General features: G+C 41.2%; 8 protein-coding genes across 8 annotated transcripts; 4 read left to right on the top strand and 4 right to left on the bottom strand.

The window, feature by feature from the left end:
- Positions 1 to 1,516: 1,516 nt before the first annotated feature.
- On the top strand, positions 1,517 to 2,749 carry sertad2b (SERTA domain containing 2b; the record flags this gene model as incomplete). Its single annotated transcript, XM_084458885.1, has 1 exon — positions 1,517 to 2,749. One exon carries the CDS (start codon positions 1,517 to 1,519, stop codon positions 2,747 to 2,749), a length of 1,233 nt encoding a protein of 410 aa, XP_084315011.1.
- Positions 2,750 to 8,645: 5,896 nt separating this feature from the next.
- Positions 8,646 to 23,430, top strand: hhat (hedgehog acyltransferase; the record flags this gene model as incomplete). The annotated part of the gene is made up of 11 exons (XM_084458943.1): positions 8,646 to 8,766; positions 8,961 to 9,028; positions 9,197 to 9,310; positions 9,514 to 9,708; positions 9,855 to 10,067; positions 10,529 to 10,703; positions 10,896 to 11,046; positions 12,256 to 12,291; positions 15,107 to 15,308; positions 15,415 to 15,559; positions 21,497 to 23,430. The coding sequence occupies 11 exons, from the start codon at positions 8,646 to 8,648 to the stop codon at positions 21,580 to 21,582; spliced, it is 1,506 nt and encodes a 501-aa protein (XP_084315069.1). The 3' UTR covers positions 21,583 to 23,430.
- A 2,528-nt stretch (positions 23,431 to 25,958) lies between these two features.
- On the bottom strand, positions 25,959 to 59,369 carry kcnh1a (potassium voltage-gated channel, subfamily H (eag-related), member 1a; the record flags this gene model as incomplete). Its single annotated transcript, XM_084458613.1, has 12 exons — positions 25,959 to 26,822; positions 35,963 to 36,159; positions 38,846 to 39,098; positions 40,063 to 40,262; positions 47,683 to 47,954; positions 48,217 to 48,374; positions 52,598 to 52,990; positions 53,192 to 53,310; positions 53,545 to 53,673; positions 54,361 to 54,467; positions 55,405 to 55,528; positions 59,297 to 59,369. The coding sequence occupies 12 exons, from the start codon at positions 59,367 to 59,369 to the stop codon at positions 25,959 to 25,961; spliced, it is 2,889 nt and encodes a 962-aa protein (XP_084314739.1).
- Positions 59,370 to 60,692: 1,323 nt separating this feature from the next.
- Positions 60,693 to 62,413, bottom strand: mrpl57 (mitochondrial ribosomal protein L57). The gene is made up of 2 exons (XM_084458935.1): positions 62,301 to 62,413; positions 60,693 to 61,110 (listed from the first exon to the last, which is right to left on the bottom strand). Exon 2 carries the CDS (start codon positions 61,079 to 61,081, stop codon positions 60,767 to 60,769), a length of 315 nt encoding a protein of 104 aa, XP_084315061.1. The 5' UTR covers positions 61,082 to 61,110; positions 62,301 to 62,413; the 3' UTR covers positions 60,693 to 60,766.
- An 816-nt stretch (positions 62,414 to 63,229) lies between these two features.
- On the bottom strand, positions 63,230 to 70,171 carry LOC311326045 (solute carrier family 22 member 7-like; the record flags this gene model as incomplete). The annotated part of the gene is made up of 10 exons (XM_084458883.1): positions 63,230 to 63,245; positions 64,312 to 64,518; positions 65,038 to 65,146; positions 65,359 to 65,573; positions 67,026 to 67,132; positions 67,472 to 67,595; positions 67,876 to 68,044; positions 68,315 to 68,469; positions 68,882 to 68,985; positions 69,791 to 70,171. The coding sequence occupies 10 exons, from the start codon at positions 70,169 to 70,171 to the stop codon at positions 63,230 to 63,232; spliced, it is 1,587 nt and encodes a 528-aa protein (XP_084315009.1).
- A 4,884-nt stretch (positions 70,172 to 75,055) lies between these two features.
- ttbk1b (tau tubulin kinase 1b) lies at positions 75,056 to 96,470 on the bottom strand (the record flags this gene model as incomplete). The annotated part of the gene is made up of 16 exons (XM_084458882.1): positions 75,056 to 75,497; positions 76,486 to 78,308; positions 79,288 to 79,291; positions 83,140 to 83,447; positions 85,106 to 85,616; positions 85,855 to 86,027; positions 86,415 to 86,616; positions 86,887 to 87,041; positions 91,104 to 91,229; positions 91,325 to 91,417; positions 91,605 to 91,670; positions 93,641 to 93,745; positions 95,448 to 95,588; positions 95,676 to 95,749; positions 96,050 to 96,197; positions 96,363 to 96,470. 16 exons carry the CDS (start codon positions 96,468 to 96,470, stop codon positions 75,056 to 75,058), a joined length of 4,479 nt encoding a protein of 1,492 aa, XP_084315008.1.
- A 2,572-nt stretch (positions 96,471 to 99,042) lies between these two features.
- Positions 99,043 to 99,724, top strand: lnc.lemp (lncRNA encoded micropeptide). Its single transcript, XM_084458875.1, has 2 exons — positions 99,043 to 99,322; positions 99,508 to 99,724. The coding sequence occupies exon 1, from the start codon at positions 99,128 to 99,130 to the stop codon at positions 99,296 to 99,298; it is 171 nt and encodes a 56-aa protein (XP_084315001.1). The 5' UTR covers positions 99,043 to 99,127; the 3' UTR covers positions 99,299 to 99,322; positions 99,508 to 99,724.
- A 1,329-nt stretch (positions 99,725 to 101,053) lies between these two features.
- cisd1 (CDGSH iron sulfur domain 1) lies at positions 101,054 to 103,973 on the top strand. Its single transcript, XM_084458586.1, has 3 exons — positions 101,054 to 101,253; positions 101,883 to 102,088; positions 103,270 to 103,973. The coding sequence occupies exons 1-3, from the start codon at positions 101,223 to 101,225 to the stop codon at positions 103,357 to 103,359; spliced, it is 327 nt and encodes a 108-aa protein (XP_084314712.1). The 5' UTR covers positions 101,054 to 101,222; the 3' UTR covers positions 103,360 to 103,973.
- Positions 103,974 to 112,500: the final 8,527 nt, after the last annotated feature.

The raw sequence follows: 112,500 nt of genomic DNA, 5'->3' as shown, positions 1-112,500 counted from the left end.
TGGAGGAAACCCCTGAAATGATTTTGAGTATTTTCCTAAAGGGAATTTATACAGTACAATCATGAAAATGTATGAAACATAAAATGACTTGCCACAGTATTTGGTGTGATGTGTGTATACAGACAGGGACTTGCCTGGCCATGTCCTTTACCTCAGAAACACCCTGTTTCTCTCATTTTAGTCAGCTTAACTCTCTTTTAGCTTACTTTCTGCCTCTCCACCCCCCTCCCTCTTTTTCTGTTTCTCTTTGCCTGTACTACTGACTCTCAAGCTCTCTATATCGCTCTTTCACTCTCCCTCTCTCAGCCTCCATCACTATAGTATTAGACTGTTGTTTCTTCCCCTAACAGTCAACATTCACCACATGGGAATAGATTGGCTCATTCTAGCAATCTTAGTGACTACTAACTAATCATTCCTCATCTATAGTTTAATGGTCTCAAGGGTAAAGGCTAAAAGAACAACCTTTAAAAAAGGATGTGCCATGCTGTAATCTAAGCACACTTGTTGGTTGAATGTGCTTGTTCTACAGTAAATGTCTGTGTCCCCCTCATCTTGTAGTCTGCACTTCATCACAGGAGGTTCTTCTTCTTCTTCTTCTTCTTCTTCTTCTTCTCCTTCTTCCTTCTTCCTTCTTCCTTCTTCTTCTTCCTTCTTCTTCCTTCTTCCTTCTTCTTCCTTCTTCCTTCTTCTTCCTTCTTCTTCCTTCTTCTTCTTCTTCTTCTTCTGCTTCTTCTTCTTCTCTGCACTTCATCACAGGAGGCTCTTTTTCTTCTTCGGTTAGTGAAGGGAACAAGGAAGGGAGGGAACGGCTTTGTGAAAAGTGGGTGGGTTGTGTCTGCCTGCCTGCCTGCCCCCCCACCACTCACCCCTCCTCTGAGTGACTGAGTGTACTGTTCCAATATGGCGCCCTTGAGGGAGGGAGGGAGTCTGTAAACAGCAGCGGAACACTCTCTTATGTAACAAATGTGCGCCTGTGTGTGTCTGTACAACGCTCAGTCTCTCTATCCTTATTCTTGGAGTTTACTGTTCAGGTTTTCACTCCAGTTCTAATAGCACACTTTTCCACAATATTAATAGCTATTGCCATGTGTTAGTTGTAATTATGTATGAAGTGAATAATACCAGATCTGTTACAAACTAGATTTGATTAGCTTGCTGTTGTCGTTCCATCTGGTTGATTATCAACAGGGAACACCAGCTGAAAATAAAGATCTATTTTTAGACTGATGTGTGTAATTTCTAAATGAGCCTTTATAGATACTGGGTATAGATACTGTTTAACCTTTCCTACAAACAGTTAGTGTGCTTTAGCACAATGTAGTGTGTATTGATTGCCACTAGAACCACGGAAATTGTGCATTAATTGAAAAGGTTTTTTATTGTCTTGGAAGTTCCCATTTCCAAAATCAGAAGTCGAATTCCTTGTCTATTGTAAGATTTCATGGATGAATTGCATTTGAGTGAAATATCCCTGGTCTTGAATAGTAACCCTCCCCTCTCACTTTGCAGATATATGTTCGGTAAAGGGGCAAAGCGGAAACTGGACGAGGATGAAGAGGGTCTGGAAGGCAAAGCGCTGGCGCCGGGGGTGACGGTGGCAGCGCCCGAAGGCCTGTCCAAGGTGTCTTACAACCTGCAGAGGCAGACCATCTTCAACATCTCCCTTATGAAGCTTTATAACCACCGGCCACTCAGTGAGCCCAGCCTGGAGCGACGAGTGCTCATCAACAACATGCTGAGGCGCATCCAGGAGGAGCTTAAACAGGAAGGCTCGCTGAGGCCCCTCCTCCTCCCTCCCTCGCCCCCGCCGGACGACCCAATGGACGAGGGCTTTCGCGAGGCCCCGCCCTCTTTCGGAGTGCTGTCCATGGTGGCTGCCACGCCCCTCTCCCAGCAACCATCCGTGTTGTCACCAGTAGCGCCTTCCTCGCTTCACCCCTTGTCTCCACCTATCTGTCAGTCAGTCCAGTCAGGTCCCACCACTTTAGAGTCCTGCCTCACTCCTGCCTCGCTATTGGAGGAAGACGGTGATGCCTCCTTTTGCACTTCACTTCCGCCCACCCCTCCCCTTTCTCCTCCTCCGCCTCCTCCGTTCCTAAACCAGGGGTCATCCAAGGTTCCTGTTACCATACCAAGAGACCCTTTTTCCTCATCCCTGAATGACATGGAGGACTTATGCCCACCCTCAACTATACCAAGGAAAGTGGCAGCAGCTAATAATATCACCACTACTACCTCCCCCACTCTCACACAACCCTCCCAACTTCCTCCCCTGCCCTCCAACCTCTATCCAACAACTGTGGCCCATCCCAAAGACTGCACAAAGACAGAGGGCGCTAAAGAGGAGGTACCCGTTTCGCTCGCAGACAGCCGTGGATCCGAGGCCAGACTGATGATGGACGGTCTCCTACCACCTCCCTCTAGTGGCCTAGTAGACATCAACTCCTCCCCCTCCTCTTCCTCCTCTACCTCGTCTGGCTTCCTCTCAGACCTGGCCCTGGATGACATCTTGTTCGCTGACATTGACACCTCCATGTACGACTTTGACCCCTGCACAACCTCTGCCGCCGCCACTGCCGCAGGGAGCGGGCTATCGAAACTGTCGCCCATGGTGACGGCTGACGACCTCCTCAAATCGCTAGCGTCGCCTTATAACGGTCCAGCCCCCCAGGTCACGCCCAATCAGCCTTTCAAAATCGACCTGACAGAACTGGACCACATTATGGAGGTTTTGGTGGGTTCGTGACTTTTGGACATAGATTTAAAAAGCGGTGCTCAAGACGTTTTTGTAACGGGAACTGATGAAACGGAATAAGAGATTTAACGTTCGTTACGTTGTTTTATAGTTGTTGTTTTGTACAGTTTTCAGACCGGTAATTGTAAGCATCAATAGTGATGTCACAGAGTACTACTACTACTTCTACAAAACACTGCATGCACTGTGCTTGCCTTTCAAAATGAAGAAAATGAAGAAACCCGGGAAATGCAAACACACTCACATAAAATGGCTTTGAGCTGATTTGAGTGCCTTCATGATATATGACCACTTGCTAAAACCTGACTTTTATGTACATGTTGTCTTGCTCTCTCTTTTAACTGTAAAATACATTTTTTTATCTGATTATATTGATTATTATAGATAATTACTGATTGTGAAATAAGAGTTGATTGTTATTTAACTTTTAACGCTCTGCAGGTGTTACTTTTGTAAAAAGCAAGCACAGACCTTTTATTGAGAAATCTGTTTTACCAGTGTGAGTTTCTCGTACAGTCCAGGACGATTGAAAGGTATTTGTTCTTTTTTTTGTTGTTGCTGTGGCTGCTTATGGGTCATACAGTAGTAATTCCAGAATTTTGCATCCAGTCTCTAAAAAAATCAACTTTAGTGATTATTACAAGTTAGTATTAATGCAGATTTCAGATGAGCTACTGCAACAGCAAAGCTTTACTTTCACATCTAAATGGGCAATAATTGCACTAACTCTCCTCAACAGTGTCTAGTCAGGAGGTCAAAGAAGTTCACCAGATCAACCAAGACCCCACTTAGTCCATAAACCTGCCTCTTAGGAATTACTTTAAACAATTATGTTTGAAACAAGATATTAACAATAAACAGTCTGTTGTATATTTGCTATGAAATCTAGCAAACCAGGGAGTACAATGCTGCAATGACTCTTTCAGATCACTACTATGCTGCACAACAAGTGCTCTTACTATGCATGCTCTCGTGCAAACTGAAAACCCCGTGCAAACTGAAAATCCACAACCTCCAAAATGGCAGCCATTGGGGCTTTAATCTAATGTCTTTCTACATATATATTGTCCCTCCGAGACGGTAAAAAAGGGTATCCTTGCATGCAGGCTTACATACAGTTCATGGTTGTCGACAATATGTTGTGACTTTTGACAGAATATGACAAGAATATGTGTGATTTAATTGAATGCAACTGGCCCACTATTGTTTTCTCATGTTTTACATATGTCAGTCTATGTTTATTTTATAGTAATGTTGTCTCCTTTCTCCTTGGCTAATTTTTAGAGTGAATCTCCTGTCATGTTTTTATTCATTTAATTTAATTTGAGAAGGGAGACAGGTGTTGCAAACATATATTGAAATACCTTTTTGTAAAAGGTTATGCTTATGTTCGCCTTTGGTGCTTCTAAAAACAATGAAAGCCTAGGATTGTTTTAGCTACTTCAGATGTAAGGTCAATATTACAGAAGAATGAACATTGAGTGAACTACCCTTTATAGGCACTGGTCACATGAGCTGGCTCTCACATTGTGTCAAGAGATAGTGTTGATAATGGTGTTATACATGTTTATATGGCACTTGTCAAGCAGGGGATAAAGTACAGTTATATTTAATATTTTACATTTGTATTATTACAATATTAATGTTAACAATATTTTATTATTTTTTATATTTATTATATCATCATGCATCTTATTATCACCTTTTGAAGGGTAATGAGCTGCAAGATGATAAAGGACTCCAAATCTTCAGATTCAAAATATTTTGACATTTCCCCAGTTGCACACAAATATACATCAAGATGCTTCCACTATATATACTGGTAAAGTGATCGCGTCACAGGTATAGAACATCCAATCCAAACATCCATTAAATGCATGCCAAGAAATCATGCAGTTATCATTTAGTTAATATCCCAGTGTGTCTTCCTTTTTACATGGAAATATTATGAAACTAGAAATGGTGCTCAGAGAGCACAGACCCGAATGCATTTCATGGCTCTGCGTGCCAAAATTGAATGGGTTCTAAATTGGTCCATGCTACACCCCTCCACCAAGTTTCATGAAAAGCGGTCTGGTAGTTTTTATGTAATCCTAGTCCAAAAAATGAATGGCGGTGAATGGCCGTCCCGGCCGTGTTTGGGCGGCTCATGGACCCGCCCTGTGATTCGGATCCACTCCAAAATGTTCTGGATTCTAAGTTGACCCATGCTACATCCTTCCACCAAGTTTCATGAAAACCGGTGTAGTCGTTTTTGCGTAATCCTGTTAACAGACGTACGGGTGGATGGACGCCACCAAAAACATTACATCTCGCCCTCCGCTGTCGCTGGGGCAGAGGTAGTGAAGCTAACTTAAGGAGGATAATTGTTGCTCAGTGCTTACAACATTTCAGTTTTTCTGTATTTGACATAATTCCCCATGTAATATGAGACAAGATCAAAGTTGACGGTTGTAAAAATGTTGGCCTACTTGTACCTCTTCACGTAGATTACTTTTACTATCCTTTGGCCAAATTGTGCAGTGTTTATTTTGGTTGTCTCCAAGAATGTTATGTGACAATAGGAATGATGTTTCACTTTACCAGTGTATAGGTTTACAGATGGATTAAATAACAGTATTGTAGAGTTCACAAAGTTTGAAAGCGTAAAAGTCTACTGCCTCAGTATTTAAGACTTGGATACAAAAATAAAGTAGGTGAACCAAACAAATAATTTGAATAATTGCCACACTACATGGTGGATGACTGAAACACTCAGTTTAGTTTAAATAATTGTAGCTGTTTTGAATGTCTGTGGTTATGATCACAATGAGCATATGAGCATCACAATGCTGTCTGCATCAGTGAAAGCCTACCTGCAGCTGCCAAAACCTACCTGCGCTGATGTCATGGAATGTTAACGAAATCAAAAACCTAATTAACTTTAACCGTCTTGTGAAAAACTGTGGCCTTTAGCCTTTAATTTGACTCCTGTGGGGTCATTAGAGGATACTATAGAGTTGCTTTGAGTGTGTTGGTGGACATTTAACTAGCTTAACTGCTTATGTGAGTTCACAAACTAAGAGTTGGTTATATGAGGGACCATTTGGCTATTATCTGTCCCCACACGCTGTCCGTCTCTAACACCATTATTTGTGTAACTCAGCAGTTTGTTGTATGCTAGTATGCTACAGCAGTTCCTTGGTAGCAACCCACCTTTGCGCACACGAGGCTACCTCAGCGTGTACAACTCACCTCAAGGAAATTACATTTTTGTACAGTGAGAGTACAGTGCTGAAGGCAAGACATTTTACAGCACATACATACTGTATTGCTGCATATATGCAAGTTGGCAAATGTGCACACTTAGTACATTAGTTTAATGGAATCTCACAACTTTAAAATGTAGTGTCATTAAGAATAGTAAGAGGTAACTCTTCCCCCTAACCTTGGCTATTACACAGAAATCCTATTGGTAGAGATGGTATTTCTAGCCAATGTCCCACTACATTGTGATTAATTATGGGTACTTGGAGAGAAACAGACTGGGAGCGAATCGGATGATTTTAATAGCTCATAGTCATAACTATTAATTATTATTTTAGGAACTTTGGGGTGATTGTTCTCTTATAAAAGTTATTTATTATCAATTTTGTTTTCTTATTTCTGTAAATATATTTATTATTTTGATGTGAAGCAAACCTTTAGAGCGTGAATGTGTGGTAGGAATGTACAATGCATATGTAATCTGGGTGGAAGCCATGTTTATTATCTAGTTTTTGTTGTTGTTTGGTTATCTGGGAGGGGATGAACCCACATGGGCTCCATACCCCAACCCCCTATGTAATCAGGCTTTATTTAAAATGTTATTTGTTTTATTTTCGACTTGTGTGCAAGGGAACTGTTCGTGCAGCAATACTACAAACTCCAACTTCCGATATCGAGACTACGAAGCCTGTTGCTATACTCCTAATGCCAAAAGTAATGTACGTAAGAAAAAAAACACACTTGGGGTTTTGGTTGCTGTTTTGTTACAAATTACATTGTATTGCTGTTCAACCTGTTGATAAGTTGGGTCCAGCCATATGAAAATGGTTAGGTAAAAGGGAGGGTGGATGTTCACTGGGAAAGACTTAAAGCAGTTGAGGTAGAGTTCCTCCTCTGTCCAAATAAGAAGGCTGCATATTTCACAGACCTTAGAGCTGTGCCTTTTTCTATGCAATATTACCAACACACCTGTCTGAGAAAGAGATCATTACTGTATAATTGCATTACTGTAATTGCATTACTGTATTGGAATCAAGATATATAAAGAAGATGGATCGGTGTATATGAATTTGAAACAGTCTTACTTTTGTAGTTTTATATTATACAATAAACTGTAAAAATACATTTGGAAATCAGGAAGTGCTCCCATTCATTTTTACTGCATACATACAATTTTATATGATGATGAAGTTTAAACAATCACATTACAGTTAACTTGAGTGACACATTTCTTGCTGTTTTGGAGAGAACACTGCATTGCAGGGATAATTTGATTGAGAGTCAATCAAATTATGCAAAAATGGTTTTAGTACCTGTGTACAGTGACTTTAAATCAGGTGTTGACATACCAGGTTTCAATGGGCAGTTCACAGAGTTGAGAGCTCATGAAGAGAAGAAGTAGCCTACAGAACATGCAGGAGGTGTATCTCCCCCTTGGCAGAACAGGAGACAGTAACTTAGTCTTGCTAGGTTCTGTCTCCCTCTGCCCAAGTAAGATCAGTGCCAATGAATGAAACGATTCAAGGAAGTTCCCAAGAGTTTTGACCATCATCTCCTACACAGAAATATCTGTGACAAGGAGAGGAATGAAGATGAGCGACTGAGGAGAAGAAAAGATGATTGGGGACGCATTGTCCATAGCTGTGATGGCAATTGCTGATGACCTCTTGCCAATCCAAGCTCTGAAGGGAGCTGATCATCATTGGGATAAATACAGACCTACATGAAATGGTAATCAACCGGGTTATAGGCTAGAATAAAACATATGCTCTGTCAGGCTGAAGTTCTGTGAAAACATCTTGTAAGAGGGAAAGCCATAGGCTTTAAATTAGAGCCAGTGACAAATAAAAGGAATCAAATCTAATTTGCATTGTGCCTTTCTTTTTATTGGTTACGCGCATTGTATTTTATATTTGCACTGTCATGTCTTTGCACTGTCTTGTCATGTTCTGCACCCTATCCTATGTCATATTCATCAGCGTATGCCATTACCCTAGTTAAATTCCTTGTAGGCCTATGTGTAAATCATGTACATGGCGAATAAAGGGATCTTGAAATTACAGTACAGGGAAATGACAAATACCGTATATTTGCGGGACCTTTATTTTGAAAACCATTGTGGCGCTGGCTTCACGGAACGACCGCGAGATCACAGTTCCCGACGTAGCCAATGGGAAATCTCGTGCTGCCAGAAATTGTAAACAGTAACTGAGCTGTTCTGTGCGGTCTTTCACTATGCAAAGGGAGTACTGCTGCAGTCATTACTCTATCTAGTGAGCGTTTGTATCGTTGTAGTCTAGGTGTGGACCAACTGTAGCTCACTAAATGAAGGCTAACTGAGCTCGTTATCTATCTAGGAAGATAGTTTAGGTACGCAGGCTACAATGATTCAAGCCCCACTGGTGACGCTCGAATGTTTGGGTCAATATATCCAGTTGTTATAAACACTATCCCCTCTATTGAGGAAAGCACATTCAACGTTTCCAAACACGTAGGTACATGCCATGCCATGTCTGATGTGGAAATGCATATCTAAACGTGCATACCAGAAGTGAGCATGGGCAATTAGTTTAATGGGTCTAATGAATAATGCCAGCTCCATCTACTAGAATGGTGAAATATGACGCAAACCAACTTGGGAATGGCCTCCAAAGCGAAGTCTCACCTTGCAGCCTTGCCCCGTTCTGAGATCTGCGCGTACTGGGTGCTTTCGTTCGGCTCTCATTTCTATTCCTTCTATGAACTGCACAGATTCTCGAAAGGTAAGGTTTTTTCAGTGAGTTGTCTGTTGTGCGTGTGTGAGCAGTATTTGGAGAGTCAACATTCTGCACTAACTTCTAGCACATCGTGTAGTATGTGTTCGCTGAGATGAACCATCCAACTGTCTAGTTATATGTTGTTTAACTGTATGTCCACATTGTGACACAGACCACACAAATGTCCTATCTTTTCCTAGAACATGAAGCAGGGCTGGACAGGGAGTTCCAACTGGAGACAGGGTTTCTAATTAGGGGGTCTAAAAAGGTAAGCATGTCCAGAACCAAAGTAGCCAAAAAATATGTTCAGTAGTACTGTCAATTTATCAATTGATGTCAGTTGAGAGCATACCTGTGGTGGTGTTGATTGTGTTAATGTGACAGGAGGAATGAGCCTCATGTACAGGGCAGTAATATGCAGTATTATTTTTGTCAGGACCCCACAGACTTTGAGTGGAGTTTCTGGAGTGACTGGGCCAATAAGTCTTTGCTGTGGACTCTATTTGGCCATGCTGTGGTATCTAGATTGGCCACAATCTTTGTTCCTAGGGTAACTTTTTTCTTTCTTTTTCTTTTACCATTCTGCAAGGACATGAACATGAGTGCTATGAAGGGTGCTGTAAAATGTGACGTGTCATGCAGTTTTGTACACAGCAGTTGCTGTGTAAATGCTTGTATTTAGTTCCTATCTATCAGGCTACTAATTCAAGTAACCGTTAATAACTGTAAACTGTTTTGTTTCTGGCCCAGCAGCTCAGGGTGGCGGTGCTGTCAGCCTATGGCCTCCTGGTCGCCTGTGGTACTCTAGGGGTTAAAGGTGTGGGTGTGTTGATGGTCCACCTAGGTCTCTCATTGGCTGTGGCCCAGCTGCGTAAACCTGCCATTTCCTGGAGTTGTGGTCTGCTACTGCTCTCCACCCTCCACATTCACCCACTGCAGGAGCTGCAAGTGAGTCAGACCACTAACAAAGTTATCTACATAATCTCAGTTGTCCAATGAATGGGATTCCATGGTATCACGACAGCACAGTGGATAGCGATGCCCTAATGCACATGCTACAGCAAATTGAACAAACATACCTTTGTCTCCCACAGAGAGGTTGGTATAAGTCGGAGGAAGAGTACTACCTCTTGATCTTCAGTGTTGCGGTTTGTGGCCTCCGCTTCATCAGTTTCAGCCTTGAGCAATGCTGGCGCCCCCTAGAGGCAGGAGGACTAGCTCAACTCTATTGGTTGGCTGCTTATTCATTTTACCACCCTCTGTTCTACAATGGACCCATCTTCACCTTCAACGACTTCATCCAACAGGTAAAGGAGGAGCAAATTACATTATGGGCAATGAAAACTATAGCACTATTTGGAACTATTAAGGAAAGCTGTACCTGCCTTCGATGACTGTTGGCTCTCGTATAGAAATCATTTTGGCCATTTCTTTAGTATCTTTTCCTTTCACCACTGTACACGGTCTGCACTTAACAACCCTACCCATTTATCTGGTTTGCTCTTTCTATGGTGTGTCTTAAAGAGGGATAATTCCAAATCTTATCACTAGAGATCGGATTGTTCACAATCACAACGCTTTGGTGCTTTCATTTTACTTGACATACCGTTTCCTTTCCAAATAGATGATCTCACTCTGAAAAGAAATGTCAGGCTTGAGTGAGAAGGGTTGTCAGGAAGTTGAGGTCAAGTCTGAGAAGGGCCGACGGCCTAGGTGTGGTCTCTGTTACATCAACATGTGATCATCTTCCTCACTGTCACTCCTGAAGATGCAGAGACCTGCTGAGGAGAATGGTGGGGTGAGGACCGCCCTCCCGTTCCTGGCCAAAGCAGGAAGGATCATTGTGTGGTGGCTTATCGCAGAATACATGATTCACTTTATGTACATGCACGCAATTCAGGCCAATGAGACCTATTTGGAGATACTTCCTCCATGGGCCTTAGGTAAGTGTGTAGTCTGCTCTGCTGGCCTATATCCCTCTTTGCTTTCATCCTGTATAAAAATGTGACACATGTTGGAGGGTGTAACTCTCCTCTCTCTCTCTCCCTCTCTCTCTCTCTCTCTCTCTCTCTCTCTCTCTTTCTCTCTCTCTCTTTCTCTCTCCCTCCCTCTCTCTCCATTTCTCCCTTCACCAGGTGGACTGGCCTTGGCCCTTGTCCAGTTCTTCTATGTCAAATACTTGGTTCTCTTTGGTTTGCCATCTCTACTGGCTACGCTGGACTGCTTGGTCCCACCAAAGCTTCCTCGCTGTGTGAGCATCATGCACAGTTTCACAGGAATGTGGAGGTGAGACACACGTACACACTCGTAAGATTTATTACTGGCTAATGCTAGAACTGATAAATCGATCAGCATTTTTAGACTTTCTGAGAAATAATATATCCTTCAATTTCAAGACCAAGTTTCCTGCTGTGTCAAGTTCATGCTGCAGAGGGCAGTATTGGATAGATAGCTCCAGACACAGAAACACTCAATTGAACCATGTGAATATATTACACAAACTCATTTGTGAGTAGGTGAAAACAAGGCATGCTACTGTATGTTTATTCATTTTTACCCTAATAAGACTGGACTAACCTCCAATATTAGTTACCATATCCTTCTATGGTACACATTATGATGCCATTTGGGTACTTTTTAGGGCACAATGCTTTCAGGAAGCACTGTACCATAGTGGTAAGGAATTAAAAAAGAGAGTTATTGTTTAAAATTTACTTCAAAACTCATGGAAAATACTCAATAGCCTCAACAGTTAAAAATGTATACCATTTGAAATTGAAGAACCTTTTGAAAAGAACCCTTTTCGTAGTGTTTGTCTGAACGTTGCCCTCAGTCAACATTGTATCATTGTGGAACAGCCTATTGGAATTAATGTAGTAAGTTAGTTTATCCTCTACTACTGGACATGTACATCTTTCTTTTTCTCCTAAAACCATAAGCAGAATTGAAAACCCTACAGTGTGAACACAGAAGTTACTAATGTGATTGAGTCCCATCCTGTGTGTAGCCTCTACCCAGCTGCTCTGCATTGCACACACCTTTTGTTATTTCACATAGTATCTCCATGGAATGCCTCTGAATCTTGAGAGTACCTGCAATAGTGTGCACACACACACACATACACACACAAAACTATTCAAACTATTCTAAGAAATGGAGTTATCAGGACCTCTCTCACCTCTGGTTTCCCAGACAGGCATAATACTGTCCATCAGTGGCCTCATCCCCAGCCTTGGTGTGTGGCTTTTCATCTTGACAAAAGCAAAGCTGTCAAACGCATCACTCCCTAATATGATCTTCTCTACTACTGACCACTTGATCTGATTGGTTACCTTTGACAGCCGCTGTTGAAAACTATGCAAAGCTGTTCACTGCCTGAGTGTAACATGATGCTATTGATAATGACTAATGCAGTAACATGAAACTTTTTATTAAACTATTCATGTATTTCTGATATCATTCCCATTTTGATTCTTTGTATGATTTATTTTAAAGACATTTCGACGAGGGGCTGTATCAATGGCTGATCAGGTAAGACTAATTTATTTCTCTTAATTTAAGAGAAATTGATACTCATTTAACAATTCTGACTACACAGATAAAGACAGGTAAATAATGAGGGAATGCAAACGGCCAAAATAGTTTTCAGTGATGTAAAATTTGGGCAATTGTTATGGTCTGCTAAAACATGATGTTGATATTTAATGTCTTGTAACATGATATACAATTTATATCAATACATCACATCAGTATGAAGCATAGCCAGATGTATCCCCACACTTAGTGCACACTGTGCCAGAGCTGGAGAAAGGTCTGGCTGGACTCATTACCATTCAGGCATGGGGGACAAATCACTGTATTTCTTTAAACCAATCACAGTTGTCTTTGGTGGAGCGGTTGCTAGGTTGTTGTATCACGTACTCTGGATGGAATTTGATTGAGCAGACAACAGATTCCGCCGCCACTGATTGGGCAGTAATAAATGAATGACAAGGCTTATCCCTAATACCAACATGCGTTGATCCAGGCTAGTATGGATTCACTGCATGTTATGAGTCATTGAATGGGACTGGAGAATCCAACACAACCGTGACTCTGCTCAACAACCTTAAATTAACTAAATGGACATTTTTCATAAAGGTAAAGTGGATTAGAAAATTACTGCTAAAAGGAAAAGGGAATTTTCTTTCAGCTCTATTAATTTTCTCTCTCCCTCTGGCGTACTTGGGCCCATTGGATCAATTACATGAGTGGAAGATGGTAGGAAGGTGCTGCATGTGTGCGTGCGCGCGCGTGTGTGTGTGTGTCAGCACGTGCGCGTGTCTGTGCCTACACGTGTGTGAGAGTGCAGGGATGTAAGGGATGTGGGTGGGATGCTGAGGGGTTCTCTTACTAATGCTCAAGCAGCTCGGTAGACCAAAGTGCCACTTTTCCTGGCACATAAGCATCAGCTTTAGCCAAAACAGCAGCAAGTTCCTTTTTTTTTTTTTCAGCATAGCTTTCTTTCAAAAGGTTACCCACTCAAGCACATGATGTTCAACCAGTGATGTGGGGATGGATGGTGTATTTGCATGTACATTATGATGATGCATCATGTAGTTCGTTTGCAGGTGAACGGCTTTTCTAGCTGGAAATAAATTGTGTGGAATCTGGAAAATATGCGCATATCAAACACATACATAATGCATGCACTCATTTCTACTTTCAGTAACAAGCATTATTATTTTTGCTTTTGACAATGGACAAAAAAGCTGAATTTGTAAATTTGTTTGTCATGCCCAGCCAGCTGAACACACTGAAAACACCTGCATTTAGTACATTCTAGCATCTTTATTTCAGCTTAAAAAAAGAAACACTCTGCTATAAAACGTGATGTTATAATGTGAGATGTAGTAAGGTTGAGTAGCTGTGTGCACATCCAACCTCTCTTTAGGCCAGGGGCAGGATAAATATGCAGGATTTGAAGAGAAAGAGGAATATGGAAATGATTTGATTTTGCCTGAAGAAGACCTGGTGGTCGAAACGTTGCTCGAATAAAGTATTAGGAGCTGTAATCCAGTGTGCGGATATTCCTCTTTCTCTTCAAATCATGTGACGTGACATTTTTGAGACAGTATTATCCCTAGCACAAAGCTCACTTTTATTCTTTTCTGTTCCCTAATGTGGAAAGTATTTCTGATTACATTAGTTTTGACAGTGGCACCGCTGTAAAATGAGATGCATAATATACCCCCTGGGCTTTGGATAAAGTGGGGCTGAAGTGGAGTTGATGCAGTTTTAAAAGCGTTTAGTTGGTCTGAAGCGTCGCTGCTCAGAAGTGTGTGTAGGTGTTTCACATTATTCTCCAGATGATTCACTCCCTGATCTCCTCTCTTCAGGCATGTAAATGCCTCTTTACCAGGCACTCCTGTTGCTCTCTCTCCACTTGTACTTTATGCTCATCAATAATGTCACGCCAGTGGTCTACCCACCTGCAATTCAAATCTGGGGTTATTGTTTTCGTATCGTATCGTAGATATAGATATACATACATACATGCATGCATACACACACACACACATACAGTACATACATATACTATACACAGTGCTGTGCAAAAGTCTTATGGCCGCCACCAAAGAAAATGTTAGCTGTAGCTAAGCTATTTCTCTGGGCATTGTTTCTTTTCTTATAAAAACACTATATAAAACATTGGAATAAACATTTATACAAAAAAAGTAATACAAATATCTTGCAACTGTCCATGTTGTAGCAGTCTGGAGAGAATCTGAGGCACAAAAAACCTCTATTGAATCATGGACCAAAATAGGAATTTCTTGTTTTTAAAAGAAGTTGGTATTTTGTGTGGCCTCCCATAGAACCCAATTCACTTTGGTACACTACTGTGTCATTTTAGTAGTCATGTGGTAAATGCTTCACAAGCTTCTTGCAGGATTACTGATATTATTATTATTATTATTATTATTATTATTATTATTATTATTATTATTATTATTATTAAATTGAGCTGGTTGAAGGAACATGCCTGGCTATGATGGATTATTTTTGGTGTGTATTCATATACATTGCATTTTAAATGATGCAATCGGTTGAAATATAAATTGTTTTTATTTGAGAATATTGTAATACATATTTGGGGAAACTGAACAGATCAACTACAAAACATTAACTGTACACTTCAGAATTCATCCTGCTACTGCCATCACTAGAGTACATCATCAGTGAAGTAAGCCAGTTCCATGAGACCAGAGAACTCTACTAGAAATCTCCAGTAAATTGACCTACATTACTGCCCTTCCTGTGGCTGCTGTCTTTCAGAGAGATATCCTCTTCTAATGTGTTGCAGATATATCTATGTCCCTTTGGGAGGCTCTCGCCATGGACCTCTGTGTAAAGTGCTGTCCACTGGTCTGGCCTTTGGCTTCGTCTGTCTCTGGCATGGTGGGCATGACTACTTGCAGTACTGGGCCCTGATGAACTGGGCCGGGGTTCTGGTGGAGAATGGGCTGAAGACTCTCCTCACCTCGTCCTTCATTCTGCCCTCAATTGTAAGTAGGATTGTCATGTGTTCACTTATTACTCAAAATTGACTTTATCTTTATCAAGAGCACAGTGTTGGAGCACAGTAACGAATGATGGCTTACTCTTCCTCAGGAATGCTGGCTATCTGCACCCATGAGAAGACGTTGCCTGGCCCTTCTCTCTGCCATTTCCACAGCCATGCTCATCTTGTCTAACCTCGTCTTCCTTGGAGGGAGTCACGTCGGCAGGATCTTCTGGAATAGGGTCATCATTCATGGTGAGCTGTCTCGCATTAAAACACGCAATAACAATACCAGAAGGGCACTCGGAGAGCGCAGAACTGTTTAGACCATTTCTCAAGACTGTGTAGGCATGGTAGATCATGTTTTGATTGACATCTCCCTGATTGACATCTCTGGAAAAAGCTAGCTGGCAACAACAATGCCAGCTGGCAGTACATGACCTAGAGATGCGTACTATCTCATAGAATTACCTAAACACAACTCAAAAGGTTACGACAGCTAGCTAATTATCTAGATAGATAAATTATCTATGATACAAAAGCTTGATGAGTCAGCTGGTTGACTAAGCTTGTTGTTTGCTGTAACACTGCTGTCTTATCGGCCCAGATCAGGCCCTCATCCCCAAGCCAGAGTGTTACGTTCAGCCCCAGCACAGGCCCTCAGCCCTGGACCACGGGGCTAGCTGTAGCCCCTAGTGTGTCAGTCTTTCGAACTTTGAGGGGAGGGTGATTTTTTAAATTTTTAGGTGTACCAACATTCAAATAAGCATGAAGGAGGAATCACTGGAGCACAGGTGGCATTTGAGGCCGTTTTATTAGGTGCAGATAAACAAGACTAGCGTTTCGAAAATTACATCTTCATCAGAGTCAGATGACTGATGAAGATGTAATTTTCGAAACGTTAGTCTTGTTTATCTGCACCTAATAAAACGGCCTCAAATGCCACGTGTGCTCCAGTGATTCTTCCTTCGAACGCTACAGTCCCTTCCTGAGAAGCACAGGGCTGCCCCTTTACAAGCTGGCACGCCTCGAGGATACCCTTTTGATTCAAATACAATGTGTATCTTCTTCAAATATTTGCCCGATTTCAATGCATGGCACATCATTTGAAAGCTTACAATCAATGTGCTTTCAAAAGACTGAAAAATGCTCTTGCCCTACTTGGGGAACCAAATCACCAGCACATACTGTATACGTAGTTAGCTAGCTACTGTACTACCTAGAGACGAGTTGGCTCAGACTGAAAGAGGCAGATTGAGGCCTGTTGGGGTGGGACAACTGACATAAATTTTTTTATGATTGGCTGGTGGATTTAACTGCATGAAGTCTGAGCAAACCGCCTCCAATTCAACCTCACTATCAGGAACATTACAAAAAAGGTACATGACAATATTTTGAATTTGGATTGAAACCAATTTCTAATTATTTTAGATACTTTTATGTACATAAGACTTGTTTCTCCCCTATATGCATCTAGCAGCGGCATTACGCTGCCGCTGAAGTAGGGCCGCTGTTGCGAAAGCAGAGGAGGGTCTGCCCTCCCAAAGCTGCGCCATTAAAACAAAAAAATTAATAAAAAAATTAATAAAATCAATCAATTCCGCCGCCGCGCCAGGCTATTGCCGCAACAAAGTTTTTCCATTCATGGACCAGCACTTTGGCAATCTAGGCTTAGGCTATTCCAGGGAGATGACTAATAATAATGCATTAAGGCCATATGTAATTGTGCCTGTTGGGTTGGTTGGCACAAATTATATCAGCATTCTTTTCATTATTTCCCCGTCCCATCATAAAAATTCAACTTCTACTTCAGAACACGTTCTGGGCCGGAACAGGATGTTGTTCTCATGAACAGACGCTGGAAATTGACTTCCATTGCCAGAGGCAAAAAAGTCCTCCGTTTGCTTATTGCTTGTTCGCTGATAACAGTAGACTAAGGCCTAAAAGTGCAGTAAACCTATTATTATTTTACTATGTTATTCTAATCCCTTTTCTATATGCAGTAGGTCTCTATGCCTCTGCAGTAGGTAGGTCCCTGGTCCTAGGTCTTGTTATGCCTCCGCCAGGCGATAGCCTAGGTTTCGGGTCCGTACGATGTTTGTTAATGCAATATCTCGGGAACGCATTGACCGAATTTCTTCCCTTTTGGTAGAAATGTTCATTGGCACTCAATGATGAACTGCTTAGATCGTGGGGGTCAAAGGTCAAAGTTCAAGGTCACTGTGACCTCACAAAATGTTTTTGGCCTGATGAACACAATATCTCAAGAAAGGCTTAACGGAATTTGTTCATATTTTGGTAAGAGAGAGTTGCGGAATAATGAGGTCACTGTTTTGCCGTGGCGCAGCTTGTGAGATGTGCAGAGGAGAGGGCTCTCCTCAGAGGGACTGTTGGTGAACTTCGCTCGATATGGACCACAGGTTCAGAGTAGAAACAAAACACATACAGGCCCTGAAAGGGCTCATAGTGTACAACCACCTGTTCGAATATTGTTCGCCTATCCCCCACAAAAACCGAGATATGGGTATCTAACCCGCCGCGATAGAAAATCAATGGGGGAATGTATTTCACTCCTCAGCCTGAATGGCGGTCAATGGGCAGTTCGACTCCAACCTGCTCAAAACCAGGCTAGTGTGCGATTCTGTAGGCTGAGAGGAATCCAATGATGTCCCCCTCTTGACATTTGGTCGATTTTATTGACCGCTAGATCGACTAGAAGACTACCAATTTCATTCAACAACTTTACATGATTTCGCGTGCACATTCTTCACCTCCACTGCTACAACTCCATCCGAGGGGAAACACTGAAGACCCTATATTACATTGTTGGAATGTTGGATTTGGGTTTTCAGGGGCTTTAAGATAAAGCGTTGGTGGCAGATTAGGTTGTAGTGTTTATCATGCAGGGCTGACATGGAGAAAAGCTCTCTATAGCATACCTGCAAACTAGTCGGCTTTCGGCTACAATCGCCGTTTTTTTAGTCAATTGGGTCATTCATATGAATCGTGCAGATCTGGGGAGTTTTCCAAAAAAAGGGGGGGGGGGTGACTGCGTTTGATGTTCAGGCTAGAATACACCTTATTGGATAATACTAACTAGTTAGCTTGGCATAGATATAAGTACAAACTTGGATGCTACAAGCTAAATGTTATAGAGTAGTGGTGGGTCAATTCAGAACATGAAATAGTGACTAACCACAGCAGACAAGGGTATAAATACAGATCCTGTTGGATGTAACGTTGCTTGATCTCCAGTTGAATAACGTCATGTCAACAGCATCCAACATCCATTCCAATTGCCCAAGTTTTCTCCCAGGATCTCCTCATACAGCGTTTTTTCATACAGCCCAAATATCTCCAAAGCTGCTGCTGCTAATCACTTGTTAACGAAATCTCTGATCAGCTGTAGTTTGGATATTTTTGCGGTTTAAAATTAGGATAGAGGACACTACTAGTTGCCCCTCAAGCAGAAACGAAAGTTATGTCCGGTAGCTTTCTTTCAAGGAATTCAAAAATAAGCTTTCGTAATAGTTCCTAAGAAGGATCGTAGCTAACTGACGTTCTGGGGTGGAGGTGCGTCCACGACAGCTGTGACTTTGGATGGTGCCGTACTGTATGTAACCCTTTTTCATCGATCACATGCCCCAGATATTCTACCGATGATTGGAAGAACTCACATTTTTCCTTACGGACTCTCAAGCCGTAATCCCTCAACCTCTGAAGGGTAGCATCCAAGTTGCGCAGATGTTCTTCATCGTTTGCTCCGGTGCAAAGAATATCATCCAGGTAGCACTGCACTCCTGGCAACCTGCTGAATATTTGATCCATTGCTTGTTGGAACAGTGCCGGGGCCAATGTGATGCCAAAAATCAGTCTGCCGTATCTAAAAAGTCCCTTGTGTGTGTGTGTGTGTTAATGGTTAACATTTCACATGACTGAGCGTCAAGGTCAGTTTCCACCTTGGGTCTTAGAGCATATGGCACCGGTCTAGCTCTTTTGCTATCAGGTTTGCTATTAGGTTTGACACGTAACTTCACTGTAATATGTTTCATGCTGCCTAATTCATCACAGAAAACCTCTTCATGTTTTCCCAGTATCTCTGCAGGGAAGTGGCGGCTTTCTTACTGCTTGCCAGTCCAGACGGATTTTCTGTAGCCATTATCGCAGTATGACGTCAACTAGTGACGTAGGCTGTAAGCTTTTCAGTCTGCCTGTTGTACTGAACAGTTGCATCTGTCATCCCTATCATGTGCACTCAATGTATACGCCTTAAAAACTGTCGGAAGGACGTAGTAGAAGATGCTTCAAATATTTTCTTGTAGGTTTTGTATGACACTAATGATGCCTTTGACCCCGTATCCATCTGCATTTTCACAGACTGTCCCTCCAACTTGGGTGTAGCCCAATATCTAAGCTCTCATCGACACGTTTTTAGTGAAACTTCTTCCTCTGAAGAATCGCTCCTTCTCATGCTTAACTGTAGGGACATTTCTGTTTGTGTTTTACAGTGTCCCTTTTATTTTCAGACTTTGAGCTTTTGTCTGTGCTCTTTTTATGCTGGCATGCCCACTCTACATGTCCTTTTTTCCCGCAGCTATGACAGGACATCTCTATACACCAGCATGATTGATTGATTGATTGATTGATTGATTGATTTATTGGGTAAAAGTACAAAGAAACAGTACATCCCAGAGGATAGCATGATAAAAGCATACTTAGACACTTGTTTCCAACATGGTCCTCGTTATGATGATGCACGGAAACATGGGCCTGGCGCGGGTGGTTTATCGCTGTTGAGTTGGTTCACTCTGCCTGTGGCATTTAGATGCTGGGCTTCTTTTGATACCATTTGCATTGTTACAATGACATTGATGGCTTTTTCCAGAGTTAAGTTGCTTTCTGTGAGTAATGTCTTCTGTGCTGCCTCATTTTGTAATCCACACACAATCTCTCAATGTATAATTTAACACATCCTTAAACTCTGTTCTGCTAGCTTGCGTAATGCTGCAACAAACATGGTGACCGACTCACTCTTCCTGATTGCGCTTGTGAAATCTGAATCTTTCTGCGATGACAAGGGGCTTGGGTGAAAAATGACTTATGGAGGAGGTGAGGATGGACCCGATGATGGAGGTGTAGAAGAGTGCCATCCATCATTGCCTCTGGCATGTAGGATTTCTTCTGCTGCCGCAGGAAGTGCATCCCCTGTTGTACTTTTTGGGTGAGGGATGTACAGCTCCCACTAGACGTCCTGGGAGATGGTGGTGCCCAGGAAGTGGAAGGAGTCAACATTCAGTATGATGTGTGAGGGGGGTGTATTCTTTCTAAAGTCTACAATCATCTCCACTGTCTTGAGAGGGTTTGAGCTCCAGGTTGTTTTGGCTGCACCAGGTCGGCAGCTGGTCGTGTACAGGGGAGAGCACAAAATGCATGGAGGCGCGAGGGCCACGCAGGGGTATTGCGATATGCGGAGAGCTCCCACTCCGCCGTCCGAGTTATTTCACTCATGGATCCAACCTAGTGAATCTACCTCATTCTTGTGTCCATGTGTGGTGCTTGTGTCCACAGTGATGCTAGCGGCTAGCTAGGTACAGTAGCTAGCTTGCTAGAGCTGTAGCTAGCTAGTTAGTAAGAACGGTAGCTATCTAAATGTCTAAATTTGTACCCATGTGGTCACGTCAGAAGCTCCAAAAGCGCTCCCAAATAACTACCCTTCTTGAATCACGTGTTTCAAGTAAACAACCAACCACAAACTCTTGGTAGTTATGTATTGCACGCTTGTGTCTTTTGTATGCAGAATTGACAAGTCATACACCTGTAACTGGCACACAACTGGCAGCACTTGAAGCTCAAAACAAGAGTGAATGGATTTTGGCACATTTTTTGGGGACACTACTCATACGTTGTTCATATGCTCATTCCGCGAATGCACGATCCTTACAAGTTGTACAGTACCTTGTTGTCAAGGTAATCAGGCTTTGCAACGATAGAAAATACAATACCAATTGGTATTAGTAAAAGGGAGAAATAATAGACCGAAATAACGTTTCTGAACTATTTTTGAGGAGTTTATTTCATCTTACTCATTGACACACTTGATTTATATCGATTGGACCTACTGTAGGGGATCTGTGGAAGTAATGTACATACCAGTACATATAAGTGTGTCTAAACATGTCTTTGTCTTTCCAGGCTGGTCCACAATGGGACCACCCATGCTGGCCTTCCTCTACTGCTTTGCTCAGATTGGTCTGGAGTGGAATCACAACCCATCCTGAGTCATCTCCTTCTGCATTTGGGAAGAGAAATGCTTACTTGCCGGTCCTTGAAAGAAAATGCTATGTATTTAGGATAAAAGCTATCTGACACACTTACGTTTTATCCATATCCTGCGTTTTGATTTGGTGTTCACATCCATGCAACAACTGAAATGCTGAGGTTTAGTCTTCTGATTTACAGTCTTTGTTTTGTTTTTTAAGTTATTGTGGTATTCTGTTTGTGCATCACTACTATAATCGGGTGACACTGTTAAATAAGGTATGAAACACGAATTACACTCAGCTGTTTTCTAAGGCATGTTCAGTCCAACCATATTCAATTGTGATTTACAATTATGAATGTCATCTTGAGTAATGTAACAAGTCCCAAATGTTTTAGAAACCCTTAAGGTATGCAAGCGTGTTGACAATACATAATACAGCCTCAGCATCTACATGCATTTCCTCTAGCAGTGAGCAACTAAACTGCCTGTGGACTGTTCTTGTATTAATGTTTGAAACGGGTAGCCAAGGAGTATTAATTTCAGAAGCTCCTTGGTTAGCATTAGCTGTGCTAATCCTATATTTATCTCTCATTTGAACTGGGGTGCTAAATCAGATTAGCCCTAGGAATCCTGCTTCATTAGAACTCTGAAAGGACTTTTATCTGTGATGACCTCTGTAACAAGCTTTGCCAAGAGAATACATGTGCAGCATTAAATCTTAAATAGCTTATGATAAGACACGCAACCCTATTAGCGAAGGATTACATGTGCAAAAATAATTTCATCATGCGTAATGACTTAGAGAGGCCCATCCATCTTTTGTTTACCCTGTTAAGTCATCTGTGCTTTTTTGTTTAATGATGTGCCAAATGTCCACCTGGTCCACCTCACGAGAGCCTCTTAATCTGACCTCATGGGGTACTGTATTTCTAATTTTTCCTCTAATAATAATTCCCTATTTTTTTCCTCAATCTGTTAGGATGTTTTCCCTCTCTACTTTTCTTTTTCTTCATCTGGGGAGAAGACTCAGGAGGGATTTAAGGGATTGCTCATTACCAGAGCATTTTCAGGTGCGTAGGGAGATGCTAACTTAAGTGAGAACTCCAAAATACAGTATATTTCAAATGGAAGAACTTCCAACACTTCTTTCGTACAGTAGAAATTACAGGACGTAATCTCTCTTTGAGGGTCTCAGATTCAGCATACCCTGAATTGCCTGCACAGAAATAGAGCTGTAGTGGGTAACGGGCTATTGAAAGTTAAGTTTATTCAACATTCATTAATAACATTCATTCACCAAATTTCCGCAATGGTGATGCAGCCATCATGTTGCTATTCGTGTAAATGATTTATTATACTAAACAAACCTCTCCATGTGAAACAAGATTTGTATAAAATATTTATTGTTATAAATAGTAATTTACATTACAAATTCTCCTTTGTGCTTACAAGTATCACAGGAAATGTATTAACATACTGACATGTGCATAAATCACATGAATATCCTTATATTTGATTGACCTCTTGTCTCTTTCTGCTAAATATATTCCAAAATGTGTACATAGTGCTACAAGGCATCTCCCCTCAGCAGCAAACCACAAAAATAGTTACATTATTCAACTAGTGTTCATGCTCACATGTTTCAAAAGTGCAACAATAAATTGGTTTTCATTTTGGTGCATGACAGGACAAGGAGGTATTTGGGATGCTTTACAAAGTGGTACACAAAAAGGCTTAGTTCATGCAGGAAGTACCAGCTGAATAAGCAGATTGCTTCTGTATCAAACTGGACTATATGTCTAAATATCCTTCAGTTCTGTGATGTAACCCCAATAACTTCACATAGAAAACGGGTTATTCATTACCTAGCGAAGAAAATTTCTAAATATATTTCTACTAAATATATACTGTAAATGTGTTAACTAGTGGTGGGCACTGATAAAGAAAATCTATTATTGTTGACAGTTGTACCTTTGTGTAATGATATCCATATTGTGAATCTTCGCTTCCATTAATAAAATATATATAAAAAAGCATAAATGTAAAGCTAACTCAGTCATTGACTAGAATCTTATCTACAGTAAATTGGTCAGCAAATTATAGTACAAACCGACAGACTGTAATAGTCACATTCACAGTATTACAGACTAATAGTTGATTCGATGTACTGTTAATAATGCTGGTTAGTTAGACTTCATACATTTGTATACCTTTACTGCCGCTGTCTGTCCTATTTGTGGCTTTTAAAAACATAAACCCACCTTTTAGTTAGCAGGCTTTGCAGTGTGGACTGACTTCTTAGGGCTGATCAAACAAGACACTTTACAGTATGTGTAGGAAACTCGCTGGAGACTGTTAAAGACCAGTTTCGCAGGCTGTTGGTTGACAATGTCGCACTGTTGCCTTAATAGCTTTCTGATGAGACAAGCAGCAGGAGGGGAACCAAGGTGTTTGGTAATGGAGCATCTTAATCAAAGTGAAGCTTCTGGTATTGAATTATAGATAGTGCCCACCACTATTATTCATTCTCTACTGGTCTCTTATCATGCCAGGTTGGTTATCGGCATTTACACTTCTATAAATGCAAAGCATGAGCAAGGTTAACATTAATGTTCATTGTATGAAGTTAAATATTGAATTACTAACCCCCTTAGTCAATTTAGTTTTGAACACTGTGAAATGGATACATAACCAATAAATTAGTCAAATGACAATGTAGTTACCCAAAGGCATGTTGGAAGAACACCCACTTGACAGAAACATGCTATATTATATTGAAACATTTGAGCATTGTAATGCATAGAGTAGTTTCATATACAACATCCCCTCCTAGACACATGATATACTTTGTACTGTATTGCAGCGCTTATCAAACCTTTCCAGTGTACATGCCACCATCGAAGAAGAACTACATATCGCCTATTATCAATATTTTGAGCCAAATACAGATGTATGCGAGTCATTTTTGGACTGTCATATTGGAGATTTCAAACAAATATTTGACTTGCGCATTAAATTCACTTTACTGTATGCTATATTAGAACATCCAACAAGGAAAGCCTTGTCCACATGCTTAATTACACATTTGAGCATGTTAAACCGGTTCACTGGACACACTTGGTCATTCCTAACAATGAAAACAAGCTATAGAGGACTTGATCCCTTGGTCAACCGGCTGGGCCTTAAATTGAAACATCTTTCAGGATGTTTTTGAAAGGTGCCACTTTACAAGCTGCCTCTTTAAGGTCGAAGTTAATTAAGATAGTCTCCTTGGTCCATTCTATGATATGCTTTTATTCACCAATTATTTTTAGAATAGGTCAAACTTCATGTGTTGCCAATACATTATGTGTATGCCATGGTCTTTTGGGGAAGGCTGTATAGTATTTTCAATGTGTTCAAAATAAACAAGCTATTCCCTCTACATTCACTTCTCAGTATTTTAAAGACACAAACTAGTACATTGTGCTAACACAGCAATGCACAATTATTGCTTAGCTAGCAATGTCATCAACACATGCAATTCTCTCAGTTCATCTGCTTATTTGGGTTATATATATTGTCACTTGAAACTTGCTTGGGCGATGAAGATATTTTACCATGTATTTTACCATGTACAGTATAATCAATATCATGATCCCATTTTCGGACACCCATCAGGTTTCTTCTCAAAATATGTGATAGCTTGACCATACATTCTTTGATTGAGGCTACATAGTCTGTTAATTGAGCTCAAATTATTTAAAGCTAGATGCTGTTTGAGGATTAAGGAATATGAAAATTGAGGATGTCTTAAAACATTGGCACTGTAACCAATTATCAAGGATGCAAGCAACCAATTAAGCAATCTGTGTAGGGAGAAAGGGACTGTGTGTACCAGCCATAAAGCCATTTGGTGAAGCACAGTGAGTTGTTGAGTGATAAAATGTAGGCCATCTGATGCAACAAGAGGTACCCACTAGACATGTCTGTAGTGTAGAGATGGAGATCTTAAAACGATAAACATAAACAATAGCGCTTGCAGTATTGCTTTGATCGTTAACATTCTGAAAGAAAAAGAAGGTCCTTCCTGCAGTGTAGCAGGAAAATACTTTGTCTCATCAAGTTTAATTAGCTTGTAATACTCCTTTGTTATCAAACCAAAGATGGCCTGGGCAGATTCTACCACATTCTAGTGTATCCTTGTTGACCAGCACTCTAATCACAGCCCAGAGGGCTAAAACCACAAGGTCTTCCATGACAGCATTAGTGTTACCCTCATCGGAGTGGTCTTCAATCAACCAATGCATACATTGGCATCAGTGAGGCACCTGCTGTTGGACATCAACTGAGTTAAACCAGAGCTCAGTGTTCACAACTGCTTCTCACAATCTCACAAGCGCCTTCCTCTCTTTAAGAGAAGATATCCTCCTTATCTACCTCTGGTGAGGTAGGCCGGGAGATCTCATACAGTGGCTTGGGTGAGCCGGCAGCAGCTTTCCTGGCTTTCAGGAGCTGAAGCGCCTCTGTAAGTTTGCCCTCCAGGCTGGACATACGAGCATTCAGGTCCTTGAGGTCCTCTTTCAGCTCCAGCTTGAGCTCAAGGAGTGAAGCCTGGATCGTCTGCTCCGGGATGGGGTAGAATGCATGCTTGGCCTCGGGCTGAACAGGACTTCTGTCCTGTGTGGGGCTGCGGAAGTTGTCACCCATGTTGTCCAGCCGAAGGTCGCTTTTCGTGATACCGCTGTCACACGAGTCGGTCTTCTTGAGAGATGTCTGCGACTCGTCAACCTTGGTCCTCTCTGGAAGGGTCTCCATGGACTCTGCCTTGGACACCTTGTTCCAATTGTCAGCCTTGGCCATGGAATCCTTGAAGCGGCCCCAACCTTTGACCTTAACAGGCTCACAAGACCGGCCACCTACTAAGGCAACAGTAGGCGGTGCCTGGAGCTTGGCCTTGTCAGAGGGGCCAGAGATGGTGGAGGCAACAGAGACCGAGGGAATGGGTGTTGCTGGGCTTTCTGTTACTGTGACAATACTGGTGGTGGCTATGACGTCCTTAACAGGAATAGGCTCCACATACACCGAGCCTTTCTCCAGGTCGTGCTCGGAGGTGTCTACATCATCAACAGCTCTACGGGCCTCCTTCTGCTGCCGGAAGCGCTGAAAAAGCCGGCGCACGGGGTGGTCAGGAGGGAGGTTCAGGGGGGCCTCGTGTTTTCTCCTCAAGCGTTCTTCTTCCTCGCGTTTCACGTCACTGATCTTTCGAAAAACGATCTGAAAGAAAGGATTAACAGAAGAAAGGCTTTTCACAATTATGTTCACAGTTCACAATTATGATCATTGAGCATCCAAAAAGTACTCACTTCCCTTCACTTTTTCAACATTTAGTTGTTACAGCCTTATTCCAAAATGTATTAAATTCATTTGGTTTCGCATCAATCTACACACGATACCCCATAATGACAAAGTAAAAAAAAAAGTTTTATAATTTTTTACAAATTTTTTTTTTATTTTTAAAAGAAGGAAATATTACATTTGCATAGGTATTCACACCCTTCACTCAGTACTTTGAGACACTTTTGGCAGCCTCAAGTCTTCTTGGGTATGACGCTACAAGCTTGGCACATGTGTATTTCTCCCTTTCTTATCTGCAGCACTATAGTCGCAGCACATACGTGTGTAAACTTCCGTTTGAACTGATTCCGATCTCGCGCAAATTTGATGTCAGAACACCAACGGACACCAATTACCCCCTCGGTGAGCTTCTTGTCTTTGAAATCTAGAGTTTTTGAAAGATTTTTCACGTGCCCACCCACATCCATTGTATCACCTAAACGGTGGTAGAGCAATTATCAGACTTTCTCAAAAGTGCTAATTTTGTCAACTTTTTGATCTGAACCATTGTATATAACAGGGCTAAACATGCATTTTCCCTTTACTACTCCTTTAAACAATTTAAAGATTATAGGCTCGCTTTCGCAGGATCTCGGTTGACGAAGTGGTCGAGGGTATTTGAGTGAGCTGCTGGCAGGTCTCGCGCTTTCTTGCAGTTCTGGTGTAGCTGAGTCTCACAAGATCCTGGTCTCGCAAGATCCGAATATGGCCAGATCCCATAATAATTATGTTATGCCCAAAATACACCCCCATTAGGTTACAGCATTCTCAGTAGGCTTAGGAACATACACATAGGCTTCATTAGTAGATGCAGACCATTTTCTGCCTGAAGAAGAGTTCAGTACTGGAAACACATTGCACGTGGTCTGCATGTACAGTACTAATTAAGCTTGAGTGTGTTCCAAAAGCCTACTGAGAATGCTGTAACCTAAAGGGGGTGTATTTTAGTCATAAAATAATACTAATACTGTAATGCTATTTTTTCTTAATAACATTTTAAAAGGAAGAAAATATATGAATAACAACAACAAATTGCACACTGCCCATTGTACAACACCCCCATAGTCATCATAATGGTGGACATACTGTAATATGTGCAGTAAGAGTGAAGCAGCCTCATCATCAGAGTCATCATAAACTGTACATGTGTGGAGTTTGAAAGCAGGGGCTAGTCTCTGGCTAACTTGCCATAGGGCTTTGAGGGACAGGAGAGTCAGGCAGGATAAAGGAGTTCTTAAAGCGGTTGAGCCTGCTCTGGGGTACTCTGAAGCATCTGAGTAGAAGGTGGTACTCAGGGTGGAGAACATGGGTGGGGTCTGAAATTATTCTTTGGGCCTGTCTCATCAAAGACTGCCTGGAGTATGGGATGCTACCTGACGCCCATGACTTTCATGGCTCTCTGTGTTAGTCGGGTAATCTGGGCTTTTAGCTGCACACTGAGGTTGCCAAGCCAGGCTGATATGCCATATACAGTACTGTAGGATGCTCTCAACTATGGTCAGCACAACAAGATGTGCCTGAACCAAAGAGCTGTGATCCAAAGGGTGACTCACAAAGTGGCAACCCTCGGGAAGGATGCACAAAAGCTAGCATTGTGTAGCGTGGGGAGTGGCACAACACGCCAATAAGGGCAGCATTTCAGAGGCAGAGCAACCTTAGAAACAAGCCAAACCCAAACGTGTGATTTGTTGCCAAACATAATGTCAGGCCCATTCAATCCCAGTCATTCCCACCATCTATCCAGTCCTAGGTTCAAAAATTAAAGGTGCCACATACAACTTTTTTGTTTTGCTGACCAATATGGCTGCCAGGTGAATAAGGCGAATAAGGAACCTACAACTTTTTTGTTTTGCTGACCAATATGGCTGCCAGGTGAATAAGGCGAATAAGGAACCTATCTAAATGCCGATGGTGTGATTTTTCTATAGCCATTTCAGTGTGCAATCTACATTTATTTCATATGTCAAATCAAAGAAGCTGTCTGTGTAAACTTTAACATTGGATAATCGTTTGCTAGAAAGAAGTATTTTCATTGCCTAGGCTCTTACTCCACTTCTATCCAAGTTACCCCACCCCAATCCCCATTTATATCCTTCCTCATTAGTTAATTTGGTCTATCTCACATTAGCCTAGCGCACACCACTCTGTCAATGCTCGGTATTGTGTCCAGGCACAGGAAATGGTCTGATAAAACAAGACATTTTTTTCATACATATGTCCAGTCCTAGGTGAGATTGATGCTGTTCAGAGGGAGGCAGGCTGTCTTCATAAATCACCTAAGTTTATTTAAGGCCAATAAATCTGCCCTCAGCCATTAAATACACTGCAGAGGCAGGACACGAAGCCTGTCACTGCAACTTCTGTCGGAAAAGGGTGTGTTGACAGTCAGAACACACTTCTCCTCTCTCCATTCCCACCCTTTCTGTGTTCCCTCATTCTTCCCATTCTTTCCTCTATCAATTTCTGCTCTTTTAAATCATGGAGTTTGGAAATTATAAAATATTACTGTCATGCTAAAAGAAATTCCCACAGACAATATATGAGTTCCACTTGTAGAAAATTCTGAATGTGTTATATTGCTTCATTAAGGTCAATTGTTTCTTGCGCAGTGTCTTGCGTTGTTTAGCTCTCTGTTGCTGCCTGTAAGGATGTCTGTGAGAATGGCCGCTCAGCAGGTTTAATCCCAGCAGAGTTTGTGCTGACACTGCAGGAGCAGGCAGAGAGAGATCAGATGGGGGCTTTGGGGGGGGTTAAGATTAGCCTGTCAGTGCAGTGATTCAACTGTAGATTTTATTGCACATGCAGACAGAATGTGGCACTCCCCTTTCCCAACCTTTTAAGTGTGTTGGAGCCAATGGTGTAATACTGTACGCCCAAAACATCTCTGTAAAGCAGGCATGCTGTTTACCTGGTAAGTATAGACAAAAGCACTCAGTAGGTAACAGTAGGTAACAGTCTGTAGTCTGTATAGTAGAATAAATTGTTGATTTGTAACATTTATCCAATACATTGATTTGCAGTTGAATCTGAAATATTACAAATCTGTTGATTAACCTTAAAATATCTTATACTGTACAATTACGTAATGTAAGTTCTAAAATGATGGTACTTCAAATGTCAAACGCTACATTAATGTCCTATCCATTTGATGGCTAGCAGGCTTGCTCACCTAAGTACAGTACGGCATGTGCAACTGCAGTGCTTTTGTGGTCTGCATGTTGTCCACGTTTCATTTGAATATCTAAGTGAATTAGTAATTTAATTGGCCCATCTGTCACTGACATCATCGTAGCATTTTATCTTCCACTTTGCACCCAACCATTCAAAATACACAAACACCACAGAGCTGAGATGAGCCTCTGGTCCCAGCTGGTACAGCGGTAGAGCAGTAACCACAGCATAGATGTTCAATCAGTTCCTCATCACCTGTGCCAAGTTAGGCCCTTTGAAAATAGGTTGCCATTCTAATGGTATTATTAAGACAAATTTGCTTCGGATACTAACTTAATAGTCAATACTCTTCGCCCACAAATTGCTGAATGAAACTGCAGAAGAGGGGTGTCCAACTCATTTGTGGTAGCAGGTCTTCACCAAATCACTTTATGTGGGCCAGAATGACTTGTAATGGCTGTAAATAAGTAATAGGGCCGTATCCACTTTGTTTTGCTGCATGCTACTCTCTTCTGCACATGCCTAAACACCTCATAATTGTAGTTTCAACAATATCCCCTCTCATTTGCATATTTTAATGGTTTATTTGAGCCACCCCTGTTACGCCTGGGAACAGTGTCCAATGTAAGGCTGTATAAAAATAACTGCGGATGCAACATTACATTTTTATTCTTCACCTGGTGGGCTGATGAGAGCCTTCTGTGGGCCATGTCTTTGCAGGCCATGCTATAGAGATTGCTTCCATGCATACCGCCTATTGAAACCCACGTCCACTTTCCTGTTACGGAAGATGCCAAACTTCTGCTTGTATCTTGAACATAGAATAGATACCAATGATATCAGTGAGAGGTTCTTTCAGGCATACAGTAGTGTAAGGGTAAGAGTGCTAAGAAGTACATTTGCCGTGCAATCGATCCATAACTCAGAGTTGGAGTATTGCATCATTGCATTGCGTAATGTGTAAAGCTTCATTGCCATGCCAATATTACATTTTACTACTAAACCAAGAATATGATCAATCGATGGCAACAGATTGAATTGAATATATATAAACTATAGAATGCATTGTCTTTAAGTATTACAGTACCTCATAGCCAGGCATTCCTCTCTAGGCAGAAAGTTGAGATCTACAGTGATTGAAACCACTGACTGACACCCATGCTAACTATTACTTAGAGTAGGGTGATTATTAAGCGTTATCACAAATCCATATTCTGAGCTGTGGATGCTAATTATGACTAAAAATACATGATACTGCCATTTATTCTTAAACCTTTTATTGACTTATTCTATTCTGTCAGTGATTAGATGCTGGGCAGAAAGCAATAAAATCTACTTAGCCCTGATGAAACCATTGACTGGCGCCCGTGCTGACTACTACTTAGCTAGGTTGACTATTAAGTCACTGCAGCGTATGACGCTGACAGGCCAAAGGATTAATAGGGAGGAAATACTAGAAATATTTCCCTTCTGTAAACATGTGTTTATCAAGTATGTATGAAGCCTCCTGCACTTAAGTTTGGCGTGTGTATATATCTCACCCTATACAATCTATATAATCAAGTTATTCTACCAAAGTACTATATATGTATGTAATAATGTGAGACAGGGAGAGAGAAAGGATGATGTGATACAAGGATAAATTGAATTAATTCAGACCATATGGTTTATATCAAAGCAAGGACTCTGATAGAAGCAAATGACTTAAGCAACCTAGTTCAACTGATGTGGCTTTTATCGAGTGAGCACAATTTTATTTTTTATACGTTTTTACAGGTAAAGCTTTTATGTATTTTACTTTCTACTGCATTTGTAATTTTATCAAAGCCAAAATTTGATCCAGTGTGAAACAGTGGAATGGTTTTGGGGAAGTGTTATCAAAATCCATAATGCTAATTAAGACTAACAATCCATGATACTGATGTTTATTCCTAAGCCTTCTAAAGACTTTGGTGACTACAAAACATTTCAGAAATACAACCTTAGATGTTTGATAAAAAAAAAGAGTTTTTTTTTGTGTTTTTTTGCTTCCCTCTGGAATATGTAGGGGTGGGATGTCTGCCCACCTCCCTTGTTCTCTGTAAAGCGCATTGTGTTGCCTCTGGGTATGAAATGCGCTATACAAATAAAGCTTTGATTGATTGATTGATTGAACCTTAGTGTAGTACAGTACAAAGGTACAGTAGAACACTACATGCTTACCAGTTTCTTAAGAAGCACTGGTGTGGCACGTGCTTCACAAAAATGTATAGCTAATATAGTACATATTATCTTGCAGGGAAATTGCCCTTGTAAACTGTCTGGGGGTGTTTGCACATGCATAGGGGTCAGGATACTGGAACACCCTCTTGAGCAACTGGTCATGTGGTGAAATATCACATCATTACAGCGTTAAGACAGCAATAATTCCCTTGACACCCCACATAGAGAGAGTGCTGGGCTAGTGTTGGAGAAGCATAGGGTAAACAATACCACCCTGTTAAAAGCACTGTATCAACAAATGGTATTTGGTTTCACAAAGTCAGATGAGACGAGCTAACCTTGAGAGGTCAAATATCAGCCATCTAAAAGCAATAGTATCTTTATTAAATACTACTACATTAAATACCTCTCCATTTGAACTTTCATTCTGGAATATTGCAAAGGCCCAAAATGTTTTATTTTTTTATGATAAAGGCCCAAATATGCATTTTCCAGATTTTTTTTAATGTTGTGATGCATAAAACAAGAGAAAGTCAAGGGTAGTTTGGCAAAGCATCCTAGCAGAAAGGCCTGTGGAATAGCAACCACCCAAGAGGTATGGCAATCATGTAAACACATATCTGCCTACTTTTTTTTACAAAATTTTTTTTACACCTGAGTTTTTAAATTATATACTAGGGTGCAGTATGACTGATTAATGTCCTGGAAATACCCATACGTTAGATCCTGTGAAATTTGGCAGTTTAGTTTGTTTAGTTTACATAATGTATATGAGGATATCCCTGTTATCATGTGACTGAAAAACAGTTTGAACACATAATATATGACCTTTGACACTTCTTAATCCTAACAGAGATCTCTGGGGGCCATGGTTAGGACTCTTACGTGGTTCTAATTACGCAGACATATTACTTTGGAGCATGGATTGATTATTTCTCCAACTGGGGATGCCCATCCGCATCTATTGTCTGTTTAAGGACCCTTATGGCTTTAACTCACATTTCAGTCATTTAAGGAGATGTTTCTCAAATTGTGCTGTTAGGGGCTAATTGGTTCACAGTAAGGATCTATAGGCCATCACATTACAGTTCTCTGTGTTAAGAATGTTACACCATTATCATGTTATGGTAAAGTTCTGGGGGACCTTAATATTAAAACGGACAAACTGTTTTGGGAGGCTGTGTATGTACTATGTATAATATTTTTAAGTTGTCAGCCCACTCACAATTTATAAATGAGGTTGTTACAATATTGCTGCACATCCTACACACGTTCCCATGCCTCACTCCTTCACCCCAGTTCCCTCAAATCAGTCATTGGATATTCAGGGCAGCAGTATTGATTGTGTTGCTGCAGGCAGCTCTACAAGATCTGAAAGCAAGCACTTTGCAGCAGTGAGTAGGCTAGTCTTTCCCACCATGCACTACACAGCACCAGTTTTCAGTTAAGTGTGAGAGTTGAGCTTTTCACATCACTCCCACAGAAAAGATCAGTCAGCACAAAAAATTAGTCTGACAGACGCATTTCTCAATGACACGAGTGACACTAGAGCACTGAAAATGTATACACTGAAGTATTTCCACATGCAGCAAATATACCATGAATTATGTATTCTTTCAAAAAAGGAATAAGGGCAGCTTTACTTTTTGAAACATGATTGCAAGCAACATATTATTTGCAAAGTTTCTCACAAAACCTGTTCTTAGGTTTCAGGTCATGATGTTGATTAGATTAGTCTCAATGAAGTAGGATATTTCAATGTGGTATTGCTCATAATTGATGGATGCATTTCCATTTATTTTCTCATTCAGAGAGCGATGGGTAACCCATCGTTCTTGCGTATCGGGAAGCGTAATGGGGAAACAGACACAGAGAGTATTTGCAGCACTCATTTGCATGCAAGCCTTTCATAAATATGCCACAATTGGAAGCACTCTCAATAGTAATGGCGAACAACGCACACAAGTGGCCTTTAATTCATTTCCCCCGCAGCAGCTCTGCTGTGTGATCCATGACCAGGGGTTCTTCCGCAGATGTGAGCATTCTGTTCTTTATGGTGGCAGCTTTTGTTCTATTTCGCTTGCCCCTCAGTCCCTCGGTTTCAATCGAATGACAGCAATTAAAGTTCTCCTCTCCATCCCATACCATTTTGAGAGAAACATTAATGTACAGTAGCTGTCATTTCAATATATTACATTTGAAAAAGCTTCACAAAGCAGTACATAATTATAATTGATCAAATTCTTGGCAAATATTTTTCTTCAAACCGTTACTGCTCAAAGATGATGAGATAGGGGAGAACCGTGACGAAAGTAACGGTGGGGGAAAGTAACACATTTTCTTGGAAATTATGGGAGATGAAATGACGTAGTTCAAAGCTTTGAGAGTTGGAAGTAAGCCAAAAACAAAAGGGTCACATGTGCCATGTTTGTTATTTCCTTCCCGCAGTGTCTGTGAGTTAATTGGTGGTGAGTCATAGAGGTGAGTCATAATAAATAAAATGGATCACTTTATTTGAGATGCAATGCACATGTTACTACAGGCAGGAGAATATATTATGGTACATTTAATTTTATTTGGATTTATTCACTTATTCAGAAGTAAAATAATCAGATGGAACATCTCTAACACAATAGTGTACTGTAATTTAGTTAACAAATATATTGTTATTAGGGCTGTGAATCGATTAAAAAAATGTTATCAAGTTAATCACAATAATAGGTATTACGTGTACAATAATAGTATTAACGCGTATTTTCGAGGGGGGGAGATGAAATAGCCTACATGTGTGGTGTTAAATACAGTATAAAGAAATGCATGACAAATTAGTAGCCTGACAGTCAGATTCAGGGGCTGGAGCAAGGCTTGTTGGAGGAATCAAGAGTTGTTGTTTTGTTTTTTTTACTTAACTTGCTAGGGTGGAAAGACATCACTGCAATACTGTATGTGCAAACAACTGGTTTCATCTAAACTCCCATCTGGAAGCTTTTTGAAACGAAATGCACCATGCTGAATGTGAATGTCTGTTGAATGTCCAATATGAAACCAACTTTACCTCGCATCGCCACGTTATCTCAGCGCAACCTGCTCAGCGAGTGTTTACTCAAGTGTTTACCTGGCTGAGTTACTGCATCTGAAACGCATGTATCCGCGTTTCACATGCCTTTCAGTAATTCAGCCAGGTAGATACTCGCGTTTAGGATTAGGGGAGGAAGTTGGGGTCAATTTTGGTAATAATTATTAATTTGCGTTAATTCTTTTCAACGTTTTAAAGTTTCCAGATTAATCGCGAGTGTTAACACATTAACTTTGTCAACCCTGATTGTTATATTATGCTAATGTAGGTTGTGTTGTTCAATTGAATGAGAAGGTGTGTCCAAAATGTTGGTACTGAAAATTGAAATGCCACTGCGTCTACACTTGACATGCATCTCCTCCCAACACTCCCTTGAACTGCACCTTGAAGGTCCACTTACTGTACCTTGCGGCTTAAGGTGGCACAAAAATTCAAAATTGCCTATTGGGCACTTGGGTACTTTTCCCATAGTATGAGTGAAATAGCACCAGCATGTGCAGGGTCGTAGTCTCTAGGTAGGGAGGAGGTAATATTCAGTGAGAAATGGAATGTTATAAAAAGTCTCACTCACCCTCTTCCGCAGGTTGTAAGTAAGCAGCAGATTCCGTGAAAAATGGTTGGAGAAGGCGGTGTAGAACTCAAGAACCTTTTGCAAGGCATCTCGTTTAATGATGTGGAGGTCACAGTAGGTCAATGCACGTACATTGGCACACGCTTGGGCGAGTGTCACCTCCTTCCAGAACACATCCCCAAAAACATCTCCCTTACCTGTAGAGAAAACGCCAAGAATTATTTATATACAGTACTAGAGACCTACTGTAACATTGGGGAGTTTCTCTAACACAAGCCGTGGTAATTTTACCACCAGCAGTAATTCAATTAAAAATACACTATGTCCTTTTCACCAAGTACAGACCACACACAGATACAGTATACATTTCAGAGATGTATTGACAATAATAATGAGAGATGAGAGATTTGAGAGGATGTGAAGGAATGGGGCAAACTCTACCAGCTACAGGCTATGAAAATGCATTTTCACAACAACATCAGGGAACGGGAGCACAGAAACATCATGATCAGAATCACGCTTTCTTGAGGAAGACACACGAGGATATGTTGCAGCACACAAAACCGTTCAGCCATATTCCAGTACAGAGAGAGAGAAAAAACATTGAGAAGAACCAGACTTTTCTGGCTGGCTGAGAAACAAATGAACAGTCTAGTCCAGTTTGATACCCATGAGAAAGTGCAGAGAGCAGGAAGAAGGAGGTTTGTTTATGGAATTGGTAAATGTGGTCTTTAAGAGAAAAGAGTATTATATATGTCTGAGTATCCTTGATAAGCGTAAGAGGACAGGCGTCCACAAAGCTGGATAGCATGTAATGTAGCATACAGTACGTAATTCCATCCTGATTCAAATATTTAAAATAGATGTTGGGTCTGTTCATTTGAAATATTTAAATAACACAAAATGCATAGCAATTAAGAAGGAACATGTACGTAAGTGTGTCTTTGTGTGATTGCATCTCTAAAAAATAATTAATTAGGAGCACCCCTTTTGATTTGCTTTGACTTGGCCACAGACACAGAGGCTTTGCCCCCATGTGTATTTGCTCCTGAAATGGGAACATCACTTACAATCACAGCCAATGAGGCTATTGCCACCTAAATCAGCAGCTCAGCGTGCAGATCTCCCCGGGAGAAGAAAGAGCTACTGAATATCACGACAGCACACTTTGCAGGCATCCATTTAATCTGCTCCTTGGGACAAAGAGCAAGACCCGACTTGCAAACAATACTGACACACAATGCTCTGTACACAGTAAGTAGCACTGTTATTGCTCAATTCACCCTTTTCCCAAAAGCAAAGATGTGATAAGTAAGGGATAATACACAACGTAAAATAATGCATGAATATTTCAGGAATATTTTCACTAATATTGTGAAATATCTTTTCTATGTATAATATGAAACTGATCTGCTCTCCATATGGAAAAGTAAAAAAAAACATTTGATCACAATAAAAATAATGCATAAGGTGGGTGCTAATTACCTGTGGTTTGCGAAATGCATTGTTTTTCAATAACAGCACACCTCGGAGTGTATTATCCCACTTATACCATGGCCACTTGCTAAAGACAGTGCCATTTACTCATATTTTCTACATTCAAATATAAAGAAATGTGTTGTTTGTGCTTTGCTCACTGCTGACTTTCATTATAGTCCCTCTTCCCTAAATCACGCTGCGATGGTGGTAGAGCAATTATACAGTTGTAGAGCAATTATCAACTTTCTCGAAAATGCTAGTTTTGTCAACGTTTTGATCTGAATCATTGTATATGATCATAAGTAACCTTAAAACAGGGCTAAACATGCATTTTCCCTTTACTATTCCTTTAAGTACCATTAAGTTAATCAGAACTTGATTTATGGCTGTAACTAGTTCAACAACTGGGGCCACATTATCATGAACCACCCAGGACAGGATATCAATCATTTCAAAGAGATGCTAATAGCAGGTCAATGTGATGCAACACAACACAGACCCACTCAGTAGGCCAGGTAATAATAACATTCCTCCCTCTGAGGCGGTTTTGTTTGGATACTGTAACACTTGTGACGTCCTTCTGTGATGTAACACAGACACGTTTTGCTGAAATCAGTGTGGTTTTGGTGAATTGGCTCCGACACCCTTGCCTCGACCTGGCTCCTCTGAGCACGCCGCCCTGGGCCTTCTCTACAGCGCTCTGGCTCCCCAGAGTTTCCACCGTCCACCACCAGGGCCGGGGCGCGCCTTCACTTTCTCTCACCTACCCAATCAGCGGACTCTGACCCGGACATTCCCAGCACCTCTGCGCACGCAGCTGCATTGAATGACCTCACCACACTGCTCTGCTACACACCTGTTCCTCATCCCTCATCACCACACGTGATCCCCAATCTGCACCTCCTCCTACAAGAACCTGGTCTGCATTCCAGTCATCGGCAGATCTTACCATATCACCTCAGTGGTAACGTACAGTATAGCCAAATTAGCCTACAGTACATTTGCTGTTTGTGCTGTAGAGCTTTTTGTCTGTGATTTTCACATCACCTCCGTTTTTTTTCCTCTTGGTCTCTCCAGACCTGGGTCCCCCGCAGAGTCATGCCTGCCTGCTACAACCCTCCTTCCCATCACCACCCTTTTCACTTTGCCTTGTTTTAGTTGTACCTATTTTTTTTTCATTAAACCACCCGCTGGGGCTTTCACAATTTTCTCCTGGCTTGACTCCGGTCCAAGTCGGCAATTGGGATCTAGTCAAACAAGTCCTAACACCTTTTATACTGACATTATGGATGTGTTATGTATAGCCCCTCAAGACAAAAGCAAAACCCAAAAATAAAGTAGTGATACAAATGTGCAAGGAAAAATGATTGGACAATGCACATCATACAAAGGACATCAACTCACCCAAGATGGCCACCACTTCATCATCCTGGATGACCTCCAAGGACCCAGACACTACAAAGCAAAGGCTGTCCACGCTTTCACCTGCATGGTAGATAAGGTCCCCAGGAGCACAGTGGATAGTCTGAAACTCCATGGCCAGTGCACGGAGGCACCCATCACTGGCCAATCGGAAAGCTGGGTGCTCTTTAAAAACCTTGCGGTTTAGATGGACACAGATATCTGCCCTCATGTCCTTTGGACATATCTGCAACACCTGAGGAGAGGGGAGGAGAGACAGTGAGGATGTCTGTGTTCAAACCAGGTGTGGCCATGCCTCTATGGGAGGAGGTACTGTCAGTTCCAAGCATTGTTTTTTCAAAAATGTTGTTGTTGGACTGACTCTACAACGACACCGCTTTCACTGAGGTCCCAATTGACTGTTCCCTCTCAATTTATCTTAGCAATATAGAATTATTGAAAAGCTTAAAATTTGTTTGAGCTTTATGCTGTGGTTACAATAGACAACATTGTATGCACCTCTTGTACAATAATTGTGTTTTGTTGTATGTAGTATATTCATCCAATGAATCACTAGATAACTACCAATACCAACCGAAAAGACTGCAAAGTATTTCAATATTTCAAGTTTCCTTACCAAAAGAGGAGAAAAGAGAAGTCAGTACAATGCATGCACCATGTCAGAGGATCTATGTCATAAACCAAGCCACTTCAATAAAGGTATTTTAACATAAAATGTTCCTCAGACATTTATTTATGTGCTACATCAAATCACAGAATTTACCTTTAACTTTAACAACACATCCTTTTCCTTTTGCCCATAGGCATGGACATCCAAATATAACTTTATATCCTATCCAAATATATAACTATATATCCTATCCAAATATAACTTTACAACACAACCAACTACACATACAGAACCACAAGGTACCAAAAAGACCTAAGCAAAGTGGTTGAAAATGTCCAATAGCAAATGTTTTCTTGAGGTTGGTCTGATAAGCGAGTTCTGCACTTCTGGGACCTTAGCATTGGTTGTATGTCAAGCAGAATCAAGCTGAGCTCTTGAGGTGGAAAATTATTTCAACTAGTATTTTGCACAGGTCTGGTACCAAATACCATATTAAAACCAAGTTACTGGACAAACTATCGCATGCAGTAAAAGCCAACATTGGAACAGCATGCAAGGTAATGAATGTCTGGCTTACAGTTTGAGATACCTTTTCAGTATCTATGCCCCGAGACATGGACCAGGTGGATGCAATGTAGTCCATGACCCTCTCGCTCAATCCCTTAGGCACCTGGTAGAGCTTGAGGAAGTCACGGACACTGTTCAACATCTCATGGTAACGATTTGTGTTGGCATACATCTGCTGGAAGATGGTTGTCACGTTACCAAAGATGGTGGCGTACAGCAGGGCTGGGAAAGATGACGATGAAATGAAAATGAGAGAGAACAGGTGAAGAAAAGATAAGTACTCAAAGAAATATGGGTAACATGTAATTTTAGGTAAAAGTATGAAAGATAACAGGTAATAAATACAGTAACATTATGATTCACTACTGCCATTTTTTGTTTCATGTAAAATTAATATTCATGTGTATGGGCTTCACTTCTTCGAGCAGTCAGTGAATGGAGTGACCCTATCCAGTTCTATTAATACATCCATGGGCATCTCTCTAACCTGTCTAGTAATTCACCTGTGACATTTGCATGTCTTTCTAAAGCGTTGTCTTTAATATATTGTGAGTAATAAACTTATTGAAACTGGAAAGGTTGTTTTTCTTAGTTGAAAGCGAGTAGACACTTTGGGACACACTTTTATAAAGTTCATATTAGCCGCTAGCTAGCTTGTTTGCTTGCTCTGTTTACGTTGTGGACCAGTCCAGCTGTAAGTTGTCTATAGCAATGGTAAACGAACTATTTTGGATTGCGGAGGGCCGAAAGAAACACAATTTAGCGAAACTGAATGCTAAACCCTCTTTTTTTTTAAGATATTAATGACAGTGCAGTGCTGTTGTATAAAAGATATAAAATATAAAAGACACTCAAGGTCGTGCTGCGTCGTGCCTGCGGCCGCACCACAGCCGTGCCAATAACCACAGTAAAGCACTCCCTCTCGTGTCTTATTGCTTAAGTATATTGGTCTGACAAGTGTAATTTGTGTCGCTCATCAGTATTGCTTCCACTTTCCAGTTGATAAGTTTGATCTTGGGTCCTCAGACTTACAGTACAAACACCGTGACCATCTCTCATAAACACCGCTAAAAGCTAGAGTTTTGAATGGACAGTATTTATACTGCGGATTCAGACTGAGGAAGAGCAGGGTGCTGCTCTGAATAAAAGATAAACAGGAGCTCAGTGTGAGGACCTTCTCTCTGTTCATATGCTCTTTTGTTCGGTTCCTGCACCTGCCTACATTTTGTTGGATGTGTGCGACTGCTACAACTACAATATTGTCACAAAAATCAAACAGTGACAATGAGACATAGATCAGAGGCAGCACAATATGGGCATCCATAACAAGAATAATCTAAAGACAAGTTGACAAACAAGCACTTGATAGGCTAAGGCTTTATGCAAGAGTGAGGCAGACAGAGTGGCAGAGCCTGGGGCAGAATGCTTTCTGATTTCATCAAGGAGAAAGGGGGACTGAAAGGTGACAGAAACAAAGATCTTCTCTGACAGCATCTGTCCATGAGCATCAGACACTTTGCCAATGTGCATGACAAGCATTTACAGTAGGTCACTGTAGACATCCCTGGATATTCCCTCCTCTGGGAGTTCCACTAGCTCTTCCAGTTATTGACGGAAAGGTCCTGTATCCCTCTCTCCTGTATCACATACTGTGAGAGTCAACTAATGAGCCATATCCTCCTGACCATTCCAACTGCTCTCCAATTGACCTTACCGTTTTTTCCATTATATGTAGCGCTTTACCTTAAGTTTACATTAATTGCTTTGTAGCTACATAGTACTACTGCAATAGGTATAGTGGAGAGAGGTCTCTCCAGGGTTAAGTAGATTAGTTAACATTGATCATTGAAATTGTTTTGGTAATACTGTAGCGTTCGGCAACATTTAGCTGCCATTTTGCCCCATCCTCTTACCCCTGCAGAGCCTTCCCTCCCCCATGTAATAACATACAACTGAATGTTAATAGCATGTAATCACATAGCTGGTACTATGTCATTAATGTGCAAAGTAATTAAGATAGTGTGACCAACATCTTAACATCTCTATAGAATATAACGCCAGGACTCTAGAGGTTATAGGTAAAGCTGCACCCCTTAAAGGGTTAGGAAAGGGGTCACCTTTCCTTCTGTGCCTCAAATCAAATCAAAGGTCTATGATATTAGTAGGCTACAGTAATATACTGTTACCTCTGCTGTAATACATAGGCATTTGTGATTGTGCCTATTCTTATGAATCATTTAAGAAAACAAACATCAAAGCTTCTGTATGATATATATGAGAAAACCAATAGTGAGTTTATAATATATAGTTAATAGTTAATTGTGTTGCTTTGTCATCCTCTCTTTTCATAAATTATTTTCCATTTTAGTCTATTGGCATCAAAGTGCTTTGTCCAGGTCGAGGGAGGGGAAACAACATCAATTCAGTTTCACTGACAAATGTCCAATACTGTCTCAGAGATTAGCCTGTAACAGAGCTTTAAACCAATTAGCCCTGAGTGCTATTTACAGGCTTGTATCTGCTTTGCTTTTCCATTTACATAGCATGTGTTCATGTTTCTTTCACAGTGGAAAAATGCTCTAACTGTGATACAGCAAAATTCACTCCTAGCACACATCCAACTATATACTTGATACACTGTAGCAAACTACAATCAATGCATCTGACATGCTACACATACGTATATCAGATGAACTGTTCTATTAGTTCTTCACTTGCCAGTGGCTTTTGCAATGCAAATGATTAGAGCTTCAAGTACAGTTGTAGCTGCTGTGCAACAGTGAGTCTGGCCAGGCACTTTGCAGAGGAAGAGAAAGAAGGAAGAAGAAAAGGTAGAGGAGGAGACAAATGGCAAATACATGAGGGTCTCTGCCCAGACCATAATTATTAAAAACTTCTTAAATTAAAAATATCTTTAAAACCGTGTCTGAAATCCACATAGTACAATGCCTGAGCAGGCATTAGCATGTTTATTCTGCATCACCCAGGGCTTGAACTCACAACCTTAGACAACAAGGGAAAGTCATGATCTTGTTGAGCTACCTGCCAAGTGAGAAGCTGGCAGTTTCAGTTTGGCCTTTGAAAACTTCTTTCTACAAAATAAAGTTCTCAAACTTAACTCGCACAGGAGGCATGTGACAGCCTTCAAACTAGTGTAAAAAATCTATCTATCTATCTATCTATCTATCTATCTATCTATCTATCTATCTATCTATCTATCTATATATCTGCTCCATAAGTGACAAACAGGTTTTTAATGTGTTTGGCTTGTCTTGCTGATTGAGAAAGTGCAGATGTGCTCAATCAGATACAATTCTGGAGTCTATTTGGCAGGTTGTAGTCCTATGGTCAGCCATTTTGGGCAGGGTTGCCAGCAGCGACATCTCTGATTAGTGGAGCTTGCTGTAAGCATGGAATGAGATGTTGCTGTCGCATTATAGGATTATGGGTAGTGTATTTCTTCTCCATTTCACATCAATAGTTTGAGGAAACAGAATGAGGACAGAATTCAGAATACTGTCAAAAATTCAGTTTTTGAGATAAATTTCAGAAAAAATGTCACAGTATATCTACCATACCAAACACTTGTAAATATTTTTACTGGTATTAAGCCTTACTCTAAAGTGCTCTTGTCTTTAATGCTACTAGCTAGCAGTGGTTGGTCTGAAAGGCACCACCTGGAGTGTGTATAGATCAAAGACATCTGAAGCCTACTCTGTGTGTTAGCTGTCTGTTGGCACTGAGAACCTAATTAGCGCTGCTGGGGGGACAGAGGAAACAAACTATACTCATATTTTAATCACAGTAAGATGAAGGCAATAATGTGTGTGTGTGTGTGTGTGTGTGTGTGTATTGTGCATCCATGTGACTACAGTATATACTATGTACTGTATGTACATTTGCCAGAAACGTCTGTATAGAAAAATCTATATTGGTAATTCAATCATTCACCATCAAAGAAACAGAAACCAAAATATATATTTTTTAAAACAACATTTGAAATACATATCCCTTTTTCACCCAATTTGGTACAGTAGCCAAGCACACCAGACCCAATTGTCCCCTGTCACTGCTGTGGAGGGTCCATCGCACAACTCCCCGGTTGGCGATCTGGAAGAGAGAGCCAGCTTCCTGACTCTCAAGCTCATGACTGTACTCTGACATCAGACAGGTCGCTGGAGAGCTGTGGAACCTGGCGCCATAATTAAACTAACCACCCTCGGGAATGGCGGTGCAATCTGGCCATATTCAGATCTGGCAAGACCAGGGCACAAACCCCGTTTCAAATACTTTTTGCAACCTGAATATCTATAAAAAAGTCTCATGTGTATACAAATTGAATGCAATAAATAAAGAAATGGCCAAAAATTGAAGCAAAGAGAACTAGTTGATATGTAACCCCCTTGGTTCAAAGGGGGCACAGTGAACCTGTCATCTCAGCCATGGTGCATGTTGTCAGCATGTACTGTACAGCTGTTGTGTCAAGTGGGCTTTTCTAGTTTAGATTTATCTATAGAGCGGACATATAGGCCCATCATATTTATTTTATTTTGTAGTTTGGTCTAAAATGTAGGCTAAGCATTTATTAGAAAGTAAGTGGTGAATTAAAATATCAGTGATTTAAATTGTTAATATAAAAAGAACCTCAAGCGATTTTAAGTTAATGTAATTCAAAAAATATAATGAAAACGACAATGTGAAAAATGAAATAAAATGGTATGATAATCTACTGTGCATTTAAAATGTGACCACAACACACTTCGTTTCCTTTTAGGAATATATGTTCTTGAAACACAGCCTTCAATATTCAACCCCCTAGACTTCATGGGGTGGGGCACAATGAATCATGTTGCAGATACTGTACAGTTCATGGCAGGAGGACACTCCATTAGAAGTCTCCAGAGTCAATAAAATATGAATAGAAAACTTTTTTGCTGTTTTGCTGAGCATTAACATTAATATACAATTCTACAGATACTGTATATGCCACACAACGTTAGATACAGTTGACACAGCTCAGCAGATGAGATGGTGTACAAGGATCTTGGATTGTTGAAAACTTTGATTGTTGACTCACACAATTATCCCATAATCATGACTTGCTGTCTCTTCCACTATTAATTTGCCGCTGCTCTTATGCTCTATAACAGCTCACAAGGCACCATTAAACATGGTGTGTTCACTGTGTTGAGAAGAGTATTGCGGTCTCAAGAAGCCTCTACTCCTGTGAGGAGGGTTAATTTTAGACTACTCCCATCACACCCTGTTTTAAGCTCTGAGATGCTGCTTTATGGATAGCCTACTGGATCTCCCTTCTGAATCTCTGTTTTGCTCCATGAATCCTCTTATACTCAAAATCAGGTTTCCCTAAAATAGCATCTGTAAACAGCTGCCGCCTTTGAAGATAGTTAAGACAGTTGTCAGAAGCCAGTGCCCCAGGCCAGCTGTTGCCATAGCAACAGGGCAGATGTATAGCTCTGCGCTGTCGTTGCTGTGATCTTCAGCTGTCAACACCGCTCCACCATGGAACGGTAAAAATAGACCAGTAACAGGGCATTCATATTTGATAAGAGAAAAGTCATGGACTAGACTACAGTGAAAAGCACTATAGAGCGTTTCACCTGGTGTTCTACTTATGCTCTTGCAGGACCTTTTTGATTTCAATAACATATGCCATGACTTTCAATGCATAAGCTCCTCGGAGATGAGATGGCATGCAGTAGGCCAATGCAATTGTGCAGTGACACTGTTAAAGTTTGACAGAAGTGCTGTCTCTCTCACCATGGAAACCAGGCTAAAAAAGGCCGGTAGCTAGGAAGCGATTGGAGAGGGACTGGTGGAAGAGCTGCATTAAACTGATCCAGACAGTGCTACTGTTTATGCCACAGGGTACAGCTACTATACTCTACTAAGATGTATCCAGTATGTAACAGATATCATCTGTGCTCTGCAGTTTGAAGATATATCAGTGATCCTCCTGTCTGAGCCTAAAACATGGCAGGCAAAATCAACTAGATAAGGTACTGGAGAGAATGGGTGTGCTTGCTAAAGAAGTTTCAAAGTCCTTTTAGAAAGGAAGTGAATGAAGATAGCTTGTGGTGCAGATGAGACTGTTAACAGAAGCTAAGGTATCTTGCAAAGTACAATGTTGACCTGATGCTTGAAAAGTCAGAAATGTCTTCTAATAAAATGTATACATTATATCATGTGTGTGTGTGTGAGGCAGGTAATCCAGGGAAGGGAGAAGGATCTCAGCTTCACTTCAACACCTAGGAGGTTGAGAAGGTATCCCGCTGTAGTCCTAACAGACCTGGACTATGCAGACGACATCAGCCTGATATCTAACCACGTGAGGCAAGCACAAGTGCTCCTGACCAGATTGGAAAAGGGATGTGCCGAGGTGGGTCTTGGACTGCAAGAAAACTGATATCACCTATAACGCCAAGAAAACTGAGGTGACCTATAACACCCTGGAACATCTGCCCCTAATAACAACTGAAGGTACTGCTCTGAAGGAGGTTGAGGACTTCAAATCCCTGGGCTCTTGGGTCAACTCAACAGAGCAGGACCTCAAAGTGAGGAAGGCGCTCACATGGAGAGCTCTAAATGGCATGAGCAACGTGTGGAAATCCAACCTCCCCCATGAAACCAAGCTCTACTTCTTCGATACCACCGTGGAGGCTGTTCTCCTGTATGGCTCCCTGTACTACTCCCTGCAGAGGTCGCTGGACAGAATCAAGGATTTATCTGCACCAGCGGGAGTGAGTTTACATCAGTTGCAACAACACCGCAAAAAGTCCAAAGAACTCAGGTAAATGAAACATCTGTGCATCGACTGTCATCTTTTGTGTGGGTGTGTGCGATCGCATATTTTTCGTTTTGTTGAACTAACTTTATAGGGTATGCTAGAGCTAGAGGGTTAGTATGCTGCACCTGCCTTGAGTCCCCGTCCTCCTAGACATTTTGTTGGTGTTGTAGTTCTCGTTATTTTGCTTCAGGAGATTTGTCGACGTGTTTCGATGCGGCAAATCCCCGGAAGTGCATACGTCGTGAACATGCTTTGTTTACATGGAGCAACTATAGTCAAGGAAACCACAATTTTCTTTATTGTTTTGTGGGTGTCTTTTGTTGAGCCTAATGTTGTCCTAGGGTGGAATTCTCCTTTAAGGATAAGAATGGTTTCTAGTGTTTTTCCATATTTATGATGAGTACCTTGCAGATTTGTTTGACCTTAACACAACTGTTTTGGTGCAAATATTCCTGAAGTCAATTCACAGTTATGTGAACATTTTTTTGTGCAGTTGTGAGCTATGGTAATTTGTGTCCTTCAAGATTAGGGCTCCTTAGGGTTGTGCATTATTGGTTTTAGCCATTTGGGTTTCCTGACACTGAGGTAACAAACATTAACATCAATCTAATGGATTGTTTTGGCAACAAAAATTGCTAAATGTTGTCCAAGCTACTGTATGATGTTCATGGTCTGAATCAGACAGATCTATGTGTGTTGGAAGGCTACCTGGATAACAGTTCTGTGGTTTTATTTGACCGTAGGAAAAAGATAGCATAGCGTTGATAGCGTATATCACCTAGACCTAAATAAACATGTATTCTAAGATACGTAGAAACAGGAGCTGTCACTCACATCCAATCATCATCATGGCCACAGCAAATATTTTCTCTCCATCTGTTGTAGGGGCGATGTTGCCAAAGCCGATACTGGTAAGGCTCGTCATGGTGAAGTAGAGCGAAGTGATGTATACCGAATCTTTGTTAGGCCCACCCTCCCACTTTCCTGAGCCGCTGGCGTTGAAGCGGTATGGCGTCCCGACCGTCTCACCCAGCATGTAGAGCCAGCTGTCTGTACGCACCACATTGGTGTCCTCGTCAATGACCTCATAATCCCCAATGCTGTACCTGTTATAATCCGACATGAACCATGCTTAGTGTGATTTTTAATTCCTTTTGTAATGAATGTTAAAAACAAGACATGAAATAATGATTATTATTATTATCAGTAATAATAGAGCTGTAGGGATTGCTCCCCAGGCACAGTTAAAGTTTGATAGAGGCCCTTTCACTGGAGAATATTCATTCGCAAGTTTCTTGCTACTTGACAAAACTTTTATCTGTGTCCAGAAAAGCCGGCATATACAGTTTGGATCAGGAATAAACCTACCAGATACAGGCCAGCCAGTGGGCAGCCAGTCCAAAAACACACACCAGAAGGACAAGAACCGCCGCCCCATACTCGATGTAGTGGTCCAGCTTACGGGCAACCCGACCTAATCGAAGCAGCCGTACCACCTTGAGAGAGCTGAACAGACTGCTGATCCCCTAGGGCAGAGAAAGAGACAGGGGCAGAATGGAAAGGGGTGGGTACAGAGAGGGTAAGAGACATTCCTGGTAAGGCAATAGGTGAGATGGGAAGACAGAGAGAGGGAGAAAGGAGGAGAGAGGGAGGATGAAATGTATTGCTGTAGATCTCTATGGGGGAGCAATAAATTGGCATTAAATGGTTGACCTAGTTTTCTGTAGGTGCTTTTGAGTGCAGGCAATTCAGGACACAGTGTGGCATATGTGTGACCAAACGTGAATGAAGTCTTATTCGTATACTCTACCCAATATTGCTTACTTAAAAGAACTACTGTATGGTGTAGGGGTGTAGGGGTCAAATGGAACAGATTTGATACTGTATGAACCTGTACAAGCTGGTACTGTACATAAAAAGCAACAGCAGTTGCGTAGTTAGGGCATAGTGACAACATATGTGCAAAAGCACAAAAAATCTCACAAATGAGACCTTGATACTTTCTAAATGTATGTGAAAGAAAGAAAGAAAGAAAGAAAGAAAGAAAGAAAGAAAGAAAGAAAGAAAGAAAGAAAGAAAGAAAGAAAGAAAGAAAGAAAGAAAGAAAGAAAGAAAGAAAGAAAGAAAGAAAGAAAGAAAGAAAGAAAGAAAAGGGTAACATCTAGGTGCTTTTTGTTGTAAAAGCACATTCCATGTAAATTTTCACGGACCCAATCCAACTCAATCAAAGTGAGTTTTAGAATGAAAAGCCTACTTGAGTGACAGCTCGGTGGTTCCAGTTCTTCCATGTTCCATACATTTACACAGGCAGAGGAGGGAGGGGCCATGCAAAAAGAACAGGGGAATGAGGAAGAAAAGAAAGAAGTAAGCATGGTCAAAAAGAATAGAGGAGACACTTGGTCAAAAAAGAACTGAGATGATTTAAACTATGTCCAACAAGGTGAAACTCATTTTACTGCTGGAGAAAATGTACCCAAAAATGTAAAACCACATGAGACATCACTATCACTTTTGGGTCTTATTGAATGTAGTACAGAAATATGAAAGTCCATCAACTCTGTCAAATAGCATGTCTGACAAAGATTATTCTTTATCCACTTGAATTAGATAGATAGATAGATAGATAGATAGATAGATAGATAGATAGATAGATAGATAGATAGATAGATAGATAGATAGATAGATAGATAGATAGATAGATAGATAGATAGATAGATAGATAGATAGATAGATAGATAGATAGATAGATAGATAGAGTGATAGATTGAGTGATTGATTGACTATGTGGTTTTGTCACTTCTGGCCCCCATTTGTATTTTGTAGACAATCCACTAATATCACAAACCCAAGAAAACAGCAAAGCAACAAATACAGGTCTAATGACATAATAATGGAACAGAAATGAATATGAATATCACAGATAACACGTTCTACTGTTCACGTTCTACTGTACAGGTCCACTGACAATGAATGTCCTAGTCTCCAAGCTGTCAGCGGTTAGAGTGCTGAAATGTTGAAAGACTAGATTGGGACAGAATGCTGTACTTGCAAGAATAGCAAATGTAGTGTTGCCCCTTGCCCATGAACTAGCCTTTTAAGCATGACCACAGCATTTTACATCACATTGTGGCCTTCATGGCCTTCAGGAGCTATTGACTCACTATGTGATGCTTCTAAGCGACACATTAAGCCAATAAATGCTAATACAGTACTTTAAATGCACACACACGTACATATGCACATGCACATACAGTGAATCCGGAAAGTATTCACACCCCTTCACTTTTTCCACATTTTGTTATGTTACAGCCTTATTCCAAAATGGATTAAATTTAGTTTTTTCCACAAGCCGCCCAAACACGGCCCAGATGGCGATTCACCTCCATTCATTTTTTGGACTAGGCTTACACAGAAACTACCAGGCTGCTTTTCATGAAACTTGGTGAAGGAGTGTAGCATGGGCAAATTTAGAACCCATTCAATTTTGGCGCGCACAGAGGAGGTCTGTGCTCTCGGAGCACCATTTCTAGTTGATCCTGTTTTCCTTTAAAGCTGCAGTATATAACTTTTTGATTTTACACATTTAAATATTGCTATGATGAATCAAGAAGAATAAGTGATTGAGCTCCTCTGTGAGAACCACATCTTTGTAGACTACTATTTGGCTCTGCTACAGCAATTATAATTATTACTATAATTTGGTGTCATGTTGACACCGGAGCGTTAAAACAAAAGAAAAAAAAGCTTAGAGGCACGGCCACACCATGGCTGACATCTAATTAGCAACATGTGGCAATCTTCTATAGGCGTATCGGTACCCCAAATCCAATTACAGTGGTGGAATTGAAGCAGACTGTTAGTGCTAGTTTGTAGCTACTGTAGCTTGAGGCAGGCTCATAGCGCATAAGTTACATACTGCAGCTTTTAGCGGCAGATGTACTGACAATTTTCTAATAAGATAAGAACCTCCACTGGGCCCTCTCCTCCACCACACAACATTTCTACTAACATTATGGCTACACTGCACATTTAGTGAAGTTTTCATTTTTTCATTTTCAGTTTTAACCGTGCGGTAATGTGAAATCGTGTGTAAAGTGGTATCGACATTTTAAAAAGAAAAGAGCCATATCATCTGGCATGTGTTTGCAAGTCTGATTGTTGACTGGGCGGGTGCAGAGGCTGGTAACAGCCTGGATGAGTACACACACACTGTGATGTCATTCGTCAGCCACTGTGAGAATGTATGTGTCCCAACTCGCACCAAGATCAGCTAAAACAAGAACGACAAGCCCTGGTTCATAGCCAAACTCAGGAAGTTAAGGCTGAAGAAAGAGGAAGTAAGGAAGAGTGGAGACAAGGAACGGTTTAAAGTAAAACCAAGTACAGGTTTAGCAAGGCAGTGCTAAATCTGGACCAGGAGGGAGGGCAGGTTGCAGCCAATCACTGAGAAGGTGATCGGCAGCAACCTACCCTCCCTCCTGGTCCTGAAAAACTCCTGGATCCTGAAATGGGCCAGGAAGATTGCAGCTGACCCCTCCCACTCCGGCCATCCAGTAATCTCTTCATGCCACTTCCCTCAGGCAGGAGGCTGCTGTCCATCAGGACAACTTCTACATGGCACAGAGGCAGCTTCTTCCCACGGCCATCAGCCTCATCAACAAGGCTTGTGTCCCTCCCCCCCCGTTTTTTGTTTGCTTTGCAGTGTGAACATTGGTCCTCATTCCTGAACGCAGTTAAGAAAAAGTTAAGAATTTTCTTCTTAACTCCACTTACGAAGTTCCCTGGACAATTATGGCATTCCTGAATGGTTTCTTATCTGGAATTTATTTTTATCTAAGAACAGGATTTAAGAATGCGGAAATGTAGTCGTAGGTAGGTCAGATTGTAGTGCGCCCATGTAAGCTTAGTGTGCACGTTGTAAGAGCCAGCTGAGAAACATCTCACTGCTCCTTTTACTTGTATGTTGCATGTGACAAATAAAACGTTGAATATGCTCATAAACTTGAATCATGTCAATTGGGAACCTCTCAACTTTTTCTGCACTGTCTGGGGATTGTGTGTGCACACGCCTAGTCAGGAGCTGACAGGGCGTTTATGTATGCACATTCAGGTGTACAAGAGTATGCATTCAACTTAAGAAGCACTGGTATTCCTCATTTGGGGGAGCACAGCTGAGAACATTTTGGCGGTTTAAGAACACATTTCTACACGTTCATGAATCCGGCAGGGATCTTTCTTAGGGTTTGTCTTACGAAGTTCGTAAGAAGACATTTAAGAAGACACTTAAGAAAATGTTCAGTAATGAGGTCCGTTGTGTCTTATATCAAAAGAGCTCCATAGCTCAATGAGGATGCATAAGAAAAAGTGATCATGGTAGATTGATGTGCTTACAAATAAGGGTTGATCGCCAGACATTTAAGCTGTTTAACAAGTAGATACTGTAAGGACTGTCATGATAACTGTAACAGAGGAATGATAGGAGGGTGATAAAAGAAATCCTTTGCAATCGCTGTGACATTAAACTTGAGTGGGATAGGTAGGGAATTCAATTTTGATTTTTGATAACATTGAAAGATAAAGGTCTAAAAATTGCTCATACAATGACAATGTTCATTTCAGTTGTTATGACTACTGCCTTCAGGAAAGCAGTTCCCGATATGGTTCAGTGATTATGTAAATGTAAGAAATGTGAAATAATGAAAAACGAATACGTAATAAAACAACTGCGCCCTCTACAAACAGCACTGACCTCATCCACATTCTCAAAGGCATTGATGACATCGTAGGGTAGGCAGGACAGTAGGTCTATGACGAACCAGGTCTTCAGGTAGTTCATTCTAATAAGTTTCGGGTCTGAGATGACCTCGCCCGCTGGGCCCACAAATGTGGTGTGGAAGTTGAGCACAATATCCACCAGGAAGATAACATCCACGATGCTGTCCACCACCAGCCAGGTGACATTGTTCTGCTTGGTCTTGAAGGAGACATTGTAGGGCACCATGATGGCGGTGTAGAAGGTAAGGATCAGGATGACCCAGTCCCAGGTGGTCTTGAAGAGGCAGTAGTGGAGGATGATGTGGGGAGGTGTCTTGGGGGTCTCCTGCTTGTACTGGGGCAGGATATCAGAGCCCAGCTGTAGCACCTGCCAAATATGAAGGCAGAGGAGAGTGGGCAGAGGAGGGTTTACTCACCGAAGAGGTTGGAAGATATTCAAATATTAATGCAAGTCACGTTCAAAGGACATGTTTTTCTTTGGAACGGCTGCACAGTTCACTCCGAAGAGCATTCAATTCCCCTCCCATGAAACCCGAAAGAGAAATAAAACATATAGGAACGATTGTACCTCTGCCAAACGGGAGTGTTTGTGGACATTCTCTCCCTTGTGAACGGTGGGTTGCAGCTGCTGCAGGACTCCCCTGCTGCTCGTCAGAGCACGCGTCAGACGGGCAAACTTCCCCCAACCTAAGAACGATAGTCAAAACAAAATCACAAGCAGCACACAGGGGATGCACAAATACAATGAAACACACACAATACACAGACATACAAAGATGTACACAGACTATGAAAAAGACAAATTCAATGTCACAAGGGATGAATTAATTTGTTTAATAGCGACTGGGGAACAGTGCGTGACTGGAAGACTATCGAACTACTGTACCAAAGTTGGGTACTGCCTCCTCTGATAACACTCACCTTTGGTCGAGTCGTCCTCGATAGGCTGTTTAAAGGCTGTGATGTCACTGAACGTGCACAGAAACAGAACTACCTTCTCCTGTTCATTGCGAATTGGGGCAATTTTTACAAAAAACCATACCGGTGTCCCTGAAATGACAAAAAATACTGATGAATTAACCTTGAGATCACCATTATCATTACTTAAATTTGATTATTAAATTTGACTATTATACTGTGAGTAATTTGGGGGATTTGACTTTTAGAGGTAATTTTGAACATCTCATCCCAAGCGGGACAAGTTTGTACACCAGCTGCATTTTTGGGCTGATGCCGAAGTCCAGCAGCCCCAATACTGGGGATTGTCTCATTGTCACTAGGCAGTAGTCCCTCCCCCCAAATCTAATGTTATGACGTTATCACTTGCCTAGACCAAACAAACGTAACAAGTGTAGAAAGCCATCAAGAATAACTCAAGAGTACACTGTACAAGAATGTGCAGGAATTCAGTGTGAATCTTACATAGATTAACCTGGGAATGTACAGTACTGTATGCATTTAATGGGTGCATTAAAGAAATACATAGGCATGACTTTCCAACTTCAAAATGTCACACTAACATTTTTTAAATTTCCTTCATAGATTTATCCCTTCAAAACCGCTGGTATAGACATTTAGATATATACAGGTGGAACTTCACCCTTATCTTATTAACTTTTTTCCCCCAGTTCTGCAGCCTACTGTATTAGTTGTTCTGCCAGGGTTAAATGTTCCTTGCAGCCTTTACACAATGGTTTATATTCGAGATTGCATGTTAAGCAAAAACTTGGCACTTACTGTTCTTCTTGTACATGAGTATCTCAAAAGAATTCATCTCATAGTTCTCAAAGGTTAACCGCACTTTCTCACTCGTGTCCTTATCCGTGAGCTCCCCATACATGAAGCTGGAAACACAAAGCAAAAACATGTTATCTGTTCTTATTTGCATAAAAGCTATTTGCTCCAAGCTATCCAAGCTTACATTCTTGGAGCTAGAGAGCTACCAAGGAGTAAGACTGATACGAACAAGTCATGTGACGTGTTCACATTATCAATCAATCAATCAATCAAAGCTGTATTCGTATAGCGCATTTCATACCCAGAGGCAACACAATGCGCTTTACAGAGAACAAGGGAGGTCGTTTTTGACCAAAAATTAAGTTAAGGTCTTCTGCCTTTGTAGCGCAGTGTAGCAGCAAGATCCTCAAATTATGAAATAGTTCACCATGGTAGAGATAATAAAACCATGTCTCAATATCCCAGTGATTGTTGATTAGTCTCTGATGCATACCAAATATTTGTCCAATTAAAAGTGGAAATCCAGTCTAAGATGTGGAATGGTAAAATAAATACAGTACCAAGTATACAGTATAAACCACAAGCATCTTTTTCCCCACTCTGACAGTATGTATCTCCTCCACCCTTGTCTGTTCTGCCTAGGACTAAAAATAACTCTGGAGTTTACTGGGAACTGTGGAAGACAGGATAATTCTAATATTTTTGAGTCTGCAAAGACTCTCCCAAAGGCAGCAAAGACTCCCAAAGGCAGCAAAGACTCCCAAAGGCAGCAGATCTATGTCTAGGAACATGTTTCAGCACACCAAGCACCGATGGGACATGGGGATTTGAAAACATCTTCAAATCCTTTTTCAAAAACAAACATTTTGATTACATTTCATTTCAAGGGGATCCAATTGATTTAGTGGTGGTTAAGGGGACAACCTCACCTAGTCTTGGATGTAGTTTTACATTCACCGCCCCTACATACAGTATCTTAGTTTGGTGTTTGATGTAAAGCTGTATGCAGTGACATGACGCAATATGAAGTTAACCGTGGCCTACCTGCAGGTGCTGCTTTTCTGCATGACCTCTGCTCTGTGGTACCCTGAAAGCTTGCAGAAACCATCGTTGCTGTAGACGATGGGCCAGTCCACAATCTGAGCATTTCCCAGTACAAAGTTCGTATCTGTTTGGGATTATAGAATAAAATAACTAAGCAAGGCTCTTGAAATTAAAATGTACCATACCTGTTGATGTCCACAATTTATTTGATACATAATGAGGGATAGTAAGGGAAGGCAAGGTTGGAGTCAATACCATTTAAACAAGCATGAATGAATTGAAGTACAATTCACAAATTGGGGGAGAAACACATGGTTCATGAAAATCTACATGTCAATAACACAAATTGAATGTCTTTTTTTTTTTTTACTTGCTTGAACCAAAAAGGTGTAGATGACCCAGGGGCTAAGCACAGTCATTACACAATGTGAAAACAGGGTAGTAAAGCAGCAGCAGCGTTGTTCACATTTGAGTACTTATACCAGTTTCAAACCTCAATGCTGAATAAGCACTGCACATGGGAAGGGTTAGTGAAGACAGTTGTTACTGTTGAATGGGTGTATATTTGGCAACATAAACAGCCTGACCTTGTTTTGTCACAAGGAACTTATAAACCTTCAGAAAGAATAATCTGTGGTTAAATTCAAATATGCCAGAAACAGCTGTCTACCTTAGTGACAGATCCACTGACAGCTCACCTATTAGCGTGTGTATATTGTATGAATTATTGCTTTGATTGAGAGGAAACAACCTGAAAATCACTGTAATAAGAATGACATTGCTTTTTGTTCTGTACACATATGACATCCTGTTTACGAGACAAATTTAATCGTCCCATCTTTGAGCAAGAAGTTACAATGACGTTTACTATAATGTAATTTTGCTTCAAATACAGTAAAGTATGTTACCTTGCATGTAACAATCTGACGTATTGGGTTTTGAATTGTGTTTTTGAGGGTTTGTTTACAAATTATCTATCCTTAAGACCAAAACACAGTAGTCAGTCTGGCTAACCACACAACATATTATCATCTAGTTGACCAAAATCTTCATTTCTACAGGTAAAATTGCCAATTTGACATTTACTGATGGGGCACAGCTGCACATTTGTATCGTGTGTGGTACAATGTCAAAGTTGTCCTTGACTATTGTAGAGTAGGCTACATACACCTACCCATGAATAGAGAAAAATTAAATATTCCAAACTAGAAATTGTGCTCGGAGAGCACAGACGTCCGCCCATTAATGCATTTTGTGTTGTGGTTGTATGCGTAATGTAGAGGGTTCTAAGCCTTAGTTCTAAGCCTTAGAACTACTGGGCCGATTTTCACGAAACTCGAGTAAAACTCGTAGTTTTTGCATAATCCTGCTAATAGGCAAGCAAACAAACAAATAAACAAACGCATGCACACACCCACACATGCCACCGAAAACATTACCTCTTGCCCTGCGCTGTCGCTGGGAAGGAGGTAGTTAATATGCATTAACTTTTACAAAAAAGATGACTTTCAATAAAGCAAACGCATTTAATCATCTGTTTGTGGTTCTCCAGACTGACACAATAACAACACAAACACCCTATTGAAAGAAGGTTGCCTCTCAGATGTCCAAGAAAATGTGACAATATGTGGTCAACTGAAGAATGGAGTTGGGGTAGGATGTACGGTAAAACCCAACAAACTCATGGCTAAAGCCATCAGCAGGTTTAAAGCTATTCAAGAGCAATAGCTGACCTACAGCGGTCCTCAGTAGGCTATTGCTCACTCTGAAAATACACAACAGGAAAGCTAGCTTAGGAAAATGGCTGCATCGGATTTAGCTCCCTGCATGTCTCCAATACTCTTGGGGTGTTCGTCACCTCAACTCAGAGATAGGGGACTGACAGATCACATCTTGACACAGAATTTCACCCCCTAGAGTCCAGGGGACTCACAGTTTATCTCTCTCATAGGTACACACATACAGTAGGTTACCTGAGCGACAGACAGCCATGCAAAGACAGAGAGAAAGAGAGAGAGAGAGAGAGAGAGAGAGAATGCTTATCCAGTAGAAACAACAGAAAGACAATTATTAAAGAGGGCACATTTTATGTTGTGGTACAGGGCTAAATGTGTTAATGAAAAAGGCAATTTCAGCCCACTAAAAATGGTCCCTTAGTGCTAATGTGCGGTTCAAATGTTTTATGAAAAACAGAAGGGGTGCTTGCAACAGCAGAATAATAATATGTTGCAATGCAAATTATAAAAAGAAAATGGTGGTGTTAAAACATCATGTTCCCAAAAAGAGGGAATGAGTATACAAACTGTGTTATCCTCCAAATGAATACAAGCACCAGAACTACTGACAAACACAATCACAGTACGAAGGTGTACTATGTTCCATGCCAACATCTGTTATTTTACAATGACTGTAGAAAGGGATCCTGTTTGTAGTGGTCGGCAGCATCTGACATCAGTGTCCAATAAAAGTATCCTTATGATTTAAAATTTACTAAAATGTCTTAACAGTGAAAATAATATAAATATCAGTCTATATAAATGGTTTATATAGACTGAGATGTCTACCCCCAAACCATCTTATCACTAGAATTTAGTAATTTGTAACAGCAATTGGTATAGAACAGCCTAGTAGGCTATATAAAGAGTTAATAGGGAAATCAGAGGAAGAAACAGAAACAAAAGCAGCACTCCGAAGAATGCTTTATACCTGTCTGTCTATGTGATAATGTCCAAACTGAAAAATTAAAAAGAAAAATGGTTACAGTAACAGAAACAAACTTTTTCAAGCAAACTTAATATTTCATGAAGTGATCTGGGTTGTGGACATACAATATCTAGGCTACTGTTAGTTTTCACACTTCCACAGAGAGACACAGTAGATCAGTAGTCTAGCCAATGCAAATATCAAGATATGTCCAGAAGAGCAAATGTCTACTTGCTCCATAGAAGTTTATATTCTAGATTCTATGCAAGTGATTGGTGATGAAAACGACATTAAATGATGTAGGCCTACTTAATGCCCTGTTTGTCCAGCACTGTGCTTTTCTATTGAACTGTTCATTCACCTGGCTCAGTCCCAAAGTTACCACAATGACAGTATCTTGACAGAAAATATGTGGCTGCTGAGACAATGAAACTATAACAATGATGGACGTATAATATACCTAGATGCCTGTCATGGACTGCATGTACTATTCAAGGATGTCAGCCTGCTCAAGAAATGGTTAGCAGCAGCCGTCTCTTACAAATTGGAGGCACCTTAACTAACGCCTTTGTAGATTAACATCGAATTTCCCACGTTAGAAGTAAGGGATAACGTATGGCCAGCCTGCCAGAAAAATAACATCCCGACAGTGCTTTCGGAATCCCTGCGTTCGCACTGTCGCATATGTTATCCCTTACATAATGCTAGGCATGGTGTATAACAGCCAAGAGACAGCCTATGAGATGCGGCACAATTTAATCTGCAATCTTTTGTCATTCTAATTGAGAAAGCATACATTAAATGAATAGTTTGTGCAATTTTCACGGCATATTATAGCTTTCCCAAAACATAGGCTACTTTCCGATTGGCTATCCAGATTCCTAGCCTACAGTTATTGAAATGCAGCCTTCATTTGATAGCCTTCATTTGATTGCCTATATGCAGATAATGGTGTATGCGTGGAATAGGAGTCACCAAACTTTTCTGTATTTTCCTGGTTTGTTATAGAATGATTAGTTAATTTATAATTGACAATTAATGACGCGTAATTTATAATTGACAATTAGCCTAATGTTGCGATTGTCGCATTCCTAAGCGCTTGACAAATAATATAAGTTAATTTGGAACTGCTTTTATCCTCATGGTTTTCCAAGTAGGCTACATCTACATGTGGAGGAGTGACCCTTACCGTTAGATCGCCTGACAATATTTTCCAAAAAAGTATTTTGAGGGGCTACAAGTCCTCTCCGTCCTCCAGCCATCCTGGCTCGTCATTCAGTCGTCCGTGAGTGGGAGCGGTCGGTAAGGCTGGATATAATGTCTATACGCAGAGCGATTACTCCGGACAACTGCCTTCATGGTCTTTACTGCAGTTGACTAACGCAGAGGGTTCTCTGTGAGGGACCTCTCCCCATCTGAAACGATGCTCCCTCTTGAAAGGCGGGAGGGCCACCGTGGTCATGCGTCTGTAGTCTACGCATTGCATCCAGGGAGTTCCCCGGAAGCGCGCTTCTAATTGGTACCTGATATGCCTCTCATCCAAATGGGTTGTGATCCATCTGCTGGTCACACGCTAAATAGCCGACTACTAGTGAATTAAAATATGATAAGCTACTGGGCAAAAGTAGGCTATACAAACCTTCTGACCTCTTATACACTGCAAATTGAAGCACTACCCAGATCTGAGTGAATTTTACAGGTATTGGCAATAGCTTTAACTCAGTTGATTCTCCTAATTACCATAATGATTTCACCCATCTGATCCCTTAGAAATTAGGACATATGGGTCGATTTGGAACAGGAGAGAACTACGGTCCCCCTTTTCACACATTAATAAAATCTAAACCATATTTCTCAGACCCGGGTTTTAAATAGTCAGACACCAGTGTACAGTAGTTAGTACAGTAGCTAGTGCAGTATAACACCATTCGGCAATGTGGAAAATACCATAATGAAAATACCATAATGATTGATCCTTAATGATTGACCCCATAATGATTGATCCATCATACTTCAAATCATGTCATTTAGATTAACCTGTTTTGCTGTCATGCATTTGGGTGCTCAGCATGGATATCCCTCTTCACTAAGATGTCCAATGGAACAGCTCAGGGCTGAGTTTCCCAGAGGCGCTATGATGAACGCCATAGCTTACGATGAACGTAGCGCTACGATGCCTCTGGGAAACTCAGCCCAGGGAAGTTACTATGGAGCATAGGAGTTTAGTGGCTCAGAAAACATTTCAGGCCACTGGCCTAATGTTAAAAAAAGGTGCATTTTCTGAAGAACAATACGTGTGAATGCTGAAGTCAGAATATTTAGTTCAGATAGTTTGAATACCTACTAACTAGTCCTACCTAAGTAGTATGAAGAGTTGAAATTGATTGAAATCCCATTGCTGCCAAGGGCAAGAAAATATTCAGGGGCTACTTGATTCTAAAGTAAATGTAAATGTATGCAATTCGGTAGGCTAGTTGTCTTAACTAAGTAACAGTAATATTATGCTTCCCTTGTTAAGAAACAAACAAAAACACATGCCCCTCTCTAAACAGATTGCTTTATGAAGATATAATTCTGACCTCACATAAATAATATACAGATAGGAAGAAAATAGAAATAGAGTGGCAGAATGTTCCAAAAAAGCCAGATATCTATCTTCTCATGAGCTGGACCATTTCTTGGTGGTGTTGAGGTGGCTGAGGTGGTCTGCTATATACTTGTGCTCAGGGAACTTGGCAAATTTTTTCTCCTTCATCTTGAGCCAGGACTGTGCGCGGCGCTCTGCAGCATGGCCGTACTCCTGGTCCACGGACATGTAGGGCCGGCTGATCCAGTACTCATTCTCTGCCTCACGCTCCAAGTGCACAAGCATGTTGCGCTTCATCTGCCATGTGATGGCCCGCGGACGGCGGTACTTCCCGATCCACTGCTTTCCAGGGATGCCTTTCCTCAGCAGAGTGAGGGTGAGGAACATGGTGGGGGGGTCCTGGACAACCCTGTACCCTACACAAAGCCAAGACAGGAAGAGAAAATGGAAAATGATACATCTATATATATTGTTAACTTAAAGTTAATTTCGTATATCCTCAACATGATCAGCCTGCCAAAACAATTAGGCTTCAAGTTGGCTTTAACAGAGGTGTAGCTAAGTCATTTAAAATTAAGTGAATTGATGTATGCTCCAAAGTAACTTTCTTCTCATTGTTATGAGAAGGCCTGACCACACTCTGATAATGACCCTGGAAAAAATGCTGGGCTAATAAGGCTAGGGTTGCAAAGGGGCGCAAAATCTCTGCAAACTTTCCAGAAATGTACCATGAAAAGTTAAGCTCGGGAATCTTGGAAACTTTGTTTTTCTTGTAGCCTACAAGCCTATAAAACCCTACAGGATTCATACTTGATCGAATTTGATGTCAGAACACCAACGGACACCAATTACTGCAGCCCGCCTGTCCTGAGCCTACATTCCTGGGCGTCCAGCGGCCAACCCATGAAGGGTCTCGCCTGTCCCCATGGCTCCCGACGCCACTGGCTCTCTGTCCAACCCATGAAGGGTCTCGCCTGTCTCTAGGAGGCGTGGTCCCCATGGCCCCCCACTGGCTCTCTGTCCAACCCATGAAGGGTCTCGCCCGTCTCTAGGAGGCGTGGTCCCCATGGCCCCCCACTGGCTCTCTGTCCAACCCAGAGCTCTGACCCCCTGACCTGGTCCCTGACCCCCTGACCTGGTCCCTGACTCCAACCCTGTCCATGACTCCAGCTCTGTGCCAGACCCTGTCCCTGTAACCAAGCTTGTCGCCAACTATGAGAATGTCCCTATAGCCCCGATAGATATTTGGATGTTTTCATTCTGGGGGGAAAATCGTGATTAAAGCAACTAACATAGCTCGCTATAGCTTGAATAATCCACATTTAACTGTGGAATAGCACTGGCTATCGTTAGCTGGGTAGGACATAGATGACGGTGTCTCGCTAGGTCCATTCCACTACCTCAATCTGTATTGAATCTGGCTAACTTGCTAATGTCTAGCGCAACTAACGTTAGGACAAAGATACGCTAACGTTAGTTAATTCTCTGGTGGAGGATCTTGCCAGGTTAACTAGTGTTAGCTATCATAGCTAGCTGGTTTAGCTAGCTGCAAACTAGCAGGTGAGCATAAAACTACGGGCTCAATTCAGGTTCTATATGTGCTTACCAGGCAATGGCCAGAGAAGTTATCGTCAATAGTTATTCTCTTATAGTCACAGCTATTATTGTCCATGAACTTTGTGAAAAACGTGACCTTCCGTATGCGATTCAATGTAGACGTCTACTTCCGCATGTACCTACGGTATAGGCGAAGGGTCAATTTGAGCATCTTCCTCTTGTATTGGATTCTGTCAGACAGGCATCGGAAGTGCATTGCTGCCACCCTCCGGTCAGGACGAAAACTCAATAATACCAGCAAAATAAAAGTAAAATAATCTCAAATAAAACACCATAAAAGAAACCAATAATAACTAACTAACACTGCCTCAGGCGTCCCAGAGGGAAGCGTCTTCTCCAGCGACCTCCAGGACCTACTGGAAAGAGCCACTCTCAGCCTCAGCGGTCCGCTCCCTGAGGCTGGGGCAGAGACCCACACCTTGCAAATGACCTGAACGAGTTCTACTGCGTATTTGACCACCACCCTCACCCATCAGCCCCAATAACCCAGCCCCCATCCCAGCAGGGGCCCAGACCTCTCCACAGCTGTCCCCCCCCTCCTCCTCACTGCAACACAGCCTCTCACCATCCTAGAGAAGGATGTGAAATTACTGTTCAGGAGACAGAACCCCCGGAAAGTGGCCAGACCAGACTCTGTCACCCCCTCCATGCTGAAGTACTGTACTGATCAGCTGTCTTTGGTGTTCACTGACATCCCATGCCATGTACCAGCCTGCTTCAAGACCACCATCATCCCTGTCCCCAAGAAAACAAGGGTCACAGACCTCAATGACTACAGAGCTGTCGCCCTGACCTCTGTAGTCATGAAGGCCTTCAAGCGCTTTGTTCTCCTGCACCTCAAAATCATCACAGACCCACTCTGCAGTTCGCCTACAGAGAAAACAGGTCAGTGGACGACGCAGTAAACATAGCCCTTCACTACATTCTACAGCACCTGGAACACACAGGCACCTATGTCAGACACCTAACCCCAAATTGCTCCCAATGAGCAGGTTAGCACCTTGCATGGCAGCTACCGCCATTGGTGTGTGAATGTGTGTGTGAATGGGTGAATGAAAGGCCATTGTAAAGCGCTTTGAGTGCCGCTAAGGTGGAAAAGCGCTATATAAGTGCAGTCTATTCCATTTACCGTGTGAGACACTTGCACATGACCACCGATTGTATTGTACATAGCACGCACCGCACTCACTCATCACTCCGCACATATATCACTCCACACACCGACTATAATATACACACACTCACATACTGTACACATTTGCACACTCACTGTATATACACTAACCACTCTACATTTTGCATATTGTTTTTTTCCGTATCTTATTTTGCACTCATATTTTTTACTTGCTCTTTGCGCTGTCTTGTCTTTGCACTGTCCTGTATTTGCACTGTCTTGCCTCGTCCCTGCACCCTATGAATGAGAAATCTAACTGGGTTTAGTTAGATAATCAAAAGAACACGCGAGTGGTCGATTCAAGCTGGTTTCAAACAGAGACAATAGATTTATTCTGAATACGTTTTGCAAAGCGGATTCTAACAACAGGAAGTGTTTTCCGGTCAGTCAGAGCCTTAATTAATACATCCATGGTCAGAGCACTGACAGTCAGTCGTGCAGAAACATTTATAGGATTGTACAGAGGATGTGAGTGACGTCACAGACCAAATGGTCTTGATAAACAGAGATTCTCTGGGAACGGATGAAAAGGCAGTTTCACATAGCTTGTAAAACAATAAACTGAGAGAAACTCAGAAAACATTAATCAAGTAGGAAAACAGAACGAAACAAATTGGGGGGTGACACATTGGTGATACTTGAATTTCATTAACAACCCTGTCCAATGTTGTCTCCATGTTATGCACAATGCCCAAAAACCTAGTATGTTGAAAAACTGCAATGGCAATAAAAAAAATTCTGATATGACATTTAACTTCGCTTGCTTGCTGTGAAAGGAGGTGGTGCTGTTGGAGTCTTTTGGATTTTTTCTAAATTGTTGATGTACCTTGATTTTTCTATGTCCTCAATGGTCTCTGGCAGCCTTGCATTGAGGGTCTCTGGGAGGAGCCAAGCCGCAAGGCCAGACAAGATGGCAAAAGAGCAGATGATGATCTCAGGGAGGAGGGTCCACACGTCTTCCAATAGAACAATCAGAGGTGCTATTGACACTCCCACCCGACCAATGAAACTAGTGTAGCCAAAGCCGTTTTGTCTGTTCAGGAGAAAAAAATACTTTTCACAACCATTTATTCTATTCATGGATTATTATTATTATTATTATTATTATTATTATTATTATTATTATTATTATTATTATTATATAACACAGACAAAAATGGTCAAACCATAATATTGGAATTAATATATGAATATCCTAAAAGGCATGTACACAAAACCAAATAAGAGGAGATAATCAGTTGAATTAAACAATGCAAAAATGTAGCACAATATATATTTCAGACTTTTTTCCAGCTGCTATCCCCTATATTCTTGATATTAAGATTTTTGGAGAGTTTTCTTATTTCCCTGTACCAGCACAATAGAACCCTATTAGCCCTACAGTAGTATAGGGATGGTCTGTGTGAATGGATTTCATGAGGTCACATGAATGAATGAATGAATGAATGAATGAATGAATGAATGAATGAATGAATGAATGAATGAATGAATGAATGAATGAGTACTTCGTAATCTGATTTAATTAAAAGGGACTCGTGTGAATGTGTCTGACCTCAGAACTGTGGGGTAGAGTTCAGTGGTGTACAGGAAGATTGTGGTGAATGACGCTTCCGACAAGCCTTTCCCAAGCACGGCCACAACTGTGCGCAGGTGCCGCATACCTTGCGGAGCAGGGACAGAACAGTCTTTAGAGAATGTTCATCAACTCACAGAATGAAAGTTATATGCCTATGCAACACTGCACTTTTCTGCGCTAAAGGATGAAATGTATTATTTCAGTTAATCAACAAAATTATTTAAATCAATGCTGTACATTTCATTAGCTTGTGTGTGTTATTTAGTAATTAAAACTAAGATTAGCAGATAAGATTACCTTTGGGTAGAAAGATGTTTACAGCTATACAAGTTCCTGTGAGTAGAAGGGTGCCTGCTTGGCAACGTCTCCGGCCAATGGAATTCAGACAGAAGTAGATGATTATCTTTGCAGGCATTTCAATGGCAGCGTAGATGAAATGGGTGAGATAGACGTTCAAGCCAAATTTAGTTATGTTTAAGCTGATCCCATAGTATGTTGATGCAACGCCATACCTGCAAAGTATGAATACTTAAAGTTGAACACCATAGGGGGGGTTTCAGTGGACTGTCACATGGCATACCCTACCTGGCAATCTGCTACCTGGCAATCTGAACATTTCAGGTGAGGGATGGTCCCAAGGTCAAGAGACACACTATTGAAAATTATTAATATACACTAATGAATATGCTACAAAATCGGCATAGATATGTGTATTGTACTTGGGCAACAGAAATCTTGTGCAAATGTACAGTAGAATTCTACCCTGTTTGATAGGCTACTCATTCAATGAAATTAAACATTGCTGTTCTGAATGACGAATAATGCAAGTTACTTTGTGGCTGATAAACAATTTTCTGTATGCATTTTTGAATGATGTCAGTTTTCAACTTGATTATACTGTATGTCCACACTAGTATTGGCTTGTGTGGACTGTTATTTCACTAATCTAAATCTCTGTGGAGAAAGGAGTTCTAATGGACTCACATTCAGGACTATGGTGAACAGATTTGCCATCAACATAGCCCAAACGCAAAACTAACATACTGTACAGTACTGTGTTTAGACAAGTTTTAGAACATGGTACTGCATTTGTAACGCGCTCCCCATCCAGTTGTTACACTGGCCCGGAGTGCCATTCACACACCAATGGCGGCAGCTGCCATGCAAGGTGCTTGCCTGCTCATTGGGAGCAATTTGGGGTTCAGTGTCTTGCCCAAGGACACTTCGACAGGTAGTCAGGAGGAGCCGGGATTCGAACAACGACCCTACGATCACTGAACGACCCGCTCTACGACAAATACATGTAGCAATAAATCAATTACATTTTTGATCATGCGAGTAAAGTCTGGTGTACCTTTACAGCTTGACTCAGATTTGGATAATTTGTACTGTGTATTTTATTTATTTTTTAAGTTTATTTTTGGTTATGAAATAATAGTTTATTGCCATATACTCCTAGCATTGATTTTATTGGTCAGAAACATTTATGTCAGTACAGGATTTTAAGCATTGAAATATCTCTTTCTTGCTATGATACTGTACTATAAATTGAGAGGGATCAGTCAATGAGCACATTGGTGAATTTCTTTTCTTTGTAGAATGCTGTTTGGTTCTGCTAGCATTTCTAAAATGCTGTGCTGGAACAACAACCACACTTCTGGAAAAAATGCAACTTGGTCCTGACGGTGCCTCCTCTGATAGAGGTGTAGCCACACCTATTTCGAACCAAGCACACATGCTGAGCTTCAATCAGCAACATGGGGCGTCCTTCTACTGCCTTATTAGCTGCTCCAGGCAGGCATCAAACATAAATTTACCCTGGCAGTCGTAAATGGTGTTGTTTCCAAGCATATGTTATATTGTCACTTTGACAATTTGGTGTCATAGATACTTCTACACACACAAACAAATGATATAACTCCAGTTATTAGATTATATTTGGACTATTTTGAAGGTTTACACACCAAACTATGCCTGTGAGTAGTGACAGTCTTCTCATTCCTGGAGTCCTTATAAGATCAAAATAGGAGTATGTCTTCTTCTGGTTTTCCTTTGCCACATTGGACAGGCTCTAAGGGAGGGAAATCTGGTTAATCCAGCATCTGTACAGCCAGGCAAGGAAATGATCATTTTTGAGAGTAGTTTCTTATTTAGTTATTTATTCAAAGCTAGGGATGCCCACTGCAAAGCTATTTTCAGACTCATTGTGTACTTGCTCTACTTACTTTGAATTACTCATGATAATACTCAAATACTGTATTCCAATGTCATAGGTACAGTGGTCGAGAAGCACCTACTGATCTTTGGTCTGTTGCCCAAAATTAAATCTCTCAATTTGTTCTCATGACATCCCACCAATCCCTAGCAGTGCCTTCCATGAGAGAAAATTAGGAGAAATTGTTTGATTTACCTCAAGATTGATTTTTGATGTAAAGTCCCGTCTTTTATTAAATCTAGCACATTTCTCCAGGTAAAGCTGTGCCCTTTCCAGTTCACCATTGGCTAAAAGCCACCGGGCAGATTCGGGGATCCACCTGCAATGATTAGATATCAAAATTAGGATCTAAACATAGGAGGAAGAGGAGGGGGGCAGCAGAAAAGCCAAAGCCTTTTAAATTATCTATATATATATAATATATTATATATCTATATATTTATATATAATTTAAATATATATATAACTTTTATTTATTCAGGGAGGCCTAAAAGCCTAATTAGACATAATGTATAGGCTTTGACAAATAACATTAGTCTAAATATCAAAAAACGTGTAGTGCCCCTTTAAGGTAAATGGTTATTGAAGATGTTTCTCACCACCAAGTAATGATAGCAAAACCTAGCGGGGCAGTAACAGCCAGGATCAGCATCCGCCAATCAGTCACTAAATACGCGATCCCCGCAAGCATCATGTTGCCAACTGTCCAGGCAATGCTGCCAATCACGCCAATAAATGCCCGGTGCTCAATATCCACCCACTCAATGCCTGGAATAGTGCAGAGAAACAAATTAGGCTGGAACTCAGAAAATAGCTTTTATTTTAAATCATAGATGACTTAGAGTAAGTTATGATAGATAAAATCTAATAATCTAATAAGCCTATCACATTATTCAGTTATGTACAGTACAGTATAGCTTTATCCCTTTTGTTCTAAATCTCTGAATTGATAACATTAACATTACTGAATGCTCTTTTTTCTTTTTTACTGGAAATTATTGTTTCTAGATGCCCAGAATAACATGATAAAAGGCTTACTGAGAACTATTGAGATGATGCTGATTCCTGCGAGTCCAAAGCCGGTGAGAAATCTCATCACCATGAACATGATGTATGAGTTTGAGAACACACTGGACAATCCAAATACAATGGACATGGTGTAAGACACCAACAACATGCTCCTCCTTCCAAATCTGAAAAAAGTAAGTTTATTAGTAGTAGTAGTAGTAGTAGTAGTAGTAGTAGTAGTAGTAGTAGTAGATGTAGAAATATTAATTAATAATTATGAATTATACTAATAACAATACTTAATTAATTCAAGATTAAAGACCTGTTTATTTTGAATACAACTTTCCCTCTTTCACAAAACAATGAATGATTGGTCATGCATACAGTACAGTAAGTGTTCATTGGAACAAGAGCCATATTTGGGAAAAACATGTTTTGCCAAAAATATACTTTTAAAGGCTTTCAAACTTCACTTTTCTCTCCATGACCTACAATGAACCTAGGTTGAACCAGTGACTTGCAACTTCAAAGGGTTCACAGTATCACTAATAAATAAGAACAACTGAATATCAATGGGATAATGAGAAAAATGCATACTTGTCACACAGGGTACCAAAGAACACAGCTCCAAACATAATCCCAACAAAGAAGATGGAGGCTGTGGCTTTGCTCATCCCTTTTCTGTCACAGACAAGGTCCCACTTTATAGAGAGAGCAGTAATAAGCGTGAGAGCAGCGAATATGGTTATCATATGGTCATGGGGCAGATGGATACATCAGGAGAGAGAACTACTTTACACCAATCTTCCTCTAATCATCAGAATTGAAAATGAACAAAATAAATAAAATGTAAATAGTGAAAATAATCCTTGAAGAGCCAGGCATTAATGAAACAATTACTCGTGAGAGGGTATGATGTATCACAAATAACCCATGCGTTGTACTGCAGTCATAGGCATGAGAGGCACGAGGCTCTCTTGAGTTATTGCTTAATTAACGACTGACGTGGAGGTTTAAAACAGCCCGGCTCGGAGGGAATTATCCCGCGTATACTGTGGCTCCTTGAGGGAATTATCCCACGTATACTGTGGCTCCTTGAGGGAATTATCCCACGTATACTGTGGCTCCTTGAGGGAATTATCCCACGTATACTGTGGCTCTGCTCTGGGCTGGTTATTGCAGGTTCAAGACTTAATAGCACTGTGGAATGTTATGTTACTTGTACTACATAACATTTAGTCATTCTTTTAATCCAAATAATGAACTAGTTTTGTACCCAGCTTTGATTGAATTGTTAACACAATGTACTTGGTACTTATGATAATGTATTGTACAGTAGCAACTATTAATATACTGTATTTGTTTGTTTTTGATGAGAATCTGTTGTTAAGGAAGGTTATAGTCAAGTATGTGCTGGGATGGTATTTGCTATAAGATGGTAAGTATGGTAATGTTTTGCTATGTCAGGATATTCCTTTGTCTTAAATGTACCCAACTCATTTTTACCTCTGTAACCAGAGTAGAAGTGAAGGTGCTGTTGTCATACACCCATCCACTCTGACAATGAATTGTAGGTAGGTCAGTATCACTTGAAACGTTAGCCAGGAGATGAAACTGAGGTTCCACAAACATCCTACAGGAACTTGGAGATCCATCTTCCTGCACTGGAATACCAACAGTCAGTCTCTGCCCCTGACTCAGATTCCCAAAGATGCCTAAATCATCCGGAGAACTGAGGTCACAGTGGTGGGAAGGCTCTGCCGCAATGAAGTTATTCAGCAGGAAGTGATATGGCACGACCACTCGAGGGACAAAGAGCAGAGTGAAGATCAACATTTGGAACCATCCGAAACCATTGATCTCCTCCAGAATGTCCTCAAACTTCATGCTGAAGCTTTGAAGAAACCTTTTGAAATGTAATCATAACAGCAAGGAAATTAATTAGCTGGCAACCGTGCCTTCTGGATCTGGTCACAATGTAAAATAAGGTATTCATGAGCTGAGTGGTGTATTAGAATTCTAATCGGTTTATGAGGATTTACATGTTAACAGAATTACTTTCTTACCTGTTGCTTACAGAATTTCTGGAGGTCTCTGACAGAGAAAGGACAACTCCTTAGGCTATCCTCAGAGCTAGTGGAGTCATCTGCTTGAAACAAAATGCCCTCTGGTGGAAAAAGCTAATCCAGTACCCTCTCAACCCATTCATCTATAGGGGCAGAGTTCACTAGCTGTTAATTTTTACTTCTCGTTTTAGTCTAAATGTGCAAGTGTGAGCAATTTGTCCAGGTTCATGCTGACCTGATTGGCACAGTCATGGCCAGGAACTGTAAATATTCCATTGTGCCTCTTAAAATATACAGTGCATTGAGAAAGTATTCAGACCCCTTCACTGTTTCCACATTTTGTAAAGTTAAAGCCTTATTCTAAAATGGATTCATTTTTTTTCTCCAAAATCTACACACAATACCCAGTGGCCACCCTAGGCAAACCTCACCACTGAAGGCGCCCCCCCACCCCACTCCATCCATCCCCCGCCCACCAAGTCAACAATTAGCACAACAATGGATGTAAATATTTATTATTTGAGCTAAAAAATACTTAATCTTGACTGGTCTCCCAGTTCCTGCCACTGAAATACATCCCCACAGCATGATGCTGCCACGACCATGCTTCACCATAGGGATGGTACTGGCCAGGTGATGAGCATTGCCTTCTTTCCTCCAGATGTGACGCTTGGCATTCAGGCCAAAGAGTTCAATCATGGATTCATCAGACCAGGGAATCCTTTTTCTCATGGTCTGAGAGTCCTGTAGATACCTTTCAGTAAACTCCAAGCGTGCTGTCATGTGCCTTTTACTGAGGAGTGGCTTCTGTCTAACAGTAGGACAGGACCCCACACTTGTCCTCTGCCTTTACACTGCCAGATTTAATATCTGACCGGTTTTAGTACCTGCTTTAGTATTTAAGGTACCCTTTATGGTTGGCATACTGATATGAAGTGTGCAAATTTCACAATAATTATAAAATGTAATAACAGACAAATGCAGATCAGTTTCCAGCAGTACATGTAAGTCATATAGGTCTTTATTGTTGGTATTCATTGATAAAATGAGAACTGTAAGTCACAAAGGTATCTCACAGGAGCAGTTACATGATAATGGTTTATATGAAACATTCATGCTAAGTTCGCCTTGGTTGGGACGAGTCTATAAAGATGAGTGAAGGGAAAGTTGTGGGGACAGAACATGATTTGAATTTGAGAAAATGTATTATTTGAATTCTCCTGTAAAATAAGTAGAACCACGCAAAAAAAACATTAGTAACCAAGTCTGCATATGCTCAGTGGAATAAAGTCAATAATCCTTCTGTGAATATTCAAAATGGATGTCATGTTTTTTAAATGTGTAACTTTTCTTCAATCAAGCATTAATTTCAAGGACCATACTATGGTCAAGGACCATACCATACCATCCAATGTATATCACATTACCGCTATCCATTTTCTGAAGTAAAGCTCACGTTAAAAGATATTTGCATTTTCGTGTTTTACTTACATTTCAAAAGTTGAATGTGATGGCTTCAAAACCTATTTTTAAATTGTCCCCTGTTGTGCTGACAAACTTTCTCCAGTTAGTTTCAATTAATTTTCAGTAGTTATTATTTTTGTTTTAACCCTCTTTGCACAGCCTACACCAACAGTCTGTCTGTCTTCCTGTTTATATTATATGGTAGCCATTGCTAGGAACGCTGGGTAGAGAATCTAGCATAGGTGGATTAGAGAATAAAGCACATGAGTTCAATGGATTCAAACGAAAATAATATTAAACAAAAACTACTGAAAATTATTTTAAACTACAGTAACTGGGGCAAGTTTGTCAGCGCAACGAGGGAACAATTTGAAAATATGTTTTAAAGCCATCACATTCAACTTTTGAAATGTAAGTAAAACGCAAAAATGCAAATATCTTTTAATGTGGGCTTTGCTTCGGAAAATTTATTGCGGTAATGTGATATACGTTCTGTGACTAGTTTAAGGAGCTCAAATCATATTTTGACTGGTATGGTCCTTTAATGGCAGTATTCAATGCCATCTGCAGAAGACTGGTGTCCTCTTTCAATTTCCTGAATTTGATTTTAGATTTTAAATTTCTCTAAAAATTAAAAGGCAATGCAGCTCAATTATATTTTAGCAATTTTATGGGTGCTGTTAAGGTTGATAATGACTGCAAGTTATACAAAGAGAGTTGTACTGTATTTGGTTTTAATTCCTTATGCTGCTACTTTCAGTTTTGATTACATTTTGTCTAATGAACTGTTACCAATTATGAATTGATGCCAAATTTTCAATGACTTACCCTTATTACATTCAATTTTGAGGTTCACAACATGGTTCTCCTCTATGATCAGTCAAAAATAGCCACACAATATTAGTGACAATCATAAATCAAATCTGCCTAACACAATTTACACATGGCTTTTGAAGGTATTGTGAAGATACTATTGCAACAAATCTTTCTGAAAATAATTATTCACAAATAATACTGAGCATACAGTAAGGGCCTTATCTACTAAAGTTTTGCACATATAAAAACATGCGCAAAGTCCTTAATACCTGCAAAAAATGTGCCAGGTGATCTATGAACAGTGTGCATGGAGGATTGCGTACCTCAAGTGGGCAAATTTGCACACTCTATCCAATTAGTACTTTTGGCTGAAATTAATATGCAATAAGGGGTGGCCTACCCTAGTGTGAAAAATATGGGAGGAGAAAATGTAAACACATAATTGTAGCACACACTGAGTGACTTATCAATCCTAAAAGCAGTTTCAGTGATGGTATTTGCGTGTATTCCCTAAAGCCCTTCCTCGTGACTCCAGTTCTGTACCCAAATACTCCTGGGGAGTGCAGATACAATGCGGCCCGTATCCGCATGAGGAACATCATTGAACGCACCTTTGGCATGTTACAAAACTAAATAATAGTTAGCCCAAGCCTACTGCTTTTGCGTTTTTGCTACTCTTCCATGGTGCAATTGTGGGACACGAAAAAAAAACTCATTTAAATAGGGCTGTCTTCACACTTCTGCACATGTCATTCATGCAATTACCCTTGACAGATCACCTGCAAAAATGCATTCCAACTAAACCTGCAATCTGAAGGACTGCCAACGGAATTTTTGTTCTTTATTTGGGATCTTAGTAGATAAGGCCCTAAGTGTGTAAAAGAGCTCTGACTATGTAAAACCTTTTCTGGAAATCTGTTGGACAAACAAGAATTACTTCTTTACTTGCGTAAATAAGACAACGCTCAATCAGGCTTCATTGAAAATGCCTGAATTAAACATTCTTTGGATCAAACCAATGTAGATAATGTTGCAGCCATTGACCCAAGGTAGACAACAACACATGCATAACTCTGAAATACAGCAGACACTTTCAGTTTATCTTTTCATGTGCATTAAAGCTATACAGTATCATGAATTGCAATTTGACATTGACATAATTTAAATATTTGAGGAATGTCTTCCGTGGTGTTGGATATGGGGTAGGACCGATAATAGCAGTCTTTGATATTTGAGCCATTTGTTTATGATGCTGGGTAGTCAACCACTAGAATATAGATTATGAGAAACCTCAAGTCTCAATAGCCTAATAAGCATGACCAGACTAATTGCAACTGTAGACAATAAGGAATGTAACATTTTATAATAGACACAATTCATAACACTTAACGTAAAGCAGGTTCTCATTAAGTAGATCCTCTTCATGGGGCCCTTTTAAAACATGTATATGCATGTAAGACTGAATACTATGTAATGCATATCAACCCATTTGGCTAAACAACCTCTTGGTTAATAGTTGTCATATGATTTTCCTAGGGGTACACGTTTTTTGGGTGTAGATGCACTAATAATCCCTGCTTGGGTGTGTGAGAGAAACAAATATAATTCCTACTGTAGTTATGAGCTGGGCACTTGCTCTGAAGACTCTTATGCTGTGTTCACACCGGGCGCGAATTTTTCCTGCGGCGCGGCGAGTTTACATAGAAAGTCAATACAATTCGCGTGAACTGGGCGGCGGGCGGCACGGGCGGCGCGAATCGCGAACTCGGCGGCCAAGATTCGCTGCGTGGCGACATTAGCAAAAGTTCAATTTGCGTATTCGAGTGGCGACCCATTGATCCCGCGGTGAGATTGGGTGAACTGGGCGGCGCAAATTTTCTCGCCACGCCCGGTGTGAACACAGCATTACCCTAACTTACCCTTACTCTAACCCTGCTTGTTACAGTAGCAATGTCATTGATAGGAGTTAAAATGAATAAGGTGAAACATATGCTGTATATCAGAGTGCATCTTATCACACATACTGTACTATTACGCACTTTGTTGATGCACAAGTCAGTGAGATGAGAACAGTTTTGCAATTCTAAGCTGTCTTTGCATTGGAAGCCTATTTAATGGGAAGAGAGATGGGGACTGCGTTAAGGCATACAGTAAGGGGTGATCAGCCCTCTCTCACCCAGCAGATCTTATCCCAGAGATAAGTGCTGTGGGCCTTCTGCCAATCCTCTAAATGTTTTGGGGGTGTATTGTCTGCTGTGACACTTTTTTTTAGCCGGGCCATTCATTTGACACTGTTTTAGACGGCAAAAGCCAAACTGCATTCCTCACTGTAAAATACACTTTAAGGTTTTGGGTTAATTTTACTTTGATAAGGAGTGCATTTAGAAGATGGATAGCTGATGGATATTCCTAATTTACCGTACTATTATCTTGTGGTTCTCTTGCTCTCAGTAGCATTGAGTTTCCCCTTAGGGGGCGTTAACAATGGGTGGGTTTTACCCCGCCTCCCGAGCCTGCTGGCGATGGTTGTGGCGGAGGTAGAGTCCTCAGTGGAGGGAACTCTAGGTTTGAGTGGAGCGGCATTTTGTGCCCGGAAAGATATGACCTGCCTGCGGACTTCTGTTACTGCAGCCCCCATTCGCTGACGTTGGGGGGAGGGACTGTCCGTCCGCGAGGTGGAGTAACTGCGGGGGGAGGTGCTGAAGCTACGTTGGGAGGCGCATGCGACAGGGGGCCGGGGAACCCCACGTTGGTGTCCTGTTATGACAGGGCTAGGGTGGGTGGCGGTGGGTTTGGACTGCAGCATTTGGGACCTCTGGTGCTGTTGGATATTCATGCTCATGCTCCCTGTTTTGCAGGATTGTAGTCTGAAACATAGAGACACAACAATAGCTGGTCAACAAGAGTACTTGTTTACTTGTCGGTGCTCACTATTTAGATAGACCACTTACAGTGCATCCGGAAAGTGCTCACATGTTTCACTTTTTCTACATTAATTTTGCTTTCATTTTAAGACTTGTAAGCCTGCGTAGTTAAAGGAGAAGGCTCTTTTTCGACAACCTGGACCTTATTTACGTCCAAATTGATAAATGTTGAACTTGGCATGGAAATGACCATACACCCAGTTTTCTGTCTTACAATCGCTTAGGAAATGAGGTCCATTGTGTGTAGATTGATGAGAAAAAAATTATGTAATCCATTTTGGAATAAGTCTGTAACAACAAAATGTGGAAAATGTGAAGTGGTGTGAGTACGTTCCAGATACACTGTACTGTATAACCCTGTTATTAAATATTGCATAGTTATCAGCAAATAACCCTGTTACAGGAATCTTTCATTCGGTCATAAGCACACATGTGAAGTTGCAATGCAATACATTATAGATGTAGACTGATCACACATCATTTTAAAGGTGCAGTGTGTTGGCAGAATCTAGTGGTGAGGTTGCAGATTGCAACCAACTGAAAACATTTACGAGGTGCAACCTGGCGTCGTCCGTGGAAGGACCCGCTCTCTATGTAGATATAAAGGGCTCATTCTAAGGTACAGTAACACACAATTCTGCCACAAAATACTACACACGGCACCTTTAATAAAATGCATGTAGTAATTAATTCAAACTCATTACAGTTTAACTAAAACCTTTTAAAACTTTTCTCTTGTCTTATTCTGTATTTCTCTGATACTTCTGACAACAATGAATTCAATAACTCTATTCTCACGTAATAATCAAACAGTTTGTTGATTGACATCACATTTAGGCCTGGTATCTGATTGCTGATTGATTTAAGTGAAATGATGCCTGAAAATTAGAAGCTCAAAGCTTTGCTTCTTTAAAGTGTTTTTTTCACCCACCTATGTACAGTTGGAGAAAGTGGCTTCTGGACACGAGTACCAGTGGGTGTGATGGAGAATCCCTTCTCTGGTGTGATGGGACGAGGTATCCTACTCTGCTGACGTCCCGCATCCTTCCTTTCCCTGACCTTCCTGGGAAGGCCGTCATCCGAATTATGGGTGTCCTCCTCTGACGCAGTAGCTGATGGGTCTTTACAGCCATCATCCCCTGAAGAAGCTGAGGACGAGGCCCCTGAGGCCATCCTGAGCAGGCGACCCTGCCTCCTCTCCATCACTAGACGGGCGAGATGTGGTCGCTTGGGCCGGGATCGTGTTTTGGGCTCCCTGAGTGAGTGGGACTTGTCTGAGCCAGTGTCGTCCTCAGACAAAAGAATAGGGATTCGACTTCCTTTCCTAGGACTGGCCGCCGGTGTTTCCGCCTCTACCACTTGGGGAATAGGAGTCATCTCCAGATCTTCCGGTGGCTCATGAAGGTCCTCAGTTTCTTCCTTTGAAGAAGCCTGATCAAATGGTTGTGTTTTTAGATGGATGTTGCTTTGTATTCTTGGCAGGGACACCTCTTGGGACGGTGACACCTCTTGGCCAAGCTTCCTCTCAGGGGCCATCGCAACATATTTGCCTTGTTGTTCAGGCATAGTGTCGGGAGAACAAACAGCCACATCCGGAGCTCCAGATTTAGCCAGGGGGCCGAGAGCAGGGAAGGGGAGGATTGTATGGATCAACCCGGTCCCAGGCTCAATCTCTTTAACTAAAGTGGCAATTACAAGCCTTTCCATCTCAGCTATGTTCTCACTTTGTGTGGGGTGCATAGTTTCCCTCTCTGGAACGTACCCCTCAGACTTGACCTTCTCATCATCCCTCACTAATACTCCCTCAGACAAGCTCTTTCTGTCCAGCTCTTTGTCCTTGAACACCTTGCCTTCAGATCCAGTCTCCTGATCTTCTTTATCGTCTCTCAGATCATCCTTGTCTGGTTCATCATCCCTTCCCTTTTGATCCTCTCTGTCAGAGATGGCTGCATTTGACCTTCTCTCCTTGCCCTTATCATTCTCTCCATCTGAAATGTTCTCCTGCTCTGCAAATGGCTCCTCAAGAACCCCAGGTAGCAGCTGCCTAGCCTGCAGAGCACCCGATGAGCTCATGACATTGTGGTGGGTAGTCTCTGCTATGTGAATGAAAGTGCGCTCCACTTTGGTGATAGGGCAAGAGTTGCTGGCGGCTGCAGCGGCAACTTTGGCGAGGGACGTCAAAGGTTTGGGCTCAGACTTAATCAACGATGATAGGGTACCTGGTTCTGACATGTCTAGCAGGCTTCCTGGCGCCTGAACTTTGTCAAACTGAGGTGTGACGGCGGCCAGTGTGCCCTGATCTATGTCCAGAAGCAAAATGCCATCCCCCACTACTGCCAGGGACCTCCTAATATCCCCTGGGGAGAAGAGCACCAGGGTCTTGGAGCCCTCCTCCTGCTCCAGGTCCGGCTCACTGACAGAAACCCGACCCTGGGCGCACGGAGGGGGCGTGTCTGCCAGGAGGGTGGAGGGAGCTCCCTCATCATCACCCTGGCTACCCTCGTTGCTCTTTGGGCTACCTTCCCCACTTGAATGCGCCCCAGTCCTGGGAGTGTCCACCTCCACCTGCTCTGTCTGCACTCTGAGGCTGAGCTCCAAGGGGGCATTGAAGGGCAGAGGGGTTGCATTCATCTTAGCGGGCAGGAAATCCACACATGCTGCACCACTCTGGGTGGGTGGGTTGGGTTCGGACCTCTCTCTGCTCTGATCATCCTCCACACTGCTGCATTGGTGTGATACAGTCTCCTCTGACACCTGCAAGAGACATGACACAATAATAGTTTGTTTCAATTTGGTAGGATGTTTTTATATAATTCATAAAGCAAGACCTAAGCGAAGAGTGAACGGTACATGAGCCTACATTAATCTAAAGGAATATCTGGAACAAAAATATATAGTGTACATCTCACATAAATATAGTTGAAGACACAGACTTCAAACAAAACTTTCCCCAAATATTTTTAATTATGTTTTGGTTGTATGCAAGCCTCTGAGGATTGTCCAGTATACAGTAGTTTACATAAATGGATATAAAAGGCACAAAAATCCATGGCACAGCATTTTCACTTTGTTTTAAACTCACCCAACATGTAATAAGTTTGGCCTTGGATACAGTGCTTTGCCAAATGTATTTACAGCTTGAAAGCAGATATACAATATAGCACTGGATATTAATTACTGTACTGTAGGTAACATGTTGATCCAGCATACCTAAATATACATGTTTGAAATGTGAATTTAAAAAACGGCTTCAAAGACTATACTGTATCACCACAGGTTAACTATATAGTTATTGTCAAATAAAATGTGTTCCCTTTAACATTTTGCTTGGAAGTGTGAAAATGTGTGATTGCTGTGGATTCATTTCAACCTATATTCACCTACACCCCTCCTTAGTCAAAACGGTGCATTACATACAAATAACTAGAGGAGGGGCGGTCATCCCTGTTGCTAGCACAAGTAATCATTTGACATTCTGGAAACACGTATTTGCATAACTGGGGCTTTCATAACTCTAAAAGGACTTTGTGTTCACCAAGCCATGTTAACTATTATGTGAGACATTCAGCCAATGAACTGTCACCAAAAATTGCAATGCAAGAACTGCATGACTTTAAAACATTAACTGTCTTCATCTTACTCAACTCCAACAATCAATGTTCATTCTCTTGAATTATTACACTGATACTATATGCCACCATAAACTGTATATAGTAGGCCTAGTCATCCATACAGGACTGGGTATACACAAACACAACATAGTTTGAGTGTAATGGCATTTTTATGTGTGAAATGTATCACAGTGTAAGAAAACTATAATAATAATATTATATGATATTCCAGTCAAAAAAAATATTAAAGTTAACAGAGGTACTGGTAAGTGGACTGATAATTCTGTATTACTTTAAAAATTCCTCCAGCTACATCACCCCTTAAAAGGATGTACATTACATGAGTTACAGTAATGTATGAACAGCGGTGCAGACATGGGCCATGATGGTACAGTAGCAATCATAACTGATAACAAGATAACTGTTATCCAGTATCTGCTGGAGCATCTACATTATACTGTACAGTATGTCCAACATCTATGAAAAATGAATGCTATACTGCAGGCCCTTAGCCAGGGGGGGATCGGGTGGGTCGAACGAACCCACCCTCATGACCAAAGGTACCGAACTTAAAGTCGCACTGAAATGAAAAAAGCATTCTGTCCCATTTTGGTTCACATAATTGGTCATAGTGTTCACCTATTCAACGATGTATGCCAAAAAAAACTACAAAATTAAACTTTTGTTGTAATCTTATATATTAAGTATATAATTTCTTACTTCCTGGAAAACGGTAGGTCACGTGCAATGACGACAACAGGTACCTTAGATTTTAGGCCAATAATCTCACGACATCCACCCGTCAATCAATGCTATCCTTCTATCGAATCTGTCTAAAGTTCTTAAAACCCGTCCGCTTGGTTGCGTCAGAAATCCGTTAAACTACGGAAGTTAGATGATCTCAAACGTCCGTTTCAGTGCGACTTTAAGACCAAAGGTCCCCCCCCCGTCCTGTCAACAACTCGCACACAAATCAAAATAATCTGTTAGCACTGATCATGATTGATGATCTGAAGACACCGGTCAATTTTCTACTGTACATTTCAATTTTCAATTCCACACAGAGAGAGAGAGAGCCTTTTAAAAAATCTTTCTTTATCATTAAATGTTCACAATGTAATGAGGACAGTATAGCAAAAAACGGTTGTAACTGCTCTAAGAGCATTCATGTGATGGTTTCAAGACTGACTGATTAAATGACATGTGGGTTCTTTCCCATTTTAGCAGGGCAAAGATTGTGAAAGTTCTAAGGCAAATTATGATAAATTAAAACAAATTCTATATTTATTGCTGACTTTTTTGTGTGAATGTGCAGTGTGAACTCTTAGAGAAGCGTATGACATTCCAAGCACATATGGGCTAAGATAAACAGCATTAAAGGACAGGTTAGGAATTGAGCATTATAAGCCATGTTATAAGGTTATTTACGATCATATACAATGGCCGACATCAAAGTTTCGTCAAACTGTGCACTCTGGAGATATAGCCCCTCGCCTCTAACACACTAAATGGATCCACAGGAGCATAGACAAAATCACCATAAACACCATAAACTCGTTTTCAAAGACAGGAAAGGAGTGGTCACTGGTGTTCATTGATGTCTAAACATCTCTGGCTTTGTTGTCAATACAAATCAATGGATATAAAATGATTAATAAAACCAGATCGGATGCATACTTTGTGTCGGAACATCAACGGACACCAGTGACCACTCGGTGAGTTTACCGTCTTTGAAAATGAGAGTTTATGGTGTTTTTGAGGGATTTTGTCTATGCAACTATGGATCCACTGAGTGTGTTAGTGGCGACAGGCTGTATTTCAAGAGTGCACCGTTTGACAAAACTTTGATATTGGCTGTTGTATATGATCGTAAATATCTTATAATATGGCTTATAATGGTAAATTCCGAGCCTGTCCTTTAAAATACACTGTATAATAATGATAGCCTATAGCTTGTTAATCACCTATTGACAGTCATCTTCTCTATTCATCTCCAACTGTGTGGTACATTAATTACGTCCAAGCAGCATTCACAATGCTTTTGAAATGAACATAGGTCATAATTTGATACAAACTAAGTATTGAAAATGCATAGGAGTTAAACATGCTATGCTATGTCACCAGGTAACAAAAAACTTTGAGATTGCATAAATCTGCATAAATCTGTGAAACATTTTGGGAAACGCATGTACTATTAGGGCAGAAAAACACTTACTGTGCTAACACCTTTCTGCTAATATCAGTATTCTGCATGGAGTAAAATTACAGTACATGTATTCCGAATGTGTCTTTTAATCATTCTTCACTATTAAGGAAAATTTTTTCCCGAAATTTCAAACAATGATGTACTGTATACCTGTTAATGAGGGGCTTGACTATACTTCTATTTCTTTTATGGCTGTATTTTAACTTTAACTTGTTCATGCCATTCAAAGATCAATGCTGCTGTCGTTATATCATTGTATGTGCACAATAAAATACCACATTATGGACATCTTCCATAATGCTAGCTAGCTTTGTTGTTCATGGCATTTACAGTATTGTACTCTTAACCAATAAGAGGACAATTCACATCCAGGGATTGGATTAACATACAGTATCTAACAGCAATCAAAGAGAGGTTAGTAGTGGCTCTGGAAGCCCAAGGTTGGGAAATTTGTGCACTACAGTACATAGATGACTGCTCCATTTACCCCACCCAAGTCACACATCTGGGACTCATTCTAAACTCCACCCACTTCAACACGCTAGTCTGCTTTCTTTAACTCCAGGAGTGTTTTCTGACTCCATCCATCCCTGTCTTTAGCTGAAACCCTCATGCACGCCTTGTCATATCAAGCTTGGGACTATTGGCGGTCTTCTTTGGGGCATCGGCAATGTCCTGGACAGGCTCCAATATGTACACAACTCTGCTGCTAGGGTTCCCACATGTACCACATCCTGGTATTACACCACCTTTGGCCTTGCAACACATCACCCCCACTCTGTAACACTCACTGCTTCCCCATCAACGTATGGACTATTCACTGCTCACCAAACCAGCCTGGAGGGGGGACCATGGTGGGACAACTCTGACTTTTTCTCCATATTCAAAGGCAGACTCAAAACCCAGTCATTAAACAGGCCTTCATGGCTGTCGTTTAGCTCCTCCCCCTTTAAGATCATCTTCTCTCATTTACCTTAGATAGTGCTGCTCTGGTTTTATTGTACTGCAATTGTATCTTCCTGTCCTTGTGCAACAAGAGATACTTCAAAGATATTGGGCTGTATCATGGTTCAAGTAGCGTCAGATTGAAGAACACATTGAAGAAGAGCAACCAATGAGGATGAGGGTGATGGTTATGTTAATGATAGTTTGACGTAACTATAGTATGACTAAGAAAATATGTTTGCCCCCCACCAATCCACAGTCCCACGCGGTCACTCACAAAAACAAAGTCACACGCATACTCCATTTCTGAAGCAATGTTAAGCAGTGCAGGTGTAGGAATGCTATAGTAGAAATTAGACAAAGCATGTAAGGTACTGTTATCATAAGTCTACCACTCACATAGCTACTTTTTTTTTTTTTTACATCTTTAAAAGAATGTTTACAGCGTCTAGTATAGGTTGTCTGTCAGTTTGGACCACAACTTTATGTTCTCTCTCTCTCTCTCTCTCTGTCTCTCTTTTGTTCTCTCAGGGAGGCCAGTGAGCCCCTAAGCCATGGCCTCAGACATTTTAAGGACCTAGAGCTTTAGGTATCAGGTGATGTGAGGTGCTTCCTTGGAGAGGGTGAAACCCAATCCCATGACGCCGCATCCACAGGCTCTCCAGGAGCCCAAGGGGAAGGCTCTGGTTTATTGCAAAAGGAAAAATAAATATATTCCTCTTTAAAATCCCCTTTTCGTTCAAGTCAGGGGTGTACGTTTGTAAGGGGAGCAGGGGGTACGTTTTCATTTGTAAAAAGCAGCCAAGTGTGTTCATCCAATCACGTCTTATTCATGAGTTTGGCCAGCATTTGTTGGATCTGGATACGAGAGAGGTTGAGAACAGAGTGCCGTTGGCGTGAGCTCCCGGGGCTGCCGGGCAACAGGGGCATATGGCGGCGTGAGGGGAGGCGGGCGGGGCTGCTCTCTGCAGAGCGGCTGCGCTGGATCATAGCTCCGGCCTCAGTGCTGCCGTGGGGATACTGCTCCATCTCCAGAGTTGAGGAGGAGAACACGTAGGACGCCAATCTTCGTAATTGGTTTGGCCTCGGGAAAGAGTGTTGGTGGTGGGGGTGGGGCCTGTCCTCCTCCAACTGAAACAGACCAATAAGAGTGGAGGAGAAAGGGATCAGGCTGGGGGGCCATGACTCTTGCTCTTTGTCAAAAAAAAAAAAGAAAAAAAAATGTTTTGTTTCTATCGCTTTTAAATGTCTCTGTACGCATCTTGCTGCTGCCCTCTCCAATCCCCATACAGACACAGCACAAATATAAGGGATCCTCTTTCTCAGTCTGTCAGGGGCTACAGTGAGTTTTAGCAGTATGAAAAAATGGTTTAAGTTATTGTCAAAGCTCTGTGAAATTGGTTAAGTGAAGAACTTCCAAGGCCAAGACTGACTTTTAGCGTAGAGAGAGGAGAGACAAGACTTTTATTTGGTTTGAAACTGAGGTCTAGAACAGTTTACCATGACTAACAACATTACTAGATGCTTCTTTGATTGGTCAATGATACTTGTGAGTATGTTAAATGAAAGTACTTTTCTGCACCATCAGGAACCAAAGCAAAAAGTACCTTGATCACAGCGATTCAACAACACTTCTGAACAACACCAAATGTGCTACTCAATTCAACTGGTACGGAAACTAAAGAACACTGCTCAATGATGGAAAGCTTCAGAGTCTGATAAATAAAAAGACGACGAAGATCATGAAGATAATGATGATGATAATGAGGTGCTGTTGAATGAAAATGAAAACTCAAACAAAACTTTAAAAGGAATTCTCATATGTGTGCTTGTGTTTGGCTCAAAATGATATGATAGGCGCTGAAGCTGTTGAACCGTAGCTGCATGAATTCATCGTGATGATGAAGGCTCTGATGACATGGGAGTGGAAATGGTAATTACATTGTTGTTATAAAGACAAAATTAAAACTATATCAACAGTGTCCTTCATGCTTTTTCAGGGGGTTCAGGAGGATGTAGAGAGTATACATCTGAAGACTCAATTCCTGACTTGTATAAATGTACCAACAAATACTGAAATTAACTTGTTACACTCTGTTGTTGTTCATCAATCATAATGCGTAACACTGTAAAAAGGTTTTATACACCTACATTCAAATATGTGCAGAATCACATTTTGCAGGTGAAAACATTGTTGTAGTGTCAGTTTTGTGTGTCGGTCGTATATGGATAGGAATTGAAAGGTGAAAAGATTGACCTGTGAATTGTTTCCAAGTTATTGTAATTTCATAATCTACATGTTATATTCCCCAACATTCTAACAATGCATTTGGAAAACATATTCCTCGCAATTATGTCACTTGTGAAGAGTTCATAAAGGATCACACAGGCATGTGATCATCGGTCATCAGACCTGGGTCAATTACTAAAAGAATGTCCATTGCTTGGGTTGCACTTGAGGTTGCACTACTGCATTGAAATGTGGATCAATTCCATACAATAAATGCCAACATTGAAGCAACCCACAACTCACCTCAATTACTTTCAACATTTTCAAAATCTTTGCTCTTCAGACACTAAGCATTATTCACAGTTTTGGAAATGTGAATAAATATTGTAGGTGGCACTTGAACTTTTGTGTATGCAGACAGGCGCACAATAGAACTCAGTCTATCTTTTTTTGCTAAATGGTTATTCCAAAAGCATTAGGCTAAAACTTGAGCACTGATGCCACAACCAGTGGATCTTTGTAAGACCGATCAGAGTACTAAATCTGAATGTTCCCTTACCTGTCTATGAGGTCCATGGGGTTCTGACTGTCTCTGGGCCCGGACTTCCTGTTTCCTTCGCTGTGATTCGCTCTCCTCCGGCTGCGCCCCCGCGCCGCCCCTCGTCATCCCCGCGTGCGCCTTTGGCCGCACCACGGCCTCCCCTGCCCCGGCACCTCCTCCTCCTCCTCGCATCCGCCTGCGCTCCTCCTGCTCCTCCAGCGGTCGCAGCTCCTCCGGCTCCTCGTCTGTGGTGCCCGAGGTGGTGGGCTCAGCCCCGGGGTGGAAGTCCCTCAGCTCCGTCTCCTTGTCGATCATCACCCACTCCTTGCTGTTAAAGTCCTCCTCCTCTGCTAGGGGCACAGAGCGGATGAAGGCGTTGCTGTGGGCCTCGGGGTCGCCGGCAGACGCCGCAGACACTTCATGCCTTCCGTCCGCCTGGCGGTCACCGCCTGCCTCGAGGGACAGCATCTGGGCTGGCTGAGAGGAGTACACGTGGCGGGACGGGGAGCCCAAGATGTCCATTCGAGAGCTGTGGTGGTGACATCATATTCAAGTTCAGGTGTTGAACAGCACAACTAAGAATGTGTGTCACAGACCATCATTAAGTTACCCACTGTGATAAATCCAAGGGTTTCTCAACATGATTGAAATTCACTGAATAAAATTTTTTTCAATCTGCATAGGAACATGTTTACAAACTGCATCAGAAAATGTAGGTAATTGTAAAATGTAGGCAAGGTATTTTCTTCTTTGTAATATGCTCTTACCGCCTGTCATAGATGTCTGGCCTTCCTTCTGCAGCAGACAGCCGGTCGGATTCAGGGCTGTTGATTCGTCGGTACCTGAGGGCACGAGCCTGAGCACCAGGCGAATCTGGAGGGTCTCCTACCGCTGGGGACACAGGACACGCCCCTTTGGCGGGCTCCTCTTCTGCAGCCAACTGCGTCTGGGGAACCAAATATTTCCTGAGTGATTTTTTTACTTTTTATTTTTATTTTTATTTAGCCTTTATTTAACCAGGAAAGGTCCCATTGAGATTAAAAATCTCTTTTTCTCTTTTTAATCTCTTTTTACATTGTCAAATGTTTGGTCACACATTGGTCCAAAATGTGTTTGAAATTGAAATGAACACTGGAATGAACACTGAAATAAACGCTGACTTAGCGTTTGCTCAAAAAAAACATAAGCACCTTAGGCCCATATTCTCAGATCCTGGTGTCTGGCCTTTCTTATACAGTATATGATTTTGATGTGTTACATGCTACAAGTATGACAGGCATGCAGCATGCCACCAAAGGCATAATAGAATGTAATTCTTGTAAGGCACCTTGCTAATGCTTATCCTGAGTTTGTTCCGGTTGAAGTCTGTATCCTCCCAGGCCTCCCCCTCTACCTGGGGCCGGGCCCCCTCTCGAGGCATGCTGGGTAACAGCACAGGGGGAGCGTTTTCCTGGTCGCTCAGGTGCTCATCCTGCAGAACGTCATCTGTGTTCTCCCTTGGCATTTCACCAGGAACAGGATTCACCACTCTGAGAAAATCAAAGTAGAGTTGACATACAGGCGGTAGATGGATTATAGTCCACAAAGCTACTACTGTACCACTTAAACAGACTCAACAAAATATCACAAAATGAAGCATTGTGTAACGTTTTGCCATCCTTAAAGGGACATTTTCTAATGGCAGAGTAATAAGGAATCATCAAACAAACAAATAAATAATTTGTTTTACGATGGACCCTAACCACTTGTTTAAAGTGGACGTTTGTAGACAGTTTCAAAGTTACTGAATGTCCTCTTACCCGGCCATGGCGGCGGTGGGCCGTGTGTTCTGCTGAGGGGGGGTTGACGTACTGGTGGACAGTGCTGCATCTGTACCCCCCTTCTCCCAGTCAAACGGCTCATTCTCGGTGATAATACGCTCCTTCATACTGTTCTCAAACACCGACATCAGCAACTGCACAGAAAAGCATTAAGAGATGGACTTCAAAACACAGGACAATAGAATACAGCTTTGATTCATTTGACTCATTAGGCGTTTTTATACAGAGATCCCACTATATTGTCCTATAGAAGATCCCTCAATTTTCTGGCTTTGTTTGTTTATAATGAACCAAAGAAAGAGAAAGGCATAATGTGTGATTTTATATAGCATGCCGGCAATCTGGAATCAAGAGGAACGACCCTTGGACAGAACATTCACTAGTTGTTAAACAAGTCCATGCACCTGTATGGTCCTATAATGAATGATGAAATACAGACATATCTAGTGCTACTAATGTCACATCATGTGTATCAATGACTGACCAGAGTAAGCTCTCTACAAACCATGGTAGATTGAATAAGAGTACAATAACGTCTCCATCTAGTGGGCAAACAAGTCCATGCACCTGTATGGTCTAAAGTCCTATAATGAATGTTGATATACAGACATATCTAGCTCTACTAAACACCTCAAGCGCTACTCTCTGTGGATGTAGAAACTACATGATTTCCCGAGTAAACGTGTCTGAGACTATACTGAGAAACCAAACATAGGTTTTGATGTAAAAATCTAAATGTACTTGTCAATGGAAAAATGCACTGGAAAGGCGCCTTTTGTGGTGGATTCTGGTACTACGGGGGGACTAACTGACTCACTCGCTAAATCACTCATGACGTGACACTGACCAAGCTTAAGTCCCTCCCCTTCGGCTGTCGCCGGGTAACGGACAATTAGAAAGGGTGCTCAGAGAGCACAGGCCTCCGCGCATTCATGTATTTTGTTGATGTTACTGAGTTGAAATGGTTGATGTCATGTCTCATTTTATGTGTAATAGCCTACCACAGGATCCAGGCTAAGAAAATGTAATGTAATTTTTCCTAATACCGTGTTTATCGTATTTGTTTCTCATGAATCAGATAATGGGCTTCCATCTGATTTGTGTATCTGCCCAGTGATTCGGATTGCATATGACTTATATGTAATACCACATGATCCAGGCTAAGCAAATGTAATTATGGGCCCTGCAGCCTCAGCTGCCAGTCCCTCTTGTATTTGGAGGCAAAGCAGCGAAGCTGCGAGGCACCGAATTGTGTTTGTACCTTTTCTTATTCTTCCTCTTCTTCTGCCATGGGAGTCTATGGCAGCCCATAGAACCATATGGTAAAAAGTTGTGCATTTTGGCACTCTCAATCATGACAGTCCGCAGACTTGTCATCAAGTCTCATTTCGTCATCTCGAACACTCTAGCGCCACCAACGTGTCAAAGTTGGAGGTGCGTTTCTGCATGCAACTTTTGACCCGTAAGTCCGATTTTCAAAATCAAGATACCGTTGGAGTCCTTGGCTCAGGGTGCAGGGTGTAGCGTGCCTGATTTTCCAAGTTCAGTGTTGGCCTTACTTATGCCTTACAAGCATAAGTAACTCATTAGAGCAGGTTGAATAGGGACTAGAATTCCATTCCAACAGAGAAGAAATATAAGGAGGGAGCATTCCTGAGATGGCCTTCAAAATGAATAAAGACCAATGTTTATCGCGCCTCTCTGTCAAGGAGGAAAAGCCTGCCCTGTCATAAAGGACACAGTGGTGGGTACCTAAACTGTCACCAGTGATAAATCTTAAGGAAGAGTGAGAGGAGAATGTCTCCAGTCACTTGAAATGGGTGTCAATAGCCATGACAGCAGGATTGACGAGCTGGAGACAATGCTGCAGCTCCCTCAAGTCAGACAACTAATCCCTGAAATCAGATGGATGACCTAGAATCCAGATCCCAACGTCACCTTTAAAGGTCAGCTGCAAAGATAAGATATATCAGGCCAACTTTAGTGCTAAGGCAAGAGGAGTGGCAATATTGTTTAGAAAAAATATTCCCTTCATTCGTCCACAATTTCCGACCCTGAAGGGAGCTTTGTTATTCTATCTGTCACTCTATACCAATTACCCTAGTAAATCTATACGGCCCTAATTTTGACAACCTAAACTTCTTTCAAAAGGTTTTCAATGCCATACCAAACTTATCTGACAAAATATTGTAGTCGGTGGAGATTTTAATTGTATAATGGATTCTCTCTTGGACAGTTTTCAAAAACGCTTCAACAATCCAGCTCTAATATTCGCCTGATATTACTGATGGAAAATGAAAACCTAGTAGACATATGGAGGCTCTCCCACTCGACTGACAGAGACTATTTTATCCTAGATTCCAAATTAATATCATTAGTTGATAACATTGTGTATCACCCCATTTTAATATCTGACCACTCACCACTGTCCCTGTCACTAAAGCTGGGTGAACACAAACTAAGGAACAGTCAATGGCGGTTTGACACAATGCTATTGCTATATAGCATATTGCTGAGATATGGAATTTAAAAACTACCTCAACAAACATATCTCCCACTTTATGAGTGTGACAAAGTGGGTGAGAGCACACCACTTGTCCCCAATTTCATCAGTGCTTTGCTACATTGCATTCATCATCAGCATAGAAAGCATGTTTGCTAGGGTGTCAGTGGGCCCACACTGAACCTTCAGATCAAGAAACTCAAACACTTAGGAAGAGAGACAGCATTTAATATTGTGACTGAGAAACCAGATTTAACATAAACACCCCACCCTACCAGTTTGGTCCATTCTATAAAAACTTAAATTAAGCAATTAAAAAGAGCCACTTAAGAATCCTTTCTATTCTTTTTAAGCCACGTTTCATCCAAAATCATGATATCAGGACTAATCTGTTTGACAAGTAGTCAGTTAAAATTCTTAATTAAGCTTCCTAAGGTGAATTATCCCGAGACCATTCCTATTCTTAAAGGCCAGTGGGGTAACAGGAGAGTCTGGGATGACAGCAGAGGTAAAGACAGGAGGCTGAAGGTGGATTATTGTCAAATTAGCATCATCTCTACCATGGAAAGTACGATGAACAGGGTGTCTAGCAGACATATGAACAGGAATGTTCAGAGGAGAAATACACCTTTTTATCGTATCCATTTTAGGAATAGGGGTGGTTAGTGGGATAGACACGCCAACTGACGGCACTGCGCCCAGATGGGTGATTAAAAGCTATATACAGGTGCATCTCAGAAAAGTCCATTATTTTCCGTTATTTAATTCAAACAGTGAAACTTTTTCTTTATTCTAGATCTATTACACAAAGTTAAATATTCCAAGCCTTTTTGTTTTAATCTTTAGGATTGTACAGTATGTTCAGTATGTACATTTATACACTCAATACTTGGTGGGGGCTCCTTTTGCACAAATTACTGCATCAACGTGGAGCGTGGCATGGAGGCAATCAGCCTTGAAATATTTCACTACATGTGTAATGAATCTATAATATATATATATATATATATATATATGTATATAATATTTGAAAGTTTCACTTTTTGAATTAAATTAAGGAAAATAATGAACTTTCCACAATATACATTTTTTTTTAGATGCACTTGTATTGGATAAAATGAGTGACCAGTTGCCTGATGCCTTTCCGGTTTGGATGTAGACCACATCTTTGCCAAAATGAGTCAACGTGGTTCAAAAAACTATAGCCATTAGCAGTACAAAAATTAAGCATCCAGTGATGGAGGCTGGACAGGTGACAAAACCATTCAGCGCTGCCAGATACAGTGGGAATAGGCCCAGAAAAATACAGTGTCTACCCAGAACCTCAATGGAGAGAGCCAGTGTCAAGATGCAGCTTAGATAGCTCTCTTGACATGACATCATTAGTAGGCCAACCTGCATGAACAATGACAGTATGGACAGAGGGATAGCGCTCAATCAAAGTAGAAACCAATTCAATAAAATCCTTTACCTTGCCAGGCAGCACCACAGATCTAACAATGGAATCCCCTAAAATCAAAACATCACGCTTACAGTCGTTTCCAGAGTCACTAAACATAGAGAGCTTTGGTGAACGTAGGATTCAAATAGCAGGCTCCTCCTTCAAATAGCAGGCTCCTCCTCCACCAAGCTAGCTTCCGTGGTTACCATGGCATCAGTGTCAGACAGCAGAATGGAGAGGAAGGTTACATACCTGGTAATCTGGCTTGGTGTAGTAATCAAGGCCTGCAACATGTTCAAGGAAGATGTAAAACTCTGAAGGCATGTGTTTGAGCAGCATCCGGTGGTCGTATCGCTCTTTAATTTGACCCACTTGCTCCTATAAATGAAAAAAAGACCAGCATTTGTAATAAGAATAGAAACCTCAGACAGAGACCTTAGACAGGATGTAGGGTAGATAATGAGACAGCTTACCTTATCTTTTATTTTTCGCCATGGTAACTGACCCACTGCAAATTCTACCAACATATAAAATAGTGACCATAGGTCATCATGACGCCCCATTTCCTGGTTTAAAAAAAAAGGATGTCGTTATTCAAATGGATTTTGCAACCAAAAAATTTCACCAACCAGCCATACTTTTAAACATAGCATATATATCAAGATGACATAAAACATTAGTACTTGAACATGCACTGAAATGCTGTGTGCTGTATAAAAGGTATATAAATAAAATACACTATGATTTGCTTACTTTGTTTTTATGTGCATTTACAGATGCATAACGAACAGTTCCCCGAAATCCAGCCACACTTCTGGGCTGCAGAAAACAATTTGAACCAGAAATCTCTTTTCAGTATTTTGTCAAAACAGTTGTCCATAGTCTATTGTTTGAGAAGCACGTTTAGATTTAATAAGACTGCAAATGAATTAAACTACATGTGGGAGGGGGGGGTCTGGATAGAAAAAGCCATCTCAGGCAGGGTGGTGGACAGGGGGGTGAGATGGATTTTAGCAAATACTGAGCATTTAGTAAATCTGTAAATATATGTTAAATAAATAAATGTGTTAGACTGGTCAGTCTAATAATGTAGGTTTGTACAGCACAATGAGCCACACGGAAATAGTTATACTAAATCCAATGATGGGATGCTCACAATAAATGATGGTACAGTTGCTGCACTCTTGTAGTGTAAACTTTTTTTTTTGTAATTTGGGACTATTTAGGACCCACTAGAGATAAAAAGCAGAACATACTGTATGTTACATATGTCATGGGTGGAATATTTTGTCAAACTGATTCTGCAGTGGAGTCAGGCACCTGACAGATGAGGCGGGTCACAAGCATGCGCTTCAAACAGAAAAGGCCAAAAGGAACAGCAAAACTGAAAAACATAAACCATATATGTGAATAAATGGCACATATCATGTATAATAATGTCTAAAATGTCTAAAACAAAGTAAAGAAGTGGAATTTTGATATACGGTTAGTAAATTATGTGGCACATCTTTATGGACATGTGATTATACACGAATGAGGCCCCACCCCCACCCCGTTCTGCTACAGCAACCATTATCCCAGGAATGTTTGCTTGTTTTGATCTTGACAAAGTTCTTGAAAAGGATTGTAGCATTTTAGGGGTGTTAGACCTGTGGGGTTTACCCATGTAAAATTAATTTCAATTTCCCCACCATTCGAAGTCAATGCAACCCTCAGAAAACATACTGGGTTTTAATGAAAATGGTAGCAACTAGAAAAGTCATTAGCAAAGGGCACATCTTGTGACGGACAGCTCAAACGAGAGTAATGGGAATGTCAACAACTTTGTAGAATATTCTGTAACACTGTCTACAGTTTAACAGTGAAAAATACAAATAAAATTGACCCATTTGGATAATACAAATTGCTTGATGGATCATGGCTTGGGGGATCTTTCAAGAATGTAATTTTGAGTTAGTATTTCATGGGGAAATATGTAGAAATGTCCCAGAACGAAGCTATTGAAACCGCAAGCAAGTGCTGTAAGTGCTCTAAATGTGTACTGTATGCTCTACAAAACAGTAAATAAATAGTAAACTGTTAAAATGTAACTGATTGTGCAAGTAGCTGCTGCCACTTTGGAGGTGTTAGAGAACATGATAACACTTTATGTTACTGTGTGCTTTGTTTTTGCACCTGTCAATATGTACTGTACATTTCAATATTCATTTTCCTATTTTGTATTAATCTTTGAATTGACAACACTTTAAATGAATGCAAAGCATGTAGTGGTATGTACTGTAAGGTAATGTAAAGCACACAGAAAAACATTTTTGCACCTTTGATGAACAAAACCACCCAGTAGCAGTATTGTAGGCTTCACTGTGTATAATATACTGTACTGTACGCTAGGTCTGACTATGTTGCTGTTCTGCAGTACAGGTCTGACACTTAAATTAATTAGTGGTGGCTGGAAGAAGACAGAACTGGCTACTAAGTCCAAAATACAAATGACAATACTTGAAAAAAAATATTGGTGTCTATAATGTGTTGTTCTGCAGAAACAAAGACAACATTATGGGATTGTCATTGTGAGCTAATTTTTCAATGTGTAATTCCGACAGTTCTAGGGGTTGTACTTCAAATGAAGGATAAATATAAAATACAATAAATGTTTTTTCATAAGGACTTCAAACATGCCTCTGGAATGTGTGAGAGTAAAGTAAAATGGTGTTGTGTGTGTGGAGGATTTAAATGTTTTAATCATACAACAGAAGTGATAAAGTGTTTAGCTTTCCACTGTTACTTACCGGTCGAACCTCTCCTGTAGTATTGGTGTACTGGCGTGCCAGACCGAAATCTAACATATAACACTTCCTGTATGTCGAGGGGAGTCGACCCATGGCAAAGTTTGACTGTGTAAAAACAACAACAATGCAGCTAGGTAAATTACCAAAATGTATCCTTTTCTTGTTTTATGCTGTACACGTAAAGGCCGGGACACACCAACCTGGCGGCCTGCCAAACACAGCAGGGGACTGATGGGTTGCTTGATGTTTCTTTGGTGTGCCATAGCCCTCTGTGGAAAACTGGCCATGTGTACAGACCACATCTGGACTAGTTTTTGGCTGATTGAACATATTAAATCCTTCAAGGTTTGTGAGAGGTTGTTGATTCTGAGCCCATAAGAGAACCATTTGTAGCTCAGATGAGCAAAAGTATTTACTAAGCTAACAAAGCAGCCTATAACTATAATGTTTAGTCTCCCAGTATTTCAAAACATTTAATTTGGATCATAATGATCCAGAATTTGTAATCCTTTTTTTGCTGGATCATTCTGATCCAGATACCACGAGATCAGGATTACAGAATCTAGATTTGCAGTCTTTGAATAGGCTCTGCCTTTCTTTTGCTGTGCATCATATATTATATTAATGTTCATATTACATTAAGCCTAATTGTACAGTACCATGATCGCTATCATATACTGAGTCAAGAATCAAGATGGCTATAGGGATCTGGTGAGGAAAGAAACTGAAAGAGCAGAGAAACAGATCTCTCCAGGCAGATTAAACTGACCTTGCTTCAAAAGAGAGAAACAAAACTTTACATTTGCCTCTTAGAAGAGAGGCTGAAAGATGATGGCATTGCAGTTTCGGATGAAGATGTGTGACATTATTGTACTTGCACCTACCTATTTTTCTAAGGGCTTGGGAGTTTTTTATAGTTAGTTAAAAAATAATTTATTGGTTAATTATTTAAATTAGAATGGATATTGTTTTTGCGTGGTCTGTATAAGCCTACTTTAATATTCATTGAATAAAATAATGATTAAATATGTTCCATGTATTGTACATGTCTCTACATCCACCTTGAATCCATGCTTGATCTACCCTTCCAGTGGGATCAGGATAATCCAGATTTTTAGCATCAAAACTATCCTAATCTCCACCTTAGAATTTTGAAAAACCCAAGAACAACTTTTGATCAGGATTCTGGGTAGGATTGGATTATCAAATCCATATCCCAATTTAGGAGGGTCATGATCCCATATCCTGGTTTGAAATACCTAATTTTGAGATTTAATCCTATCCTGATCATTCTGATCCAGATTGAATGTTTTGAAACACTGGGCCGTGTGAGCTGTCATGTTATCCCTGCAGAGATTGAGGTATACAGACAACAGGCGACATGAATACAAGAAAATAAGGATATAGCCTAATACAGTATATTATATATTGAAAAGATTTGCAGTCCATGGTTTGTAATGCAGCCCATACATTCATTTTCATGTTGAGGTTTCCCTTTACTTATGTTTTGTAAAACACTGCTAAATTGTTTAGAAATGTACATTTATATCAGGCTCTATTTCCTACACATGCTCAGAACGAATTGATCTGATGCGCTGACAAATATGATCGTAAGTCTAGTCCCATCTTTGCATCCGTGGAAAACAAAAGGTGAACATGTTGGTACCAGTCTTTTTGTGTGTGTCCCGGCCTTGAGACTTTTTCAATTCAGGAACCGCTACTGTAAAACCAATATATGGATAAAGGAAATAGCAAGGGTGTTTATAGGATTGACCAGAGAGGAAACACCATAGAGAGGGACACTTACAGGTTTAATGTCTCTGTGGAGGAAACCTACAGAGTGGATGGCCTCTATGGACTCCAGGATCTGCTTGCCCAGACGTAAGGTGGTGCTCATGGTAAAAGTCCCGCGAGGCTGACTACGTCTCAGATCAGCCAAGTTCCTTCCCTAACAGAGAAAAACACAAAGCTAAATGTATTACAACCATCCTGTTTTCATTAATGGCAGATTTCCATCACATTTTGATTGGATTACCTGAAGCTGCATAACTACATAGTTGAACTTCTCATTCCTTCCACATCCAATGAACTTACAAACGTGATTTTTTCCTGCAGGAAATTGTACAAAATGATTAAAATACATTTACAAAATAAATTTGAAGAAAAGCATAACAGACATGTGAATTAAGTGGTTTATTACAAACACCAAAATGCAGATCAAAGCACTGAAAAACCTATAGAAAACTTGAAACAGAGACTCCAATCAAATCAAAATCTGCCAGATATCAAATTCACGCTAGACAGCTTTTGTTTAGTTTACACTCCCGTATTTCTTCTTGGTCAGGATGATGCTACTCATCATTGATTGATGGTGTCCTTAGTGAACCCCTCTCAGATAGACATTCTTACCTTGCAGTTTCTTCAGGACAGCGACTTCCATTTTGAGGACCTGTTTAGGTTGTTGGGCTGATTCTACCTTAAGTGCCACATTCTCCCGTGTCAGCAGGTCCAAAGCCTCGTATATCTCCCCAAAACCTCCCCCTCCAATTTTCTTTAGCTGAGCATGTCAAAATGAGAAAAAAAAGTATTATCAACACAGAGGGTGAAAAATAACATTCATGTGTTATTTGCAACAGTTTTACAATGGTTTAGCTATGGAGCCACAAAATGTATTAATAAAGTATCCCACTTTGAAGAACAGTCTGGAGAACGACTCACTCACCACTTTCCAGCGGTCCTTCACCATGCAGTTAGGGGGCAGGATGTCCACCGGCTCCCCTGCTCCGTTCATGTTCTCGTCAGCTTGGACACCAGGCCCTACACACTGCATTGGCCGGCCTAGTAAAGGCACAACAGCTCCAAATCTGAATCAGCCATTAATCTAAGAAGAAGAAAACATAGGTGTTGTCGGGCAGTATTGTATAGTGTACTGTATGCACAGTATATGTAATTTGTATGGAAATGTACCACTGATGGTACAACTAGTAATTCTGTGAAATACTTGATGCACTTCATTGCCGTATAGTACACAGTTAAACCAATGGAACAGCCCCAAAAGCGCAAACCAAGGTAAATAAAGTGTATAAGTATTTGACCCATGTAACTGGGCTGAATTGGTTAAACTTAAATGTAGAAATACCTCCCACCCCTGTGTCATAACATTCAATAGATTTTGGTGGCATTGCTGTCTGAAGCAGTCTTTCTGTGTGGTAAGCCCTGATTGAGGTGCTTGTGGGTTAGGAAATGCAACACAGACATCTATTTGATCCAGACAGGCCTAATCTGTTATCAAACGTGAGAGATCTAACAGGAGAGGATCCAGCACCTGTTTAGGTCCTGATAAGGACTTCATACCTTCACCCTCTGACATCACAAAGTAGAAGACAAACATATTCTTGATGCTGCTAGTCCCAAATTACCCCTTTTAAAAAACAGTTTTGCCATAAATTTGCACACTCCCAGAAAACAACTTTCCCACCCCATCCAGGCAATCCCAAATACATAGACTTGAATAATGTAGCCCACAAAACAAGAGAATACAATTTTGGCCACACTATGATAGGCTACACGAGTGAACATAATTATTACCTGTAAATAATTCCAGATCATATTGTCATTAGTGTAGGCCACTCTTTAGTGAATATTTCCAATGGTTGGAACTGAAAACATTAATAATTTGAATCTTCACAGTAGCCAAGCCTATCATTAGACAGATGTGGCATTCAGCAAAACAAATCCGCGCACTTCAGAGCGGTGTAAGACCTATTTCCAATGTTTCCAATGTCTTGACACTTGTTTAATCGATGTTCCCCATCGCAACTTTAACTGGCCTAAGCGTTCGTTCTCCGCCTGATACTGTTACATTTTTTCCGCACTGCAGTTTCAGCATCCCCTCCACACGATCACCTCCCAGCGAGCAGGACACCGGACACTGCGCTTACACTACAAACCATTCATCTTCGCCATGACTGTGTTCGGATAAATAATCGAATGGACATGTGCATCCGTATTCCTTAATCCTCTATCCACAAATAATTGTTTTGTTTTTTTGACAACTGGAGCTATTAAATAAGCAATACAAGGTAGGCTAACATTCCACTGCATGGGAAGGGCGCGTGTTGCATTTTGGGTAGTGTCGTTCTGAGTAAGGCAAGTCAAAGCGAAGGACTCCTCTATGAGCCTACAAGCGCTACACATCTCTTTAAGGATAGGCTACTGACGTATCTGCATTATGATTTTTGTCAATTATTAATAATTGCTTTATAAAAGACCTAACTATGAAGTGAAATATAATGTGCTACAGTCCTGATTTAAAATTCACAATCTGAAATACTCTCAAATCCTTTTTGCTCTATCATGACAATAAAGAGCATATCTTGGGCGTTTCAAGTTGCATGAACTGGGCTGTAGCCTCGCTATCCATCACTGATTAAATATAAAGTGGAGTCGTTATCCACACCTGTTCTGTTTGCGTTGTTGTAGGATCTCAATGTCCGAGGCCTTTGAGGGATGCATCAATCCTTTTGAGAGACCGTGGCATTCTCTTGTCGGGTGTCGTTGCACCATTCTCCATCCTCCCCGTTCTCCGCCTGCATTCTGAATCAGCAGCCTATGGATACTCCCACAATGCAGCGCGATCCTGCGTGTCTTTGATGCTTGTTGCGTACTAACGTAGGTGGCGCAAATGGCGTGGTGCGTAGGTTTCTATAATTATCACAATGGCCCATTGAGCGCCCAAAAAACAAGCTTTAAATTTAAAAGAAAATGTATGTTGCACTGCTGTCTGGTGTGTGTGTGTGTGTGTGTGTGTGTGTGTGTGTGTGTGTGTGTGTGTGTGTGTGTGTGGGGGGGGGGTGTGTGTGTGTGTGTGTGTGTGTGTGTGTGTGTGCGTGTGTGTGTGTGTGCGTGCGTGCGTGTGTGTGACAAACATCTACCACTGCATTCAGGCGCCCCTACAGACGGGATGGGTTAAAATAATTATTCTCCTCTGTTAATTATGTTCATTCTTTGCCATTTAATTACTGCATAGGCAATATGCCTAGTACCTAGCCTACGCGGACATTTGCCTAGATGTTGTGAAGTGTAGGCTAAATGTAAATGTTCTATTTTAGAAACTCCACATAAAAGTCTGCGCTCCACATAAAAGTCTGCGATTAGACCATGGAGTAATAGGTCTAGACCAAAAGGCTATTAGCAGAAGGGGTTCTGTTAGCCTAGTAGTGACAGTAGACTACTCTATACTGTATTTTGAACACAAGAGGGCACAGTTGTCCTACATTTTACCACGAGCTGCGCCGATAGCCTACGTACACCCCAGACCGCATTGCCTTCTTTAGATTTGAGCCTCAAGACTCTCTGTAGAGTGCGCGATTCTGGCACTAATCACACGGGAATAGGAAGATCTGTATGGACGACACACATGGGCCTGTAGAATAAAGAGTCATACAAGACACAAGACACAACCGCACGCACTACGCAGAGGTGAAAATGGTTGACGTCTCAGAAAGGACACTGCAGGTTGCAATCGCTATTTCCTTTGCCACGGGTTTCCTCACGGGGTGGCAGGCCAACCGAATGAGAAGAAAGTTTTTGGACTGGAGAAAGAAACGACTGCAGGTTAAGCTATCTGAGACACAGAAGAAGTTGGACTTGGCGTAGCCTAATATTGAGTTTCCTTGTGTGGTAAGTTGCGACGTGCTGGTCAAACTCGGGATTTTAATTTGTTGGAATATTTCGGGGAACTATAATGAAAATAGTTTATTTATGAAAATAGCCTTATCTAGGCTACCAGTGACTCTTATGAAATTATAAAAATCGCCAATGCTTCGTGGTTAATACATTTACAATGTGCTCCTTCTCTTTCTCAGGTACCAAAGCTGTGGAGCTGTTGTCCATTTCTTGAGCACAATACAAAGAGAAAGTATTTTAAAATGCACCTGTGTGTGGAAGTATGGTGGTTAGTCTACAATACACTGCACACTCATTGTTACCCATTTGAAGAGCCGGGATTGAATTCTGCCACCAGTTTCTGGTTGTAATTGGTAGGCTTGGCTGTGACCCTGTCAGTCCTCTCCCTCTTGTCAAATAGACAGAAATTATACAGAAACTACAGAAGTATTATCTCCGTGTGTATTCATCCCACAGACTAAAACGATTGTTTATAGTGCTGTAATTCACTTTGTTAAAGGGGATTTGTAACCATGGCTGTCTGAGGCCTCATGCCATAGTTATCTTCATGGGGTATGAAGACATGGTTTGCAGGAGACTTGGGCTCAGTAGACCACCCAGTTGGTGTGATTACCTATAGCCTACCATAGGCTGCTGTCACAAGTTTCAGAATCGGGGCTCTCTATCACAAAACCATTCACATGGCCCAGCATTTTTGCACCAAAACCTCAACCTTGTTTTAATTTAGCTACATTTTGTATACATTTTTTTTGTATAGGGGCAGCTGTGGGTCAGGTCGTAGGGTCGGTGGTAATCCCGGTGTTCTGCTGATCTATGCTACCTTGTCGAAAAATGCTACCGTAGTGTCAATCAGTGGCAAAGACCATTATTTGATAGAGGATTTTGGTCTATCGAAATATGCTACCCCTGAATTCTTACATAAAGATGTTATAATAGAGTATTAAAATATGCTCCCCATATTCTTACAGCATAGCCTACATGGACTGAGTAGTGGTGAAATATACAATTATTTTTCAGTGGGAGCATTATTTGATGAGGATATTGGTCGATTGAAATGGAGGCTCCCTGAAATGTTACATAGCCATAGACAGCCATAGACAGAACACCGGCTTCTCCTCTCTACATGTCAATGTGTCCTGGGTGAGACACTGAACCACAAATTGCTCCCAATGAGCAGGCCTGCACCTTGCATGGTAGCTGCCTCCATTGGTGTGTGAATGGGTGAATGAGAGGCCATTGGAAAGCCCTTAGGATAAAACCGCTATGCAAGTGCTGTCCATTTACCATTATAGTCTATAGTAGGCCTAGCTACAGTACACTAAATATATTGCAGTCTACACAATGATATAGGCCTAGACTAGGCCTACTGTGGGCTTTGTGAGCCAATAATGCAGACTGTTGTTCAGAAATGGGTAAATAATACAAACTAATTATGTTTGAGTGACTGTGGACATTAAAGGAAAACGGGAGTGGGGAAGAAGAAGGAAGAACCGGGCACTCAAAACAACACCCAGCCCACGACACTCAAAACAACACCCAACCCACGACACTCAAAACAACACCCAACCCACCACAACCAAAGTCTAGAATGGATCCTGCAGGGGGTGGGACTCCGCTACACATCAACCAATCGCAGCACTAAGTCTAGAATGGATGCTGCAGGGGGCGGGACTCCGCTACACATCAACCAATCACAGCACTAGTTAGCTCCTGGGTCAGACCAGAACCGTCACGTGTTCATGATAATGAGACCATGCCCTACTTGCCCGGAGACCCAGTACCACGGAACATTACTAGCTAGTGGGTCAGCTAATTTTTGTGCAAATTTTAAAGTTATGCAGTTTCTGTACTGGATGCAGATAACTAATTAGTTTCCTAACGTCGCACTGAAGCCATGAGTTCAAACAACGTCAGCCTGTCCAAAGGTAAATGGCTCTAGCTCGTCTATCTAGTGCTAGTAACCAGCTACTATGTTTTGCTGGGGAAAGTATCTTATTTGGAAATAAATTAGAATTCATCATTGGTATAAACATTTTACATGGAAAATCATTAAATAGCGTTAGCTAACGAGTGATTTGATGATGGCACTAGTGGCTAACATACTGCAGAGTCTGATATGTGAAAGTGAGCTAATTGGCTAGTTTTAGCCAGATCTGGCTGCTCTCAAATCCTTAATGCCAGTGGGTTGTGATTAGTTTACGTTTAGTTGTCGCTGAATTACATTTAACAATTGCTGTGTTGACTATCCAGGTGACCCGCTTATTTGCTAGCATAATAGCCGTAAGTTAGCTAGTGCTAGCGACCTTGTCTGAGTACGTGACCTGACACAACCTGTAGTAGCTAGATAACGAGCTAGATCCCTTTCGTCTCTTTTGTCCCTCTTTTGTTCCCGTCTTCTGGAGTAAAGATCCATGACTTAAGACTTATTAAAACCTGGATTCATTTGTAATGCTCCCGGCCTTAACCCTCCAGGTCAACTACAGATACCCAGCTAGGTACTCCAGAATCAACTAGCTATCAAACCTTATTTCTTTCTATTGTATTTATTTTATAGCTGAGCTTGCAGCGGCCATCTCCTTGACTGCTGGAGCAACAGCGGTGGGCATCCTACTGTACCAGACCTTTTTCTGCAAGGGCAAAGGGGTCAAGCCAAAAGTGAACCTGGAACTGCAGAAGGACAACCCCAAAGTGGTTCATGCGTTTGACATCGAGGATCTGGGAGACAAAGCTGTGTTCTGCAGGTGTTGGCGGTCTAAGAAGGTAGCAGTCACTTTCATTTTGTCAACTAAATTAGTTATGTGGAGAAGCGTACACTTAACACAACAATATCTAAGTTTACCTGATGAGGTTAAAAAAAGGTCTTAAATTAAAGCTGTCAGTCTGCCCTTTAACCTGTCATGACATCACATCCAAAGAGGTGGAGCAGAGCTAAAACACTAAAGAACACCAACTTAGTGTTTTTATTTAACAGAATAGTGAGACAGTTAACAGGTACATAATGTAGGTACAGGTATTCCACTAAAGCCTGCAGTATACTTGCTTTTAACTACTGTACACGTCCACCACACTTCCTGCGTTCCTTTAGCGCGTCGGCTGTGCTTGACTGCAGGTACACAGAAATTAGTGTGCTGCAAAATATGCATCACTACACGGAAACATTTCTAAACAGCAAATATAATGCAGGCTTTACAGTAAACGCATATCGTGTCAGTGTTCTCACTAGAGAGACTGAATGACTTTCCATTTGGAGTAGATTTAAATTATTCAGTAGCAGTGTGCTTGAAACGGTAATCCCTTATGTAGCCAGTTTTGAGAACTTTGTATCAGATAATCAGGTTGGAATATATTCACCCAGCTCACCTTCGGTTTGAACAAAACAGCTGCCAGGCAAGGTCTTGCCAAAAACCTTAGAAACAGCACATGATTGTAATGACACTTGTCTGGCTTCTCATGGATTGAAAACCTTAGAGCATTGGGGGATGGTGAATGGGTATTGCCAAAATGTAATTATACACTTGGATCAACCTCCCAAACAATACATCATTTGACATAAATGCACCCATATCTAGGGGCTGTTGTCATTGTAGATTCACCCCTATAGCATATCAGAAAATACTGCTTGGTCTGGTGGAAGCTGAGAACTCGTCAGAAGGACAGATGAGATTGATCCATCGAGTGAAACAATGCAAACTTACAAGATCAGGCTGGTTGCCCAAGCTAGCTGATTTTATGCTTGCTTGGCCAAAACGTGCACACTCACACAATCTTCAGACTCTATGAGTAGTGAGTACTGGGGAACTAAAATGTTAAAGGTGCTATCTGGCCATAGCATGATTTAACTCCTGACATTCTACCGAAAATGTGAAGAAGTAGCCCTATCACTCTTTCAGAATTCCACGTGTGTTTGCACACTGGTCCTAACGACTGTATCTCTCTTATAGTTTCCATACTGTGATGGCGCCCATGCAAAACACAATCAGGAGACTGGAGACAACGTTGGTCCCCTCATCATCAAGAGAAAGGAGGCCTGAACTGTCCTTATGATCCTATAAGTGCTGCTAACATGCACAAGTGCTTATTGCTCCAAGATAGATGTGTGGCTGTAGTTGATTTTACTGCAGACACTACACCACACTGCTAGTTTCATTGCCCAGTGTTAATGAAGAAATCATCGTTCTGTAATGATTTGTTGACAGGTCGGTACTGACTTTTTGGTTGGAATTATGTGAGCTATATTCCAGTGTTACAGTCATTACACTGTTGGTGAGCGGTGCTGTCTTGGTACTGTAAAATAAAGTGCCATCCATTGTTTATTTAATTTAATTGTGATATTCTTTTGAGATTCAGTTGACATTAATTTATTCAGTAGAGCCTTTCTTTGTTAACTCATTAGGCTTCTGTCAAATTTGATGAGTGAACCTGAAATTTCAGAATTGTACCATAGTAGCAAGGAGTGATATTTCCCAAATCTGCCCTGCTTGTTACTTCATAATTCACACGATTGTTCTATGTAAAACAATGTTTCCTCTTCTAACACTCATTGTCCATGACACCGTCTGTAATTGCCCATCAGTTCAATGTACATTTTATTTTCTATTGTTTTGATTCATGCTGCTTATGAAATAAATACTGCATTCTGTTCCAATCTGATCTCAAGTTACATTGATATTTCAGTGTAGGTAAATGTTTACATGCTGTGGCAATATTTAATTAATCTGTCATCTGCCAGTGTACAGTACACTAGGCACTTCTCAGGCCTTATCCAAGCCCCTGTCTGTGCTCTCAGTCCATTTCAGTTGCTTCACTAATGAAGGTTGCCGTCAGCACTAGATTATGCTCTTATTCACTTGTTTTAGAAAGGAGATGCACTTGTGAGTTCTGGCAAGTAGTAGTAAATTGGCTTTATATGTAAAATGCAGTTATTGTAAGTCGCTTTGGATATAAGCGTTAGCTAAATGACTGCAATGTAATGTAAAAATGTAATGTTAAAATATGAGACATCCAGTTACTGTGTGTGGCCACAATGAGGCCTGTCAGGAGTGTTGGTGAGTGAGGCTGTGAACTGGCAGGAGAAGGTTTCCGCACAGGGCTGCTTCTCGTTCACCACAAAGGGCTAGCCAGCGGTAGCAAGCTGTAAGCGAGAGGGTTGCAAGCAGATAGCATGCAGACACATGCACCTTGCCTCTAGCTACTGCACTATTGCACTCGATGCATCACAACACCCTGTGTGCACGCTCGCACACACACTCACAAACACACAGTATATATAGCCTATAGTTCTAGTGTGAGTTTAACCAACTATTCGCTACCAATACCTATAGGACTCATGAGGACACATCACCTGGCTACACATGCTCTTGTAGCTACACAATGAAGTCCAAGTCACTACACACTTGACAATGAAACCAGATGAGAGAAAATGGATGTCTATTATGAAATATACTGTGGGTCATTTGGTGGAGCTGCATAATCACAAGCCTTCATATTCATGAAAACATAGGGATCTAATTTTGCAAAGTTCAACCCAAACTTCCTGATCATCTTACCAAACTTGTTCTTTAAAAGATAATTGGGAAGCTATAGGAAGTATTCTTTGACACTGCAAGTCCCAAATGCTGCTCCCTTTCAAACATGTACAAGGATTTAAGGATCTTTATTTGTCTTCTGTACAAGTAGCCTATACGGGTACCACCAGGATACTATGATGACTAAATATCTTTTTCTTTTGGTCACTACAACAACAGAATAATAGGTACTAGTGCTATGTTACTGCCATGTCTCTGGTAGCGTACATTGTTAGCTGTTCCAACCTTAAAAATCCACCCAGACTGAGCCCTCTGAAAGTAATCAAAAGTAACAAGTTTTTCAACATTTGCATACCAATGCAAAAACACAAAATTGTGTCATTGTTTTACAATAGACATGGATTCTCTTGTAGTCCCCAGGTGAAAGGGAGGTCATGTGTTACTGGTCATGCTCTGCCCTGTTCCCCAGTGACTGCTCCCCATTTGCCTGTGACTGTTTCCCAGTGACTCCCAGTTTCCCTGTGTTTGTATCTGTTGTGATTGTCTGGCCTGGGCGGGTCTCCCTATGCCAGTGTTTGTAGGCTACATGGTGTACCAGTTGTTTTCAAAACCAGTCAGTCCAGTTATTGAAGGTGATTGTAGTGAGTTGATAAGACAGTTACACATTTCCTTGTATCAAACTCCTTTCCCTATTGTGACAGTAATGACCATTAAATATTCAATTCTTCTTGAGACAAACATATTGAAACGTTTCTAAAAAATATTTTACACCAGTCAGGGCCCCCCTAGCAGCTGGCTGGGTCATACGCGTGGTCTGCGTGTAGGATGAACAGGTGTTCTATAAATCTGTGCTACCCATCGATCGGTGCTACCTAGCGGTACTACGTTGGCGCACGCATGCGCATGATCCACAATCGTTTTTACGTTTTTCTCAGCAATAAATCTGCAACCTTTTAAGCAATGGGCTATCTTAAAAATAATCTCTTTATTGTGACTTTTGAACTGTAAGCATGTCAATATTTGCATGTAGGCCTACACACTGGGCTAGTCTAGATAATAGCGTGCAGAATGTAGGCCTAATCTTTAAAGTCAAACAAATTGGCCTGATATGGCGTGCAGCGTGTGTAGCTAGGCTAACGTGTGCGTATGTTGTACTGAAAGCGCATTGCGATATCTCTTTTAATTACTACAGGATCTCGTATTTGTGAGAATTAGGAGAAATTATGGTAGGCTAGCCTAGACGGTTTTAGGAATTTGTATTTACAACTGACCCTAACTGCAATTGTATTTACCCACAGCTCTGTATTAAAGTATTTGACTCATATTGGGACTCCAGGTCACTTCATCGTGTCTCCAGGCAAGACGCTTGGCATTCTTGGCGAAAGAGTTCAATCTTGGTTTCATCAGACCAGATAATCTTGTTTCTCACAGTCTTTAGGTGCCTTTTGGCAAACTCCAAGTGGGCTGCGATGTGCCTTACTGAGGAGAGTCTACCGTCTGGCGCCCTTGGCACTGTATAGGCCTACCTATGAAAGTTTCTGTAGCCTACATTTTCTCCAGAACCTGAATATCAAGATTTTATTCACATTTGAGGTTCCCACCGCGAACCACCTTGACCTAGTGATGACTCTGACACAATAATAGCACCTGTATTGTTCCCACACACTTTAATTGCTCCCATGGTATGTAATAGCCTACATAGCCTACAATACAGGTATCCCATGGTATTCCCCTATAGGCTATTGAGCCTGGTGACGCGAGGATAATTCAAATGACAAAGGTCGGGGCATTGCCTAACACTGGCCTCTGGCAACTCTGCTTTCCGGGGTCACCGAGAGAAAATAGGTGATATAGACAATAGTAATTTCTTATCTACCATAGAACTGGCGCGTTGTGATCCAGTTCTGCAAAGGCTTATTGAAAGCAAAGAGAAGATCTTATCACAGTATGACTGAAACAGTGCATTCTCTGGCATTTTGGCAACCAATACGTTGTGTTGTTATAGTTATTATCTTTAGACACTAGATGGGGGAAACAATACACATATTACATATTCTACCTTTAAGTGGCCTCGATGTATGTCCCATATCACTCTGTGGGAGGGGCCCCATGGCCGACCTGCGGGGAGCCCCGAAAAATTGCGCCTACAGATATGGAGAGCTGATTAAACAACCTGGAGAGTCACATTCCCCACGCACTTTGAAGCAAACACATTTGAACAAACGGCCCTGTAGGAAGGAAGTTATATGAAGGAAGGGTATGACCATGAAGTGCCCGATGGTTACATTGTTTTTCACAGGTCTCTCTTGGATGTTTTTGCCTGGGGCTTGGACAGCTCCAGACTTTTGCCACGGCTATGAATGCCCTCGGTATACACTCGTGGAGAAAAGCGAGGTAACATCAAATTCAAATATAAGCCCTATTAATAATATCAAGTGTGCTATGTTTTAAATTGGGTAACCTTGCAAACGTTTTCCCCTTACGAAGTACTTTGAGGAGCGTGCGTACTTATCCAGCCGTTGGATAACCACTGATGTCCAGAGCACAGGAGTCGGGGACCTGAGGGCTGGATTTACTAGGCTGTACCACTACTGCGAGGGGCAGAATGAAGCAAGTGGGTTGGAGTAAGATTTTAAGTTTACGGAAATACATATTCTGTCGTATTAGGCTATTTCTTTAACTAGGTTCATAGACCCACTGCATGAAGATGGGTCAGCCAAACGTAAATGTGACAGAAGAAAAGTAGGCATATTCCAATATGACAGGTTAGGCTAACGTCTTGCAGCGTTTGGGTTGTTGCCCATAGTCTATTTTTGTTACTTTTCATGTAATTGTGTTTTTTTATGACTTGGTAGAGGCACAACCGTTTTGGCTTTGGAGTAAAGTCTATGACTCTTCCTAAACTACATCATGTTGGGCTCTGCTTAAACAGCTTGTGGGTTTGTCTCTCAGGTGCATCTGTCACCACGAAGACCTGGCCTGCATTAATCACAATTACTGAGGTAGAGGGTGGCGAAGACAAGGTCTCTGTGTCTTACTTTGTTCCCTCTCACACAATGCTTCCCAAACCCAATGATCTCTCAATAAGGGAGGAAATCATGTCTGCTGGCACTGTTTATGTCAGGTGAGAACAATTTACATTTCAGCCATTTAGCCAGTTCTTTTATCCAAAGTGACTTACAATATAGCCTAATTTCAGGGGACAGGGCTTTCTTGTTTGTTTGTTTTAAACAACAATGGGAAACCATTGTGGTACAGTTACGTGGCGGAGTGGTCGGTGGAGGAGGAGCCCAAGTGTAATCTATAGAGATGGGTCTTCAGGCTCTTGTGAAAGATTGGTGATAGATCTTCCTCTCTCAACATCATTTTCTTTCTTTTCAGAATTTTTCGTGATATCTTGTTACCTTCTGTTGGACTGGCCAATGTGAAGCTGCTACGGGATGCGTTGAAGCAGGCTGGAAAAGCCTTTGAGCCCCTCAGATACATAGGGGCCGGATATCAGAGCCCTTGGGATATACTCGACCTGCACAATGAGATCTGGGTTCCTGCTGCCTAGGATATATAATGATTTATATATTATATTATATATATTATATTATATATAAATGGCATATTTTATTTACTTAGCTAATAACGATCTTTTCTGGATATGCAAGTCAATCAAAGTTATTATTTTCTAGACACATTCTCAGAGGATTGAACTGCAGAAAAAATGGCTTATGATTCAGGATTTTTGAGATAATTACACCAAATCATTAGAATTGGAGACAATGATCTTTCAACTTAAAAAAAACTAACTTATTCATATTTGTAGCACTGTTTCAGAAAATCATCACTGATTTATCTTTCACTTTATCATATATTCAACACAATCTACATCGACTTCTATAATATTGGATCTCACTTTGCAAAAAATGTCTCAGTTCTCTTTTATGCATCATGAATGCAGGGCTTTAGTTTACAGTAATGTGGGAAAAAAAACGTCATACTGTATGTGTGAAGAAGTAAAGTTTGATGACAGTTGAAGAAATGCCTTGAACAGTGCTAAAATGGTCACAGCTGCTCATATGAAAACTGGTTTTAGGATTGTTGTGTGTTTTAGGATTGTTGAGTGTGCATCAACATTATTCATCTTCGAGGAATTCCATACACATCTACAGTATCATAATGGTCAAAGTCACAAGTCTTTACACAAGAAATATACCCACTATATGGAAATTATACAGAATGTTAGCAGTAAATGGCAATAAAAAATACCAACACAGTCAGTGTTTTTAAATGTGTTCTTTGAACTTCTGACATGTTTTATAAATAGTTACTTAAACAGGCGTGCATATGTTCAGATAGGAGCAAGAACAAATGTTTGTTGGGTCTGTCAGAGTGTGTGTGTCTGTCGAAGGTTTTTTGCTTTAAGATCTTGTTATTGGTTAACCCACCTGCGACTCATCAAGTTACTGTGACTGGTCCTGGAACACTCTTTATTGGTCCCTAGAACCAGGAAATATAACAAGGGTATATTTTTATTTCCTGGTTTGACTTGTTTTTGCCGGAGCGGAGGAATAGGGGCAGACACCTGAGACATGGTGTGAAAGAAGGAATGCTGTTAGAGCCAGCATTACAGGATTCCCAAGACAAGCAGATACAAACAGATTTCAAAGCATCCTAGGCATGCCTAGCTAAAATCGAGAATTAAACACATCCAATTGTTACCAACAGCTGAACACAGCGATATGCATTGGGCCTATGATTAATGGAGTCTCATCACCTGACAGGAGTCCTGGCTGCGTATTGAGCAGCGCACCAATCACATAGTGTATACTCACACTCAATAAGGCAGTCTATTTATGTTGATCACAGACATTCACTTACTCTTTGCTCTACTGCTGTATGTACCATTGCTGCTGCTGCCTATCAATGCCCCGTACTTGCTATGGGCGGATGGATGATGTAAGCTCCCTGCTAATTGTTGTTAAGTAATGCTGTCATGCATATTTGATGCTTACATTTGTGAGTACCTCCCGAAGTAGAGCCACATATGTCGTTATCAGCAAACTGTTAAAGTGAATATGTGAGTTTATTGACTAAGTGCATGTTGGACACTAGGTGGTGCTGTAGTTTTTCCTAAAGGTAAAGTGATACCAGCTTTTGTAAAATCAATGCGAGATCAGTTATCTCTTATTGGTAGTAGGCATACCTCCATGGTAGTAGATCAGAGCTGTTATAGACTGATATTTTTGGGTGGCCAGTCAGACCATGTCAATTTTACATGACTCAGTCATGGCCAATTCGGTGGCCAACAATAGTTGGGCAATGCCTGCCACCCTCCTTCAGATGACGCTGGAGGGATTATAATTTGGTGATATGATGGTAGGCTACTTTGTTGAATACTCTATAAGATAATTACTGTATTGAATGCCCACATCATGCATCTGGACTGTGAGTGCCCAGGTGCTATAAAAACACTTCATCTTATTTCCGGTGCAATAATACAGTTGACTTAAATGTGTGTCCAAGAGTTGTGTCTGTCTGTGTGTGTCCTGTGACTTACACGTGAGCAGTGGTTGTGTATAACAGGGTGGTTGTGGCTAGATGGGATACAGCTACAACCGGTGAAGAAGGACAGTAAAGGCTAGTTCCCACAGAGGCCTTTTAGGGGTCAGCGCTAAGTTACTGTAATGTTAGGTTAAGGTTAGGTTTTGGGTTAAGGTTAGGCTGTGGGGTTGGGTTAAGGTCTCTGCATTTATGGGAACTAGTCTTCTACACAGGCCATAGTTGTATAACATCTAGACAAACCGTGGCTAGTAGGCAGCCATTTGTCTGGAGGAGAAGGCCACTGTACCCACTTCCAGCATACAGCTGCCCACTCCTCACAGCAGGACCTTCTCTGGTCAATAAATGGATGCAATCTGTCTCCACGACTACGGGTTATGTTACGGAAATTACCTGCGCGTCAAGGTACTGTAATTAATGATTATTTTATGAAACCCTGAGGATACAGTAGCTAAAGTGTGTTGGTATGAGTCATACTTGGACAAGGAGCTACTCACCTATCAGCCAGTTCCTTTCTGTGAGCCCTTCAGGTTTCTGAGAATTTATCAGAAATACACTTTTTTATTATTTTTTTTCATTTTTTTTTTTTTGTACATTTGTGTCAGACTGCATACAAAAAAGCCTCAGACTTCTGACCTCCTTAGATTTGCTGTTTGCTTGTTTGGAGATTGTATTGTTCACATTCAATGTCTCCACTCACATCTGAGGTTTTCGTTTTGTCCTTTCCTGGTTTCTCTCTCCATCTCCCTTGGTGTCGTTACTTGTTTGTCTTTTTTTGCCCAATCCTTCTCTCCCTCTAACTCTTTCAAACATATCTTCACCCTGAGGCGTTCTCTCTCCCCATATCACTCAGTATGTGGTTGCAGGAGTGCGACTAACCCAAGACGACTTGCAAAAAGTAGGTTCTTCTAGAAAAGTAGGCCATCACTGAAGAAAACTCCAACTTCTAGTTCCCACTGGGCAATACTGTAGCTTAACTTCTGACATGGTCCAAAACAATCAGTCTCTTTAGAAACCCACTTGCAGTTTATTATTCATGAACTTGTGTGTCTACTGCTAACCAAAAGCTATACCGCAAAAAAGAAAACTAAATAAAGTCAATGCTGCTGCTGGTTCCTAGAGCCGCATCAACATTTTCTAGAGGGAGGACAGAAAGGGGGAGAGAAGCAGGACAAACTAGTAGGCCAGTAATCAGAAAGTCACTGTTTTGAATCTCGCGTTAGTTTCTCTTACCCCAAGAGGGAGAACTTGCTTCACTTGTCAATCTGGCCTCTGATTGAAACTAGGGGCGTTGTCAAATTGAGATGACAGGAGATTGGATTTATCAGAATGTAAACCACAGCATCCAGAATGTAAACCACAGCATCCAGATGTCTGCTAGCTGTGGTTATCATTCCATCCCATAGTTTATCAGAGGACAAGGGCTATCCTGCAATGAAAATCTCTGGGGCAAAACGCTGGTGCAAAAATGCAGTTATAACTACGGGGCCAGGCTGATCCCTGAAGCGAAATAGAATGTGAGCCGGCAATCAAGATCAAGCTAGTTTACCAGGCTATCATTTTGCCTCCATTCTCAGTGATATTTTAAAAACACAGAGGTCCAAGTCGTGTCTTGTAAGTCACAGTATGGAAAGCCTGAAGTGGAGGAGATGGGCGTAGTGACTGTAGCACTTCTCTGTTTCATATGCATTATACTGTAGATGTCAGTGTGTTGAGAGGTCCATAGGGACCACTGGTGTTATACCAGCTTCACCTTATGCTCACTTTCATACATACTGTCAACACTTTTCTCTCGATTTACTATCAACACCTGACATATTTAGTTTTGACATTGCAGTCATAAATATTTCCTGTGCTCTCATGAAAGTTTAAGCATTGTTTTTCCAAGAGCTTCACACACAGTTGGTGCTGCTGTGCATTGTGGGTAGTTAATCTTAACTGCTTAATAAATGGTGTTTGTGTTTGTGTGTCAACACGCACAAACACACACATACAGTACATGCACTCCCTTTTGGGGGCATGTCTCTAGCAGGACCAATTACCATACCATACCATACCACTTTATTTATAGAGCACATTTAAAAACAACAAAGTTGA

The sequence above is a fragment of the Borostomias antarcticus genome (genome assembly GCF_949987555.1).
Source record: "Borostomias antarcticus genome assembly, chromosome: 25".
Taxonomy (NCBI): domain Eukaryota; kingdom Metazoa; phylum Chordata; class Actinopteri; order Stomiiformes; family Stomiidae; genus Borostomias; species Borostomias antarcticus.
Note: the sequence above shows the minus strand (reverse complement) of the source record. Positions and strands in the feature narration are given on the sequence as shown.

What these genes read in the sequence shown, in the direction of transcription:
- lnc.lemp (XM_084458875.1), top strand. Translation starts at nt 99,128, where the DNA reads ATGGTTGACGTCTCAGAAAGGACACTGCAGGTTGCAATCGCTATTTCC.
- cisd1 (XM_084458586.1), top strand. Translation starts at nt 101,223, where the DNA reads ATGAGTTCAAACAACGTCAGCCTGTCCAAAG. An exon ending in CAACGTCAGCCTGTCCAAAG is followed by an intron (nt 101,254 to 101,882) that starts GTAAATGGCTCT and finishes TTTATTTTATAG; the next exon opens with CTGAGCTTGCAGCGGCCATC. An exon ending in GGTGTTGGCGGTCTAAGAAG is followed by an intron (nt 102,089 to 103,269) that starts GTAGCAGTCACT and finishes TCTCTCTTATAG; the next exon opens with TTTCCATACTGTGATGGCGC.
- mrpl57 (XM_084458935.1), bottom strand. Translation starts at nt 61,081, where the DNA reads ATGTTCCTCACCCTCACTCTGCTGAGGAAAGGCATCCCTGGAAAGCAG.